The sequence below is a fragment of the Natator depressus genome, chromosome 9 (genome assembly GCF_965152275.1).
Source record: "Natator depressus isolate rNatDep1 chromosome 9, rNatDep2.hap1, whole genome shotgun sequence".
NCBI classification, from domain to species: domain Eukaryota; kingdom Metazoa; phylum Chordata; order Testudines; family Cheloniidae; genus Natator; species Natator depressus.
The window spans coordinates 75,611,545-75,733,440 of NC_134242.1; the positions used below are offsets into that span (position 1 = coordinate 75,611,545).

Genomic DNA, 121,896 nt, shown 5'->3' on the forward strand with positions numbered 1-121,896 from the left:
TCCCGATTTTATAGGGACAGTCCTGATTTTTGGGTCTTTTTCTTATATAGGCTTCTATTCCCCCCAACCCTCTGTCCCGATTTTTCATATTTGCTGTCTGGTCACCCTAATGGCAACAGAGGATATGACATGGTGGAATACATTCGTCACTTTTCATTGTCCAAGCTGAGTGAAAAGTAGAAAGAGAATGAACAGCCAAAATAATGACAAGTAAATCAGATGTTTAAAATCCCATCAGTGTTAATAATCTAAAATGTTCTTAGCAACACGGAAAAGAAGATTTGTGTTGGTGGTTTTCTTAATATGTCTCTTTAAAAATAGTATTGGATGTTGAAACTAGACATAGCGGATGGGCAGCTGCTGCCTGGAGTTCCAAAGGCATAAATCCATCTCTTGGCACACAGATCTGTAAGTTTTGGAACTGAACTATAGCTGTGTAAAACTATTGCTTTTAGCTTTGCAAGTGTCTGCATGTACAAATAATATTTTGAGTATTTTCAGATTTTATTGAGGGTAAAATTTCTCCATTTCTGTCGATAAACACACCTTCTTACACTGAAATGAGGCAGGCCTGTCTTCTAAGCAAAATGATTTTTATTTGTTTGTTTAATGAATTTGTCCCAAATGGAAATACACCATTTTTTGTAATGAATGCAATTTTTTGTTCTGAACAGAAATCCAGCTGCCAGGAACATTGCCTATATCTCTTCTAAAACTTCTTAGATAAACTATAGCTTGTGTTTTCATTGTACCCCACTGAACATTATTCACTGGTGGTGAAAATGGCTTTACACCAGGGTGGGCAAAATTTTTGGCTTGAGGGCCACATCTGGGTATGGAAATTGTATGGCAGGCCATGAATGCTCATGAAATTGGGGGTTGGAGTGTAGGAGGGGGTGAGGGCTCTGACTGGGGGCATGGGCTCTTGGGTGGGGCCAGAAATGAGGCATTCGGGATGCAGGAGGGGGCTCAGTATCAGGTTTACCGTGGTGCCAGGCCCAGAGTCAGAAGGGGTCCCAGCCAACCCGATTCCCCCAGCTGGCTGAGCCAGCCAGGAAAGCTGCCCCTGCTCTGCCCCCGCTCCTGCGTCCTGGGGCACTGCAACAGGGGTTGGCCGTGCCCTGCACTCACCAGGCAGCGGCGCGACCTAGCCCCAGCCCGCTCCGCACCACTGGTGAGTGCTGGGGGGCAGTTCTTCCCTGCCCCCCAGTTCCAAAGCTGGGAACCAGGGGAGCGGAGCGGACTGGGGCCGGGCGCTCCGCTTCCCGATGCCCCGTGAGTGCACGGTTGGGCCTGCCCTGCAATCACCAGGCGGCAGGAAGTGGAGCAACCCAGACCCAGCCCGCTGTGCTGGCTTGTGCTGGGGGGCGGTTTCCTCCCTGCCCCCCAAGCCTGGGGAGGAGATGAAGCGATGGGGAAGAGAAGGGGATGGGGGAAGCGGGGGCAGGGGGGAAGTGGGGGCCCAGCATGTGGATCCCCTTGGCAGCAGCTGGGGCTCCCCTGTTAAGCAGACCCATCAACCCTCACCCAGACAAGCCCCACCTCCCCTGCATCTGTACCACCCCAATGGGCCCCCCAGACACCCTCCCCACTGAGTCCCAACCACTGACACCTGGACCCCCACCCAAATGAACCCCCTCTCCCCTGCACCCTGACCCCCCCCTCCAACCGCTGAGCTCCAACCACTTTCACTTGGTCCCCCGTGCAGACTCCCATTGCCCCTGCACCTGGAACCTCCCTGTGCATCCAGATCCCCACTGAGCTGCCTGCGCCCAGACTTCCCCACACAGAACCCTCTTACCCCCATCTGGATCCCCCCACACTAAGTCCCTTTGCAGTTGGCTCCTACTGCCAGGCTGAGCCTCCCTGCCCACATCTGGTATGCCTGGCACAAAAGGTGTTCCTGTGGCAGGCATGGCCCTTGTGCTGGGTCAGGGTCAGCCTCACCGCCAAGTCCCTGTCCCAGAGGGGTGGGGGAGGCTGCAGGGTATTCTCCCACCTCCATGTAGCCAGTGGCCTGTGCTTCCCACTGCCATGGTGGAGCTTCCACATTTATTTATTGTAAAAAAAAAAATTGCAGAATTTTAAAATATTATGCACAGATTTTGATGCAGAATTCCCTCAGGAATATAGAGCACTGTACCGCTGTGGTGGTGGGACTGTGAAATGGGTGCTGGACAGTAAGGGATCCATGGATGGGGGAGCTGGGCAGAGGGTATGGTGTGCAAGGTGTTGTGCAGTTGTGGTGGAAGGTCAGCGGGAGGGGTCTCTGGGCAGGAGGTGCTGGGCATAGCGGGTCCGGGGGCATTGGGCATAGGGATCTGTGGGGGAGGTCTCTGGGCGAGGGAGTGCTGGGCATAAGGGCAGGGCACTGGGCAGTGTGGAAGGGGCATGCTGGCAGTGAAGGGCTGTGCGGGCCAGTGTGCATTTAGCAGTTGTGGGTTTGTAAACAGTGCCCTTGTGCTGGGCTGAGTGGGGCCACTCCCGCTGCGCTGCACCTTGTTGCCCCCAACCGGCCCCTCACTCTGCAGACCGCCTCCCATCACATGCCCCATTTCCCCAATGGGGGCCCACAAATATGTTTGGGGCCGGGCCCACAAAAAGTTAATCCAGCCCTGGCGGGGCTCTGGGCTGGGGTAGGGCGTTGGGGTGCAGGGGCATGAGGGCTCCAGCTGCGGGTGCGGGCTCTGGAGTGGGACTAAGGATGAGGGATTGGGGGTGCAGGAGGATGCTCTGGGCTGTGACCGAGGGGTTTGGAGGGTAGGAGGGGGCTCAGGGGTGGTACAGAAGGTTGGGGCACAGGAGGGGGCCAGGGGTGCAGGCTTGGGGGGGACGCTTATGTCAAACAGCTCCCAGAAGCAGCGGCATGTCCCCTTAGTGCCTTAGTGGAGGCACAACCAGGTGGCTCTGCACACTGCCCCGTCTGCAGGCGCCACCCCTGCAGCTTCCATTGGCCATGGTTCCTGGCCAATGGGAGCTGCGGGGGTTGCGCTTGAGGTGGGGGCAGCATGTGGAGCCCCCTGGCTGCCCCTATGCATAGGAGCAGGAGTGGGGGAACATGCTGCTGTTTCTGGGAGCTGCACGGAGCAGGGCAAGCCTCGACCTCACTCCCTGGCTGAAGCAGGGAGAGCCCCGGACCCCAGAGCAAGCCCCTGGTGGACATTCGAGGGCCAGATTAAAACGTCTGGAGGGCCAGATGCAGCCCCCCAAGCCATAGTTTGCCCACCGCTGCTTTACAGAGCTCTACTCAGCACAAGCCTTAATTTTGAAATTTCTGTTTGTCAGCATATGAAGATCTGTGTTAACAGCCTGATCCTGCCAGGAGCTTCACACAGACACAAGGAGGCTTCACACAGACAGTGAGGGCTGCCCACGCAGAGTTCATTGCAGGATCAGGACCTAGTTAAATAAGAAGCTGCCTTAACCCTTCAGTGACATCTCTCCAAGGAACTGGTTTTAATATATCCAAACAGGCTAATATGAACATACTGTATATTATTGACTTGGGGTCACATAATGCCCAGTTTCATCACAAAATTCAGCAGAATGTTTTGTGCAGCTCTATTGTCAAGGTGGAAAGTATAGACTACTGATTTGCCTTGGTTTAGTCTCAGCTGCCACCTTTGTCATTCTTGTCCGCACACTGACCTTTCATGACCACCTCAGGAAAGTAGCCTCTAAAGTGAAGACTCGCATCAGCATTATTCACATGTCATCTGGAACAAGCTGGAGATCAACTTCCCTAGTGCTACAAACATCAGTCTTGGCCCCGGTGTACTCAGTTGCAGAGTACTGTGCACCTGTATGAACAGGAAGCTGCCATACCCAACTTGTGGATAGGCGGCTAAATCAGCTATGCGAATTATCATGGGCACTTTTCCACTCAACGTGCAGCGGCAGTCAAAAAAGCGAACAGAATGTTGGGAATCATTAAGAAAGGAGTAGATAATAAGACAGAAAATGTCATATTGCCTCTCTATAAATCCATGGTATGCCCACATCTTGAACACTGCTTGCAGATGTGGTCGCCCCATCTCAAAAAGATATATTGGAATTGGAAAAGGTTCAGAAAAGGGCAATAAAAATGATTGGGGTATAGAATGGCTTCCGTATGAGGAGAGATTAATAAGAGTGGGACTTTTCAGCTTGGAAAAAGAGACGGACTAAGTGGGGATATGATAGAGGTCCATAGAATCATGACTGGTGTGGAGAAAGTAAATAAGGAAGTGTTATTTACTCCTCATAACACAAGAATTAGGGGTCACCCAATAAAATTAATATGCAGCAATTTTAAAACAAGCAAAAGGAAGTATTTCTTCACACCACGCACAGTCAACCTGTGGAGCTCCTTGCCAGAGGATGTTGTGAGGGCCAAGAATATAACAGAATTCAAAAAAGAACTAGATAAATTCATGGAGGGTAAGTCCATCAATGGCTATTAGCCAGGATGGTGCCTCTAGCAGCCTTTGTTTGCCAGAAGCTGGGAATGGGCAACAGGGGATGGATCACTTGATGGTTACCTGTTCTGTTCATTCCCCTGAGGCACCTAATATGGGCCACTGTCAGAAGACAGGATACTGGGCTAAATGGACCTTTTGTCTGACCCAATATGGCTGCTTTTATGTTCCTAACTTTAAAATCAACCGCTGGCTTTCTGTATTAGCAAACTTTGAACCTTCAGCTATCCATTGAGATATAGCCACAGCACAAGAATTTAAACGCACTGAAGACTACCCAGAACTTCCCATCTGGCAGGTTATGGATGATATACCCCAACAATGCCTGAAGTTGCAAAAACACACGTGGCCACCTCATGTCTCTAGATCTGGCCAGGGAATGGCAAAGTGTCTGGGCCTCATCTATAGTTTCAAACAAGCACATTATCACTGAGCTAGCAACCTCTAGGTTTCAACTTGCCAAGCAGACTTTTGACCACACTGAGCAGCATGCAAACAACCCATGGAAGATGCAGCTACTTGATGCACATCTGGAAAATCAAAGATTCCCATCATGCAACTGCAGTGAGAACATCCAAAACATCATAACACGGTGCCCCACATATGGATTCGAAGGTGAATTGGATGATATCCACTGTGTCACAGAGGAAGCTTTGAAATGGCTTATGGACCTACAGCTGCATCTATAGACTGTTTCTCTGCAGATGCTATATGTGCAAGAGAGGGAGATTGTATATTGTTTATCAAATGAGAAAATACTGTATTAAGCCTGTGCTGTTTGCACTATAAATTGCTAATACTAGGATTTATCTTTTAGGAACAGGTATTGCAAAACATGTTTGCATTGTCTGATTCTCCACTGCCTTGTATCTTTGCATAGGCCAGGTCTACACTACAGAGTTAGGTCCATGCAACGTAAGGCAGCCCAGGCTGTCAGCGCCCGGCAGCAGGGCTCACACCTAACACCCCAGGCTGTCAGCTTCTGGCAGTGGGACTCACAGTCCAGGATGCCAGTGCCTGGCAGCGGGACTCACAGCTGTGAGCTCCACGCAGGACTGAAAGCCCAGGCTGTCAGCTCCCCACACTGCCCCACTTAAGTTGATGTAAGGACTCCTAGTGAGAATGCGCACCACCGGCAGAAGGAGGGTAGTGTGGACATGAAAAAAACACAATAATTACTGCAGTGGCTGTAGGTCAACCTAACATAAGTCAACTTAATTGTGTAGTGTAGACAAGGCCGTAGTCGCTGACACTGAGCGAAGTAAGTGTGAAACTACCAGGTCAGAATGGTGGCATTTCATGCTTTCTCTGCACTAAGTGCTAGGCAGTGAAAATCAGGCCCTTACTCATGAGTAATCTTCAGTGCTGAATACACTGTGTCAGGTAATAATACACTGTCAAATAATAATAAAGGACAAGGTTTTGCTTCCAGTTACATGCTGAAAATCCATTGACATCAAAGAAATTGCTTGTAGTGTAAGTCAGGATAGAATTTGAAGCCTGATTCTCAGCTAATGGAAATTGTCAAAGCTCAGCTGACTTCAATAGGGTGGCACCAGTATATACCAGCTGAGGATCTGGCACTTAGCAACTTCCTGGAAAAATTTTTAAATCATACAGATACATGGGGATTTTTTTTATATAAATGCAAAATGTCTAACAAAATTCCAGCTCCTACAGTGATGTTTCAAATGCCATTATACATTGTCTATTGGAAGTCTGGCACGTCATCTAAAGTAGCACGGACTGGAACCACAGAAGGTTATCAAGATGCAAAAAGAGCAGGTAGCAAATCTTGGCTCTCTTCGTCTCTTTCCCCAGCTGAGGTGGCCATTGTGTCTCTCAACATACTGCCTTCCAAATGCAGCACTGTCTGAATCACTAAAAACAAACCAAAAAAAACCCATTTACTCAATTGCTCCTATGACTGCCTTTGATGGTCTATTGCATGCATTAACTATTTTCTTTCTAAAGAGATTCCACCTAAATTCCTTTCCTAGGTCCTGACCCTTGCTAACTTAATTCATACCTCCCAGGCTTTTGTATTTTGCACAAGCTCAAATAGGCCTGTGGAGTCTATTCTTTTCCAGAGATTTCTGACCTTGTTTCTTTCCTCTTTCTGAACAATTAAGGTCTGGTCTACTCATAAAACTTAGATTGGCGTAGCTACAATACTCAGGGGTGTGAATAATCCACATGCCTGAGTGCTATAACTATTCAGACCTAACCCCTGGTATAGATGCAGCTAGGCTGATGGACGAATGCGTCTGCAGACCTCGCTAATGGCGCTCACAGAGGTTGAGTTCCTATAGAGAGAGAAAAACCCATTCCGTTGCCATAGGCTGCATCTGCACTATGGGGTTACAGCAGTATTTATATGGCTCTGTCGTTATGTCTCTATATCGCCCAGAGTGTAGATGTGGCCTACGTTTCCTAAATGAGTGCAGGCCCAAATTCTCTAACCTTATTCCCATTTAGCAGTACTCATGCCAGGAGTCCCACTGGATGCCTGAATACATACTACTCAGCAAGAGCATAGGTTGGAAAATCCCACAGGACCCCTTGCAATCACTTTTCAAAAGAATACTGCACCTAAAATTCCTTCTGATTGGTCTTGAGCCTCCACCTAGTCTCAGCCAGAGCCTTCTTCCACATACATCTATGACCTTTATCTCCTCCAGCAGATGTACCAGGGGTACAGCGGGCTTTAAAGGTGGTCTGTTCTCCTCTGGAGATAGAACTACTCTTCATCGGGAAGTGTACGTGTGGTGTGGCGCTGATTCCACACAGCCCCTGTATAAATCTCATTCCCAGGCCACCAGACCAGCCTCACGTCCCTATCGCACTCACTTCAGTTGTTGTATTGGCTCCTAGCATCAATGTAGAATCACACTTGAGATTTTTATCTGTCTTGTTTTATAGTTGGAGCCACATGGGCAAGCACTGCACCCAGCACAACTCCCACCTCCAGCTCATTCCTTCCCACATAGTAAAGGAAAATGCAGTCAATACCTACAGCCTAAAAATTGATGCCTAGTAATATTAGTGACCTGCTAACCCCAGCTCAGAATACCAGGACAAATGTAGCATATAAAACTCTGGGCCTCATTCTCCTCCCATGTTTACATACTGGTGGAGTTAATAGAGTAAACATGGTGTACATGAGAGTAGAATCCAGTATTGTGTATCCAGCTTCTCTGACCTAATGCAGCCCCAAACTGAGGATTTCCTAGGTGCCCAGTAGTTCTGCTTCCCAAGAAACCAATAAGCCCACAATCAATGCACAAATATTAACAAAACATACCTGTTTTGCTCTGAGTTTCACCTGCACAATGTTGAGTTAGAAGGAACCTGAGACTTTAATGGAACTCATTCTTCTGCCTCAGGACATGAGTAACACCCATTGATTTCAAAGGAGGTTACTCATATCCTGCTGTGGGAGAACAAGGCTCGAGGGGGTGAATCTACACATAAACTGGAACCAATGAAAAATGGAGGCCAAAGCCAATATGAACTGAAACCATTTCTGTTTACACAGTTCTGCATTTCCTGGGGTTTAGGATACTTTTATCTTATGTCCTTCAGGGAGCCTGTTTTTCATTCTCAGTTTCTTTCCCCCATTTATACTATATTGTATTCTTTTTAATATTAATATCAAGCTCACAAAATTTCAAACACTGTGAATAATAATTTTGGCCAGTAGATTAAAAAAAACATTAGTTTTCTTTATTACCAACCATCATGGCAAGGAGGGGCAAACAGATTTTGTGCCTGGGACAGTACCTTTTTATCACAATTTGCTATAGCTTTAAATAATAAAAGAAAGAGCAGGTCACTGTTCTGGAGTCCACTGCAGTTAAAAAGGCCAAACAAAATGCTACAGTCTGCTTGTTTCCTTTCTGGTGCAGGGACAGGTCGATGTGGATATTCCTGATCCCAGAGTTCATCACTGGACTTTTTGGTCTGAATCTGCAGGCTCTGTACTGTCAGCTTTCCCACATTAAGCAGGGCTGGGCCAGGTCAGATAGGATGCACAATTAAGAAAATCTTTAGTGCTACAGGAAGTGGTGTTGATAATTCAGTCAGTGGCACATTTCCGTCTTGAATCTATCAAGAAGCAAACTCCAGCAAAGTGACAGGGAATGCTGTCCTTTTGGGTGAGATGTAGAACCATAGCCCTGACTCCTTGTGGTCATTCAAGATTATATCAAACTTCTGTAAAAACAGAGATGTTGACCCCGGTGTCATGGGCAAATTCTGATTAATAGGTCTGATCCTGCAGTTGTTGCACTGGGAGGTCTACACACGGAGTGGCTATAGAATCAGACCTATTCCACCTATCTGAATTCCTCTCCCGCACGACTGTTTCAACTGGATACTATATTCACCTTAAACTGTTGTGTAGAGTTGCTGTATCGTACACTATTAGGGAGATGTTAGTCGTATTCCACTCCAGAGGAAGCTGCATTTAGTTGGTGCGTAAAGCGATCCTTTTTCATGTTTTTCCTTCCTAAAACAATGGCTTAATCAGTTATATTTGTAAAGTGCTTTGAGATTCTGTGATGCAAGGTATAAAGAAGTGTAAGGTATTATTAGCAGTAAAAGCTGAACCCCCTTCTCTGTAATACTTTATATCAAGGAGACCAGAATGGAACAAATATTCCAGCTTTGTTTCATGAATTCCATATACAATGATATGTGTGACTTGTGTTCATGTGTCTCTTGATGTCTTAAAGCATTCCCTTACTAGTAAATATAGGGAAATTTAACTAATGTGAATGGAAAGGGGAGTATGAGAACCAATCAAGTGTCCAAGTCAGGAAAACCCTACAGTTAAAGTTTCAATTACAGAATTAGTGCAATTGTATAGAACATATGTAATATTTTCTATCTCTGGTTCAATTGTTACATTTAAACTTTTACACACTATTAGTTCCTTAATCTAGATCATAAAACATACCGGGGCTATGCAGAGTGGCTCTGTCAATATGAATCTTACTGTGACTAGGTGAACTCACGCCGCACTGGACAGGAATGGGTTAACTCCTCCTTGCAGGCTGAGGAAGCCCTGCCCCCACATCCCTACTGAGCATGCCCCAACTCCAGTACCAGTATAAGAGTGAGCAGCTTAAGTCAGTCTGGGTTGGCTACCAGAGAGGAAGGATGACTATTGCAGGCTCCATAGCCACAGCAACCCCTAACAGCAGAAGCCAGAGGAGCCGAGACCCCCAGCAGAGATCCAAATACATGCGGATGTGCCAGGGACTTCAGAGCTACTGGAAACAGCCCAGGCAGAGGAACCTGGGAACCCTAAAGCCACCGAGATCACAGATGCAGGAGTTGAAGTAGGCTGGGGAGGGACTAGCCATAGTTCCAAGTATGGTCAGTGTGTTGCAACTGGATCCCTGCTGACTCAGTGGTGACCTTGCTTGCTGCTGCCAAGACCCTGAGCTGTGATTCAGTGGGGTCCCCCTACCCAAGCTGCCACCCATCTCTCAGGTGGCAGCCCACTGCCCTGCAAATCAGGGTAACCCTATTGACTCTGTCCCCAAGACTTGCTGCCTGGTGAACCAGGGTAACCCTATCAACTTTAGTCCTTAAGTTTCACTGCCTCATGATACCTTTGAGGAACAGTGGGCTGCTGTCTGGGGTCCTCTGCTTGGTGTCACCATCCAGTATCCTTGTTTTGAACCTGTGACCATCACTCTGACCCTGTTTTCTCATTAGTTGCCCCAAGTATTCAGTTGGAACCTGGGTCCAGTGGTCCCTCCCACTAGGCTGGGGGGAGGGGGCCTTTAGAACACCTCCCAGGTTTTTCCCAATAAGGCCTTGCAGTAAAGGGCAGCTTGAGGGACAGGGTGAACACCCTGCACTGGATGTAGACCTCCCACCCCATCACACTTACATTCTGGAATTTCCTGGCTTTTGAGCCTTTCTCATTGGTTCTATGGTGGCTCTGCAAAGCAGGGCACTGCAACTCCCATCTGTCTCCTCTCCACTGCACTTCTCTTTTCCCTGGCCAGGGAAAGGTCCTGAACCAGGTAGTAGCTGGGAAGGCAAACAGGGAGCAGGAGAAAAGCCCTAGGAGCCATAACTGGAGCAGGCTGTGACTGTTGGACATCACAGCTGGGTGCCACGCTCTGTGTGGGATTTACTGGGAAGCAACAGTGGCTGGGCAGGAAGCAAGTGCGTAGGGCCACAGTGGGTCTGGCTTGGAAACTTGTAGGCTCCTCATTGCTTGAATAGAGACTGGACTGGAGAGGGAACCCCAGGCTCTAGGACTGCCTCTTGATTGGACTGCCTCAACATTTATCACTATTGCTCACTTTGAACTGTAACCGTTTAAGCTTCTGTGCCTACAGTGTCTACAACCTTTCCTTTTCCTGATAGACCTAGTAAAACACCCTTTCACTTACCCATGTGTCTGAAAGTATGTCTACACTTCTCATAAATATACAGCAACAGGTAGCATAAAATCCCTCCTTACATGTAAAGGGTTAAGAAGCTCAGATAACCTCGTTGGCACCTCCCCAGAAGGACCAATGGGGAAAGAAGATACTTTCAAATCTGCGGGGGATGGGGGAAAGGCTTTTGTTTGGCGCTCTGTGTGTGTGCTCCCCAGAGACAAAGGGAGAGGTCAAGCAAGTAATCCAGCTCCCACTGAAATGATACATCTAATATTACAGAAATAGTAAGTAATAGCAAGGAAATGCATTAGAGCAGTGCTTCTCAAAGCTGGTCCGCCGCTTGGCCAGGGAAAGCCCCTGGCGGGCCGGACAGGTTTGTTTACCTGCCGCGTCCGCAGGTTTGGCCGATTGTGGCTCCCACTGGCCGCGGTTCGCCAGCTCCCAGCGAACCGCGGCCAGTGGGAGCCACAATCGGCTAAACCTGCGGACGTGGCAGGTAAACAAACGAGTCCAGCCCGCCAGGGGCTTTCCCTGAACAAGTGGCAGACCAGCTTTGAGAAGCACTGCATTTTAACTTGTGAATTGTCCCTGTGCTAAGAGGAAGGTTTCTCTGTTTTTGTAACTTTAAAGTTTTGCCTGGAGGGGAAATCCTCTGTTTTGAGGTTCTTGTGTTTGTTACCCTGAAAAGTTGTCTTCCATCCTGATTTTACAGAGGTGATTCTTTTAAGAACCTGATTGATTTTTCATTATTCTTAAGATCCAAGGGTGGGTCTGTGTTCACCTGTACCAATTGGTGAGGATATTATTATCAAGCCTTCCCCAGGAAAAGGGGTGTCGGGCTTGGGGGAATATTTTGAGGGGAATAGGACTCCAAGTGGTCCTTTCCCTGATTCTTTGTCTAAATCGCTTGGTGGTGGCAGCATACTGTTCAAGGACAAGGTGGAATTTGTGCCTTGGGAAAGTCTTTAACCTAAGCTGGTAAAAATAAGCTTATGGGGTCTTGCATGCGGGTCCCCACATCTGTACCCCAGAGTTCAGAGTGGGGAAGGAACCCTGACAACGCTACAATAGAAAAATTGTGGCACTGAGTCTCAGAGCCTGGGTCAGTTGACTTAGGCTTGCGGGCTGAAAATAGCAGTGTAGATATTCAGGCTCGGACTCTGAGACCCACTTCCCTCGCAGGGTTTCAGAGCCCAAGCTCCAGCCCTAGCATAAATGTCTACACTGCAATTTTTAGCTCCCACAGCTCAAGCCCCTCTTGCCCAAATCCGTTGACCTGAGCCAACCGCGGGCATGCCACAAGTCTTTTATTGCAGTGTAGACGTACACTGAGTGGTTATTGGGATCCACCAAGGCTAGTGCTTACAAGGCGTAGTTGCAGAAGCACCTACAGTGTTTGCCTCCGAGTTGCAGTACACTTGGTATGCTACTGGCCTCTGGTTTTGCATGTTCCATCTGTAATTTTGTGGATTTTTTCCTTCATTTTTTCCTCTTTAAATAGTGTGGTGTAGTGTTAATGTAAACACACACTGTTTAGGGTCCTTCTGGGTGAAGCATTCTATAGTTAAATAATCATGGTGTGTTAGTTGTTTTGCTACAAAATTCTATATATAAATACAGAGCTATTTATCCAAGGACCATAGGGAGAAGGCAGCTACATTGTATCTGAACAATAGAAGCCAATGTTGGCAAGATATGTTTTATTTTTCATCCTCTCCAAATACACAAAAGGTCAGTGTTCATTTCATAACAGGTCCTCCTATTTAGGAATTATGGGCACTTTCTCTATCCGAACGAGGCTTTAAAAATAACTCCACTGTAATCTTATAATAAAGCCAGGTATTAACAGACCCTGTTGAATGACATTGTGAAAAAAGGCTAGACCTTCACATTTTTATCCCTGCCCACCTATCCTATTCTTTGCTAGATGTCATATCATCTTAGCCTTATGAGTGACACTGCTGTGAGATGTCACAAAGGCAAGTAAAATTCTGGTGGAGTAACCCAAGTAACAACAAATAGAATAGTTGAAGGGAATACTCTATTAGTTTCATTAAACAAAATTCTGTATATCTTTTGCAATACACATTTTGTGGGTTTGCTTGTTTAGTTTTGTGTTTTGTTTTGTTTTTTTTTTTTAAGCAGAATGCTTTTTAGCATTTTTGTCACTGGCTTCAGTTGAGTAGGATTAGGCCTTCACTGAGGAACCAGTCCTACAAACTTTGACACTTGACATGAGTAACTTTATGCTTGTGAATAATCCCATTGAACCCACTCGTGTGTAAATATTTGCAGGATTAGGCCCACCATTAAGAAATGTTGTTCAAATTTCACAGCTGCAAAGGACAGGAATCCTAATGGTCCCACAGAATATACCAGCCATCTTCTGTCTCTGAAACAGTTTAATTCAGTATTGCCAACCCCAAAAGTTCAAAACTCCTGAATCAGGCTCACCAAAAATCATGAGTGTGTAAAAATAATAAATTTGGTGTCTTTTTATTTGCCTTCTGCTTTTTGAGCCTTTAGGGAGCACTGGGCTCACAGTTTGGAGCTTTCTCCACAGCCACAAGGTCTGAAACTTACCTTTTCTCTAAGAATGAAGGCTGAAATCATTACATATCACTCAACTCCAGGAGCTGGAGCTTCAAGGAAAACAATTATAAGGAGACTCATGACACAATCATGAGAGTTGGCAACATTGTTTTGAAGCTTTCTCTTCTTTAGAAAACAGCAGCAGGGAAAGGTAGCTATCTCCCTTCTCTTTTCAAACATTGTTATGGCGCAAGTTGGGCCATGAAGTAGGGCTACTGAGGGTATGTCTACACTGCAAATAAAAACCTGTGGCTGGCCTGTGCCAGCTGACTCAAACTTGCGGGTCTCAGGCTGAGGGGCTAATTGCACTGTAGGTGTTTGGGCTTGGGCTGGAGCCTGGGCTCTAGTACCTTGCAAGGTGGGAGGGTCCCAGAACTCAGACTGCAGACAGAGTCTGAATAACATGGCAATTAAACAGCCCCTTAGCCTGAGCCCAAGCAGCTAGCATGGGCCAGCTGCAGGTTTTTAATTGCAGTGTAGACATACCCTGCCTATCCGATGAAGTGAGCTGTAGCTCACGAAAGCTTATACTCAAATAAATTGGTTAGTCTCTAAGGTGCCACAAGTACTCTTTTTCTTTTTGTGAATACAGACTAACATGGCTGCTACTCTGAAACCTATCTGCTTTGTTTCTCTTCCCCACTCTTTTCATGAAATGAATCCTTGATTTGTCCATCTGCATTTAAGCAATGTGTGGGAATGGATAGCTCAGGGGTTGGGAACAGGATATGCAGTCAAGCTATTAATCACTAGGTTGTCCATTTAAATTTGGCCCTTATTGGTCCTGACCAAAATTTGTCACCATCTGATAGCTATGCAGCAGTGTGCATTTGTTTAAAACATGCCCATCACTGTAGTTCTGGGGTCCCAATATCTGGGGTTACAATGAGAACTGGTTTGAAAGTGGTGTCCATGTCACAAACTACCTAGCTGGCTTATGTATTCCCCATTCCTGTAGTATCTGAGTGCCACACAACCTTCAACATACTTGTCCTCACAGCACTGTGTGAGGCATGAAAGAACTATTCGTCCATTTTACAGATGGGAAACTGAGGCACAGAGGCTAAAGTGCTCCACGTTGCAATGCCTAACTAATTTAGGAGACTAAATTGCAGTTTCAGAAGGAATTTAGGCACTAAGGAGTTGCAAAGCTGAGCTCAGCCATGCCTAACTACCTTTAAAAATCTGGGCCTAAGTGACTTATCCTAAGTCACACTGAAGTCTATGGTAGAGCAGGAAATTGACCCTGGGTCTCCCAAGTTCTAAGCTAGTCTCCAAAACTTCTGAAACATCCTTCCTATCAATCCCACTTTCCAAACTGGTACCATTTTGGCAGTCTTACCAAGATTGCATGACTATGGAAAATGAGTACCTCCTCAGCCCTTCAGAGGATCCCTCTGGTCAGGGTTGAGGCACAGTGGAAGGGTATTGTGGGGAAAGCTTTCACTTGTGCTTCTCATGCTTTGCTTTACTTTTACTATGCCAGAGCCTCAGCTGGTGCAAACTGGTGTGACTCCCTTGACTTAAATGGAATTACATCAGTTTACACCAGCTGAGGTTCTGGCCCTCAGTCTCCAGGACAGTCACTTCAGCCTCTTTCATGAGCACTAAATTCACGTGAAAGTAAGAAAAGTAAACAATTGTGTATTTTCTAGAGGAACTTTATACAGTGTGTATCAAAAACATCATTTCTAGCAGCAGCACTTACAATGTGCTCACAAGAGACACTCATAGGAAGGTAGCTCAAATGTTTTTATAGCAAACAAAGATAGGGAAGGCCAGATTTCTTCCCCCTCTCTTCACCCCCGCCTTTCTTTCCTATACACAAAAGGGTCCTTATTCATGTTAATAACAGGGTCTCTCACACAGCAATCAACTCTATCAGCCAGACAGTGGAGGGAGACTACAGATTCCTCATGCAGAATATCACTGTTTGGACCTTTTCAGCTGCGTTCGAGCATGGTAAACCAGATTCATGATTCTCATACTATTTCCTCATGCTAATTTTTCCCCTACTGTTACTCACACCTTCTTGTCAACCGTTTGAAATGGGCCATCCTGATTATCGCTACAAAAGTGTTTTTTTTTCTCCTGCTGATAAAAGCCCACCTTAATTGATTAGTCTCGTTAGAGTTGGTATGGCAACCCCCATTTTTTCGTGGTGTGTGTGTATATACACACAATCTTCCTACTGTATTTTCCACTGCATGAATCTGATGAAGTGGGTTTTAGCCCACAAAAGCTTATGCCCAAATAAATTTTAGTCTCTAAGGTGCCAGGAGTATTTCTCGTTCTTTTTGCTGGTACAGACTAACACGGCTGCTACTCTGAATCCTGGAGATGGTGAGGACTAAACAAATGAGTGGGCTGGTTATAATGGGTACACAGAATATAACTAGGCCAAACCACAGCAGCACTCTTGTACATTTTCCCCCATACCACTGCAGTGAAGGAGATCCCAGACATCCCTCCTCCGACTATGAGTTTCCTTCTTTGTATTATTCACTGATATACCTTTTAGCCTGAAGTGCTCCTAGATTCTTTATGCTGTGTTGTGCTTTTTAACTGCATCAGAGGGCTTGCGTTACCTTGGCCCTGCACTTTGTGTAGCGATTTACAGTAGTGCAAAGTGGATGTAAAATGCTACCCTGCTGACTTCTTTAACCCACTTTGCATTAATGCAAATAACTACACAAGGTGCAGGGCAATGGTCAAGAAAATCCAGACTCTTTTAGGACACTTCAGGCTGAAAGCAGAATCCAGTTTGAACCCAAACAGAGTACTGGCCTCCAGGATTAGATCAATGGAAAGCATGAAAAAGGGATGGAGGCAATGGTGCAGATTGAGGTTGTCATGGGAGAGACCACTGAGAAGGGGAAGTTGGTTGGGGGCAGCAAAGAAAATACCAAACATGAAAGGAATATTCCCCTGGAAAAGCATTAAAATAGAGAACCAGAGAGAGGCAAAGGAAGAGAAAGAGAGAGGAAATAGAGCACAACAGTGAAAAACTAATATTAAAAAATGTCAGATCTGACACAGTTTTTAGGCTAATGGTATTTCACTAACGTATCCCATCTTTCTAGGTTTCTGAGGTATGGGGTTGTTGATGGGGGTGTAAATCAAAAAATTTCCCTTCTCCTCTTGTTGGGTAGGCAATTAAGTTAATATGGCAGCTTGAGGGGTTTGAAATGACACCGGGGAAGCAGTTTTTCTCCCTAAATTTTAAACGCAGGATGATTCAGAACAGGAAGTGGCCAGAACAATAGGGGAAACCTGAGTCACCTGACAACATAGAAAAACTGCACAAATACACAAAACAGGAAATAAAAGAATCGGGAAAAAAAAAAGGGAAGAGCGTCACCTTTCTTTTAGCAATGTATCACTGATGCAATTTCACTGGCAGTTCACCTAGATTTGAGATTTAGAGCTGGTTTGAAAAAAAGGGACCCATTTTTCCACAAAAATTTTCATTACAAAAATTGACCTTTTTCTTGTCAAATTTCAAATGGTGGGGTTTTTTTTTCCAAGTAGCTCTATTGAGATTATAAATTTGAGTAAATTTCTCCTTTCTCCTTCCCCCATTTCAGAATCAGCTGCCGTACTTTACTCCAGCTCTCCACAAGGGTGCTGCAATTGAGCTTCACATAAAGTACTTGTAACAGCAAACCAGCTTCAACCCTTGCCTGCCACTGGGCTCCTTTTATTTTGATTAGAACCAATCTGCTCTTTCAAAATTCTCATTATCCAGATTGGAGATACAGAGGGTCTGATTTTTCACTACCTTTCAATTTGTGTAGTCATTTACAGCTGTACAAAGTGAATAAAAAGTGTAAAACACTACCAGTCCAGTTCAGTAGTATTTGATTCCCACTTTGTAAATTCATTTATTTCTATGCAAGGAGCAAAGCGGTGGTGAATCAGGCCTGTGGTCTTCCTTGTTCAAGTCTCTGCTTTGATTCCAGAGCAGGTCAAAGGTCCTGATTCTGCTTTAAATCCAGGGACAAAGATGCCAATTCTGAGTTACATTCCTCCTGCCCCATGCCACTCTGGTGGAATAAGCAGAAAGAAGGTGGCTTAATCAGCTTCCTGGAAATTCCTTGTATAAGGAGCTTCCCCAGATGGTATAAAACCAACATAGCCAGCCCTATAATACTTCCTCACAACTCCCAGTGCAAGGATGGGCCAGAGGGCAGTGACATGCAAACATGTATGCAAGCCTTGTAGACTATCACATCTTTGGGAAGAAATCTGTACCTGAAAGAGCTCACTGGAAATGGGCCATTTGTCAATAAAAGTCAGGCATCAGGAACAAGGAAATGGGGTGTTGGTGGAGATGGGTGAAATGAATACTTGGAAAATATTACTTCATGTCCCTGTGCATAGCAAAAACCAGCATCCAAAAGAGAAGTTTTGATGTTACTGTCAAAAAGCAGCCCTCTCCACTGTTGGCGATGGGCTTTATATTTTAAGATGGGAGGCTACATACAGAGGATCAAATTAGGGATGATATAAATGTTAGTTTCACATCAGTAAGTGGGTGCCAGGGAATCCATGTTCATGCAACTTCAGGCAGAAGAGGGTGTAAGTAAGAGTTGCAAGGTGCCTGCTTTAATTTTCACCTTCTTACCCTCCCTCTTACTTGCTTTTCCTCCTATATCACTAAGTTCCAGCTCCTCTGCATCTATATTACACCCACTTAGATTCCCTAAGACTCAGAACTACGGACCAATGTGTAATTTACACACCACTTGTGAATTTGGCCCACTGACCTAAATTCACTGCTGGAATAAACAAATGAGAATATATTGATTTCAGTATATTGCACCTATTTATGCCAGTGGTAACTCTGGCCCGAGCATTCTGGGCCTGATTCTGAGCTTATTTTCACCCATGTAAAATCAAAGTAATTCCATTGACTTTAATGGAGTTATTCTTGATTTACACCAGGAAAAAGAGTGTGATTCTGAAACTAGCATGCTACAGCTAGCTGGAAAAAGGTCTGTGAGGTATGGTTTTACTCTGTACAAAAAAGTACAGTGCAAAGTTAGCCATGCTTTCTACAGGATTTGCCATAGCCAGTCTGTTTGTTTTCATTTGTCTTGTTTTGTTTTTCTTTGTTGTAAAATTACCAATAAACACTGGCTGTGTTGGAACTAAGCTGTAACTGACTCTTATGTGGGGCAGTTGCTGGCTGACACCTTGGGAAGTGGTTTGCCTGTCCTGCCAAAAATGTCGAGATTTCAAAAACTCTTGCTGCCTGAATCGGGACAAAAATTGGAAATGTCGAATGTTTTCACAACCAATAGTCTGGAAAAAAATTCGGTTTGGGTCAATCAACATTTTTCATTTCATTAATTTGAAAATGGTTCATTTCAGTGCTGACCGTTTTTACTCCCGCGCCCCGCCCGCCCGCCTGCCTATAATTAGCTTACATTTCAAAACAAAAAGTACTAGAAACAGGATTATTTTCATTCTGAGAGCTTCAAAACTTGTTAAATGTTTAAGTTGATGAAGTGAGCTGTAGCTCGCGAAAGCTTATGCTCAAATAAATTTGTTAGTCTCTAAAGTGCCACAAGTCCTCCTGTTCTTTTTTGTTTAAGTTGAGAAATTCATCAAGACCACACCTTTCCTGCAAAAAGTTTTGGTTTCAACGAATAAGCATTTTCCAATGAAAAAAAACATTTAATTGAAAAATTCCCAACCAGCATTACTCTAGAGTGCGCCATTATATTTGGCCAAAAGGCTGATCAGTTTGTAGCATTTCTCTATTTAAGTATGTACACATTCAAGGATCTGCAAAGACAGAAGAACTGGTTATTACGAGTTTTCTCACCAACAGCACTGTCCTCTGGATTCTGGTAGGCCTTTCCAGATTAAAACAAAACAAAGGTAGTGTTTTAATTTATAAGGATTTATTTTGGTCAGAAGTCAGATTGGCTGCTAAGTATCTGCAGCTGGTCATTCAGATTAATAGCTCCTGCTTGCCAAACACTTGCAAATATTCAAAAACAAACAAACACACTCTACCTTGATCCCATAGGGATCCTTTCAGTTGTGTTGAAGGGCTTCAATCCACCTTTCTTCCTTCATTTTAAAAGCTGCTGTGGTTTAATTCGTTTTCTGTGACTGATTGGCAGATCTGTGTCTGAAACTTCAGAGGAGTCACTCTGCCTTAAGCATGCTCAGCAGAGTTGTCCATCATTATTAAAAGGGCATATACCATAGGTGAGGTAGAAGCTTTGACAGTTCCAACTTCTGTAGTTTCAAAGGTCTGTCATAAAGAGTGACAAGATTTAGCTTTTGCTTCTCATGCTTCTTTGGGGCAAGGATGGAGCTGCTGCAAAGAGCCAAGGCTTAATTCACCAAGTGGATTTCTTGGACAGAGCCTGACTGAAAAACTACAGCTTTTCAGTGGGACTCATTTAAGCTTGAAGTTCCAAAATAACATTGGGGGTGTATTTATATTTTAAAACTATTTGCAGCATATAGATTGAAAGTCTAGTCTATATAATAAAGTAGTTAAAGAACAATAAAGCAGATGCTGTATGCCATGTTCAAATGTTGAACTTTGTTCTTTTCCATTTAGAATAGTCATAAATATCTGAATGTGTCATTCCCATGGTGGCTAGCTTTAGTGCAGCTAGAGGTTTTAGAACAGATGAATAAACTGAACAGTACTAAGTCACCAGGACCAGATGGTATTCACCCAAGAGTTCTGAAGGAACTCAAATGTGAAATTGCAGCACTGCTAACTGTAGTATGTAACTTTTTGCTGAAACCAGCCTCTGTACCAGATGTTTGAAAGGTAGTTAATGTTACACTGCTTTATAAAAGGCACTCCAGAGGCAATCCTGGCAATTACAGGCCAGTGAGCCTAACTTCAATATCAGGCAAATTGGTAGAAACCATAGTAAAGAACAGAATTCCAAGTCCATGCCTCACAAGTCTATTAGAATTCTTTGAGAGAGTCAGCAAGCATGTGAATAAGGGTGATCTGGTGGATGCAGTGTGCTTGGATTTTCAGAAAGCTTTTGACAAGGTCCCTCACCAAAGACTCTTAAGGAAACTAAGTAGTCATGGGATAACAGGGAAAGACCTCTTATGGATCAGTAACTGGTTAAAAGATAGGAAACAAAGGGTAGGAATAAATGATCAGTTTTCACAATGGAGAGAGGTAAACTACAGGGTCCCCCAAGGATCTGTACTGGAACCTGTGCAGTTCAACATATTCATTAATGATCTGGAAAAAGAAAAGGAGTACTTGTGGCACCTTAGAGACTAACAAATTTATTTGAGCATAAACTTTCGTGAGCTACAGCTCATGGTCAGGGTCAGAACCCCATGCTTCAATTTAGAAAAGGGATGACTAAGGGGGATATGATAGCGATCTATAAAATCAGGAATGGTGTGGAAAAAGTGAATAGAGAAGTGTTGTATACCCTTCCACAAAAACCACGGGCACCCAATGAAATTAATAGGCAGTGGGTATAATACAAACAAAAGGAAGTACTTTTTCCACACAAGATACAACCTGTGGAACCCATTGCCATGGGATGTTGTGATGACAAAACTGATAACATGGTCAGGGTCAGAACCCCATGCTTAGGGTAGCCCTAAACCTCTGACTGACAGAAACTGGGAGTGAAAGATGGGGTGTATCACTCCAACTGCCCTGTACTATACACTTCCTCTGAAACTTTGGTTCTGGCTACTGTCAAAGACAGGATATGGGCTAAATTGGTGTAACCCAGCATGACAGTTCTTACATTCTTATAATTTTGCCTTGAAAGCTTTATTGAATAATGTACTGTTTACCTTCTATAAGTAGCTTTATACAAAAATGGAAGCTAAACTAAGAGAACGTCACATAAAGTCCTGTCTTAGGACTTCACATAGGACACTCGTGGGTAAAACCCTCCAAAGAGTGAGAGAGGGACCAGGAAACCATACAAGCTGAACCTTGTGGAGTTTCTGCAAATGTTTCATCAAAGAGAGGGCTTTGGGAGCTCTGGAACTGTGCCTGCAGCCCTCAAGGTCTCTGGGGATCTTCAGTGAAAGGAAGCTCTAACCCTTTGGAGGGGATGCACCTCTGTATTACTCTGTGTAGTTCACTCCACCTCCGACCATGGGTTCCTGAAGAAACATACTGCCACTGGCACTCCGCCCTGTGCTAGGGAACAGCAGGAAGTATGAGTTAGCATTGCTCCTAGACACATTCATTTCCAGGCAGATATCTACTCTGAATGGTTGGTTTACAGGGGAATGTGCTGCAGATGGGCTTCTGTGCACTACTAGAGAGGGGCAGTCAGGCAGCTTCGCCTCTGCTTCCTCACCCCACACTCACTGCCATGCTTCTGACCCCATTTGCACCCTTCTACCCATATTGATGACAACAGCCTACATTACTTCTCCTTAGGATTCTTCTTCTTTTCCCTTATCAGTAAAAGTAATTGCCAACTGTATCAGGATGTAACATCACTCCGATGTAACCAAGAGCATGGCTCATAGTGCCAGGAAGGGTAGCAAATGTTATACATCAGTTCCTGAACTCAGACAGATCACTGTACTTACGTATAACCATTTCATTAAAGATTATATTACTGGAGAGTGACACACTGGCCAAGTCCCTGCCCCCACATTGACAAGAATTGGAATGATTGCCAGGCCTCTGATGCAGTCACCTCTTTCTCCCTGGTTATTGTTAAATAATGTGGAGATGACTTACCTCTGGGGTCCATTAATATGTGAACAGAAAATTGTTTGTCTTTGGAATAGATCAGAGTGCACTCAAAATGGTAGGCATGTTTCAAAAATAATTTAGCTGTGAAGCAAACTCCTAAGCGTTCGCCCAGGTCTTTAGCCTCTCGTGCTCCTTTCAACTTACACACGATGAACAGTGTTTTTTGTATCACTAAGCTAGAGCCTCAGCTCGTGTAAACATGTTAACTCCATTGAGCTCAATGGAACAATGCTGATTGATACCTGCTGATGATCTGACCCAAGGTATACACTCAGTTTATTTTAAGAATCCAAGCATCCACAGTGTGGATTAATATAAGCGCATTTGCCAGGGCTGTTGCCTCCTGCCTTTCTTATGGATGGTTTATGAACGAGTATTTTTGTGTAGGTGTGCACTACACACAGCCCTGATACACAAGTTCTATCACAGACTCAAGAGAGGGGGAAATTTTGTTAGCGATCCTTGTTAAAATATTGGCATTACTGTGAAGCTATGCAAGTGTTGAAAAATGTTAGTGCCATGTGCCCAGTTCCTAAGGCTTGAAATTCAAAGAAGATACCAGCCAGCATGACAAGTGATTTTTTGGAAATGTGTACCTTCCAAACCCAGTTAGTTATGCCCAAGAATGAATGTAAATAGCGGTTTTTAATCAAGTCCCATCAGCACAATATCTAGCTAAGCCTTTCTGTTCCCCCTTCTCTTTCCCAGAAATATAGAGTTGTTCCCTGGCTTCCAAGAAAATGCTAAGAAATTCAGAAAGCAACATGATTAATGATTTACTCAAAGCAAATCTTATTCCACTTTCTTTTTTCCCATTTTCTTGTCCATTTCTTTATTTTATTTTCACTCCTTTTTTCCCCTGCTCTTCTTTCTGTTCTGATTGGGTTTTTTTAACACACCTTTAATCTTTCATTAAATATTAATACTACAGCTTGTAAGATATTTTCAAATTTCAAAATTTGCTGATGAAGAAAGGGGACACTTTTTTTTCTCCAAAACCTTTTTTCCATTTTTGACTATCTGTAAATAACATCCACACTTCCCACCCACCCCCATCCTCCTCCTTTTACAGGCCCAGCCCTCCTCTTGCTTTTTCTTCCTTTTCCTCCCAAGCTGTGTTTCCCCATTCCCACTGTTTATTGTTTTCTTCTTTTTCTCCTTTATCTTTTCTGAGTTATGTCTCTCCTCCCCCATCATTGTTCTGATCTTAATTCTGCTCCTTTCAACTTATCTTCCCATCCACAGATCCACTTCTGGATCCAATATACCCGTTTTAGTGCCCCCTGTGGTTCTGCCTTCATTCTGAAGTACCAGAAAATGCTCTGTGCATCTGAATACTCCCATGGTGCCTTGGAAGCTTTAGAAACATGCCATGGAAGAATTCCAATTACACTAGGCATCGGGGTACAGTATCAGCAAAACTATGAAGGACATAAGAGCCAAGTACTGGCACCAGGAAGGGTTGCGTGGCTTGTGGATGGAGAAGTGAGAGAACTATTGGTTTTTAAATTGGAGTGGTGGTGCTCAATCCAGATAAAAGAGATGGGTGTCACTCCTGTTCCTGTAATCTATGTCTTTGATGCTCAAGTACAGCAAGTCAGTAACCCTCAGATTCTTATGCATATCTTCATCTCCTCTCACCTTGACTAAAAAGCAGTGTCTTAGGCTAAAATTTCGTTAAATTCCAGCTCTTCAGATTCCAGCAGGCATAGACTGGTGTTTCCTGCCTTTTCATGTTCAAAGAAACCTGATCATCGGTCCTATACTCACACAATTCCACTGGCTCCCCATTAATTTCAAAATCCAGTTCTCCTTCCTTGTTTTCAAAACCTGCCATATACTTTTCCATCCTATCTTATGATTCTTGTCCAATCTACCTTATATCTAGCTCCGGCCTCCTCTCTGTCCCTCAATGCAGACATGCCACTATTGGTGCCAAACCTTGCTTCTGTGCAGCTCTTGCCATCTGGAACAGACTTCCTGTATGACTCAGCCTCACTGACTCTCGGTATCATTTCCAAACTCTGCTGAAAACTTGTCTTTTTCTCCCTTGCCATTACCCCATAAAAGTTTGCATATAAGATGCTAGGCAGCAAATATGCAATCATTTGATTTCTGCAGCTTAGGAATAGCTCTGTTAGCTCTCATACTTGAAGCAATTTGAATTCTAGAGGAAGTCTGGAGCTTGTGGAATGTTGGCAGGTTTTTTGGCCTTTATCATAAGGCTCACAAGCAAATGGCAGTGATTTTGTAAGCTTTTCTGTGAGTGATGTTGTTTGCTAGAGTATGAATTACCAGAGAACACCTTGCTATGCTATAACCCACATAAAATGCATTTAAGGAGGTAAATTAAGACAAAAAATAATTTAACCCAACAACAACAAAAAGGAAAAAGGAATTTACACCCCCCCTGCTAAAGGATAGGCTTATTATCTACAAGAGGATCCAATTCCTTTTCCTAATCATGGCAGAGCTCCGAGACCATGCAGCTTTCAGTGCAAAGAATGTCAAGTATTCACCTCTAGAGAACTTTTGTACTCTGCATATCATAACTTTTATGCTCATGATGAGGAATAAGACACAACACCACTAGCCATCCCTTTTCATGTCAAGCAGGTAATAACTAAAAAGTTGGATCTTGGGGAAATACTTACTGTGCATTCAAAATAAAGTACTGTAGGTTCGTGCTTGAAATTGCAAAATTTATTTTATACAATACATTTTTCTCATTAACAATCTCAAATTTTAAAATATCTTGATGTACCTTTTTCAGAGAGTCTCCTAAAAATTAAGGGGATATCTTTCACTTAAGAAAATAAAATCCTTAGGGTAGCAGATATGCTTCACTGTAGCTGAGTTAGAGCCTGTGAAGGAATAAGATTCCTGAGACTGAGTGCTGAAGATTCCAGGAATTCTCTCAAAGGTGATATGATTAACCAGTCTTTTGTTCCTAGTCAACAAACACATCATGAAAGCAAGGCTGTTTTCACTGGATGCTGTGCTGGACTCTCTCACTATCTTTCTGAAGTATATGAAGGGCTTAAATTTGGTATAGATTTATGGCTTCTCTTCTGGATATTAGAATTGCCAGTGAAATAAATAAGTTCTACATAAGATATGATTCAACATTCAATAGTAGTTACTTTCCCTCCAAATCCTTTTAATTGATATTTTAATCTATTTTAATATAGATATAAATGTAAGTACCTTTTAAATGGTATGATAGTGAGAGGTGCTGAACACAGCTACTCCAGCTGACAAAAACAGGAACAGCCAGTACTCAGCACCTCTCAGGATCAGGCCATTAATTTAGAGAGAGAGAGAGAGAGAGAGAGAGAGTCAAACCCATGGACAAGGTGTAAGTGGGAGAAGAGCGCTGTATGGGATTTCTCCAGCATCGCTCTATCAAAAGTCAAAATTTTCCCCATTTCGTCCCCATGTAGAATGTGCTATGGGTCCAGGTACCAAATCCCATGGGTTTCTTGGCGTCCATCAGAGGCCAGGACATCCACTAGACTGAGGACAAGGCCATCCAGCTCTACCCCACAGGGAGATAAGTAGTTCTGTAGGTAACCAAGTTCTAAGGAACCAGCACCTTAAATTACAACTCAAAATTAATAGGAAGGCCGACAAAGATCGCCACAAGTACTCCTTTTCTTTTTGCGGATACAGACTAACACGGCTGCTACTCTGAAAAAAGATCACAAAGTGTTCCTTGAGTAATGTGTTCCTTGCAAGAATCACCCTTTAAACATGCAGGCAGCTTCATTCTGCAGCAGCTGCAGTTTCTCAATTGTGTTTAGGAATAAAAAATAGCATAAATAAATTAAAGGGAAGTCACAAATTCACCCCAAACTTCTACTGAAGTCTTTCAGTACCTACTTATGTACATGCAAACACATACAGAGAAAAGGGTAACACTTTAACAACTTTCCAAATGTGCCCCATCACTCATAAATTTACAGGAGATTATATCCATTCTTTCATCGCTTTCTGTCACAACATTAACCGTTTTTAATGCAATTTTTAGTGGAAAGTTATTAATTATTATTCAAAGGACCAATATGACTAGAATTACTTATAATGCTGTTTTTTCTGGTGGACTCCGCATGTTGAAATAATTAATTAGTTACTTACTGATTCAGCAATCAATAAGACCAACCCTGATCTTCCTTCACCCTGACTGGCTGTTTGAAAGGCATCTAGCTAGGGTAGCTTATTTTAGTGTTGATAGCTTAGTATATCAAGCTAATCATTTCAGACAGTAGTGAGAGTCCCTCTGTACAGGGGTTCCTAACGCACAAGAACAATTTTCCTCATTCATTAAAACAGCAATCGTTGATCTAAGCTTAATATAGTGGAAAACACATTAATTCACTTGTCAAGTGCTGCTTATACATAATAGACTTCACAACTATCTATGGATACTCAAGTTACAGGGGAAAAAATCCGGATATGTGTGCAGATTTGCATAGAACCTTGTCTCATGTACAATGGAATAGCAGCTAGAACTTCACCTACATATTTTTATTTTTTATATAAGCCTCTAATCACTGCTGCACAGAATGTACCTTGAATGTGTCTATGATTTGGAAGTGTGAGTTGTCAAGTGGAAGTAAGTAGGAGAGAGCAAAAATCATTGCTGCAATGTTTGTGAAGTAAATGAGATGCTGAATAATTTCCTTCCAACAATGACTCTTTCAGAAGAGAACTTGCTGTTTAGCTTTTCCTGACATGACAAGACTGGGGACAAATCGCTGGTGGTCTTCATCAGAGCTCCAACTGAATGAGGATGGGTGTGAGTATGATTAGAACATGGGTCTCGAAGTCAGAATACCTGGGTTCTATGAATAACTTCCTCACTATCTTACTGTGTGACTTGGACAAGTCATAGCACTTCCCTTTGCCTCAGTTTACCCAATTGTAAAATGAATGTAATACTAATGAGCCCTTTTAGGTAATAATATTACGACTACTTATTCCTGTTAGAGAGCTTTACAATGTTAAACTCTTTTGACTTTTTTATGTGCTAATGTAACCCACATATCCACGTAAGTGGTGGAGAAGATAAAATATACTGAATCCCATCCCTGTTCATCATCTTGATCAGCTGTGACAGGCAGAAAAGAACTGATATGTTCTCTGTCGGTCAGTGGTTAGAGTCTATAATAAGTGCCAGATTATGTATATATTTTACATCCATCTGAATTTAGGGAGTGCTATCTGGCAGAACATCAGGCGAGTTGGGAATTTGACTATCTAACCACCTCTACCTTCTGGAATTATGTCTCTCAGGGCTTGTACACACTAGCACTTATGTTGGTATAAAGTATCAGAGGTGTGAAAAAGCCACCCCCATCCCCACCCGCCCAGAGCATCATAAGTTACATCAACCTAAGTGCCAATGTGGACAGAACTATGTCAGAAGGAGAATGTCTCCTGCTGACATAGCTACTGCCCCCCACAGAAGTGGATTTATTATGCCGACGGGAGAGCTCTCTCCGGTCGGCATAGAGTGTCTGCAGTAGGGCAGCTGCAGCAGTGCAGCTGCGCCACTGTAGCAATTCTAGTGTAGACTAGCCCTCAGTGAAAGTACCTCCCAGCAAAGTATGAAATGCAATATCGTAGAGTCCTAGCTCTTTTTTTCTTACAGTGTTAACTAGTCCTAATAAAAGGCCACACATCTCACAAGAGTAGTAAAGAATGAAGAGAACTGTAAATTGGCCTGCCAGGTAAGTGACAAAAAGAAAGTGTTTTCTTTCCTCAGGTGAACAAGTTGTCAAAGATAGGTGGTTAAATTACATGTTGTCGAGGCCAGCTCCAATTTTCATACTCTTCACTTTCTCCCCATTGTATTAAACAGATACTGTACTTGAGCTCCCCTGCCTTCTTAGGAACTGCAGTCTTATTCATCTGCTGCTGCTACACTACACCTACCTAAGCACATGTATAGTAGAGTTCAACAGGACTACTCATGGATTCATAGTGTTTAAGGCCAGACTCCCACCTGAGTATTTGCAGAATTGGGCTTTAGACCACTATGTCCTAACAACTCCATATGGAAAGACTCGCATGGGGGGGCCAATTTTACTCACATATTGGGCTCCACATGGGCATAGCGGCCCACACTTGCAGAGCAGTTTGCAGAATAGTCTCTGGTGCTTCCTTTGTAAATTCTTCGGGGCTGGCACCCTGCCTTCATTTGTCTATAAAGTGCCTACTCAGGGTGACTAGGTGTCTGGTTTTCAAGCAGGCATGAATCCTGGCAGCTCTGCTCAGCGCTGCTGACCGGGCCATTGACTATCCGATAGGTGCCGCTGCACAGTAGGGCTGGCAGGCTCCCTGCTAGCCTCCGCGCGGTGCAGCTCCCAGGAAGCAGACGGCATGTCTCACCTCCGGCTCCTATGCATAGGAGCAGCCAGGGGGCTCCTCACGCTGCCCGTGCCCCAAGCGCTGCCACCACAGCTCCCATTGGTTGGGAACCATGGCCAATGGGAGCTGCAGGGGCAGCGCCTGCAGATGGGGCAGCGTGCAGAGCCACTTGACAGTGCCTCCACGTAGGAGCCAGAGGGGGGACATGCTGCTGCTTCCGAGAGCTGCTTGAGGTAAGCGCCACACAGAGCCTGTACCTCTGACCCTTTCCTGGGCCCCAACCCCTACAGAGCTGCTTGAGTCCCTCCCACACCCTGAACCCCTCATTTCTGGCCCCACCCTGGACCCTGCACCCCCAGCCCAGAGCCCATACCTCCTCCTACACCCCAACCCCCTGCTGCTTCCAAGAGCTGCTTGAGGTAAGCGCCACTCAGAGTCTGTACCCCTGACCCCTTCCTGGGCTCCAACCCCCTGCCCCAGCCTGGAGCCCCCTCCCGCACTCTGAACCCCTCTTTTCTGGCCCCCACCCCAGACCCTGCACCCCCAGCCCAGAGCCCCCTCCTATATTCCGAACCCCTCAGTTCCACCCCCCAGCCTGGAGTCCCCTCCTGCACCCAAAACCACTCATCCCTGGCCCCACCCAGAGCCCTCACCCACTCCTACACCCCCACTCCTTGAGCCATCCAGGGGAAAATGAATGAGTGAGCAATAGTGGGGAGAGTGAGAGACAGAGGGAGGGGGCATATAGTGAGTAGGGGCAGGGCCTCAGAGGAGGGGTGGGACAAGGGACGGGGCAAGGGTGTTCGGCTTTGTGTGAGTAGAAAGTTGGCAGCCCTATGCCTACTGCACTGTGGTAGCTATACAAATAATGAACAACAATATGTCAACTTTCAGAGTAACAGCCGTGTTAGTCTGTATTCGTAAAAAGAAAAAAGAAAAGGAGTACTTGTGGCACCTTAGAGACTAACCAGTTTATTTGAGCATGAGCTTTCGTGAGCTACAGCTCACTTCATCGGATGCATAGCATATCGTGCTCAAATAAACTGGTTAGTCTCTAAGGTGCCACAAATATGTCAACTGGGTCTTATTATAGACCTACATCTTCGTCTATCCTTCAGTAATCTTTTTTTAGTGTTGCTTTTAGTTTTGTAATAATATGCCTCTGATTTTATAATTATGTATAATCACAGTCTCTGATTATACTTTCATCTAGCTTCCCATTATAATCTCAGGGTTATTTTAATTATAATCTTATTTGAACTAAGGGGTCCCAGAAAGGGTACCAGAAGTTGTTCTCATTTGGAATGTCCTCCTCCCGAGTCCGTTTTGTCGGATTGAGCGGCTAAAACCGGAATGCTGGTGTCATTATATTGGTTGTCGCGCCCGGCCGCCGTCCTTCTTGTTATCACGCCTGGAGCCGCCTGTACCCGCTGCGCATGCGCAGTGCCCGCATTCCATCATGGCGGAGCCGTCTGGCAGCGTCTGGGGCGCTTGGCAGCGCTGAGGTTGGGCAGCGGTTACGCTCGCGTCGCGCCCCGCTCGGTGAGTGGCGTTATCCCCAGTCCGCCCGCCGGAGGGACTCCCTGCCGGGCAGTGCGGAACCCGAGCGGCTGGGGCAGAGCGGGCGCTCCCCGGCCGGGGCGGTGCGGTGCGTGCGGTGCCAGGAGCCCGGGGGGAGGGCGCCATGGGGCCTGCTGGCGAGGGGGTGTGCGAGGGGGGTGGGGTGCTTACTGGGAAGCTCGTGGGGTGCAGGGGGCGCAACGCGGGAGGTGGGGGCAGGGGGCGCTCCGTGGGGGAATGGGGGCAGAAGGGTGCGGGGAGGGCAGAAGAGGGATGGGGGGCGGGGAGGGCACCGTGGGGGACAGAAGGGAGCAGAGGGCACCGGGAGAGGGGGGTAGGGTGTGGACCGTGGGAGGTGGGGGGCAGGCTGATAGGGAGCGCACACGGGGGAGCGGTTACTGACATTTCTCTCCTGTTGCGGATATCTGTCTCCTCCCCCTTTTCCGTGGGGCAGGCAGATGGGGTGCTGGACTGAGGCTATAGTGCGGTCCCCCCTTTTGAGAAGGGGGTTTACTCCCACGAGCCCGCCCCCATCTCCTCCCCAATGTGTCCCATACGGAGCCAGCTGGAACATAGCCAGCCTTCCTGTTGCCTCCCCTTTGAGCTATCTCCAGCGAGTCCCCCATATTTCTCCCCTGCTACTTTCCGTTTATTTATGTGCGGGGAGGGGGTCAGGGTCTGGAGTCCCTCTCTTTCCTCATCTCTTCCCCATCCCCCCCTCCCCGGCAGCCGGCGTTGCTGCCTGCAAATGCCACGTCGCCTTCTACTTGTTCCCTTTGACTGGAGTGATCAGCAAATAGAGCCTGAACACCTCCCTCAACCTCTCTCCTCTGGGTGGGAGGTGGGCAGGTCGGTCCTGCCATCTGATCTATGGCTAGTAGCGACCGTGTTTTACCCCTGCCCTGTACCCCTCCAGCTAGGGGCAGCCGTGAAGGTGGGTATCCTACTGTGGCTACTTTCCAATGTGATCCTATTATTGGCGTTTAACAAAAGGCCATTGCTGTTACTTTAGTGTGTAGTGCTGGTACTTGGGATTGGGGGCCTCCAGGGACCCCTGTCCCACAGTATGCAAACTTTCCTTCCTAACCTTTTGCAGCAGGCACTTTATGAAGTGAGTATAGCTATAATCTTTTCAACTAATCCTGGGTGATACATAGCTGGCAGGTGTATTTAGCTCAAACTCAGAATTTATTTCCTGTTTATAACTATTCTTTCTCTGGTAGCTGACTTCTTATTCCTGGATGATTTTAAAACTAAAGATAGGTTCATCTTTTGTTTTTAAGCTTGCAGTTGAGACTCCTATCTCTGAATGATGGAAACATTATGTGAAGTCAGTGTATGTTGTATTTTTTAAAAGAACTAGAATTTTTCAATTTCCAGCCAGTTTCTTTGTGTTTTAAAATCCTTTTCTTTCTATGGCATTTAGATTTTGCTTATATCAGAAATCATTGCAAGCTTTGCCCAAAGCCTAAGTATTAACATTGACACAGAAAATAATGAAATTTGCAGTAGAACTACAAGGTCGTGTATATCTTAGGTATTTATATAAGTCTGCAATATCAGAGTGCCTCACAGTCTTTTAATGTATTTGTCCATGCAACACTCTGTGAGGTAGGGAAGTGCCTTTATCCCTATTTTACAGATATGGGGGGCATGAGGCACACAGATATTGGCCCAAGATCATGCATTATGTCTGTGGTGGAGCATGGAATTGAATCTAGGTTTCCTGAGTTCCAGAGTAGTGCCCTAATCATTGGACCATCCTTTCTGTATTTTAAACCAATAAAATATCTTTGGATTTATGTACTAAAATTGACAAAATAGTAGTAGTTTATATGCTGTCCAGTGTCTTTATCAGAAAAAAAAAATTCCCTATCCCTGCCTTCCAAACGCCTCAAGTAAAAGGCAGAAAGGGCATGTTGGAAAAGGGATAAATATGAATAACAGGAAAAATGGTTGTATTTCTTGAGACCTAAAATTATAATGTATGAATTTTTGTGCCTGTTGGAAAAATAGCTAGCTGGTATGCTCTCTTCCCTTCCAAGACTTTGCCTCACTGTATCCCAAGTCTTGCAGTCTGTGGGATCATTGCATTGTGATCTCTTCTCATTAAATTGGGTTAAATTAGTCTATTTCATAATGCAGAGTTGAAAGGTCTCCCACCAGTTTCGTCCTTCCAATAGGGTAGGGGAAAGTGTAGTGAACATTTTCCCTTGTATTTTAACCTGTAACTTTTAATTACAAGATTCTGTGAAAAGATCCCTTGTATAGACCATCTTAAAGTTTCTTGGAACAAGCTATTACAAGTAGATCACTCGTAGGTTCAGGATTGTTGCAACAAGATTTTCTTTTCCAAAATCTTGGCCTGGGCTGCAGTTAGGCTGCACCTTGGCAATGAATCTGAATAATTATAACTTTTAGTATATCTGTAGATATTACGCGTATTTCAAAGTAGTTTTCATCTTTAAAGTAATATTAAAATAGCTTATTTCTTGTCATGCTCAGCAATTAATTGTGCTAAAGCATTATACCTAACAATATTTTCAAAGAAATTTTCAATACTTTCAAAGAATTGACTGTCTACACAAATGTGTTTCCTGCCACAGTCCTTGATCACGCACTATGTCCTTCTTGAGGTTAAGTTGAAACCAACTTTGCAACAAAGTCAAGCAGAATATTTTGGTAGGACATTTTAAAGTGGTTTGGGTTTTTTGTTGTCTTTTTGGAGGGGGTAACATTTTGTATTCTGTTGACTGTGTGTGGGTCTGTCAATATTAATACCACTCTTTTTTATTTATTTTTTGGAAAAGTTTTGATGAGACCTTTAAAACCCAAATCCTGTCTGCACTGTGCAGACAGTAAAAATTCCAGTGCACTTTTCATAAGATAGTTTGTCCTGTTGGCCTTGGCAATGCTCTCTCCCCCCCGCCCCCCCAACTGGCAAACTCCCACCAATTTTGTACAGTCACTGCATTTCAGTTGTACTGTGTGTTCCTATAGTATATGGTTGTCTGTATACACATTGCTTGAAAAATATTTTGGAATTCTTCTGGATAAAGTATTGTATCTAAACAAAAATATGCATTTGTTTTAAGTTCAGAAAACTGGAACTCTAACTCTAACACAACCATTATTTAGTGACCCTGTGATTCAGGAACTTTGAAAACTTAGTCAGCTACAAAAAATACATTTGGAATGAAAAGTTCTGGGGATACTTTTCTGTGCCATAAATACTTAATTCCACATAATTAAGGGAGACTTAAAAATATGCCTCTGAAAGGAGGTGTGTGTCCTCATATTAATAAGGTTGTGATGTAGTCTTAGACTTCAGAAGGGAATCTTTATTTTAATTACAAGTCAACTTATCGTGAAATTTCAAATGATTATGAATACGAATACCAGGTCTCTGAATCAAATTATTGCTACTAGAAAATGTAATTGATGCAAAATTCCAAGTCCTGTTAATACCAGCAAAATAACTTCAGATTTTTCCTTTCATCTGCTTTCTAGTGTGCAATATAAGGCAAATTCTGATTGTTTCCCCAGGTCAAGATGGTTAGTTTTCAGCTGTTATCTTTACTGCAAGCCAGATCTTAACTGAAAAGTTTTGGATTCCTGAGTGAGGAGCACACACTGAACTCTTTATTACATTCTTGAAGAGCTTATTGTAAAAGCAGCGATAATTTATTCTTTCAGTGGTGCTAACACAATCCTTTCTGTGTATCGACCAGCATAGACAGACCACTGGCTCAGAGCCCTTAGTCTATTTCCAGTCTTAATGTAAATCTACTATTGTTCTGTCTCTCTCTTGATTGATATGGAAACTGCCTCAGTTTTCTGAGAATTCATTTTTTTCAATATTTAGATCTGGATCTTAATCAGTATATCTGACTAAAATTGACTTTCTTTAGAAGATCATATTAGTAATCCAGCATTTGCAAAGACCTTGAAGTGCTTCGGCCCTCATCATATACATAAAGGCAAGGAAGTTTTCATCTTTTAACATACACACTCTTTGGAGGTTGGAACTTGGTGCCAGATCCATCACTTTATTTTATTCCAAGTAAGAAGCAGTTTCTTGTTTTGTAGACTAACCTGAGTTAGATAGTTTTAAATTTAAAATGACTTGGTTAGACTTTATTAGATACTTCTGAAAGGGCACTGTCAACTTTGGTATAGTACTTAATTTTTGTTCTGTTTCTCTTAACAACTGTATCCATTGACATTTGTTAAATACTCTTCCCCTATCTTGAATGTAACATGTCTGCTTTTAAAAGCTTCAATGAATGTAGTACCTTCTACTGGAAAGCTTTTAGTAGAGCAATTTTTGTAGTTATATTTTAGTTTGTAGCTATTGAGCTAGCACAAAGAATACATTTTTGAGGCCACACGAGTAGAGAAATGGTTGATTTTTCTTTACATTCCCTATCAGGTAAAATATTTTCAAGGTAATTCAAATTTGAAGAAATTTGCTTAACTTTATCAATTGATTTTTAATCTTTTCCAGTTTTTAATAATCGGACAGCATCTTTAATGACTGGAGCCTTAATTTCCAAAGAATACATTATGCACTAGAACATCTTAATTACTTGGAAGTTATTTTTTAATACTTACATAATACTGAAACTCTATTAGCTTCATAATTGAGCTCTTAACATGGACACTATGCTATTACATATATGGGGTGTGTGTGTGTGTGTGTGTGTGTGTATATATATGTGTGTGTGTGTGTGTATATATATATATATATATATAATACACAAGGTTGTAGTGTGTCATTCTGTAACACCAAATATGACTTATACTCCCGAGGGAAGTCTGTGCCAAAAAATTAAAAATTCTGTACACAGTATTTTAAAATTCTGCATATTTTATGTCAAAATAACACGATATAATCATGCCATTTTCAGTTATTTTGATAATTTATTTCAAAATACCTGTCAGCAAGTGTACATGTAACAAATACAGATAACAAAAAAGAGTCATGAAATGTGGTTTGACAAATAGATTCCTTACTAGGCATATTAGTACATCTGTATGGCTCCACAGAGCACATGGCAATATTCATATTTCCATTATATCAAGCACAAAAAACTTTAAGGGTGTGTCTACACAGGAAATAAAATAATGTGTCTGGCCTGTGCTAGCTGACTCGGGGCTCAAGATGCGGGGTTGTTTCATTGCTGTGCAGACATCTGGACTCGGACTAGAGACGGAGCTTTGGGACCTTCCCACTCTGCAGGGCCCTAGAGCCTGAGCTCCAGCCCATCACAGTACAGTCTGGGTGCAGCTGGTTGGGGCTTGGTGAGGTGGGGGGTTTGACTGCAAGGGTAAAGGTTCAGATGTAGGGGAGTGGGAGTTGATGGGGAGGGGAAGGTCTGGATGTATGGAGATTGGGCAGATGCAGGAACAGCTCCCCACACAGTGATTCCCTCCTCCTGTGGCTGGGTAGTGAGCGTGGCAGAGTGGGATGTGTGTGTATTTGGTGCTTTCTGCCGCCAAGGGAGGTTCCAGGGGGTGGGTTTGATCCACCCCGGGGAAGAGGAAGCCCCCCCCCCCCTCCAGCCAGCCAGGACTAGCAGCTGGAGCCTGGTGCAGGGTAGGAACCACCAGGTGGGACATGCCCTGCCATTCCACAGCTCCAAGTGCAACTCAATAGCGAGCAAGAGGGACAATGTTTCGCACACATGTCCAGCCCCGCCCCCCGAGGAGGTGATTTATGTCTCCCTCGGCTGCTCTTGACGTGCCTGCTCAGGACTGCTGCCCAGAATGGGTGTTTAAATCAATTATTCTGCAGGGAAAGAGTAAAATCTGAGGGGGACATTCATTCTGCGCTTGTGCAGTCGTGCAAAATTCCCCTAAGAGTAAACTTAAGAGTGCCTGGGTAATGAGCATCATACACAATTTGGCTGGCCTTGGAATTTATTTGCTGGTCTTAATGGAGTTGATCACTGGGTGCTCTGTGATGCCTTTCACCTGTTCTACTAAATGTGTGCAACGTTTCATGTCCTTTTTTGATGTCGGGAAGTCTTCAGAGAAAAGAGGGCTACTTTCATCTTAATTTTACGTAAGGAAAACCTGAAGTACGTTATAGTTGTGAGTTGCCCAGTTGAGCTTGCACTGTTAAAATCAATAGGCACAAGACCAAGTCAACGGTGAATTAATGGTAATCAGAAATAGAACCCTCCTGGTCTTATGCCCTGTTCTGTTCTGTGAATCTTAGTCTTCCTGATCATATGGAGCTGACAGTTTTCTTTTTCAAGTTGTTTAGTAGCACTTTAAAGTGAAAGAATGTAAATGAGTGTCAAAATTTTTAAATTTGGGACTTGAATATTTCTTATTTGGAAGAAACTTGAATGAGTTATGATCCAGTGAGTATACAGAAAAAAACTAAACGCTGATAAATGGAGAAGATGAAAGAAAAGGGCATTAAATGTTTCTATGTAAACATTGATTCAATAGTTAATAAGTTTAGAAACTGTTTTAATAGACTTTTTTCAATCAGCATTGTGACTGACAGAATAGATATCAACGGTTTAATTAGGAGTAGTGTGGACGTACCTTGTTTACGTTGGCAATAGGTTCACACACTTTCTTTGCTACCTGGTGTTATCTTACTGGAGACTTGCGTAGGTGGCATTTGGATACAAAAAACAAGTTAATATACAGCAAAATCTATTTACCTGCCTAAAGCAGAATATGTGCTGACACACAACAAGGAAATATTTAGTCCTAATCAGTAATAATATATTGATCAAATAACTAACTAGATGACATTTCAGATTAAAAAAAACCCTAGTATGTTTCTAAATAGCTTTGAGATTGAAGGTTCCGATCAGGTTTAAATATAAAGATGAATCTGCGTAAACTGAATTCTGTTTTATGTCCAGTTTTTCTACCTACAGCAGGGTTTCTTTATTAAAACAGTCCAAACAATGAAAAGCTAAAGATTCTCATGGATTGCTTTCTCTCTTATTTATAACTCCATAAGATCCCTGAAGAAATTACAATAATTGTTTCATGAAAAATCTATAGTATTGGAAAAGTATTTAGAGATTTTTCTCTCTTTTAATTTTAGTTTGAGATGAGGATAAGCTGCATGGGCCACAGTTTGGGAACCAGTGAGCTAGAGTAATTTTTTTTTTTAATGGGTGGAAAATAAGTGACTGCAGCATAAAACGTTTTTGTGAAATGCAAAAGAGCTTTCTGATGTATAGATATACATGTGTAATTTCTTAACTCTTCCTGGAAAGTTGAAAGGAGTATGTCTTGAATCTGTCATCTAATGTTTGCTGTGGGGTCTGAATCTAATTAACTGTTCTAATAATTATAAGCACAGAAATGGATAATGATGGGAGAAAAAGACACTTGTAAAATGCTATACAAATTAACATCCACCAAAAAGCCATAGACCTATATGCCCTTATGTATCACCACTTGTAAACACTGTACCCTTTGATATGTTTTCAAGCACTTCTATTTGATATATAGTGTTGGCTGCAAACAGCATTCAGTGATGCATTTTATTCTCTTGGCTAGTACAATTGTACGATTTCCCTCCTCTCCCCAGCTCCAGACACACACTTTTTTTCTTGCATGCAATGAACTTGCATCTTTCCGTAACGTATCACCGCTACTACATGCTGTTTGTTAAAGTGAAATGCCAGCAAACAAAGTTGCTATTGTGATAGTCAAATTATGGTAGTCTTTTTGTTTCATTTTAAGTTCTTGATACATGTTTGTGTTTTTGCTGAGTGAGTAGTATTTCTTGATACTTGTAGGTTTCAGAGTAACAGTTGTGTTAGTCTGTATTCGCAAACAGAAAAGGAGTACTTGTGGCACCTTAGAGACTAACCAATTTATTTGAGCATAAGCTTTCGTGAGCTACAACATCCGATGAAGTGAGCTGTAGCTCACAAAAGCTCATGCTCAAATAAATTGGTTAGTCTCTAAGGTGTCACAAGTACTCCTTTTCTTTTTGATACTTGTAGAATGGCTACACATCAAAGCCACATGTCATACTTTGTGACATGCCATTTTGATCTTTGTAAAGGGCTGCTACTCTGGGAAGATTCAAATGAGCAATCAGTATAATTTGTTTCATTACCTTCCAAAGCAGTAGATGGAACTGGAGAGAGAACACAAGTTGGCTCATGGAGGAAGAGAGTGGTAGGTTGCAGGAAAACTGGAAGATAAATAAAAAGCAAACATCTGGGAAGGGATACTTCTGTTATGGAGAATAGTTAACTTCTCCCATAAAATGAATAGGTGGTTGTATAGGGAGAGGGCCATCTTGAAACACCCACAAAAGAGATTTTTGTATGCTAAGAACTCTTTGGTAGCTATGCCTTGGTATACTGTCCTTGGACTAGGTAGTTATTACTTTGTCAGGTGAAAGACATTTGTTAAACCAGATGTTAAGCTGACTGTTATAAATAAAGTAACACAATGATTATACATATCTACTGCTATTTAATGCCCTACAGCAAATATCTTCAACACTGATAGCTCTATAAAAGGGGTTGGTTTATTTGGCTCTGCCTTGTGGAGGTTTAAGCGAAGTCAGCTACTTGCTTAATCTGTACTGTAAATGTGTTGCTCTAATTAGGATTACTGAAGGACTGAACAGGAATCAGGTAGCATTTAATATTTACAAAGACTTAAGCTATAAAGGTTGTGGTTTTTTGTTTGTTTTACCACCCAGAGATTCTAAATATTAAGTAGAGTGGATTAAAAAAAAGAACAAAAGTGTGTGTTCAAATCTATTTATGTTACTAATTCTTTCCTTTCTTCCCATTGATAGTCTTAAATAGTTGTACACTGATATTGTTATCTAAAAGATTTCTCCAGCCATGGAAATTGTTAAAACATGGAACATCTATGAAAATGAACTTTCTGGTGTGGGTACAACAACAAATAGTAATACTTTTGCTATCTGAGGCATAGGTATCTTAAAATACAAGATTTAAGATTTTATATAACTAACCTATTAAACATTAGGTTTGAACTGCAGCAACCCCAATTTTTCTGCGCAACACTCTCAATTCCTAGCACTCAATCTTTACCAAAGTGGAAAGAAAAACAAACAAAAATCAGTCATTGTTAAGGATAAGATTTTGTCATGAAGGTCACAGAAGTCATGGATTCCGTGACTTTGAGACCTCCATGACATGTTCAGCTGGGACTGGAGCTGTCAGCCAGCGGGAGCCCAAGAGCTCCGAGCTACTGGCCCCGGGGCTCTCAGCCAATGTGGACGGCAGGGGCCCTGGAGCTGTCATCCATTGTGTCAGCCTCCCCTACCCCACCCTCAGCAGGACTCTGGCTCTCAGTCCCCCCACCACACCACCCCCACGGGGCTCAGGCTTCTCCTCCCTCCTCTTTCCCCTCCCCCCCCCCCCCCTTCCCCGTTATCTTTTAGTAAGAGTCCACAAGCAGGTTGCAGGCTTCTGTGAATTTTTGTTTATTGCCCGTGACCTGTCTGTGACTTTTACTAAAAATAACTGACAAAATCTTAATCATTGTCAAGAACATTTTCCCTTTCTGGTGATTTTAGGAGAAGCGGATAAAGAATAGAGGTTTCAAGTAGGACATATTCAATCAAAATTGGGAAAGCTTTCACTTCATAAATCTGTCCTATGTACTGTTAGATTTAGGGTTTCCCTTCACACAAAGTTGCACTGATTTAATTAAAGTTATGACATGATGTGAGAGCATCCACAAACAAAGCTGAACCAGTTTAAGTCATTTTAACATCATACCTTTTAGTTATTGTGTGTGTAGACAAGTGGTTCCCAAACTTGTTCCACCGCTTGTGCAGGGAAAGCCCCTGGCGGGCCAGGCCAGTTTATTTACCTGCCGTGTCCGCGGGTTCGGCCGATCGTGGCTCCCAGTGGCTGCGGTTCGCTGCTCCAGAACAACGGGAGCTGCTGGAAGTGGTGCGGGCCAAGGGATGTACTGGCCGCCGCTTCCGGCAGCTCCCATTGGCCTGGAGCAGTGAACCGCGGCCACTGGAAGCCATGATTGGCCAAACCTGTGGACGTGGCAGGTAAACAAACAGGCCCGGCTCGCCAGGGGCTTTCTCCGCACAAGCAGCGGAACAAATTTGGGAACCACTGGTGTAAAGAGCAAGCCTTAGACTGGGCAATCAAACTGGGACATGATAGTTTAAATATCCTTTGGAGGTTTAGTAAAAAGGTGTGTTTTTGTTTTTTCCTTGTTTTGGTGTAGCGGGGCAGTAAACACTAAGATTTCTCTTAATTTGTACCAAGGCCTGTAATTTTTTTTATTTTGAAGCATGAAACTAAAGCAAATCATGCTTTGTAAATGAGTTCTTACATTGGAAAAGTTTGTATCTGAATCATAAATTGACATTGTAGACCAAGCACATTTCTGATTCCCATAAGCAGACTGACTCAGAGCTAGCGGAAAACAACTTTTGCTTTTTTAGTGCAGATGGAGGCCTGAAAACAAACTCCTGATTGTATTAAAGCTGTGAAGCCCTGTATTTACTGCTGTTTTGTTGGGTTGGAAAAGAAGTGACTGGTCTCACCAGTTTCTTAATAGAGAACCTTTCCTGGGATATGATATTTTTGAATGATCTGTATGTTTCATTGTTCCCTATTAGACTGCTGCTTCTCTTTGTTCACTTTTTATTGAGTTTACATATTTGACAGTTTCATCTGAAAGCATTTTCAAAAGTTTCTTGTCCTATAACTTTTTAATCCTCAAATACTCAACCCAAATTAATATCCTCCATAAGGTAAAGTAGACTTAAATCAGCCACTTCGTGGACTTGAATTTGGTACCTTGCCACTTGGATCTTCAAGTTAACCACTCATTAGTGCAGGAGAAACCCTCAGAAGCACTTCCATGTCTTTTCTGTACAATGGGTTAGTCTGAATAGACGTACTCATTACCTTGAGACTGTTTCCAGGCTTAATAAGCAATATATTAGGTTGTTTAGTTTCAGACAAAAGGCTACCTCTTCCCCAGGTACTAAAGAAAGAGCTGGTAGCTTGCTGAGTGAGCAGCACTTGGTTCTTCTGAATGCAAATTACCTTAGAAAGGATTCAGTTTTACCTGTGTTTCTAATGAAACAAATTACTAATTCACTGTTTTTCCCATTAAGGTCAAATTTTTCAAACATGGGTGCTTAAAGTTAGTTACCTATGTAAGTAACCTGGACTTCAGAAATTCTGAGCACATGCAGCTCCTATTGAGATCTCATAAGGGATCAGCATTCATCCAAACATTTTGCTTTTGCTGCAGAAACCTGTAGCCTCTGGAAGAGGTTAAAAACCTGCTGCTTTTTTGGTGACTGAATAGGGTCTGACATGTTACTGCTGCTGTTTGTTTTGGGGTAGGAGTCATGGACTGGGATCCTCTTGTGCTAGGCACTGTAGAAACACATGACAAAAAGACTGTCCTTGCCCCAAAGAGCTTACAGTCTTGTCTGTCTAGAGTTGCTTTAATTTTAGGTGCAAAGCATTCAGCCTAACAGTTTTCTAAGTGTTATCAGCCAATGCTGTGTTTATGGTTTCAGCTGTTGTGGAAGTCTTTTACAGACATTTTCAGTCTTGTTCCCTATTTTCTGGGTTCTTCATTCTCACTTTCTGTCTCGAGCAATGGCTCTGCCTTTGCGACGTAAATCTGTAGTTTTCTAGCCCAAGTCATTTATTTGCTTATCTTTGGACGGTTTTGTCTGTTTTTCCTGCAATTCTTAAGGCCATTTTTTCAGATTTAGATATGAGATATATATATGTAGGATTTCGAAGTATAGTGTTAACATACAAATAAAATGGATTCCTTCAGGCCCTAAACATCCAGAGCAATGCTTTGAGATGTAATTAGCCTATTTTCACATAAGAAATTACCTTTAATTGTGTTAAATAAGTTTAATGTACTAAGTGTTAAAGAATTCATGCTTTATACCTTCAGGACAGCATTAACTGAACAAGTTAGCTGATGCCAAACACTGTGTATTCCCAGCAAGTGGAAAGAAACAGACTGTTGTGCACTCATCTGTTTAAACACGCACACAAACCAACAAAAAACACCTGTAGATGGAAAACATCTTAATCCCATTGCTCCTTGTAGTTGGAGAATTAAACACTCTAAGAGCCCAATTCTGCAAGGAGTAGAGTATCCTTAATTCGTGTTGACCTAAGTGGGAATAGCGCATTTCAGAAGCCACTTGGCTCCTTCATAGTATTGTGCTCTAAGGATGGGCTCCACAAAGGTACTTAAGCACTTAAATCCCATTTTCAGATACCACTACGATCCACAAAACTCCCTCTAAAGTCTCTTGGTGCCTAATTTTTTTCCTCTGGGCATCCATGCTGCAGTCAGGGGTGAAAGTAAGTCTAGGGACTTACCGGTACAGGGCTGGGCTGGGGCTAGCTTTGGGCCCCGGAAGGGGCGGGACCTCGAGCAGAAGGGGCGGGGCTGTGGGAGGTCAGAGCCAGCCCCGCCCCACCCTGTACCGGCAAGTGCCTCCTTCCCCCTCCCTGGGGTAACAGCGGCAGGCGGGGGCTGTGGCAGCGGTTTAAAGGGCCCTGGGAGGTAGCGGCGGCCGAGCCCTGGGCCCTTTAAATCATCCCCGGAGCCCCGCCGCCATTTCCCCAAGGCTCCAGCCACCACTACCACCCCGGGCCCTTTAAATCGTCCCCGGAGCCTGCCGGAGCTCTGGGGAAGCAGCGGCGGGGCTCCGGGGACGATTTAAAAGGCCCAGGGAGCCGCTGCTGGGAGCCGCGGACCCTTTAAATTGCGCCTGGGGAAGCCGATCCTGCCTAAACCCCAGAACGATTCATAAACTGGGAAAGACAGGCATTTGGCTGCCCAAGTCTTGTGCAGGGGCCTGATCTGGTAGGCAGCCTCTGAGCATGCCTAGCAGATGGGACCCCTCAGACAAAGTCATACAAAACAGGTGGAGGCGGGGGACAGAGGAGGAGCTCCCATATAATGTTTAGCCTAGTGGATAAGGTTCCCACCTAGGATGTGGGAGACTCCTAGTTTAAGTTTCTTCTCCTCCTGAGAGGGAGAAGGGATTTGAACAGGGATCTGCCATCTCTCAGATAAGTGCTCTAACCACTAAACTATAGTCATTCTAACTCTTTCTCTGGCCCAAATAATACTTAAGTATTCCATTGTTTAATAAAGTGGAACAACTTCAATAGAAGAGAGTGACCTCAGAGAAGGCACATCAGAATGCTCCATAGCCTAATGCAGTGGTTCCCAAACTTGTTCCATCGCTTGTGTGGGGAAAGCCCCTGGTGGGCTGGGCCGGTTTGTTTACCTGCTGCTTCCGCAGGTTTGGCCGATCGTGGCTCCCAGTGGCCGCGGTTCGCTGCTCCAGGCCAATGGGAGTTGCCGGAAGCAGCACAGGCCGAGGGATGTACTGGCCGCCGCTTCCAGGTAGGAAGTTAGGTGCATGCCCAAATGGCAATATAATAGATGTTTGTATTGTATAAGTTGTATATATGAGCCTGATACTAAGTAAATAACCATTTAGTTAAAATATACAGGGGTGATCCTTGATGTGGCAAAGGTATGGTCAGTCAACTGACCACCTAAATCTAACTTAAAAAAAAAAATCTAAGCTTTCAGCATCATCTTGCATCCGTGCCTCAGTTTCCCCATCTGATGGTGGTACTTCCATTGTAAATCACTTTGAGATCTACTGGTCAAAAGCAATATTATCTAGCTCTTATTTACTTAATCCCTGCAGAGGTTTATAAATTGCTTCAGTAAAAGGATTACCCTTTGAATCCATATGATTGCAAATGAATTTCCTTGGATTGGAGCTCTCAAAAAATGTCCAGGACATATTATAAATGCAAGGGAGTCTTCCTAGTACCAAAGCCATTGCTGATATTGTTTCTCTGGTCCTGTCTACACTATAGGGAAATCAAGTTAACGAAAACAGCTTTTAAACATAGTTCTTTCCAGAAAGGTGCCAACACAACTTTTATGCTGGTACAAAGTCTGGAACGTGGCCCGTGAAAGATTTTGTTACAAAATCCTTCTTTCTGTATATTACCTGGGGAAACTGTTTTTGGAAGAACCGTTAAAAAGCAACAACAAAAGTTTCTCTGTGCTGTTGTGGTTTTCTGCATCTCCAGGTACTCTGCCATTTGTTTAAAAGCCTCCAACAAAAGAATGTTCATAATTGCTATCTTGGATATGCTTCTGAGCAGTAGCGCTTCCTATATGACTGCAGCAGCAGTAAAACTCTCAAACTATGGCCAGCATGTATTTCATATGGTTTCTGGTACTGTCATATGGAAAGTAATTCTGCACAGGAGCATCTTGCAGGTAGCACTAACATAAATCACTGTGGCATTCTGCTGCTTATTTGGGTATTAAAGGAGGATGAGAACAAGTTAAACAGCAGGGTTCTTGCGAGAATGTACTTAATATAATAAAGCTGTGTAGTCTCTTTTGTAAAGAATCTTCTGTTCTGTCTCTGGAGTTAACTTTATCCTTTTTTCCTAACACTGAGGTCTCCCAGCCTGAGAACACAGGCCTAAATTATACAGTATTTTTCCCAGTTGTAAGTATAGAAAATGTTTGACTGAACCTACTTGTTGGGTAAGCCCTAAAGAATATTTTCTGTGTCTGTCAATTCAACTTGTGGTGGCTTTTTGGCTAGAAGCCAAACCTTATACAAGACAGGGTGTAGAAAAATTCACTTGAGTATCATTCTGGATTATTTCCAAAGATGTAGTAAAAACATAAGAGCATTGAACAAATTAGTATTATGGAGAGGTGGTGGTCTCTTCAGAACTAAAATTGTAACTAAGGTTCTGTTAAAAGCTTGATTTTTAACACCCTCTCTAATTTTACCATAAATAAACCAGTCTGCCTAAAACTTCTCATGTGTGGTCCTGTGGCACAGGAGAAATATTTTAAGATTGGAGTGATACAACAGGGTGTCTGAGATCTGACTGATGATTGAAAAACTGGGAATGTATTGCAGTTTGTGAAATGTTTCCTATCTCAAAATAGTCAGCTCTGTAGTAACTCCGAATTTCTTCTTTTGTTCTCACTGAAGACTGATTTTTGCCTTTTTTTTTCTCTTTAAGTTTGGAGTTGTGCCATGATTTGGGCAGGTGTGGGGTGTTTGAACCTGTAAACTCCAGAGGTCATAAACTCTACTGGCAGGTATTACTAGATTTAAGGTGTTCAGAAGTCAGGACGCCTCAGTAGGAATTGGCAGGGTGTCCTGTAGAGTCCCAAAGCAAGTCAGGAAACCCCAGCTCTTTGTCTGCCTCAAATGTAGCAATTTCATCTACATAAAATTTTCACACATCAAAGTTTATAAGAAGCTTTTTTCCAAAAAAGAAAAAGCTCTAACAATCTTTAAATTCGTTCTAATATACATGATAATTATTGGGAACAGAGGAAACACGTTGGAAAATCAGAAATATAAAATATTGTACACCAAAAAATCAGAAATATCTAGAAAATCTGGAAGTATTTGAGGTACCAATACCAGGTATCTCTGACCCCTTAGCAAATTTGGCCTTTTGATTTTTTTCAGCCAGATTCCAGCTACCGAAGATAAACTCTATGTATCTACATGAAAATTTTGGTTTCCCTGCTTTTAATTAAGGACTGCAGACGTTATTTTCCTCACCCCTGTTGCAGCCCACAGACCTGCTTATTCCCATCCACACATGATCCATGCAAGACCCAGTCCGTGTCCCCCACTACTCAAGGAGCTAGATACTTCATTTAGCCTCCCAATAGGTTAGAGTCGCCACATTACAAATACAGACTGGAGTTTAAACTTTCTCACAGCTATCTGGATGTAAAAGTGACAGATTTTCTTTCTTTCCTTCTCACCATAACTTTACTCAAGACAAAGCAGAGATAAATACCATATTATCATTATTTAAATCAAGATCTGATGTCTGTGTAAAAGCTAGGTTCTTGTTCCACCTGAAGTTAAGGGCTTGGTGAAAGAATTGCTGGATGAAATTCTAAGGCCTTTGTTACTCGAGATCAAACTAGATGATCATAATGGCCTCATTTAGCTTTAATCTATGAATTCATATGCTCAACATGAAAGAATTAACATCGCACTTAGTGGGGTTGTTCTGCAGGGAAGTGGAAGACAAGTGGCAATGAAAGGACAGTTATTGTTGGTGGGTGAACTCAAATGAGTATTTCTTGGTTGGCACATTTGAAGTACATTTAAATTGCTCTTTTTTTTTCTTTTTTTCAAAGACAGGAAATTCAAAATTAGGGATAAAAACAAAACGTATTAACTATAATAAATCTAAGATGTATACAGATCACTCTAGCAATCTATGTGGTACTGTAATTAATTTTTCACTGTTTATGCATTCTGTTTAGCTTCAGCTCATTGCTTTATTTGGACAGTTAAATCTGATTTGGTTAATCATGCTCATGTCCTGAGACTTATGCTTTAACAGGAAGTCTTTTTACTTTTTCAGAAATTTGTTTTTAGTGTTTGTGAAAAATCTTTTGCAGATCCTAAATGTTGGGTCTGAATTATCTGGCAGCTCACTTTAAATATCATTTGAAGTGCTTGAAAAGTTTGACACCTACTAGACAGAGCCAACATGAAAGATTTGAGGGTGGCCTTTTATTAGTGAGGTCCTGGGCCAGCATTGTTGTTTCTTTACAAAATAAAAATCACAATAGATCACATGAGACTATGTATATGTGTGTGGAATTGTATTACTTATTGCCAGTAACGTTAAGTCTGCTGAGGCCCACTGGAACACAGTTCCATGGTTTTCTCAAGGACATGTGGTGCCCTTCTGGGGAGTCTTTTGGGTACTGGGAAAATATTTTGATGTGAGTCCTAGTCACTGGGTCTAAAATGTATTAAATCCAGAAATAAATACTGATATAGCATCTGAGTCCAACAAAAGGCAATTATATTTTGATTTATACAAGACTGTAGGAAAAAAATCCATACAGACATTGAGTATAAACAACCTTTTTTCCTTGGAACATGCTAATTTGCTTTCTCTTCCTTCCCCCTCCAATTACATTAAAGTAGATACTGCTACTAATTAAGAGCCTTGTACATGCTGAATTCTTACTTCAGGTATTAAGATAAAAGTAGATTACTCAAAAGTAGCATGAATGTTCATAAAAATTAGTAAAATTGTTTCTATCAGGAAAAATCTGACTCAAAATACAGTACCAGCCCTGATAAAACAGCTGTCAAAAAAAGCACTGCTGCTTTTCTGTGGAGTGTGTTTCCCAATTTGTTTTATTAGTTGTCACTTCTTTTCATGCAAAACTCGCTGTGCTTACTTTCTTTAGACCATTAAGCTGTGAATATAAATGACTGGATTTTCTCTGCTTTTACAAGTCTGCCTATGACTTTATAATATCCACATTGCTTTTCTTAGGAGATTTATTTCACTGTAAACTTGTTAATTGTTGTAAATTGTTGCCATGCTGTTAGTGTTTTATACCAGTTGTGAACTTTTTTATATGTTGAAAACAAATGCGAGTTTTTGCATAAAATAAGGTGTAATGTCTTGTCAAGGAAAACTAATAATGACTTCATATCTTAGCTTCTTGTTTTGATGGCATTTCCATTATACAATCCCAATGGATATAGTTTTAACAACTTACTTGGCAAAAGACTGTTTGATTTTTTTCCCCCTTAATCTTAAACACTGCCTATTAAGCTTAGATGCTATCTGTTAAGTAAAAGTCTGATATTTACCATTTCCTGTATATTAATATTGCATATACATTTTACTTTTTGATTGAAGTAAAATATATTTTAAACCTTTTTTAAAAATTTTTTTTAACAAAATGTTCTTAAGTAAAGAATTTCATAGTTCAGGAAATAATATCTAGTGCAGGGGTTCCCAAACTTCATTGCACTGCAGCACCCTTCTGGCAATGAAAATTACTACATGACCCCAGGACGGGGGACCAAAGTCTGAGCCCTGCTGCCAGGCCGGGGCGACGGGACGGGACACAAAGCTGAAGCCCTAGAGCTTTAGCCCTGGTGGGAGGCCTGTAACCTGAGCCTCACCACCCAGGGCTGAAGCCCTTGGGCTTTGACCCCAAGGCCCAACTAGTCTAAATGCTAGTCCTGGCAACACCATTAAAAGGGGGTCCTGACCCAGTTTGAGAACCGCTGATCTAGTGTCACTTCACTGCTACCCATTTCTTGTTATCTGTTTGGTTGCAACATTTTCCTGTTTATATAGCCCCCCCTCCACCCCTCACCCCCCCCACACACACTTTCGGACTCCTTGTGTTCATTGAAGCACTTGGTAATACTGAGCCAAAGTCAATGGGAATCCATAATAATTGTAGCAGCGTGTTACAGGGAGCAAGAGAGAAGGGAAGGCTGGTGTTTCAGCTGTCACGTCTCTGCGTTTCTCCTATATCTGGAAGTGAGGTCAGTCACAATGCTACATGCATCCAGTGAAGTGGGTTTTAACCCACGAAAGCTTATGCCCAAATAAATTTGTTAGTCTCTAAGGTGCCACAAGTACTCCTCGTTCTTAATGTTATATACAGTATTTGTTTTGTGGGAAGCTAGTAATATAGACTTCTCTCTGTTTTTCTTAGGCAGTCTCTATTACAAAGTCTTCTATGGAAAATGTTGCTTTCTTTTGTAACTTTTCTTTTTAAATATGATTACCTGAGTTATACCATCAGAATATTGAATTGCTCAAGTGTACTTCTGAGGGAAAGTTTAAATATGAAACATTTTTTACCTACTTTCTTTTTACCTGATCTTCTAGTAGTGTGAGATGAGTTTATGAATCTTTATATATTATGCATACAACACATAGGGTATCTAAGCATAGCTGCTTCAATTCTGTGTAAACGGTAATCCAGTATTCTAGAATTCAGCTCTTGGGAGGCTGTAGGAGAATCTTCCTAAGTGTTAATTTGGCTGGCAGTCTCAAATGCCAGTGTTCAAAGGGACTAAAAACTATATTAGAACAAAGCAGCATAATACAGAAGTAAACCTGTGACCATAACACGTACGTATTATAGTGCACTTAATCCGTGGAGTTAAATGAACTACTACACAAAGTTGAAACAAAAATGTGAGGCTTGCTGATGCTTGTTAAAGTATTGTTGAATGCAAACATAACCAAGTTTCTTCAGTTGTTGTATCTTCCATAATAAAGTCTACTAGAACCAAAGATACTTAGATACAAAATTTAGAATATTTAATTTAATTGCATTTTACTATTTTTCACTTTTCAAGCACAGTTGCCAAATTTTATATGCAGTTAACTTCAGCTACTAAAGTTTAAAAAGAATATGTACTGAAAATAACTTGAGTAAATACTTTTAGGGATGAATGATGCATTTTGATGTTCTACTGATTTTAAGATTCTGTTACCAAAACAGTACTGTTGATGGCTTGTTTGTGGGAAGCACTGCAGATTGGCAGATTAAATCAAAATTGTGTATTTCTTATGAGTATCAAAAGAATATAGAAGCTTTGTTTCTTATTTTAAAAAATAGTAGAGTGCATCTTATACCAGACTTTTAAATCATACTCCAACTAAACAGAGGTTTGGAAACAGATCCTCCAATTAGTACATCATTTGGAAACCTCTGTGGAGAAATGAATCTGGCAAGAATTGCATTTGTAAAATCTAATTTTACTAAAATTAACAGGTTAAATTGCATGCTGACTTGAAAACCTACACTGTACGGTGACAAAGTCCCCGAAAATGTAGCTACTGCCCATGGATTAATTCTCAGAATATGCTTGTGACATTCCCTAGGGTACAATCTGGACTGTTGAACAACTGTCTCCTCAATTTTCCAAAATGAGGTGCCTTTTACACTGCTTTGCTATGAGAGCAACCACTCCTGGTCTGCTCTCACACAGCCTCTAGCATGTGAATTACTCCCAGCGGTGGTATTTGAGCGCTCTAGCCAGCCACTCCAGAATTATATTACAGAGCTACACTAGCAAATTCCCAGTCCCAGACTTCTCCCCAGAAATGTGCTTTTTGTGCTGCCCATTACCCTCCTGGACAATACAAGCTCCTAAAAAATCCATTAAGAGAAAATGATCTGCACAACCCTTGTTATCTCAAATGGAGTTTCCCAACCAACTTCAATCCAAACACACACTGGTTAAGATCAAACAAGTTTATTAACTACAGGAAGATAAAGTGATTACAAGTAATGCGGCATTAAAGTCAGAATTGGTTACAAAGAAAAAGGTAAAACGCAAACTAATGCCTGACTTAACAAAGTGACTTACCTTACCACACATTCTAGCTGTTTTACTGGCTGAATCTTCCAGCCAGGATCTCTCCCCAACCTGTTTCCTATGTACCTCAAGTGTTGTGGTTGCTGTGAGTAGACATAAAGGGAGATGATTTGTGTCCTCTGTTCTCACCTTTTATAATTATTTTCCTCTTTGTGTCCTGAACCTCAGCTGGAGATGATTTTCAGTCTGTTTGCATGGGAACCTCCAGCTGTTCCATTGCCAAAATGTAAATTTCTCACTTACACCCTTCTTCTGTCAAAGAATGGCTGCTTAACCAGGTGATAGTCCATTTGACCTGGCTGTGGTGTCAGTTTGCCTTTTGTCTTTGAGGACTGGTTTGTGCCTGCTTTTCTAAACTTGGAATATGTCTCAATAATATCTTAACTTTTATGTGCAGTGTTGCCACACCTATTTTATCAGAACAATAATGATCAGCACATCGAGTTTTTCAAATGATCCCTCCTCACAAGGCATACTTTGTACAAAATCATTTATTTTTTTGTAAAAAGGGTGAATTTAGGGATACAGACTGTCACAATGCTCTTGCAACTCAGAAAACTACAAAATAGCGCAATCCATGATGCTTTCAGATGGAGTTAGTTTCCTGCTTCAGGTTGACCTAAATCATAATTTTGGAATTTGTGTATTAGTTCATCTTTTACTAATAGTAAAAGGGTGGCATGTGGATTTATTCAGTGCAAATAGCTATCCCAAGCTTTACAAAAACTAATTTTTACTGAACCAAAACTTGGATATTAAGCTAATAATTTATCAAGTTAAATTATTGCACTATTTCATTGCAGTATTGGCCAACAGACTAAGCTAGACTTATTTAATAAATTTTGTTAAAATAGCATATCCCACCAATGACAAATGGGGTTGAAGTTTTGGAAAGTAAAGTTTCTTCTTTGAGTGAGGGTCCCTGTTGGTGCACATCATGCGCCTAGAACCACTGAACTTGAAAGCATTGTCCATTGGTCTGTGCATGCACCCTGGCTCACATCATGCCTCTGACCAAGGGGATAAGAGCAGGACTGACAGACTGTCTCTCCAGTTCCTTCTCACCACTACATGGTCTGGGTCGGAATCTTTAGTGTCCGCAGCTTTGGCTTCATTTTACTAAATAAGAATCATCTAGTTTGTAAATAATTTTAACAGTTTTCCTGTTTAGCATCAGATTAGTCATGCACAAGGAGTCATGGCTCTATGCATCAGGGTTCCCTAGGGAGGTCCAGAATAACATCGAGGACCTCCTCTTCAATTAATCGCACCTTTTCAATAAAAGACAGATGAGTCCCTCCATACCTTGAAGAATTCCAGGGCTACCCTCTGCTCGCCGCACGCCTGCCCTTAAGAGGAAGTTTCACCACCAATCTGTCAAATCTAGACACATGGATCAGCACTACTATTGCTGCCCTTCTCCAGTCCTCTGGGACCTTAACTATCCCCATAAGTTCTTGAAGATAATTGCTAACAGTTCCAAGATTGCTTTCACTGGTTCCTTAATTACCCTGTGAGGAATTTCATCAGGCCCTGCCCACTGGCATACATCGAACTTATCTAAATATATTTCTTTTCCTATTCTGATGTGTTCCTTCCCTAGCGTAAGCTTTGTTCCAAACTGTTAATGTAAGAAATATAAAGTTGCAGCACTTAGTACATAGGGTCTTGATTATAACTGGTGCCTCTAGACACCACTGTAATAGAAGTAATAGGGCTGTGAATTCTTACTATATACAGTATATAATCAGAAAAATTGATTTGGGACACCACAGGACATGAGGGAGTAAAGGCTGAAAACTTGTATTTTACTATGCTGATTACTTTCATGCTGCAATAATGTAGCATTTAAAAATTGTCAATAGAAGTACACTTCAAACATAAGAGCATTCTGAATTAAGGCTGCCTCAACATAGTAATATTTATATCTGAAATTTCCTTGAGGTTGCAGTATTCCCCTAGATACATTATTTTATGTTTAGAAGTTTGAGACTGGGATAGAAACTTTAAATATTTATTTGAAGTTGCAGGTGTTAGGATAATTTGTATACATATTTTTGCAATTTGATATTTTTATTAATTATTTGAATGCTGTTTTCTTAAGGGTTTTTTCTTAGCTGTTAATTATTTATTTCCATCTTCTGAGATGACTTATTCTTAGATCAAAGACAGTCTTGCACAATTTTGGATGACTCATGTATGCTAAATTCATGCTATGGATAATTTTAATGACGTAGCTTTAAACCACTAAAAACAGGATTGGTACAGTGTAAGCCATGTGACTTTCTTACTTTAAGGATTGCTAATGGCAACATTAAAATACAGTTATTTTAAGTGGAATAATTATATGCAATCAGATATCAATACATTTTTGTTTGCAGCAGATCAAAAATATCACTGAGTGAATGATTATTTTGTTCAGGAAGCAAGTAACTTACTAATGTAGGCATGCTTAAAATAAACTTTGTGGGACAATTTCTGCCCTCACACCTGTGCAGTCCCATTTGTTCTCTTAAAATGCCCTTGCTAAAAGCACGGCTAAAAGGTGTTTGGTGTCCAGTGACATTATTTATTTGTATTTGGTAGTGTTTGATATTTCATAATATGCTGAGAAGTTACAGTAGCTTTGAACTAAAACTACTACTATGTCAATTATCGTGGGAACTTCCTCTGAGTGAGGGAAGTTTTCAGTTAGATGTTGTAGGTCTCTTTGACCTTGTCTACACCAAGGATTTCAGGGATTTCTCACACCTTCACTGTAGAGCAGCTCTGAACAGGGTTAGATGGCACGGTGACAAAAACTACATCAGTCACTCTACTTTAGTGCTCCCACCATTGCTGCCGTGGTGTAAATGCATTAAGTTCTGAAATAATCACAGGAATCATTTTTCCCCAATATGGAGCATGATGCAGCAGACTAAAAGAGAATTTACTATTATACATTGATTTAATAATTTAATAAACTGAAATACTCAAGGCCGCATTGTAGTAATCTGTCTAAATTGTAGAAGATGGAGAGGGAGAAAGAAATATCAGCTAAATGTAATACAGCATTTCCTGTATCCTGTTATCCTATGCAGCACGTTAGACTTCATAAATATACAGTAGACCCCTCAGAACTGTACAGCACTCCTCGTCCCTTCTCCAATGTGGCAACCCCAGTCCAGTCAGTAGTCTTTCTTGCTGTTAATTTTGATACTAACTTTTTGATGTAAGTGAGGGGGTTAGGTTCCAGGGGAATTTTTTTCACCAAACAAAAGACTCATACATACATACACACACTCACACACTAAGTTTTAAACAAACAATTTAATACTGGTACACAATGACGATGATTGTGAAGTTTGGTTGAGGTGGAGGAGTCAGAGGGTGGGATATTTCCCAGGGAATGCCTTACTGCTAAATGATGAACTAGCAATTGGCTGAGCCATCAAGGATTAACTCTCACACTCTACAAGGCAGCAGGAAAGGAGGGAGGGCAGACAGACACACCGTGTGTGTGTGTGAGTGAGAGAGAGATGCACATTTCCCCTTTAAGTACGCTGCCTTGTTAATTAGATTAGCAAGCTGAACTGTAGCTGCTGCCAGCGCAAGCTCCCTCCCTCCTTTCGTGTGTCCCTGCTCTATGGAAGATGAGGTAAGCGGGGTGCAGGGGGGAGGGGGACACCCTGACATTAGCCCCCCCTCCTTCTCCTTCCCCCTCCCAACACACACAGCAAGCAGGAGTCTAGGGGAGCAGCACATGGCAGTGGGACAGCTGAACTGCTGGCAATTGATAACCTGCAGGGCAGCTGTTGCACAGGGAACTTGGGGGAGCAGGGAGCTGATGGGGGGAGCTGCTAGGGGGCTGGCGGTCCACCCTGGTTCCAACCACCCACCAGCTAGCTGCAATGGGCTGCTCTTCCTACAAGTTGTGGACAAAGCAGGCGGCTGCCAAACGACATTAGAAGGGAGCATCGCACAACTTTAAACGACCATGTTCCCTAATTGATCAGCAATGAAACAACGTTAACTGGGACGACTTTAAGTGAGGAGTTCCTGTATTTACTTCTGATTTCTACGTGATAGTGCTCTTTCAGTTTAAAGATGCATACAGTGAATTTCAGGAACTTACTTGCAGAAATAAGGTTCTGTATGGCACAAGTCTGTTCCTTAGCATCACACGCAAGAAAATGTTTTGGGCTTTTAGTGTGTCTAATGTAGTGGGCCTATAGATACACCCAATAAATATTGCTTCAGATTAAAAACTACTAAATATCCTTGGAATTAACAATAATTTGTGCTTTCTTTTTTTTTTTAAGTTGCAGTGATTTTGAAAGTGGCTCTTGTAATAACTTTTTGTGTCTCAAATCGAAATGACTTTAACATCTTTGGGATAATTGCTTTTTTGTGGAGTAAGGAAGTCTGATATTTTGTTCTTGGGACTTTAAAATGTCAGTGAGTTGATGAGTGGTGTCAGTAAAGGAACCAATTCATATAAAATCTTTCTTCTGAAGAAGAGAATCTACGCTGCTAAAAGCTGCTATATTTTTCTTTTCAAAGTTTTGATAGACACCTCATGTGAAGGGCAAACTTCTATAAAAGTGAGGCTAGTAAGAAAGTTATTAAAATAAAAATAGCACCCTAATCTTGATTCCGTGTTTTCATTTCAGCAGGTGGTTGATGTGCAACACTGTCAACGAATGGTCATTTTAGCCATGATGGCCGACCAGCCACCACCATTAGAAGCCACACCTATAATGAATGAAGTGCCACTTCTACCTCATATGGTTAATGGGGACAGCATACAACAGGCAAGTACACCTGTAAAACTAGAATGCATAACAGTCAGTTCAGACTTTGCCTACTATGACATTAATCGCCTAACAAGCTAATTGGAGTGATGCATATTTCAACACTGTCCATAATTGGGCTGTGTGTTTTATAGAGCAAGTAGAGAAGTTGTGCTTGTACTACTGACAATTCTTGTTTGAAAACTCCTTGAAAATTGGGACACTAACAGGAAATGGAAGGGAAGTCAGAGTAGTACTGATACTCAAAATCAGAGTTTTTCTGTTGCTGTCTTCAGTCTAACTTCAGACGCAAATACAGAGAAAGGAAAAAAATGACTAAGCATATAGAAGGTTATGGAATCATGAAAATAAGAATTGTTAGCATTTAATTTCAGAAAGGGAAGCTACACAAAAATGAGGTTAGTGAAACAGAAATTAAAAGGTACAGTGCCAAAAGTAAAATCCCTGCAAGCTGCATGAAACTTTTTAAAGACACCATAACAGAGGCTCAACTTAAATGTATACCCCAATTTAAAAAACATAGTAAGAGAACCAAAAAAAGAGCCACCGTGGTTAAACAACAAAGTAAAAGAAGCAGTGAGAGGCAAAAAGGCATCCTTTAAAAAGTGGAAGATAAATCCTAATGAGGAAAATAGAAAAGAGCATAAACTCTGGCAAATGAAGTGTAAAAATATAATTAGAAAGACCAAAAAAGAATTTGAAGAACAGCTAGCAAAAGACTCCAAAAGTAATAGCAAATTTTTTTTTAAAATACATCAGAAGCAGGAAGCCTGCTAAACAACCAGTGGGGCCACTGGACAATCGAGATGCTAAAGGAGCAGTCAAAGATAAGGCCATTGCGGAGAAACTAAATGAATTCTTTGCATCGGTCTTCACTGTTGAGGATGTGAGGGAGATACCTGAGCCATTCTTTTTGAGCAACAGATCTGAGGAACTGTCCCCAAATTGAGGTGTCATCTGAGGAGGTTTTGGAACAAATTGATAAACTAAACAATAATTTTCCAGGACCTGATGGTATTCACCCAAGAGTTGTGAAGGAACTCAAATGTGAAATTGCAGGACTTCTGTCATCTGTAAACTATCATTTAAATCGGCTTCTGTACCAAATGTCTGGAGGATAGCTCATGTGACGCCAATTTTTAAAAAGGGCTCCAGAGGTGACCCTGGCAACTACAGGCCAGTACGTCTCACTTCAGTACCGGGCAAATTGGTTGAAATTATCGAAAAGAACAAAATTGTCAGACCCATAGATGAACATAATTTGTTGGGAAATCGTCAACATGGTTTTTGTAAAGGGAAATCATGCCTCACCAAACTACTAGAATACTTTGAGGGTGGTCAACAGGCATGCAGACAAAGGAGATCCAGTGGATATAGTGTGTTTAGATTTTCAAAAAGCCTTTGATAAGGTCCCTCACCAAAGGCTCTTAAGCAAAATAAGCAGTCATGGGATAAGAGGGAAGGTTCTCTCATGGATTGGTAACTGGTTAAAAGATAGGAAACAAAGGGTAGGAATAAATGGTCAGTTTTCACAATGGGGAGAGGTAAATAGTGGTGCCCCCCAGGGATCTGTACTGGGCCCAGTCCTATTTAACATATTCATAAACAATCTGGAAAAAGGGGTAAACAGTGCGGTGGCAAAATTTGGAGATGATACAAAACTACTCAAGATAGTTAAGTCCCAGGCAGACTGCGAAGAGCTACAAAAGGATCTCACAGAACTGGGTGACTGGGCAACAAAATGGCAGATAAAATTTAATGTTGATAAATGCAAAATAATGCACATTGGAAAACATAATCCTAACTATACATATACAATGATGGGGTCTAAATTAGCTGTTACCACTCAGGAAAGAGATCTTGGAGTCATTGTGGATAGTTCTCTGAAATCATCCACTCAATGTGCAGCAGCAGTCAAAAAAGTGAACAGAATGTTGGGAGTCATCAAGAAAGGGATAGATAATAAGACAGAAAATATCATATTGCCCCTCTCTAAATCCATGGTACGCTCACACCATGAATACTGTGTGCAGATGTGGTTGCCACATCTCAAAAAAGATTGGAATTGGAAAAGGTTCATAAAAGGACAACAAAAATGATTGGGGTATAGAATGGCTTCCGTATGAGGAGAGATTAATAAGACTGGGACTTTTCAGCTTGGAAAAGAGGTGATTAAGGGGGAATATGATAGAGATCTATAAAATCATGAGTGGTATAGAGAAAGTAAATATGAGAATGAGTAAATAACACTTCCTTAATACAAGAACAAGGAGCCACCAAATGACATTAATAGGTAGCAGGTTTAAAACAAACACAAGGAAGTATTTTTTCACACAACTTACTGTCAGCCTCTGGAATTCCTTGCCAGAGGGTGTTGTGCAGGCCAATACTATAACGGAGTTCAGAAGGGAGCTAGATAGATTCATGGAGGATAGGTCCATCAATGACTATTAGTCAGGTTGGGCAGGAATGGTGTCCCTAGCCTCTGTTTGCCAGAAGCTGGGAATGGGTGACAGGGCATGGATCGCTTGATGGTAACCTGTCTGTTCATTCCCCTTGGGACACCTGCCATTGGCCACTGTCAGAGAGCAGGATACTGGGCTTGATGAACCTTTGGTCTCACCCAGTATGGCCATTCTTATATTCTTAATAAGCAGTAAAGCTTAGAGAGAATATTTCTCACTAGACAAACTTGATTGCTTTGTTATAGAATTACAAAATCAATGGAAGAAAAGTGTGTATTTGGATTTAATAAAGTATTTGATAATTCACAAAATCTTTGATTATAACAAACTGTCTTAAATATAAATACCAGTCTGGATTAGAAATTGGTTGCAGTACCATAAAGAAATAATAATGTTGGAAGGAGGTGTAGTAGGATATAGCAAGGACCGGTTAGGTTGGTGATATTTAATATCTTCGTTAATAATCTACAAAAAGGAGTTCATAGCACACTAATGAAAATTGTTCATGCTAATTTGGAAGGAGATCAGAATATCAGTGAGGACATAAGAATAACACGAGTGCTTACTGAGATTAGAACTGTAGGCAAAAAAAGATGATATTCAGCTTGGTAAAGTGTAAGCTAGTACATCTAGGGAACACTAAACTAGAAGTGAGTTTGCAATTGGATATGGCATTCTAAAGGTTACTGCATTGTACTAAATATAAAGAGGAAGTGTTATGTGACCTAGAGATTATAGTGTCTGTACACTTTTAGTGTGACCACACTGGAAAATGCTATATTAGGTTCCGGGCATCTCATTATTTTAAAGATATTGATAAACTAGAAAGTGTTCAGAGAAGGAACAAGCAAAGGAATATGTTATACTTTTACCAGCAGAATTTAAATAGCGGGTGTGGATTTGGGGAAATTTTAAGAGTTTATATCACACAATAAACAAAAGCTAAAAAGCATATGAACTAGCCTAACCTAGCATTTTAGCAAGGTGAAATCCCTCTTTTTAGACACTCATCAGCTGAGAGAATATTCAAATAGCTGATGCATCATGTTACACCAGGAAAATAGTAAATTGAAAGTTAGTGACCAGTTGGGTCTCAGGAAGACCATCAAGAAAGGGAGGTTCCAGTAATTAAAGTGACAGATGCTGAGGACTGAGATGAGATGGTTTTGTGTGTGAGCAGGGAAGAGTGGGATCTTGGAGGTGCTGAAAGGAAGAAATGAATGACACGATTTGAACACAGCCTGACTGTGAAGAATAGAGGAGTGAAAGATAATTACCAAGCTCTGGCCTTACGTGACTTGTAGGATGGTGGTTCTTTCAGCAGTAGCGAATAAGAGAGAGTGGGAAATGTTTTGGAGGAAGAATAACTTGTTCCGTTTGCGCCATGTCAGGTTCAAGTTGACAGCAAGCTTTTCAGAAGGAAGCAGAGAGATAGGATTGGATAGAGGGAAGAGAGATATGTGAGTTGTCAACACAAAGTTGGTAGTTGAAGCTCTCCGTGGATGAGATCACCCAAAAAGGGTGTAAATGGAGAAGAGAAGCCAAAGGCACACCTTGCAGAGCGATTTCCTACAGGAATCCTAAAACAGAGATGCCATCGTTATTGGATTTAAAGCAGCCCAGCATCATGTCTTAAATTATGTAGCGATCCCTGAGGTGAAAAAAAAAAAGGTAGGGCCGGGTGCTACAGAGAAACCCTACTGCTATAAAAGCTGTAGTAGCTGTCATTCTTCCCTAACTTGTGGCGACCATTTTCCTCAGCCAAGTCTTCATGCAGTAGCGAGCCATCAGGAAAATGAAGAACTCTGGTAGGTTCAAGAGCTTCATCCAGCTGGAATTTTAACTTGATCTACAGAGTTATAAAAAAGATAATCAGATCATTGGGGAACTTCATCTCTGCTTCTCATTGGTTGAGGAACCCATGGTACCTGAAACTAAAGGAAGTTTCATTCCATCTGTCCATTTTGGAGGACTTCCTGACTGTGTGATTTACTAAGATCTGGCATGTTTTACATCATAGCCATTATGTGGGCAAACGTCAGGAATGGATTCTCAGAGTTGCTTTAGCAATGACTTATTTAGCATCTGCACTGTATTTAGGAGGAAAATATTTTTGGGATAATGTCGCAAGACTAATGTTTAACTATTCCAGCAGCAACTGACATCTGGTGTGTCTTAAACTGGGCTAGGCAAGAGGCAGAATGCTAGTTATTAAAAGTCTGGTCTGTAGTGATTGGACCCTACAGAGAAGTGTGTCCTTGTGGGAGCTGCTGCATGGATTCTCCCAGATACCAGAAACCACTTGGTATATAGAAACCAGTTTAGTTTAATCCTGAATACTGTCATAATCCTCTCTCTGTGTAGGATATCAAAAACTTATTCTGAAGGTGTTCCTGGCAGCCACTTGCTTAGAAGAGTGAATGGGAAAACTGAGTGCTGATTCCTGCAAAGAACCTTACGCTTATATTTTAACATGTTGTTCTCTGGACATTATCGTCTTCCTTTTCCCATAATAATTGATGCAAATGAGAGCAGATTAAACTACTTAGTGCGTCACAGATTTGTGTTATAAGGACTTGGGGTTTTAGAATCCTGGTATTCATTCCCTCTGCATCGAAGGCTTAAGAGGGCAGACATCATCCATCTAGAGAGTGTAGAGTTGGAGAAAGTCACTCATTGGGGAGAATTCTTTTTAACAGTGGTAAATTTCTAAATTCACTTTAACAACTAATTTTGCAATGTACTTTCACTTTGAGCAGCAGGGGTGATTTCACTTCTGAAAATTTTGAAGACAATATGCCATTTTACTTACATACATTTAAAATAACGTGGCAAAGTGTTGGGCTGTTGCAGCATTTGGCAGAATGATCGTTAATAGAAGGCAGTTAGGTATTTCCAAAGTCCTATGTGTCTGGACTTCTTTTGAGAATGAAGAATTTTCTGAAGCTAATTCTATAAGTGCAGTGATACCTTTCTGTATACTTCCTCGAATTTTAGCATACAGTGTTGTGGAGAGGTTGTTATAAAGTTACTGTTTAATGAGTTATTGATTTCAGTTTCAACTGTTCACTTAATTTATAGGACAATCTCTTCAAAAGAACACCACCACCTCTTTAGATTTAGAGACAAACTTTACAGCCCAGGCCCATATCTAACTCAGTTGTCGTCATCTGCCAGAAGGTTTGAACTACACTTCAGCAGCCAAACTGTTGTGCATATGAGACTAGCCATAGTGTAGGAATGATTCTCCACCCCCGCCCCTTTACATCTGAACAGGCCATAGCTGAAATTGTTTAAAACATTAATATTCAGCTAATCAAAACAATACTTGTTATAATTAAAAATTAAATCTCCAAATTACTTTCTGTAATGGATCATAAAATCAGTGCTGTAGCTGGGACATGTTGATGATGTTTTCATCCTCTGGACAGAGGACTTCAACTCCCTCATAGATTTCCACCACAGCTTCAGCAATCACTATCCATCCATTAGACTCTCTCTGGAACACTCCCACACTAGCAACATCTTCCTGGACACCACGATCAGCTTCAACAATGGAACCCTACAGACAACTCTATATGAGAAACCCACCGATCACCATACCTACCTTCATAGATCCACTCACCACACCAAGAAATCTGATCTCTACAGCCACATAGTGTGCTCCAAGAAGAGAGTCTGTGATATACACCATAATACACTCAAATCCACCATCACCAAATAAAAACACTCAACCAGAGAAGTAGATCACATCACTGGATGGGCCAGTCAAAAACCTCGAGACAACCTACACCAGCATCTGCTTACCTTATGTTTAGGCTTGGAAGGATTAGGTTTTAATTGGTAAATGTTGATGATTTTCATACACTCTCAAACCAATGAAAAATACTTGCATAGATTATCTAAATTTACAATTAGACAAAGTAAGAAATCCGCTTGAACTTATGAGAGTTTGATTTAAGCATATTGACTTGTGATGTAGACTGTTTTTTTTTTAATGGCTACAAATGGTTATAAAGCTTTAACTTTTTGAATTTTAAATTATTTTCAGTCTCCCCTATTGCTTGCTCCCTCACAGTTTCCCATAACTGTGGAAATGTGCATCAATAAAATAGAAAAAAAATGCTTAAAACCCATAATTTTGTGTAAACTGGAAATTTAAACGGATAAAAATAAGTTTAAAAATAAACATTGATATTATCCAAAAGCCTTTAAAAAAATCAAATGCTAATAAGCTTACTGATGTTGCACAGCAAGAGTCTGTAAATCCATGTGTGCCTTTGAAGTAATAAGAGGTTCAAGGTGGGTTACTGCAGTGTGAGAGGTGTACAGCTGGGAGAGCGCTCTAATGCATTCTGCTGTGGCTTTTCTGCCTTCCTAATATGCCTCATGGCAGACATTGAGGATTTAACTATTTGAACCATTTAATATAGACAGTGTTTAGGATCCCTGTGATTTTAGCCATTGTAAAACTAGCATTCTCTTGTGGTTATACTATGTATACTCTGCTCCTATAACCAACTGAAAATGTAGTTTGAGATGTAGGTTGAACCACAGGCAAAACTTCACTATAATACATGGTTTAAATTGTCCCCCAGCCATCCTGGTTCCTGGATGAATTGGCAGGGTATCAAGAATGTAAGATTAGTTGGATGTGATGCCATTTATTTTAAGGCAAATTATAGCTCATTGTTCAAAGTAAAAAATAGTAACAAATCTGTGTGTTGTTGTTTTTTCAATTCTTGACTAACATCAGCAGTAAATAATCCCTGAAGCCTTTTTACTTTCCTTCATTCTTTAAAGGAGGCAAAGATTAAATGTCCATAGAAAAACCACCAATATACAAAGTAAATACTTAGTTTTTTAGTGTAGTGAGGTTTTTCTGTATTACATAATATAACTACAATATTGGGTCAGACCAACTGTCCATCAATCCCCTTATGCTGTCTGACAGTGGATAGTACCAGAGCTTCAGGAGGAGTGTACAGAACAGGGCAGTTGGATTGATCTGCTTCTGGCAGTCGGAGATATAGGGTTGCATCTATGATCATTTGGCTAATATTCATGGACTTAAGATGGACCAATCCTCCATGAACTTAGCTAGTTCTTTTTTTAATCCAGTTATACTTTTGGCCATCATAACATCCCACAGCAGAGCATTCCACAGGTTAATTGTGCATTGTATGAAAAGGTGCTTCCCCTTGTTTGTATTAAACCTTCTGCGTATTAACTTCATCAGGTGACCTCTGATTTTTGTGCTGTGGGAAAGGATAAATAATTTTCTAGTCACTTTATCCACATCATTCATGATTTTATAGACATCGATCAGTTTCCCCCCCCCTTTAGTTACCTCTTTTCTAAACTGAACAGCCCTAACTCTCCTCATATGGAAGCCTTTCCATAACCTTGGTCATCTTTACTGCTCTCCTCTGAACCTTTTCCAGGTCTGCTATATCCTTCTTGAGATGAGGCAACCAGAACCGGACACAGTATTCAAACTGTGGGCGTACCGAGGATTTATATGGTGGCATTATATTTTCTGTCTCATTTTCTATCCCTTTCCTAATAGTTCTAACATTGTTAACCTTTACAATAGGGTGTAAAAGGTAAACACAAAGTAGAAAATAGGACAAGTAATCCTCAGTGAGCTCCCTCAGGTTTTAAATTGAGTAGCCTCTGCATGCAAACAAGCCAGGCACTTAACATTTTATGTGTATTCCATTGGGCTGTTAATTGGAACAACTATGATCTTGACACTTCGCAGCACATGTAGGCAAAAATCTGGCGCATATTCATTTTGAACTGACTAAAATCTTGTTTGTTAATCCCTGGTTAAATGTGTTTCTTTTCCTTTAAGACTTTACTTAATGTTGATTAAATAAGCTTGTGTCAAAAGCAAGGAAATTAGTATATACGGCTTCCAGAGTTTTGTTTTGGGAGTAACATAGAAGCCCTTTTTTGTGAATTGGAGGGCCTGTATTTATCTGTATTTACTTTACAGCTGTGGTAGTGTTAACTTGCCAACAGTTCCTGTCCCTGCACAGCTGATCAAAAGGTTGTAATAAACAATTGTAATGTTGCCACTGTTTGAGTGTGTAACTTGCTGTCCTCATCCCTTCTGCTGCAGCTCCTCCGAAGAGAAGCTATTACAAGCCATAGAGCAAAACACACACTTGTAAAAACAAACTGAGAATTAACTTAAAGCTTAAGGCAATTTTTAATGCTTAATTGTATTGCTGTACAGTGGTACAAATAATGGATTATAAACATATTTTCAATATAAAATATAATGCACAAGGGTTTTGTCTTCAGAAATAAGACTGACACAGACTATAACCAGAGGCTTTATCTATTTCAAACAGTCAGATACAACAGTCAATACATTATATCTATTTGATTATAAAGGAAAATTTTAAGTAGGTTGAATGTGTCTAGGAAAATTATAGGCTGCTTGTCCTCAAAAAGAGAAGGCATGGAAAATATTAATGACCAAGTTCAGAAATAATTTTATGAAGAAAAATTAATTGGTCTTTGGAGAACTCATTGTCAAACTATATTTTAACCTATTTTCAGTGTGGAAACTCTTGAGTAAAATATCCTCTTGGGTAGAACATCTTTTATAAATACTCTCTTTAGATGCCCGATCTTGTCAATCTAATTCTGAGATTGTTGAGGCGGTGTCATAGAGAAGACTGTAAAGCAAAATGTATTGACTTTGCATAAAGTATTTATTTCTTAGATCATGTGGTAGTGGTATTTAAGTAAAAAAGGGAAATGGCATGGAAAACAAAGTTGACAAAAAAAAGTAAAGTATATCTTACATTTCATCTGTAACTAGGGAGGAAATGACTGGTAAGTATTATCGGAACAATTTTGAATGTTTCAGAATAAAGGATAACTATATAATTTATTGAGACTGATGGGAATTCAATCCACATTATTAGTATTTCTAAACTTGCCCTATTTGCATCTATAAGAAATTTTGTAAGACGAGACTGGAAAGGAATTTTTTTTTAAATCTCTAAACTATTTTAAATGACGTTTATTGAAATTACTGTGTTTTTGTTTTCAGGTTATACTTGTGCAGGTAAACCCAGGAGAAACTTTCACAATTAGAACTGAAGATGGACATATCCAGTGTATCCAAGGTAAAAGAAAATTCCACTGAGTTCAATCAAATGTGTTAAACAGAAAAAAAAAATTTAAAAGATTCTTCATAAAACTACTGCCATAAGACTTCCACTACATAGTCATAGGTATGTTTACATGTTTTCAGTCATACAGTGAATGAGTCTGTTCAGTCTGTACTGTAAGCATGAATAGGAATCCACTGGAAGATAAATGTTAATCTTGAAGAGAGTTAAATATCTTGGATGTATTACATCTTAACAAACTTCACTGGTTATTTATAAAATATAGTGCAGGCCAATTTGAATCTTGTCTTAATTAGATAACACTATTGACTTGTAATGATTGTGTCAGGATTTTAACACTTCAGTTTATTGAGGGTTTTAGCTACCTAACTCCAAATTACTTTAATATGTATTGTATGGCAAAATCTCTGTGCAATCTCTGGGTAAGGAATTACGTCCATAGCCTCTGTTTGTCAGAGGGTGGAGATGGATGGCAGGAGAGAGATCACTAGATCATTACCTGTTAAGTTCACTCCCTCTGGGGCACCTGGCATTGGCCACTGTCGGTAGACAGGATACTGGGCTGGATGGACCTTTGGTCTGACCCAGTATGGCCATTTTTATGTTCTAACACTGTGGTATTTGTAGTCTGTTGCTATTCAGGAGTAAATACTAATATCCATGTAGTTACAGAGAGCTTGTTCCATAGTAGCAAATGGCAAGTCTGCAGATTTAAACATTGGTTTAAAAATGTGCTTCATATGATTATTATATAGCACAATACTTCCAAGATCAGCTTTCTGAAAATAATTGTTGTATTCTCTTAACAAAAGTGGTTGCTGTTTTTTACAAGTGCAGATAGCCAGAGTAATAAGTAATGTTACTTTATATTTTAATTCTACTCATCAGAAAGATGATAAAACCAGCATTATCCTATACAGATATTTAAGTAATATCTAGTATGTGAGAGCATAAAGCGGTTATGATTATTTCCTATCCACAGGTGTGTTTTTAGTAAACCCAAGTAGTATACATACAAGTGGAGCATTTATATGGGGCAGTATGACAGAAAAGTTTCCAAACGCTTTAGTGAGACATTAAAATTGTATTCCATGCACTGTTTTGAGTGAACGCGAATCACTCCTGTGAACAGCAGTGACTTTATATCTGCTGATGAACACTATTAAAATATTTTTGGGGTTTTTTAAATGGAAAAAGTACACACAAAGATTTGCTTACCATTTTCCTAGCTTTTAAGTCCCGTTTTTAAATTCAGTTGTCTAAAGATGGTTGGATAAATATGGATGGGCAGCCTATGTAACTTAGCCACGTTTTTTTAAATGAATGAGTGCTTACCTTTAGGCCATCAAATAAAAGTGGGGAGGGGTGGGGAGATTTGACTGACTGTAAAATTTGGAATACCCACTGTGGTAAAAAGTGCTAACACTTTTAAATCTTACACTTTTTTTCCTTTTCAGGTCCGGCACATGTTCCTATGGTGTCACCAAATGGTTCTGTGCCTCCAATATTTGTGCCTCCTGGTTATGTATCTCAGGTAAGAATTAATTTACGGTTTTTTGTGCTTTTGCATCAGAAGTTACTGCTCATCACATCCCTAATAAAAATGAAAGACAATTTCTAAAGCTGTTTAATAGCTGTAGAAATCATGGTTTCCTTCACAAGACAGATCTAGTATATCAGGTGTCTGATTTGTGCACAAAGGCTGAGATTTTCAAAAATGCCTTTTGACTTGGGTATCCAATTCCAGTACAAATGGGAATTGCCTGACCAGTTCCCTTTGATGGCTTTGAAAACCTTAGCAATATTTGTCTTTTATTGGCAGTAGGAAAACCTAATGTAAGTTGGAGAGAATTCTTTCAATACCTGTCTGATTGATGAGTTTGATAGTCATATTCCACAAGTGCTACCACTATTCAGTAAGAGCAATAGTTGCTTCCAGACATTCCAGTTGTATGATCATGGATATATGTAGTGGAATACAGAGCCTTTCACCCTTTAGCTCACAGATTTGATTTATGCCCAGGTCAGGTCATTACCAAAATAATTATAATCTGACTGTTTGGGATCTGTGCTGATGTGAAAAATCTTAGTTTCCTATGGCACCTCTCACTGTAGTATCTAATCCCAGCACAGGTAATTCAGGTCCATAATCTAAATCGGGGTGGGCGAACTTTTTGGCCCAAGGGCCACATCTGGGTATGGAAATTGGTTGGCCATGAATGCTTGCAAAATTGGGGGTTGCGGTGTGGGAGGGGGTGAGGGAATCCAGCTGGGGGTGAAAGCTCTGAGATGGGGCAGGGGATGAAGGGTTGGGGGTGCAGGAGGGTCCTCTGTGCTGAGACCGAGGGGTTTGAGGGCAGGAGGGGGATCAGGGCTGGGGTTGGGGCATGGGAGGAGGTCAGGGATGCATGCTCCAGGCAGCGCTTACCTCAAGCAGCTTCCAGAAGCAGCAGTATGTCCCCCATCCAGCTTCTACATGGAGGTGCGGCCAGGCAGCTCTGTGCGCTGTCCCCTCCACAGGCACCACCCCTGCAGCTCCCATTGGCTGCAGTTCCCAGCCAATGGGAGCTGCAGGGGCAGCATGCAGAGCCCCCTGGCTGCCCCTAAGCGTAGGAGCCAGAGAGGGGACATGCCTCTGGTTCCAGGAGCTGCATGGAGCAGGGCAAGCCCCCAACCCCACTCCCTGGCGGAAGCTCGAGGGTTGGATTAAAATGTCTAGAGGGACAGATGCAGCCCCCGGGCCATAGTTTGCCCACCCCTGATCTAAATCATAGAGAAATCTGTTCTTGCCCTTCCCAGATTCTAGCAAGTTCTATTTGGAGTATATGGATTTTTGTTTGTATGTTTAAGTATTAAAGTTCTCCAGATATGTGAAAAAGTTTTATTAAAAAGAGGAATTTTGCAGCATGTTCAAAAATTGGTAGTCTGGTTTTAAATTAATTGAATCTCCTTTTGGAGCTCATTCCATTGCCAGACTCCCTCAAGCAAAACACTAACGCTGAGACCTAATTTATGCATCACCTCCAGACTAGATAACAAAACTCAGGACATTACCTGTTAAATGCATTATCCCAGAGCTGCCTTGGGTCATGGGTTGACCTACGTGGATGGCTTTGAAAAATCGGAAACAAAATCTTACACTGTTGATGCAAGGGACTTGGGAGCTAGCAATAGTTATAGGTAGAAGAGTCATATGCTTTCGATTGTATGTCTGCATTGATTAAACCTTTAGACCAAGATATAGTAGATTAATTTTCTGTTTCTAGGAAATTGTGAATGAGTGGTTCACTGAGCAGATTCTTGTAGGAGACTTCATCTATTCCTCTCATAAGTTAAAGGTGGAGAAGGCGGCATTTCTTTATACTATTGCTACATTGTCATCCAGAATTAATAATTAGCCTGATAGGACCCCAAGGCGTTACATAACTGATTTCATTGGGGGCTGGGGTGGGAGAAACTAGATGGGAAGGGAGGTCAGTGTTCCAGCTTGGTTTTCACAACTTTTGCCTCTCCCAGCCAACATGATTTTGGTCTTGCCCAGGTTTCATTTGAGCCATCCAAATTCTTATCTCTTATAAGCATTGGGGTGTCCAATATTGGCACCTGTAGGGAACTATATACAGCTGGATGTCATCAATGTATTGTTGCCAATGAAATCCATGTTGCTTACCACCTCTCCAAGAGCTCTCATGTAGGACAAGATAGATCCCGCTGGGATTACACTAGTGCGGGCTTTGGGGAGCAAGTAGTTTCCCATCAGTTCTTTGGGTCTGGAAAGGAATTATCAAAGCAATTGTACTGCAATTGTCTAGTTCAGCTATGTGATGTAAGCAGGTCAGTAGTACCTTGTGACTGACTGTGACAAAAGCTGCAACCGTGTAGAATGATGGCAATATGGGATCTGAGCATTGTTATGAGGAGGTTATCTTTTAGTTGGCCTATTTGTCCCCATGCCATGAGTCTGCTTTAGTCCTAGTTCTCGGTGGTAATAGATGTCCAGGTGATGTAAACAATCACAATAGGCACTAGATGACAGAGTCAAAAGACTTAATAAGCATGGTCTGCTTTTCCTTGAGGGGATCCCTCTGGAATATAGCTGAAGCACGTTGTTTGCAGCACTGTATTTAAACTTGAGCTAACCATAGTGCAGATAAATGAGACTTCTGTCTCCCATACTTTCTTCTTTTATATCAGTCTGTGATGTCATCCTCTCATCCTTGTGTGTTTGTTTTTCGTCTTTTCCTGGCCAATGTAAATACTCCGTAGATCTTTCCTCAGGTTATGTCTTCTGCACTTTTATAGTACCTCTCAAAGGATTTCAAAGTCTTTCTCTTTATCAACATTTATCCTCTTAACACTTCAGTGTAATAGTTAAATATTTTATTCTTTTTGCTGAAGTGTAAGCTGAGAGAAAATGCTAGTGATTTGTGCAAGAGTACTTAGTAAGAAAGTAGCAGGAGTCTTTACTCCTCCTTTTGCTTTATCTTTTTTTCCTCTTTTAGGCCTTCTATCTTACACTTTTTCTGTGTTCTTCCTAAACTGTGGAGATCAGAACTGCCTGCAATATTTGAAGTAACACCAAAGCTATTCAAATGGACATGATTTTTTTATTTTTATTTTTATTTTCAGACTGACTAATTTCAAAAATCAAATTTTTCTTTGAATAGCATGTCTGGAAATATTTTTCAAAGGCATTTTTAAAAGGAGGAGGTTTGGTTCTTCGAGTGCTTGCTCATATCGATTCCAATTAGGTGTGTGCGCGCTGTGTGCTCGGCCATCGGAGAATTTTTACCCTAGCAACACCCAGTGGGTCGGCTGTGGAGTACCTTGGAGTGGCAACTTCATGGCACTGGATACATACCCCAGCCAACCCAGTGCCCCCTCAGTTCCTTCTTACCACCAATGACAGTCGTTGGAACTGTGGAGCTTGGCTTTGCTACTCTCCACTCTCCCTAGTGTTCACCCTACAGTTTGTTCATAGTTTGTTGTTATGTTGTTGCTATAGATTAATAGTTGTAGTTCTAGTTCTAGTATAGTAGTTTGTATTAGTGGGGAGAAAAAGGGGGTTTCCCCTCCTCACCGTACTTGATTGGGCTCATGCCCAAAGCTCCGGGCTTTAAGCGCTGCAGATCCTGCTCCAGGCCCATGCCAACGGGTGACCCCCACAACTCTTTCCCCCAGACACTTCAGGCATCTCACCAGGCGGAGAAGTGCAGGATTTGCAACAGCTTTCGTCCCCGGACTAAGGAGGAGTGGGACTTTCATTTGAGACAGCTCCTTATGGAGGCGACTCTTAAGTCCTCAGCCTCCAGCAGCGCAGCAAGACCCAGAGCCAACCGCTTCAGTACGCAGCGCCCCAGCTTCAGCTACAGGAATGGTACCGCTGCGGCACCACACCAACAGCTTCAGTCCGGCACTGCTCTCACTCACCTGGTCAGAAGCGGCACTGGAAGCCAGAAAAGGCTGGCCCACCTCAGCAGTCACCACCCTTTCCGGATCCAGAACTTTGTCCCGCAGCAGAGTGCCTGGGGACACGGGACGGCCTCGGCACTGTTGACTCCGGCACCGAGGATGGAGCTGTTGAGTCCGGTGTGTCTGGACTCCCCAACTCGCAGCGTGGTTGAGGTCCAGTTGCCATCTACACCAGATACCTTTGCGGCAGCAAAGGATCTGATTGCCTTGACTGTATCGTCATCCCCTCAACAGACCGAGGCACTGCCACCTGTCCGCGTGGCACCATGTAGGGGCAAGCTGACTCTTATTCACCCGCTGGCACTGTCGGTTGAGCCTTAGCACCATTCCCAGTCCCGGCACCGCTCTCCATCGTGGCGGCAGTTGTACTCGCGGCACCACTCTGGCACTGGTCTTGACACTGCTCCGGTCGCCATCCAGGAGTAGACGCCGGTCATCATCGTTGAGACCCAGGTCCAGATCCAGGCGCCGGTCCAGGTCCCGGCACTGATCTAGGTCCAGACACCGCTCCCCAGCATCACGGCACTGTTCTTCTCCATCTTGGCACCAATCTCTAGCTTTGCAGTACCGATCAACTTTGTCTCGTCGATGTGATTCAGCGCAGACCCACTCAGCACCACCATGGCCATCGCTTTCCGCCTCTCACTCATCAAGGTCTGAGGCAGGGTCACGCTTCTCAGACCCCCACCATTCGGATCACGGCCGCCTGGGCTCGGAGCGGATCAGTGGCAAGCACAAGAACAGGGGCCTGCTCAAGGGTCCACCCAGTGGCCCTTTTGGACACCCTGGGTGTACCACCAGGCCCAGGGTGCTCCCTCTGGCGCTTCTCGCTCGGCCCTGTCTGAGTCGCAAGTGCCTGAGGCTTCTTCCAGCCATCCTGCTCCCGGAGGCATGGAGATGGTGGCGTCGTCCTTACAGGCGCCAGCTCCTCTTCCTTCAACTCCAGCTCCTGGCCCGAACACGGAGGTCGCGGGACCGGAGCAGCGGGACACAGCTCAGCAAGAGGCCCTGGATGATCCTCTCCCTCCTGTGGCGGCATCCTCATCTTCGCCCGATGAGACTGTGGTGGGGACTGCTGTATCGGGTCCCACCCCTGATAGACCTCTGTGCCCACCAGGAACTCTTGCGCAGGGTGGCGCAGAACATGAACCTGCAAGCAGAGGAGGTGCTAAGGGGGAGGAGCGGAAGTGTTTCATTCCCTCCAAGGGGTATGATTATCTCTACGCTCACCCACAGCCCTGTTCACTGGTGGTGGCCTCAGTGAATGAGAAGGAGCATCATGGTCAGCAAGCCCTGACACCTAAATTGAAAGAGGCCAAGCGCCTCGATTTATTTGGGCGCAAAGTCTACTCCTTAGGGGGGCTCCAGCTCTGGATTGCAAACCAGCAGGCTCTCCTGAGCCGATACAATTTTAACTCTTGGAACTCCATGATGAAGTTCAAGGGACTGGTTCCTCCAGAGTCCAGAGAAGAGTTTGGGGCTCTGGTAGAGGAGGGCAAAATGGTTGCGCGAACCACTTTGCAGGCCGCATTGGACACTGTGGACTCTGCTGCTCAGACCTTCTCTTCAGGGATAGCAATGAGGCGCATTTCTTGGCTGCAAGCTTCTGTCTTTCCACCAGAGCTTCAGCAAACTTTGCAGGATTTTCCCTTTGATGGAGGGGGCCTGTTCTCAGACAAGACAGACTCGGGGCTTCAAAGACTTTAGGGCCATTATGCGTTCGCTGGGGATGCACGCACCATCTACCCTGCGGAAACCATTTAAACCGCAGCCTCAACGCTCCTACCCTCCTCCTCGGCCAAGGCAGGACTTCTATAGGAGATGGGCGCGGTGGCAGGAGAAATCCCTCCAACCACCAATCCAGCCAGGCCCAAGGTCCTTCCAAGCCCTCGGCGGGTCCCAAACAAAACTTCTTCTGAAGGGACGCCCGAGGATGGTGTACTGGACCTCACTCAGAATCCTACCCCATTCTTGAATCGTTTATCCCATTTCCACCGTGCCTGGTCCCTCATAACCATGGACCGTTGGGTTCTTTGCACAATGGAAAGGGGATACTCTCTCCAATTTTCGTTCTCTCCACCCTCCCTCCCCGTCCCTCTTCAGGGACCCCTCTCATGAGCAACTCCTTATCCAGGAGGTGCAGTTGCTCCCTGCCATGGGGGCGATGGAGGAGTTTCCAAGGGAGCTAAGGGGTGGGGGTTCTACTCCTGTTACTTCCTAATCCCCAAGGCAAAGGGCGGGCTTCGGCCTATCCTGGACTTGTACGGACTCCAACAAATTCATGGTAAAGTTGAAGTTCTGCATGGTCTGCTTGGGCATCATTATACCTGCCCTGGAGACTGGTATGCCGCCCCAACATGAAGGACACATATTTCCACATCACAATTCATCCAGCTCACAGACGCTTCTTCCATTTTGTTGTCAACCGCGAACATTATCAGTTCACTATCCTTCCCTTCGGCCTCTCTAAGGCCCCCCGGGTGTTCACTAAATGTATGGCGGTAGTGGCAGCCTTCCTTCATCGATGACGGATACAGGTATACCTGTATCTCAACGACTGGCTCATCTGAGGGCGCACCAAAGAGCAGGTGAAGGCTCACCTTCAATTCGTCGCAGACACATTTCAACGGTTAGGCCTCCTTTTCGATGTGGTGAAGTCAATGCTAGAGCCGACCCAGGTGATAGAATTTATCGGGGCGGTCCTAGATTCCATGCCGGCTCGATCCCTCCTTCCGGATGCTCGCTTCCAAGCCTTGTCAGGCCTTATCAGGAGCCTTCAAAGCTTCCCAACCTCGACGGCAAGAATGTGCTTGAGTCTTCTAGGACTCATGGCTTCCTGCACATACATGACCAGACATGCCAGACTACGGCTCCGCTCTCTTCAAGCCTGGATGGCATCAGTCTACCTACCGCCCAGGTCGAGTCCGCCTGAATATGGTGGTCACTGTTCCGGAGGGGGTCCTGGCCTCCCTCCAGTGGTGGCTAGACCCAAGGGCAGTATGTGGAGGAGTCCCCTTCCAAACCCCTCAGCCTTCCTTGTCCCTTGTCACGGATGCGTCAGCCCCTGGATGGGGCACCCACCTTGGGGACATCCAGATGCAAGGTCTATGGGCCCCATCCGATCTCTCTCTCCATATCAACGTTCGGGAGCTGATGGTGGTGCATCTTGCGTGCCAAGCCCTCCAGGAGCGGTTGCATGGTCGTTGTGTGGCAGTCCTCACAGACAACACCACGGCCATGTTCTATATCAACAAGCAAGGGGGGGCTTGTTCCTCCCCCCGTCTGTGAAGAGGCCATTTGACTGTGGGAATTCTGCATAGCCCATTCTATTCAGCTGGTGGCATCGTTTCTCCCAGGGGTCCAGAATACGTTGGCGGACCACCTCAGCAGGTCCTTCCAATCCCACGAGTGGTCGCTCCGTCCCGATGTCATCCAGTCAGTCTTCCTAAAGTGGGGGTTTCCCCAGGTCGACCTGTTTGCATCGCTCCCTCCAGGGCCACTCCCCAGACTCTTTCTCAGACACCTTCCTACTCTCGTGGATGAGCAGGTTGTTTTACGCCTTCCCGCCATTTCCCCTTGTACACAGGGTCCTGCTGAAGGTGCGCAGGGACAGATCAAGACTGATTCTGGTTGCCCCGGCGTGGCCCAGACAGCATTGGTACACCACGCTTTTGGAGATCTTGGTGGACGCCCCAGTTCCGCTGCCTCTTTTTCCTGATCTAATCACTCAGGATCATGGCAGCCTCTGTCACCCCGACCTACGATCCCTCAACCTCTGTTCTCATTTGGTACAGCAGGTTTTGTTGGGTAGCAGGAAACCTTCTACTCAGGCCACATGTACGGCTAAATGGAAGCAATTCTCATGCTGGTGCACTCACCGCAGCACGCCCTCCCCACCCAGGCGTCCGTGCCTCTCATTTTGGACAATCTCCTGAGCCTGAAACTGCAGGGCCTGGTGATATCATCCATCAGGGTTCACCTGGCGGCCATTTCGGCTTTCCACCCAGGAGCGAATGGCTGATCTGTCTGTGCCAACCCCCTGGTCAGCAGGTTCCTTAAGGGCCTGGACTGTCTGTACCCACAGGTACGACAGCCAGTCCCCATGTGGGACTTGAACCTGGTCCTTTCCAGGCTTATCGGGGCCCCGTTTGAGCCGTTGGCCACCTGTTCCCTCCTATGCCTCTCTTGGAAAATGGCTTTCCTCGTCACTATCGCGTCAGCAAGGCATGTATCCAAGCTCAAAGCTCTTACCTCGGAACCACCATACACGATCTTCCATGAGGACAAGGTGCAGCTACAGCCTCACCCGGCCTTTCTTCCCAAGGTGGTATCGACGTTTCATATCAACCAGGACATTTTCCTCCTGGCTTTTACCCAAAACTGCACGCTACTCGTCAGGAACAACGGCTACCTTCCCTAAATTTTCGTAGGGCCCTGGCCTTCTACATTGAGCATACAAAGCTGTTCAGGAAAATGACCCAGTTCTTCGTCGCGGTGGTGGAATAGATAAAGGGCCTCCTGGTCTCATTCCAGCAGATCTCCTCTTTGGATCATTTCCTGTATCCGTGCTTGCTATGATCTGGCCGGTGTTCCAACCCCACCGCTCACTCTACAAGGGCCCAATCCCCATCGGTGGCTTTCCTGGCCCAGGTCCCAATCCAGGAGATCTGCAGAGCCGCTACTTGGTCTTCAGTACATACTTTTACCTCTCACTATGCCATTGTCCGACAAGCCAGAGACGATGAGGCATTTGGTAGAGTGGTCCTACAATCCACAGTACTTCACTCCGACCCCACCGCCTAGGTAAGGCTTGAGAGTCACCTAATTGGAATCGATATGAGCAAGCACTCAAAGAAGAAAAGACGGTTACTCACCTTTGTAACTGTTGTTCTTTGAGATGTGTTGCTCATATCCATTCCAAACCTGCCCTCTTTCCCCTCTGTCGGAGTAGCCGGCAAAAAGGAACTAAGGGGGCACTCGGTCGGCTGGGGTATATATCTAGTGCCATGAAGGCGCCACTCCAGGGGGCTCCATAGCTGACCCAAGGGGTGTTGCTAGGGTAAAAATCCTCAGACGGCCGTGCACATGGCGCGCGCGCACACCTAATTGGAATGGATATGAGCAACACATCTTGAAGAACAACAGTTACAAAGGTGAGTAAACCGTCTTTTTTTCAGCTACCCAGGGATGCATGAGAGTTTTTCTGAGCAAGCCTTGAGAACCCATCAACCTGCATGCTCAGGTCCCCCTTCCCATTGTGTCTGTGCACACACCTGCCTAATGCCTCTTTAGTTTCAGTTTGCTTATGCTTTTACAGCAGAAGACCCTCTTGCAAGACTTGGAGGGGAAATGTATTTTTAGCTCCCCCAGATCACTTCATAAGTGATGTTGGTGCATGGGACTAACTGTGCATATTACTACATAAAGCACTGGCAAATACACAGCGTGAATAAACTGGAAAAAAAGATTACTTGTTTTCAATTATAGTTATCTTGGAACAATAGTAAAGAAAAAATTATCAGATGTAAAGGGGATTCTGTTTGCTGCGACCCAAAACTTTACTGATGGTGATTTAAAAAAAAAAAAAAAAATCTGGTGAATGTTGATTATTCTAAATCTTTCAGAACTAAAACTCCTTGTTTAGTCTCATGAAATTAGTATATTTGGACCAAAAAGTAATATCTGAGATAAACAGCTCCTAGGCTATAGAGAACTTATGCCTTGACCCTAGTGGAGTGGGAATATTGTGGAAATGGTATTTAAATACTGTCCAGCTCAACTGATTTGGGTGACCACCGTGGAAGGCCTAAATAATGGTAGAAACCAAGTTTTTGAAACAAAATTTGGGGTTTCTAATCTTTTTCTCAGCCCAGTAAAGATGAGGACTCACCTTGCAGTTCTGAAAGATGTACAGAAGTAAACAAATGGTGGTAATGTTGGTCTCTACATTAGTAGAATGGAATAATGGGCCTTGACTTGTACCAATACCAAACTATAAAATTGTAGCTGAAACCCTTATTGTATTCATTAATCTCCTTTGTCAAACTGTGAGTGTTTTCCTAATTAAGTTCAATAGATCCATGAAACTTTGCCATTACTTTTAGATTTATCTACCTTTAGTGAATATACTTTGTTCATTTGATGTAGAAAACTTATTTTTAGAGAGAAATTCACTCATATTTTAAAACAAACATTCAATACACAAATGACAAGTTTTTTCATTATGTTCTTTTAAATTGAAGAAGGTAATCTATATTTTTTTCCAAAAAATCCTAATAGTCAAATGGCAGTATAATTACAACTGATTTAGAGGTCACATCACAGCAGATTTTTGTCGTAATAATCCATGAGTTGACACATTCTCGTTCTCTTGAAAAAATACTTTTCTTTTACTTGGTCAGTTTGCTTTATCTTTTATTGAGGAGCCTTTCAAAATATTTTTGGTATAAGTAACAAATCTACAGCCACAATTTCTGCTTTGCAAACTATGAAATGCTGTGATGACTTCTAATAGCCAGCTCTTCTAGTAGAGGATCTTGATAGAACTAGCAGGATAAAACGTACTGTCCTCTTCTGTGAAACTGCTTTAACTGTGAACTGTAAAACTTTTTATACAATAATATTGCTGATGTGTTTAATTCCTTCTCATGCATTAGGTGTTAACAGGAGCAACTTAATTTAATTTTGTACAGGGCTTAGAATTTGAGAGAGGTTTACAGACTAGTACGTTGATTTCTGTAGGTTAATATGTAATGTGCAAATGTCTACAAGTACATGAGTGTTATATATTTTTAGTAACATGGTTTAGTTAGAAATTATTGGTGGTTTAAAAGCAGTGTTAATTTTGTATGATTTACTTTGAGGACTGTATATAAGAAGCAAATCAGTTAATGTCTCAATTTTGTCTTTGCCAGTGTAAGTCTAGTGTGGGCTTTTCTCCTTGAGTCCATTGATAATTAATATATTATCATTATTTTATAGCACCAGTGTTTTGTAACCTACATTTTTGATGTAACACTATGATTGGAGGTGGCAGTCAGAGGGGATCCGGTTACAGACAAATCTAATTTTAAACCAGTTTAAGTCCTCTGCTTATTCTACTGAATTCTGGTTACTTCTCAAGTACCTGTTTTGCCTCTTTCATCAGAACATATATTCTGTCATCTAGTGTCTCTTCTGTTATGTCACTCAGCAGCTAGTGAAGCTCTTCGTGAGGGGGTGGGGAAGAGGGAAAAGGAAGGTAGTTGATTGTTCTTTGACTTGAATGGGGTTTCAGGAGATCCACCTCATTATCTCTTTAACTTCTGACTAGATGCAGTCTTAATCTAGAATCAGTGATATCTTGTTTTTTGATGGTGGGAAAACAACTTTACTACCAACACAATTCATGTGACAGTAATAATTTCAGAGGCCTTTGGACCAACCAGAAGAGTGGATACTGAAAAGTTTAGTCCCTTGGATAACATTTCCCTGGAGCCTAAGAGATATTGGATTCATTTACTTCCAGATACCACAAGAAGGCTATAGGTGTTCTGCATCCGTTATCAGCTAGGATCTTTCCCTGTGGATAAATCCCAAATTTTAGCCTATGCTTGCCTCTGGCAGATGGCCTGAAGATCCAGCAGGATAGGGCATTGCTTATTGTTTCACAGTTGGTCCTAATTGTCTGATGTAGTTCTTTGAGTCCTTCTTTATGTTCCTGCTTATATATGTGCTTGCCTAAAACCTTTGTTTCATCCTAAATTCTTGCCTGAATTAGCATTTAAAGGTGTGTTAACTAACACGTGCACATTTTAAGTCTGGCATAGGCAAGGCAGTATATATATTTCAGCATGTGCTAAGACAATCAAATTAGAGCCTAAAGGGAGCCAAGATTTCAATTCAATCAGATTAGGACATGTTAAAGTATATGATGCATTGTCTACTCCGTTAGTTTATATTAGCTAAAGTGCTGTCACATCTCTTTATCCCTAGTCTAGACAAGACCTAAGGCCGGTCATATGTCACTTTTGACATCTATTTCCCCATGTTAAGTATCCTCACACCTTCTTGTCAACTATCTAAATGGGCCATCTTGATTATCACTACAAAAGTTTGGTTTTTTTCTCCTACTGATAATAGTTCATCTTAATTAGCCACTTACAGTTTGTATGGCAACTTCCACCTTCTGTGTGTGTGTGTGTATCTTACTATATGTTCCATTCTAAGCATCTGATGAAGTGGGCTGTAGCCCACGAAAGCTTATACTCTGATAAATTTGTTAGTCTCTCTAAGGTGCCACAAGTACTCCTGTTCTTTTTGTTGAAAGAGGTAGGGGTGGCATTTATGGTCAGTTCAAGTTTACTTGTAACCAGGAATATGTTATGGATATTTTCTGGGTTACTTACATTTCTGCCAGTTTTTTTTTTTTAAATGGGCATGCTCAGAAATTTGGGATTTCTTGCAGAAGAGTTTGAATTTATTGAGGTCCATCACAGTGGGGATTTTTCTCCCAAAGCAATACAGGTCAGTATCTGGTTATGAATATCAATTATTTTAAGATGGAATCTAATCTTAAACATTAAGGAATGTAGATTATACAAAATTATTTTTACTGACTTTTTCTGTATTTTTCATTGCATCACAGATGGTAGAAGAAAATGGAGTTCGTAAGGTGGTGGTATTACCACATTCGTCTGAATTCCATCCTTCCATGCATCCCCCTCCACCACATGTGCCACATTACATGCATCCTCACCCTGCTTTGCTTCCCCACCCACCTCATCCAGTGTACTCTCCAGTTCCAGGGACAGGAGAAATACCACCGCAGTTCATTCACCAGCCTCCTCCACCAGCACATGTTTATCAAGAACAAGGTAAGACTTGCTAATATTGTGCTTTAACTGACAAAGGGTCATAGTCTCCTGGTTAAGGCACCAGGTCTAGAAGTGAAGAAACCTGCATTCTGTTTGCCACTCTGTCAGACTTACTGTGTGACCTTGGATAAGTCACTTAGAGCTAGAACCACAAAGGGATTTAGGCACCAATGCAATGTACAAAACCCTCACTCAGTTGTCACCTAGCCCTGTAGGTGCCCAAACTCAGAACCTACATTTTCACTGTAGAAGTTCCCTGGTTACCTAACTTTTTGCCTCTGGGCAAGCACACTGCTGCCTCAGGCAGGCATCCAGATGCCTGCCTCATACCGAAGTCCTAGAGCAATCCTTAAACCAGGGAGAGAGAAGTAAGGCCTGGAGGACTGATCCAGTAGGGGTGCTCTGACCTAACTCCACACACAATGGCTGGCGATATTTTGAGAGATTATGGGATATTCTAATGTTAAAGCCGTTCCAATTTAATTAAAATCAAATTGGGCCAGATACAGCAAGAGAATCACTCTATAGTCCAGTGGTTAGGGCACTGACTTGACAGGTGGGAGATCCCTTCTCATCAGGCAGAAGGGATAATTGAACTGGGGTCTCCCACATCCCAGGTGAGTAACCTAACCCTTGGGTTATAAGCGGGGGGGCCCTCCCCACCTTGCCATTTTGTGTGAGGCAGGAGCCTAAGCGGTCTGGCTCCAGGACAAGGGTTCCCGGCTGTGGTTTGTAAGGAGAGGTAGGCGTCTCCCTGCAGCCTAGGCTAAAGGTACTGAACTCCATGGGAGGGCAGTACTTAAGAAACATCCCTCTTGGTAAGAATTTCTGAATGACTAGCTTAGGTTACTCTCTGTCTAGCGTGCTGGCTTTTGTGGATCCCATTCTTAGGTGCCTGTCTCTTCCCCCTTCATAGTATAGGGAACCTAGGTGCCTAACTCAAGCTTTGTGGGTGCGGGCCGTAGCCTCTTCAAATCTTAGTTTCTCTATTTGTAAGTGGGGGAAATATTTGCCTTAGAGGGATGTTGTATGCCTAAATTCATTAAAGTGTTTGGAAATCCTCAAATGAAAGGTGATCGATGTGCAGGCTCATAGAGTAAACTAAATTTATTTTAATTCGGTCTTTCGGGTGGATATAGTAGAAATGTAGAAATTTTACTTACCTTAGAATTTTTCTAATACCTTATATTTTAGATTTAATATCTTTAAATCTTAGTCTTTGCAGTGCAGATTGAATAATGATCCCATTTTAGAAATTGCTTTTAACTTTCTGAAAAAGTTTCTGCTGATGTTGATACTCTTCATACTTGGTCTCAACCCAAAGGTGAATTTTTTGGGAAGTTTTAGGAAATTTTCAACTGCTTTTATCTTATGGGGAGATTTTATTCAGGGTTTGTTTTTTCTAACAAAGTCAGGTGTGGCTTAAATTTAAAAAAACACAAACCTTGGCGCACACAACTGGTCCTCCAGGTTGAGGGTGGCAGGAGTAGCTATACATATGTGAACACTCTCAGTTAAAGAGCCTACTGACATAACCTTTTGTAACATAGCAGGCCTACATAGTTCTCCTTTTTATGAGCAATAATAGAAAAGAGGATATTTAACAAGATGGGGCTATGCAAGAGTACCCACTGTCATACTGTGTGGGGAGCTTGATCAATGATAGTAATGGTGGCAACTTCTTGGGGAGAAAAGCTTAGGGAAAATTTTAAAAAGCACTTAAATCTGATTTTCCAAAATGATTAAGGGTCCCTTAGGATTCTTAAACAATCTTGAAAATGTTACTTCTGCTGTTTGCACTGCTATGTCATAGAAAGGAGGACAGCTCTAATCAAGAGGCATAGTTTTGGAGGTGGGGGATATTAGGTAAAGACTAGCAAAAAGGAAAGATTTAACTATTGAGAATATGAAGGACTAAAAACAGAAAATAGGAAAAGTTTTAAAAAGAGCTAATGAGAGGATTTAAAAATAGTAAAAGTTACAGTTCAGAACTAACTCACTGGGTATGGATTAAATACAACAAAAAAAAAGGAAATGGGCATAAATTAAAGGCAAGGGCTACATTTAAAACAAATAAGAGCAAAATTAGCAATACAGTAGAACCTCAATTATGAACACCAAAGTTACGAACTTGCCAGTCAACCACACGCTTCATTTGGAACCAGAAATACAGAATTAGGCAGCAGCAGAGACCCCCAAAATGCAAATACAGTACAGTATTGTGTTAAATGTAAACTACCAAAAAAATAAAGGGAAAGCAGCATTTTTCTTCAGCCTAGTAAAGTTTCAAAGCTGTATTAAGTCAGTGTTCAGATATGAACTTTTGACAGAACAACCATAACATTTTGTTCAGAGTTGCGAACATTTCAGAGTTACAAACTACCTCCATTCCTGAGGTGTTCATAACTCTGAGGTTCTACTGTAGTATAAAACAAAAATAAACTTGGAGCTGTCTACTTTTACCGCTACCTCTCTCTCTTATTTAGACACCATTGATGCTAAAATTCTGAGTGTATTGCCTGGAACTACAGGAAGCCCCTGCCAATCAGCAGCATGAAATTCTTACCTGTTCCACTGGTGCCCACACCCATCTGAGTAACGGTGTGAAAATTGTCAAGACTTTGGTCTTCACTTGAGTGCGGTTTGTCACAGCTATGAGCAGCACCAGATCTGTCCTACAGACTCAGATAGCATTGCACTTTACACTTACTTTGAATTGGCAAGGTTTTTCAACTCCTGGCTATGTTGCAGTTACTTTTCTAACTTCTGGAGTGTTTCTCAATTGCCAGCTAAGCAAATTCTACTGAATAATAAAACATACAAATGTTGTTTTTTAGAATCTCGTTCCCATGGAAGGACAAATTTTATTCAGCGAGATGAAAGGACTGTCAAAATGCAAGAACATCTGAAGAAAAGACTTAAGGAGAGACAAGCTAGTGGTCATACTAATAATAAACTTAACAGCCCTCCTTCTTCACCGCATAAAGTTCACAATTCTTCCAGTACAAATGTTCAGAATGGATATGGAAATGGAAAGGGACAGCAAGCAGCATGCGGGGTAATAAAGCAAAAACAAATAGGAAAAACAAGAGCAAGCCCACCAGCAGATTCAGAGATGGGAGGTAAGTAATAGCTTGTCACTTTTGTCATGTAGGTTTTTTGATAGAAATACCTAAAGTATCTTACAGGTCTTACTCCTGGGGGCTGGGGGGGAATTTTGTGCCACTGCACATGCACAGAATTCATGTCCCCCGCAGAATTTTTTTTCCCCCCAAAGAGAATACATTGTCAGGAAGGCACTGCAATTACACCTTTCACCCACCAGGGGTTGCTGTGGTGCCAAACAGAGGGCAGGGGAGAGGCTGTCTTCCTCACAGTTCCCTGCTCGCAGGGCCAGGTGAGGAGGCATGGGATATGAGAGGACAGAGTAGGGCACACAGGGCTGCTGGGAAGTCAAGGAGTCTGGGGTTCAGAGAGGTTAGTAAGAGGGACATAATGGGGCAGGGGCACAGAGCTAGTGGGGTGAGCCAGTGGCTGAATGGGAATGGGGGTGCAGGGACACATGGGAACGGGGAAGGAGGGTGGCTGAATGGTAGTGCAGAGTCTGGGAAAAAGTGAGGTGCAGGGACACATGGGAACGGGGGAGGAGAGGTGGCTGAGCAGGGATGGAGGGGAGGAGTGCAGGGACACACAGGTATGGGGCAGATGTGCCTGACTGAATGGGAGAGACTAGAGGTCAGCCAAGGTCTGCATGGGGGTGGCTCCCTAACAATCCCTCCCTCCCTTCCCCTTCTCCTCCTCCTCCTCCCCCCCTCCAAAAAACCCTGTTCCATACTTTTCCCACCCCCACCCAACAGAACTCCTAGTTCATACACAGGCTCCTGCCCAACAATTATTCCCTCTCCCTCAGTTTCTCCATTACCCCTGACTCCCCCTCCACTTCTGAGGGGTGCAAGAAATACATTTCTGTATTGTAGTTTTAATGAATTATTACTCAGAGTTCTGTATCAAAATGTCTAGTAAGAAATCTGTTTGTCAAAAAAAATTAATAATTCCTGAATCTTTTTGTTGGCGTCTGTATCATTACAGACGTACTTGCTGATGGTATTTTGAAATAAATTTATCAAAATAATTGAAACTGGCGTGATTATATTGTTGTTTTGACAAATAAAATATGCAGAATCTTTAATTTTTTGGTGCAGAATTCCCCCAGGAGTAAGGTCTCTTGCAGTTACTTAAAAAATAAAATAAAAATTTAAATTTCTTTGCCTTTTTAGGATTTATAGAGAAGGCCTGAAATGTTTTCAATTGTTTTAGCTGGTTTTTTTTTTTTTAGCTTAGAGATATTGGGAATGTCAAGTCTGGTGTTCCCTGGTTTTTTCGCTGGAGTACCTCTTGGGAGAATCTGGAAGCATGTTTATTATAACCTCAAATTACTTAATTGAAGTGGAAGGTGTTGAATCTTGCACAAAGATCCTTTCTCCAAAATTTCAGTTAGTCATTGAAATTCAAGTGGTATTAAACAGTTTATGCACCTCTGAGTAAAAATCTGTTTTGTCAGTTGCTCAACTTTGAGAGAGACTGATATGATGAGATTACTGGTTCTGTGGATGAAGGGAAAGCAGTGGATGTATTGTTTCTTGACTTTAGCAAAGCTTTTGACACTATCTCCCACAGTATTCTTGTCAGCAAGTTAAAGTAGTATGGGCTGGATGAATGCACTATAAGGTGGGTAGAAAGTTGGCTAGATTGTCGGGCTCAACGGGTAGTGATCAATGGCTCCATGTCTAGTTGGCAGGCGGTGTCAAGTGGAGTGCCCCAGGGGTCGGTCCTGGGGCCGGTTTTGTTCAATATCTTCATAAATGATCTGGAGGATGGTGTGGATTGCACCCTCAGCAAATTTGCGGATGATACTAAACTGGGAGGAGTGGTAGATACGCTGGAGGGCAGGGATAGGATACAGAGGGACCTAGACAAATTGGAGGATTGGGCCAAAAGAAATCTGATGAGGTTCAATAAGTGCAGGGTCCTGCACTTAGGACGGAAGAACCCAATGCACCGCTACAGACTAGGGACCGAATGGCTAGGCAGCAGTTCTGCTGAAAAGGACCTAGGGGTGACAGTGGACGAGAAGCTGGATATGAGTCAGCAGTGTGCCCTTGTTGCCAAGAAGGCCAATGGCATTTTGGGATGTATAAGTAGGGGCATAGCGAGCAGATCGAGACACGTGATCGTTCCCCTCTATTCGACATTGATGAGGCCTCATCTGGAGTACTGTGTCCAGTTTTGGGCCCCACACTACAAGAAGGATGTGGATAAATTGGAGAGAGTCCAGCGAAGGGCAACAAAAATGATTAGGGGTCTGGAACACATGACTTATGAGGAGAGGCTGAGGGAACTGGGATTGTTTAGTCTGCAGAAGAGAAGAATGAGGGGGGATTTGATAGCTACTTTCAACTACCTGAGAGGTGGTTCCAGAGAGGATGGTTCTAGACTATTCTCAGTGGTAGAAGAGGACAGGACAAGGAGCAATGGTCTCAAGTTGCAGTGGGGGAGGTTTAGGTTGGATATTAGGAAAAACTTTTTCACCAAGAGGGTGGTGAAACACTGGAATGGGTTACCTAGGGAGGTGGTAGAATCTCCTTCCTTAGACGTTTTTAAGGTCAGGCTTGACAAAGCCCTGGCTGGGATGATTTAATGGGGGATTGGCCCTGCTTTGAGCAGGGGGTTGGACTAGATGACCTCCTGAGGTCCCTTCCAACCCTGATATTCTATGATTCTATGATTTTTTGCTAGTTTTCCATATATCATAATTGTCTTCCAGAGCAGACAAGATCTCAATTTCTAATATAAACCAAGCAAATAATTTTTTGCTTGAAAACAAAAATCCTTTCAGGCTTTATACATCAAAGAAACAAACTCGTCAAGTTCAAACTTTTTTCCTAATGTTTTTTCTCATCACTTTCGCTATAGCTATCCCTTCAGAGTTTATACCTGGGTTTGAAAAAAATTAACCATTTGATTTACATAATTTTTGAAGTGTGTTGTGAGAAATTCACTCTTTATTGCTTGCCATGATTGCTGATTTAGAATGTGCATCTCTTACCCATGTATTTGGAAAATTCCTGTTACTACTATTTAGGGGTGCTTGCTTCTGCAGGGTATTTGACTGTTTTCAAGCTTCTAATTTGTGGGCTAGTTTAATGATAGGCTGTATTGTTTCTCAGTTATTAATCTTGCTCCTTTGAAAGCAACATAGGAACTGCCATACTAGATCAGACCAGTGGCTCATCTAGTCTGGTATACTACCAATACTAGACACTTCAGAGAAAGGTACTCAAAACTGCATAGTTCATTTACGGAATGACTTACCCATAGAAAAAGTTTATTCAAACCCTCCAGCTACTGGTTTGTTAGTGCCTTGAAACATGGGGATTTCTTTTTCCCTAACTTTTAAAAGTGTTTTCTGTAAAAGTGGATATATTCCCAGTAGGCAGATAAATTCTAATTCTCGTTTGGAATCTGCTAAACTCTTGTCCTTCATCTTGTGACAGTTTCACAGCTTGTTTATTGTGTAAAGTGTTGTTTCTTCTCATTTGTTGCCTTTCAATTTCACTGAATGTCCCCTTGCTCTTGTATTATGAGAGAAGATAAACGTGAGTGTTTTACTTATCTTTTGCATACCGGTCAATAGATTTATTCCTCTACCATATTGTCTCATCTCATCTAAACTAAACAGTTTCACTCTTTTCATTTTTTTATATGGAAGTGCCTCTATTTTATCTTCCTTCACTGAACTTTCTTCTATTACTGCCATATCTTTCCTGAGATAGTTTTACCAGATCTCAAAACAGTGTTCCGTGTTGGGGTGTACCATAAATGTGTATAACAGCATCAGGAATCTCTCTCATTCTAATGTTTCATGTGAGTCTCGGTTATTATAAATCTTCATGAAATTTCAATTGAAAAGTTTTAGTCTGAGCAGTAAAGAGCATTTTAAAATGAAATTACTCAGTCTCTTTAAATGCTTTCAAATACTCCTTTGAGCACAGTGATGGACTAAGTGCCAATAATTTTTCAAAAATTAATTATGCAACTGAAAAAACAGCTTTCTGCCTGAGCACTTGAGATACTACTGTATCTCGGTGTATCACACTGGTTTGAAGGAAGGAATGAAATGTAAATTATTTGATCCCAGTTCATTAAAGGATGTGGATGTATGTGCATGTGTAGGCTTGTCGTAAAAATACCCAGGTTTTTTAAAGGTGAAGTGAAAGACTTTACCTATTAGGATTCAAATTGCAATACTCAGAGGTCTGTTTTTCTGCTGTAGTTGACAAACTTAGCACTTTCAATAGTGGAGTAAAACAGATCTCAGAATTTGGGTCTTAGCAGATAAGTAAAGGAGCAACTAACTTTTACTGGTATGTCTAAACATATGTTTTGTTAAAGATTTGGCCTTGCAAAAAGTTGTTAGTTTTTTATCTTTTGAAAACATTTCAGTTTTCCTTTAAGGGTGCAATTTCAGCCTGAACTCTTGAATGTACAGGCTTCGATTAAATACAATGTTTTAAATGAAATATTTTTCACAAGCATATGACTGACTAGAACAACTCTGGGTGGAAATGTGTTCTGCTGTATGTATTTTTACTATGTAATTTAAAAATCTCAAACGCATCTTCCAAATTTATATCCATGGAGAAATTTTGGTTTACAAAGGAAATGCAGCATTAACTATATCACCAGCACATACTGCAGCCAAGACAAAATCATATTGTCAATTTTTAACATTTTATTTTTTATATGAAGATTTTTGTTCAAAGTAAACCAAGGTATGCTCAGATTAGGGAAATGTATCCTTTGTTCACACTGTGCAGGATGTACTAAACGGGGTTTGTGTAACGCTGTTAGTTTTGGACAGTTCTGCAAGTCACACAGCCAAAACAAATATGGGAAATGAACTTTACATAATATATACTTTTTGTTAATCTCTTAGTGAAGCTAACTCCATCTTGTGGTTGCATTTAGATAATCATTTCTTATCTGCTGGTTTGGGGTTGTTTTTTATTTTTATTTTTTTTAACAGTAATGAACTTTTACGTTTGGCTTTTCAGAGTCTGACACAGAATCCAAAGAGTTGTACAATCTCCACTTAAGCATTGGTAAACCTGTAGTAAGTATGGTCTTTGAAATGTTATGTATAATCCTCTGATTGTATACTTTCTCTTGATAAATAACAGATATTAAAAACAGTGTTAAAGCATTTTCTTCAATGATCTTTTATTTGAAATGCTTTCATTGTTTTAAATTGAGAGTACATGCTTTAGTGGTTGGAGCTTGAGGCCAAGCATCAGGAGCTCTGTTTTCCATGCCCAGCTCTGCCATTCACTTGCTGAGACATCTGGAGCAATTTACTTAATCTCTGGATGCCTCAATTTCCCAGTCTGTAAAATGGGGATAATACCTGCCTCTGAGATTATTTAATGTTTGTAAATGCTTTGAGATCCTGTGATGAAAGGCACTCTGGGTCTGATGCAGACTGTCCATTGACTTCACTGGGTTTTGGACTGAGCTCAGTTGAGTGCAAAGTATTTAAGAATATAGAGGTACTTACAAAAAGTAGTGCATCATTTTCTGTTTTATTTAAAATCAAATTGGAGCATAGATTTGAGTATTTTCAGACTGTTTGGGACCTTGGAATCTTATGGCAATATTTTAAATAGATTAAAATTACAGTCTAGTACATGTAACTCCTTCTGTGCATTAATTATACAGAATGAAATCTGCATTCTTTTGCTCCAGCTTTCCCACCGTTCATTATGTTATGGTAACGTTGCTACTGATTCCCTGTGGGTTTAGTGCCAGAAAAAACTGTGCAGACATTATTTTGGAGGAAATTCAGAGTGCTGTGAAGAACTAAAACCAAATGGCAAAAAAGGCTTGGACCAAATCTTTTAGATTTGAGCACCTTAAAAAAATCTGTACTGAGAAATTTAAACAAGTGGCCAAATTTTCAGAGGTGCTGTAGTCAGTGGGAACTGTGGGTACTCAGCTAGAAAATTGAGCCATTTGTCTGTGCGTAAACACACATCTGGCTGCCTGGGTGTGGTTTTTTTGTTTGTTTTGGTTTTTTTTAGGGTTCCAAGTCTGAAAACTTTGGCTTAAGTACTTAATGCAAACACTGCAAATGAAATAGAAACTTCACTTCACACCTCAAGACCATTTAAATATGCCCATGGTCTATTTATATAGTGCCCTTGATATGAGCACCCTAGAATGATTAATAGTTAAAATTGAAATTAAAGCTCAGTAAAGTCCTAACTTAAAAAAGACTCAGCACTTCTACTAACTAAAAGTAAAGAATTCCTCCAGTGAGAAATGAGCAAGTACCATGTTAATGACTAATATACCTTTATTATAGCAAGCAAACCTATTTGCGTTATTTGTGGTTTTAAAAGGTTTCTGATATACAAGCAAGATCAGCAGTTCTGTCCTGGAATCTCCCAGTTAGTTCACAGAATGGAGAAAGTCATAGTCTCACTCCAGCAACATTTATATTTGAAGTAGCAGTATCCAACAGCGGTAAAAATGGAAAATTTAAATCTGTCTATATGTAAGTCTGGTTTCTTAATTTAAGCACAATACATATGTTCAAATACACTGACACATATCAGCAATGTTTTTATCAGGTGTATGTTGTCTTGAAGACCTTTTTTCACTTGCAGATCATTTTAAGTAATATCAATAGGCCTTATGTATAAAGGGGATAATGGGCACTTTGACATTAAATGTACATTATATAGTTTTATTTTGCAATAAGTTTGTGTTTTGAAGTACATGGGAGAGCTATCACTTTTTTTGTTCCTACAGAGGAGAAGAAACAACAATTACTCTTCCTGAACTCAGACCAGCAACAGATTACCATATCAGGTATGTACTGGAAACTTCCCTAACAGTGTAGGAATACCCATTACCATTATAAATTAGAATTAATATTTGATTTCTTCCTTCTTGAGATGGATGGGATTATGAACTATTTACCAGGGTTCTATGTAAAATGTGATTGTGTCCATGCACTAAGAAAAGGAGTATTTGTGGCACCTTAGAGACTAACCAATTTATTTGAGCGTAAGCTTTCGTGAGCTACAGCTCACTTCAAATAAATTGGTTAGTCTCTAAGGTGCCACAAGTACTCCTTTTCTTTTTGCGAATACAGACTAACACGGCTGTTACTCTGAAACCTGTCCATGCACTGTTGTTGTTGCCGCTTGTGTACTAATATTGTCCTATTTGTAATGCCTAAATTGATAAATATCCTGCCTTTGCTGGTTAGCATTTTTGCCTACCGTTGTCCCTCTGCCTGTCTCCTCTCAGCAAAAAAGGAGGAGTTAAATGGATTTCCTGAAGTTCCATGCTACTGCTCTAAAGGGTAGAGCAGGAATCAGCAAGAGGGAGATTCTTCTAGACTAAGGACAGCAACAAAGAAAAGAATAATCATCAGCCCTCCTGGATCTTTTCACATGTCTAGGGGGAGCAGAAGGAGTCTCTGAGCTAATCTGTGTTAAGGTGAGAGGAGGCTTCCAAACTGCTCTCCTATGAACCTTAATAGTACTAGAGGAGGGGAAACTGAGGCTGGTTGGAGTAGTGGGAGAGCAGACCCCTCCGTGGCAGAATGGAGTATTTGTGGAGAGAAGAAGAGGCTTGCAAGAATCAGCAGCTGCCATCCAGAGCTCTTAAGGCCCATCAGAGCAAACAAATCCTTGCCCCTGCAGCGCCTAATTCTGCAGGAAAGGAGACTGGCCGGAGTAGTGAGTTTGGGGGCATCCAACAGCAGAAGGGAGGCCCATAATAGCAGGAGCAGGACAGGAGAGGGATTAAAAATAGTCCCATGCAGGGCTCTACTCCAATATTTGTTGGATACAGGAGAAGACAACTCTTAAATCCTACTGCAAGAGAAACGCCACTCCTATAATTTGCAGAATGTTTTTCAGTGTGCTGCATAATTCAGTGCAGTCTTGCTGCATAGTTTAGGTCTAATGTGCTGCATAGATCACCAGGGCCACCTCCAATCTAAGCAATATGAAACATGCATACATGGTGGAAGACAAGTAGGTCTGGGGCCTTCGTTCTGCCTTTACTTAATTTCTAGTCTTGTTCAAGAGTAGCGTTATCTTGGAATTCTTTGTCTTTCTGATTTTCAGATGAGCTACAGTGTTCTTGAATTATTTCACTTGCAGTTCTAAATATATTGGTTAGTTAACCTCCCTCCCCCCCCCACCATGTTTTGGATGGTTGACAGCAGCGATTTTAATATAGCCATGATTTTAAGTCTGGCAGCTTTATCTTCTTTCATGTGTGACATTGTGGCCCTCCAAGAAACCACTGTGATTGTCTTTGAGGGTTCTTGAGAGGTAATCCAGCTTTTCTCTGGACATCCCTTCTACATTAAGTTGGTATACTCAGAGGACTGGCCCAACTGTTCTTTTTTGGTCCTGGAAAGGGCGGTTTGAGGAAGTATAATCGTTGTTACGTTCACTGGGAGGTCGGCAGTCACACACAACTCCTTGACACTCAATTCAGTAATGCTATGCGCATAGTGTTGGGACACTCAGATCTACTCCAGTTGACTGGCTCCCAGTCCTATCACACATCCAGCCTCCACAGATTAGACTATCTGCTCAGACATCTCGCTTTCTTAATCGTGTCAATGCAAATACGGGGATCCCACTGCACCATGACCTGCAGAACCTGCCAAAGACAAGATTAAAATCCCACAACCCTCTATGGAACTGTATCAAGACCCTTACACCCAACTTTGATCCTGAGGCTCAATGGAGAATCACATGGAGCATTTTAACCACTCAAAACAGACAGCTCATCGTTGATCCTGTTGAGGAACCCACTGGGTTTTGATTTGTCGGAAAGACTGGTGCAGATTGAATCGCATCAGGACATCTCATGGGAGATGTGGACAAACCCTAAATGGAAAATGAGGCAAACACCTGTATGCAACACTGGTCACCAGGCACAAACGATAGAGCACATATATGAATGTTCCCTTTGTTCTTTTGCTGGGAGCTAGAAGGACATTCACCAGCTCACTGCTGTGGCAATGTGCTGGCTATCAAACTTAGATATAAATTTGTAGTTGTTGCTACCTACCCAAGCCATACAAAAGAAGTAGTGGCAGTTAACCTCCATTTAAGTTAGTAGTTTGTGCGATATATATATATATATATATATAATACAAATTTACCTGGAAGACTTGTACCTGAATAATTTGAAAGTTTCATTTAATTTATTCATTTTCTATACCCTTGAGTCTCAAGGCCTTCTAGCATATTTGAATATAAAGTAATCCTCTTCTGCGGTCTCATCCATCTGGTAACATTCTTTAATATAGTTTTGATCATGAATCCGATATGCATTTCATCGTTTACTTTGTCATAGTGGTGACATCTTGACAGTCTGCCAACTGGGCTCGTGTTAAATGTGCTCCTTGAAAAAAGGAATTCATTTGAAAATGGTTTAACATGAACTTGTTTACTTTTCTCAAAGGTCTATAGCAGGTTTAAAATTGACTTTTGCTTCTAGCTTTAAAGATGAAGCTTGTTAACTGTAAGCCCCAGAGATGCTGAATTGTTTCATTCAGAGGAACATCAACAGTTAGAATTGATTCTTCAATGCTTTTCGTATTTAAAAACTTAAATGTAGAGCTCATGAACAGTGCCAGATTGACAGCCCTCAAGACTGAGCTCCTCTGTCCACAAAATGGTTAAATCCAAAGAAACTGCATTGTGAGCATTTCCATGTTGCTCTTCCAACGTGCCTTTATCTCCCTTACACTGCCAACGACAGTGGCATTTGTGGTGGTGATTTTTGAGACATGAAAATGAAAATGATTTTTGAGTCCACTAGGAACTGGAATGAGATCATAAACTCACTTCATTAGCCCTCTCTTGGACAATTACAATGCTAACAGTGTGAGCTATACTTGAACCAGTGGTTTAGGGAAGAAAGGCTCTGTATTACACTTCTAATACAACAAGCCATCTACTCTCTTTTCTCTACCTTCTGCCTCTGATTAAGTGCATTTCTTAAAGTGATTCTCCATGTTCTAAATTTTAGGATATTCGTGTGATGATGATCTTGGGACACTTCATTAATTGCCTTTTGTCATTCAGAGTTTCAGCAACAAGCAGTTCCATAAAAGAATCTGTTTCCGAATTGGTGAGTTTTACTACAGAAAGCTGTGAACCAGACCCTCCAGCTGCACCTAAACTAATCAACAGAACGAAAAACAGCTTGAGTTTACATTGGAAGGTAAATAACTTGGCAGGGATATTTAAAATCTTGAAAAAGCAAAACATACTATTTCTCTTTTTTTAAAGTTGGATTTTAAGTTCCTCAGTGAAGATTGTTTCTGTACAATATAGCTGAAATCATATCACTTCTCCATCTCCAGGTCATCCTCTTTTCTTCTGTTACTAATTCAATATCCTTTGTATCCCATTAATATGTGAGTTGGTAGAATGCTTTTTTTCTGCATAAAATACATGTATTTTTGCACTGACAAAAGACGTGTATGACCTAGAATATTTGGAAAAATTCTCTACTGAAATAATTGCATGTGAGAGAGGGGAGCATCAACACTTCTAATGCTTAGGTCCCAGTGTGGTAGATTAAATAGCACAGAATGTCGAAGATAACTCTGAAGCCGAATTCTATTATTTTAGCTTGGTTTATGCATCATGCTCTCCCCCCCTCCGCCCCCAAGGCTAACTCTTGAATAGACCATGCAATGTATTCTATATAGAAATGTTATAATAAATTGTGTGTTTGTTAGGCTGTTGAGTTTTGTAAGGCTATCCCTGTTCATGTACTTGACTGAAGAATGTCTTTGCAATTACATATGGCTCTCTGGTTAATGTAGATTCATGCTCAATAAACATACATTGTCAACCTGATTTTCAAAAATACATACAAGTAAGTACATAACTCTATTGCAGTTACACATGCTGTCATCACATGAGCAAATGCCCAGTTTGTGAGCACAATTGTGGTAATGTGTGTAAAGTAGGCAAGTAAAAATCAGAAAATCAGTGTCACAACTCTAGATGAGTTCCCTCTCCTAGATGCTCCAAGCCATTACACAAGACCAAACAGAACCTTTGGTCCCTCATGCTCTTGGCTTCCTGGGGCTGGGCAGAAGTGATGCAGTGTCTCTCTGGCTCTGGGCATGTAGGCCCACTCTCCAAGTGTAGACCCAAAGTCAGATATCCTTCTTGGCAGTGGGGACCCTACAGACCAATTGCATTAGGGCCTATGCTCTCCAGAGCTTCCCCAGTAGCTGTTGGATGGTCCAGAGTTCCACCAAAGCTGTGGACTTTCTGGTTTACCATTACTCTCTTTGGAAAGTACATGATGTAACACAATAACGTAGACTCTGCAAAAGAATTTCTAAACCGACACACACGAGATCTATAGAAAAGTAACATATACCCTTGCATGCAACACCCTGCCTCAGTTTACTCACCCTTCTGAAAGTCCTTTGGGTCTTAGTGTTTTCCAGGGAGGTCAGGATTCTTTTGCACCATTCCTCCTTCTGCCCAGTCTTGTCTTCTGGTTTTGGTCTCTCCATGCATGCACAAAAGTCCTCCAGCGTATAAGCACAGTTTTGGTCATGAGTTCCAGCATGAGACCTCGTGCCCCAGTGTTGCTACATTCATGTCTCAGAGGAGGTAGTGGTGTGATAGGAGTCATTAGCAGAGCAGTAGTCCTTCCAGGGAGGCTCCATTGTCCTGCTAGTGCAAATTTCATCAATTCATGTGGGCATTAATATTTGTCACATTGAATGGCAGAAACCAAATGCCAGTACCCCTCTCCATAACACAAAAGGTATGATGCAAGTAGATAGTGAAAGACATCCAAAAGTATATAAACAGAGTTCATAAATCAAACTGGAATTCATAAATTCACATACATTCCCAAACTGTCACAATAAGGTCTGAAATGATCACTGAAAGGGTCCTTAAATATAAATGTATTGCGAGAAAAAGATGAGATATAGTGTGGACTGTACAGTTAAAATTAGTTTGCATCGTCTTCACTTAGTTATGTCTAAGTAACACAGTTGGAAACCCTATCCTTGGTATTAAAACCTTTCCTTTCAACATCCAAGTGTCTGTGTAAAATGAAACTCTACTTTTAAACCTTTGATCTTCTCTTTTGTTTGTTTCTTTATTTCAGTCTTCAAATGATAATGGTTCCAAAATAACTAATTTTCTCTTAGAATGGGATGAGGTAAGCCCTTTATTTTTATGATGGAAAAGTTTGCTTGCAAACATGAATGCTTTGCAGATATGAGTGAATATGTATATTGCTTAAGTAGATACACGCTTTTTTATTGTGCCAATCAATATATTTTTTTGTGGCTAGCCAACTTTAAAATAACAAACAAAACTTGGGCCAGATCTATAGTACTACAGCTATTTCAAACAGAGATTCCATTAAATTACTCTGAGAATACAGTGTTAAATTGTAAACTGTTTGATTTATTTGATTTTTTTGCCATCCTAAGTAATGTTCATAATATATCCATTATTAGCGAACAGAGCATTATGGGTCCATTTCATGAAGGCAATCATAAACGTCACTTAAAATTTTGAGAAGTTCTTACTAAAAAGGTGTTCTGTAATGACTGGACAAAACATCAAAGGATTAACATCTTAGTTTGTGTAGGTATCCAAGGAAGTTTGGATGGTTATTGCTACCTTAACTAAGGTTATGTCTAGGCTAGAAACAGCTCCTGCTGTGTAATTGACAAGACAGTGAACAGCCAGTGTAAGTAACGCAGGCACACTGCATCACCCTAACTACACTGACATAAGCCTTCAGCCTCTGGTGGAGGTGGAGCTATTATGTCAGTGTAGTAGGGCACTTACATCAACAGGAGGAAGGCTGCAGTGTAGACACTGACATAATTAGGTCAGTGTAAGGCAACTTAGGTCGACCTAACTGTGTAGCATAGACCAGTTCTAAGTCTCAAATTTTTGAGTAGCCCTTCCTGTAATCCTTTAGGTTATTTTCCTCTGCATTCCAAACCCTCTTACCAGTAGGCCTTGGTCTTTCTAGCTCTAATGACCATCTTTCCACTCCAGGAATTCTGCTATATTGTAGTCTGTCTCCCCTCCTTTCCCCATTAGTGACGTATCCTCAGTTGTAAGTCATTTGTTTCTATGTTTGGCTGGTATCCATCGTTGAAAATGTCAGGCCACTGGCCTTCTGATTTGAAAAGTGGTCTAATGTAAAAAATAAACAGATCACAACCTGCCCACATGTAATATTTAGGTTTAATGCTTTTATTAAAATTTTGAATTAGTGGAGTAACAGGAAGGTGGAGAGTGGAGGAGATTAAATTTAACCTTAAAAATAGTCCCTATGTAAAAGTTACTTAAGACTGTCTTTATTTTATTTGTTTAAAGGGAAAAAGTGGAGCCTTCAAAGAATGCTACTATGGGAATCTAAAGCAATACAAACTAACCAAACTTTCTCCTTCTACAAAATACTTGCTCAGATTAGCAGCTAAAAATGACATCGGAATGAGGTAAAATGTGGTGGTGGTTTCTCATTTTAATTTCTCAACAGCCCAAGCTAATGTTACTAACCTTTAAATTTAACTTTTCAGTGGGTTTAGTGAGACAGTGATATATTATACAGCAGGAATCGTCCCTTCACCACCACTGCCCCCTGAGTTAACTGAAGCAGGAGTAACATGGTTATCATTAAAATGGAGCCCACCTAATGGCATGTCTTCAGATGACTCTCTGACTTACACTTTAGATATGGAAGAAGATGATTCTGTAAGTTGGGTTTTCTTAATGTTTTGATGAGTAGTCTGTAATTTTAAGTGTAAATGTAACTCATTAAGATTATCCCAAGTGTAATAATACGAAACATTGCACTACAATTAACAGTTCATAAACACGGTATAATTAATAAAACAGCCTTTCATAAAGTGGAAATGCTGAACTATGTAAAGGCCTACACTATCTAATGATAAAAAAAAAATTAAGCATAATTGCTGAAGTTGCCATCCTCTTCTGTTTATGAAGTAATTCACCTTATTAGAGACACTTTATATAGTATAGAACCATATAGACTTGGTTAGAAGTGTCCCAGGGAAATTCAAATGGTTTAATGCTTGAGAAATTGTGGGGACCAATTGCTGCTCTTGTTGTTTTACCAGGAGAGTTGTTAGTGACTGTATGCCTGTTCTTAATTTCTGTGCTTTACAGGGTTATGGTTTTCAGCCAAAATATAATGGAGAAGAACTCTCATGCACTTTACAAAATCTAAGGAGGAGTACTCCTCATAAGTTTAGGGTATGTGCTAAATTACGTATTTGATTTCCTTTTATTTTTATTGACCAGTATTGTATTTCTGAAGCTATTTGCTCGTAGCACTTGTTTGGTGTTTCCTAACCATATACAATAGCAGGCTAACCTAGCAGTAGTAATTTTTCAGTGGGATTACATTTTTATTTTATTATGGCGTCAGAGATGTTTTAAAAATAATTGCCTTTCTCTTTGATCTTTGTTTGCAAATTAGTCTGATATTGTCCATAGCAATCAATATATTATATTCATTCTTAACAGCTCTGTGCCTGTAACAATGAAGGGAAAAGTATCCCAAGTGAGGTAGTAGAATACAGCACAATTCCTGATAAACCTGGACCACCAAGTAAACCAAGTGTAAAGGGAAAGATCCATTCACACAATGTGAAAGTTACATGGGGTAAGTCAGCTTGTGTTAATTTTGTCTTCCCTTGCTCCTCGGAAGAGAAATGAGCCTATAAGGCAGGGGTGGACAAACTACGGCCCGGGGGCCGCATCTGGCCCTCCAGACGTTTTAATCCGGCTCTCGAGCTCCTGCTGGGGAGTGGGGTCTGGGGCTTGTCCTGCTCCAGTGCTCCATCCGGGGAGTGGGATCGGGGATTTGTCCTGCTCCACACGGCTCCCAGAAGCAACGGCATGTCCCCCCCCTCTGGCTCCTACATGTAGGGTCAGCCGGGGGATTCTGCACGCTGCCCCCACCAAGTGCTGACCCTGCAGCTCCCATTGGCCGGGAACCGTGACCAATGGGAGCTGCAGGGGTGGCGCCTGTGGACTGGCAGCCTGCAGAGCCACCTGGCTGTGCCTCCACGTAGGAGCCGGGGGTGGGGGGGAGAGGATGCCATTGCTTCTGGGAGCTGCTTGAGGTAAGCACTGCCCGGAACCTGCACCCCTGACCTCCTACCGTACCCCAACTCCCTGTCCCAGCCTGGAGCAACCTCCTGCACCCCCAACACCTTATCCCCAGCTCCACTCCACAGCCCACACCCCCAGCTGGAGCCCTCCTCATCTCTGGCCCCACCCTAGAGCCTGCACCCCCAGCAGAGACCTCCCCCTCCCACCCCAAACCCCAATTTCATTAGCATTCATGGCCTGCCATACAATTTTCATACACAGATGTGGCCCTTGGGCCAAAAAGTTTGCCCACCCCTGCTATAAGGTATCAGTAAAACAAATTTAAAATAGCATAGAGAACTGGTCTAAAAATAGACTATAGTCTGTCTCCATGCAGTTCTTTTCTTCAGAGAAACTTTTAGCCTAAATGTAATCTCCTTAAAAATACAAATCTTTCTCCCAATCCTATCTCTTTTCAAGATGCACTAATGACCAGCTATTCCTTCTGAATATATTTACCAACCGAGAGATTATTTGATTTATCCTACTTTTAACTTTGAGTGTGGCTTCCAAGAAAAGTTGCAATTTACACATTAAAACTTAGTCTTCGTGTAATATATAAGTAGCAAAAATATTTATTTCATTCAAAAAAGAGTAGCAGAACTTTAGCAGCTGGCCTCTATCTCCTCATACTCTTACTGTGGAGCCCAACCCACTCTACTGCTGTCTTAAAATGTGTATAATATTTCATAAAAACAGATTCTGATAGAACCCTTATTTTATGCTCTGTCTGAACATGAAGCTTTCATATTTCATCTTTTATTGCAGTATTATTGCAATTCCAGTTTAACTTCCCATATGAGTATATTCCACAATGAAAAATACTGTTCTGAATAGTTGTTTACAAGATGGTACATGAACCTCATGGTTTTTTCTAAACTTTTGAAATTCATTGTAACTAAAATGTAACTTTCTTTCAGATCCACCAAAGGATAATGGAGGATCAGACATTTCTAAGTACTTCCTAGAAATTTCAGAAACTTTAATTGGTAAGCAATCATTGAAAAGGCCTAATTCAATTTATTGTTCACTTCTGTTCACATGTAAGTATGTATTGTGATTACTGTAGCAATTAGAATGTTCATTTTGTTATAGATAGGAGTAGTAGTTAATTACGGTAAATGCTGTTTGTATGCATAATTGAACCAATCCAGGATTCAGTTTTTGTTCTGTGATGTGTGTGCCTTAAATTAATGTATATGGGGAAAAGTTTAATGTTTTAATGTAACAAAACCTTCCCCATGGATTGTAAATTGATATTTTCCTTTTCCCGCAGGAACTAAATGGGAAGTAGTGTATAGTGGTTCCATGAGAGAACATGTGTGTGATCATCTCAAGCCTGGTACTTCATACAAACTGAGAGTTTACTGTGTCAGTAAGGGAGGTGAAAGCCCGGTGAGCCAAGAAGTCACTTGAAAAGAATAAACACATTAGGCCTTGAAAGTAGTTTTATTTCTCCTTTAGTAAAATGTTGTGCAGTGTTTCACAACTGTAACTTTAAAATAATATATATGTACACTTTTTTGCTAGGCTTCTGATGTTCTGACTGTACAAATATCAGCTGTTCCTCCTGGACCTTGCCATGCTCCATGCCTGGTTAGCAAAGCTAAGCCCAGAGAAATAACTCTACAATGGGGTAAGGACCAGTGTTTGTGTAGATAAACATTTTCCAGGTTTTGAACATTATAAAAATAGAAGGCTAAAAACAAAAATGATCCCACAAAACTAAAATTGAAATATCAGGAGACTCATTCAAAAACTTGAAAGCTTATGTAATTAAACTCAGTCAAAAGGAAAAATTGTAATGCACAGCTCTTCAGTTATACTTCGTATAGCTTGTGGGGCAGTTGGTATATTACTAACAGAACTTTAAGGAGCAGCGAGCACAGAAGTTAGGGAACAGTATGCTATGGTTAGTCTTTACCCTTTACCCGTTTGTAACTGGCAATTGAAAGCAAAAATAAGTTGTTGCTTTTTTATTTTTAGCCCTGTAAAGGGGAGAAGTAAGAAATAATATGTATAAATGCCCGATCAAAAAGATTATGAATCTTTTACTAACTGACAGCTGTGTTTTTTAAAAGGATTAGAGGCTTGTGAATTGTTGCAGCTCAGATAGATGCTGAAACCAAACATCTGCAAATGTATTTTTAGAATTAATCTAACTTATGGTTTCATACAGACCACCTTGAAACTGTTATTAAAATAAGAGCTGTTTTCTGAAAATAATTACTTGGGTTTTGTATTAATGCAACTTTGTATTTCATAGATCCCCCTTCCACAGATGGGGGCTCAGAAGTAATAGAATATGTTGTAGAAATGGCAAACTCTGAACAAGATGAACACAGACAAGTGTATCAGGGTCAGACGACAGAATGCACAGTGAACAGTCTACTTCCTGGGAGAATGTACGGCTTCTGGATAAGAGCAGGAAATAAAGCTGGGGTAATCAATCTCTTTATATAATCAGTTTTTGTTTTGCAAGTAACTATACAGGTACTACCACTAATAAGATAGCTATATATTAGGATCCTGGTGGTGGTGTTTGCAGCATCTCTGTGGCTTTCCATATTAGTCCCATTGAAGGACCAGTTTGCAAAAGCCCTTCTGGCAAAGAGAAGACAGTGAAATTTATGTGCAAGATCATCAGTGGCTCAAAGAATAGTTAGGAGCCCAACTATCCTTTATGCCTTCCAAAAGTTTCCCCTAATTTTGCAGTTGGAGTTTCGTCCCCGTGACCCCATTTCTGTTATGTCCCATCTAGATTTTGCAGATCACTTTAAATTTACAGTATGTGATAGGTAGGGTCAGGGTAGGGTAGTGGTAGTGTTGGGCAGAGAGGATACCTCCAAGCTATACTGGCTTGGAACAAGGGATGGGAGCAATGTTAGTCACAGAAGAGTCCCTCTAGAGCAATGCCACTTGCTTTTGGAAGCAAGATGTGACTGCAAGGAAAGGAAGATTGGGGGAGCCATGCATACACACAAAGTTGAGAGGCTTACCACTGTGCAGAACCCTATGAGTGGGAGCTTTTTGGAGGTTGTGTGCGCACAAAACCAGTTATGTGTAGCAGGTGCCCAAAAAGCTTCAGTAGGAGTTATGAAGTTAGGTATTGTGATGCAAAATCTTAGTACTATCAAAATAAAATGGCATCTTTTATTTTCTCCAACCTATCACTGTGCAAATGTGCATTTGTCGTATTGCTACACTCTTGCAATTGTATTTCCTTCTAGTTTGGCCCTCTCTCTGAAAAAGCAGAGATTTCTACAGCTGCAGGACCTCCTGATCAGTGTAGTACACCTTTGTTAACCTGTAAGGCTGCCACCTGTATAGTGGTCACTTGGGAGGTAGGTTTTTAAAATTTTTATTATTAAAGCTTTAGAATTTCATGCATCATATGTAGCACATAAGTAAATTCACAAAGAGAAGAATTGAGTATATTGATGGAATATTTCAAATGCTTCCCCAGTTTTACCAGTACTCAGGCAGAAGTCAGCTTTGAATAATTTTGTTTTGTAAATGTTCTCAGCTACAGATTTTGTTCTTGTATTGAGAAAATGGAGTGATATTTAAGCCCTTCTCATGGTGTGGGTGACTATTTGCTGTTAGCACATTTTCCTTAAGTAGTGTGCACACCACTGTTACAACTAGTTACTGGAAAATTATGGGACCAGATGGGAATTGCAATCTTTGTGAAGAATGTTCCTGTTTCAGTCAAATGGTGTACTTATAGCCATGCAGTGGACTACCTGGAAGGTCTGAGTGTTACTTATGGAACGGTTTTCAAACTGAAAAACCTCCATTTTGCATGCTAGGACTGTACTATTAATAAAAGTGTTCTGACACCATTGTTTACTAGCATAGTTTCAACAGTAGTGCCTTGTGTGAAAAAGCACTACTGACCAAAATCAGGTGTGCTATAGGGTAGATATGTGCAAACTTTTCAATGCAGTTTTTTGTCAAATTACTCCTGTTTAATACTTGTATTCCCTGTAGCCAGGAGTGTCATTTGTGTAGTGGTTTGAGGAGGACATATACCCTTTTAGGAGTAGGTAGAAACCAGCCAACTCATTTCACTGATAAGTTTAGTGAAGCCACATTCTTCGCTAACCATTCCCCATTGATATAATCTTAAATATATATTTATAATTACAAATCATGAGCTATCTGAAAGCTAATCTTTCACTGACTTGAATTTCCCAGAGTCCTGCATGCAATGGTGCTGAAATTTGTGAATATAGGCTGGACTGGGGACAAATGGAAGGATCAATGCGTATCATATACACTGGCCCTTGTCTGAGCTATGAAGTGAAAGGTCTTACACCTGCAACCACATATTATTGCAGAGTACAGGTATGAGAGGCTTCCTTTTGTATGTCACTTTAAAAATCAAAACCTAAAGATAATTAGCATCTGAATAAATACTTCATCTAGAAACTAAGGACAAAGTTCTGGTCCAACTTGTACAGATGCACTGGACGAGGAAAAGGATTTGGAGAGCATCTTCTGTCACTCCAACCAAAGTGTGTACACCTAGGAATAGGATAGTGTTCGATTAAACACTAGACTAATGTCTTCTGCATCTCTTCAAAGTCCCAGATGGTTGTGGCCAGCCATCTTGGGAACATGTCCAGGCCTGTTACACCCTTATGCCAGATGTCCTTATTGGAAGGTGCTCAAGATCTGCAAGCTATTGCTTACTATATTTTTAAGGAACACAACAAAAAGTGTTTCAGAACAGATTAATCTGAGTTATCATGAAAGACAGAATGGTTAAGGACATTCTGCTGCTGTTCTCATTTCTCTCAACCTCCATGTGAGCTGCACGTACTAAAGTGGAATTTTGCCTTTAGTTCTGGACTGATAAGTTTTTCATTATGTTTAGGAAAATGCCATCCTCTTGCAAATTTCTTTAATGAAGCACAAAATCAAAGCAGTTTCTCAAAGACAAGATAGAAAAATGTGGGACTCCTTGAACACAACAGAATCTCTCTTTCAGGCTGTGAATATAGCTGGAGTTGGATTGTTTGGAGATATCGGTGTGGTAACAACACCAGCATCGGTGCCTGCAGCAGTGTCTGTACTACATCTGCTTGAAGAAGATCAGATGGAAATTCCTTGTCCCTTGTCAACGTGCCTTGCCATTCAGTGGGAGGAACCATGTTGCCATGGGTCAGATGTCATTGGATATAATATAGAATATGGGGAAAAGCAACTTGTAACTGTTGGTAGAGTTACAAGCCATATTCTGGAGAATCTGCACCCTGACACTTTGTACAGGTGATTTATTCCTTATTTTATTCTGAAACCAGTCTTGTAGCTATTTTAACATACAATGTTCAGGACTGTTTTTTCCCTCCAGGTTTTTTGGTCTCCTAGTCCACTTCATTAAGGTGAACATGCTGTAAGCCAGAGTGTGCATTTATGTAATGGGTTGTCTTTAGAGTGGTTGACTTCTTTAGGAAAAAAAACCAAACAAACCAGAAAGTGAAGACACTGAGTCCGGGAGCCCTAAAATACAGCATACATTGTATCGGTATGTTGCTGAGATCACAGCAGAATGAAAAGAGACAGGCAAATATCTAGATTTTTCTCTATTTGTCTACAACTTTATTAGTAAATACAAAATGCAGAAGCCTGATAAAGTTAGTCTTTTTAACCTATTCCCTCCTGTGATGGAATCCATCCTAGCTACTTTCCCTAACGTTATGGGGGATCCTGGGATTCTACCCCAACAAACTAAATCAGGACAATTGAAGAGGTCTCCAGGTCCACTGGTTTTAAGGAAACCAGTGTGTAAGTGATTTCCTCTTTTGCTCCAACAGGAGCGTCCTCCTGTGTCTAGCAGAGCCTTGTGGTTAATTATTTGGAAATCGGTTGGAGTAACTCCAAACACCAGATTTGAATAACTGTCTAATTTTCATATATTTGTCCCCTTAACTACCGTCTTGTCACACTAACGCCACCCTCTCCACCAGCTCACACCCCACTGCCCTCAGAAGTTGACAGTACAATTGCAGAAAGAAAAAACTTCACAGAAAATCAGGGAAGGAACAAATGGAACATGATTGCTGGTTGAACCCAACATGCAAATATAGCAGTGAAGCTTAAATTCATAACTTTGATAGACACTAATAATCATGGACTGAATAGAGAACCTGGATTTATGTCTTATAACAATCCATAACCCATTAATAACCCCTCCTAGCTGCCTTCTCTCCTGCCCTTCCTCCCGCTCCCCAGTGACTGGAGGGGTATTAATGGGCCACTTAACACATATTGCAGGGGATCATTCAAAGTTAACTACTTATGCTAAACAAGCTTTTTGCACCTTCTGTTTAGCTGTGACACTCCTAGGGCATGGCTACACTTGCAGATGTAGAGCGCTGAGAGTTAAACCAGCCCTCAGAGACCGCAGCAGGGAAAGCGCTGCCTGTCAGCTGCAAGCGCGCTGGCGTGGCCACATTTGCGGCAGCATTGGGAGCAGTGCATTATGGGCAGCTATCTCACAGAGCACCTCTTCCCATTCTGGCGCTGTGGTTTGTGGGAAGGGGGTGTGGAGTGCAGTGCATTCTGAGTCCTGCAGATGCATCGCTTTGCATCCCAGCAATCCCTGTGCTTCCATCCACATTTGGTGCCATCTTTCAACATTTTTTTGTACTGCGTGCTGTCTTCCCTTTCGGTCTGCAGGGATGGATCCTGAACTTGTGAGGAATATGCCGATGGGTCTCACCAGCACGTCATGAATTGCAGACGAACTACTCGTTAAGCTAGTACATTTCACAGACCTGAAGAGCTCTCTGTAGCTTGAAAGCTTGTCTGTCTCGCCAACAGAAGTTGGTCCAATAAAAGATATGACCTCCCTTGTGTCTCTCATATCCTGGGACTGACATGGCTACAGCAACACTGCATCCAGTTGTTCTGTCATTCATCTCTATTACCCACATACCAGCTGCAGCTACAGTCAAATGGATCCTGAGAACTCTTTAAGCTCCTGGGAGGGCAAAAAGCCATCTTTGGTCTGATTGCCACTGTGATGATCAGCTAGTCAGTGAAGATGGCCTGTGTGCCCAGTTGCCATGGCATCCTCAAGCAGGCAGTGGCAGCCCATTGCCATTGTAGTCCCCCTCCTCATAAGATCCACCACCTGCACCTGGAGAACTGGAAGCTAGTGAGATTGGCCTACATTCTTATTTACTGCTACAACCCAGCCATTTTGTCTTATTCAGTTGCAAGACTGAGCTGAATTCTCACACTGAGTGTGGTCCGTTTTTCAGTTTACTGATTTCCTCCCCCCCCACCCCCTCCCAATCCTTACAGTGCTGAATAACTTTTTAAAAATATCAGAGCTGTGATAGTGGGCAGCATGGTAACATTGCTTTAATTGAACTTTAATTTAATTTGGCCATTAACATTTCCTGGTATCTGGAATGCTACCAAGTGCAAACTGTACTCTGGGTATTAAAGAAACAGTATGGATCCTTGATCAAACTAGTAGTCCCCATCTAACCCTGTTTGGCTCCTGACAGCAGCCAGTAGCAAATGTTTCAGAGGAAGGTGGACAATTATGGAATTACCTGCCGATGGTGGAGTTTCTTCCTAACTCCATGAGTTTAGTGTTTTGATTTGTGCCCTAAAACATCTTTAAAAACAAAAAACCTTCTTTTGAATCTGACTAAGCACTTTAGCGTTCATGATATTTGGTAACAGTGAATTTTAAAAGCTAATTTGGATTTCCTTCAAATCCGCTTTAAATCTGTTGCCTCTTCTGTTATGAAATAGTGAACAGGAGCAACTGAGTGACCTTCTCTGTACTATTATTTGTGTGTTCATCTGTCATGTCCCGTCTGTCATTTCTAAACAGTACCAGTCTGTTCAAGTTCTCTTAATATGAAAGTCTTTCCATGCCCCTAATCTTTTCGTCACCCTTCCCTGAGCTTTATTTCTACTGTCTTTTTGAGGTAGGTGTGTAGAAGTGGGGATCCTAAGTGCTACAATACAAATAATAGAGCTGAACAGGGCATTCTAGGTGAAGGCATACCACTGACTTCACAAAGGTATCGTAATATTGTCGTCTTTTTTGTCCCATTCCTTGTGTATCCTTCGTTTACTTTTTTGGTTGCCAGGAGACAAGCTGCAGAGGCTTCATTGAGCTGTCCATAGGACATCAGTTAGCTTTCGTGAGAGATTGCAGTTAAGTCCAGCAAAGTCTACCACTAGTTCAAATTCTTCCTTTCAGGCTTGAAGTGCTTTAAATAACCCTTTGTGGTTTCAGTTAGCTGGTTTTATTTTTTTTATAAATTAGTTTTTCCCTCTTGGTGTAGAATGCATTGAAAATCTATATTAAAATATTTAAGTCCAACTTCAATTATAGTGCAAAATATCATTGATTGGCTATATAGTTTTTCTATTCTTGGTAGTGTTTCCAGAATGCCAGAAGTATGGCAAAAAGAAAAGGAGTACCTGTGGCACCTTAGAGACTAACCAATTTATTTGAGCATAAGCTTTGGTGAGCTACAGCTCACTTCATCGGATGCATCCGATAAAGTGAGCTGTAGCTCACCAAAGCTTACGCTCAGATAAATTGGTTAGTCTCTAAGGTACCACAGGTACTCCTGTATTTGCAAAAAGAAAAGACTAACACGGCTGCTACTCTGAAAGAAGTATGGTAGGTGCTTCTACAACACTGGTCATGGACCTTGGCCTGAAAAGCTTGGACACCTTAAAAACCAAGGTGTTTCCTTTTTTGTTTTGCCTGTATAATTATGGACTTCTGTCCTAACAATAAAACAAATAACACTTTGAATTCTGGAACTGATCTTTCATAACTGGCTTTATTAGTCACAAAATATCTGTTTTTACTAGAAGCTTCCACAGAATGTTAAGAAATGTCCACATATAAGTAGTAAATCTCTGCCACAAAGAGCTCACAATCAAAGAAGACAAGCAACATCTCAAGAATAAATCATGCCAAACCAAACTAATTTCCTTCTTTGACAGGATTACTAACCTAGTAGATGGGCCGGGGGGAGATGACAGCAGATGTGATATATCTTGATTTTTAGTAGGCTTTTGAGACACTTCCATGTGACATTCTCATAAGCAAATTAGGGAAATGTGGCCTAGATGAAATTACAATAAAGTGGGTGCACAACTAATTGAAAGACTGTACTCAGAGTACTTATCAATGGTTTGCTGTCAAAGTGGGAGTGTGTATCTAGTAGGGTCCCAACGGGTTGCTCCTATGTCCGATACCTTTCAATATTTTCATTAATGACTTGAATAATGGAGTGGAGAGTATGCTTTTTAAATTTGCTGGTGACACCAAGCAGGAGGGGTTTAAGGACAGATTAGAATTCAAAATGTCCTTGACAAATTGAAGAGCTGATCTGAAATCAGCAAGATGATATTCAGTAAACACAGGTGCAGAGTGCTTCACTTAAGAAGGAAAAATCAAATGCACACCTACAAAACAGGGAATAAGTGGCTATGGTAGTAGCACTGCTGAGAAGAATCGGGATTATAACAGATCACAAACTGAGTATGAGCCAACAATGTGATGCAATTGCAAAAAAGCTAATATTCTGGAATGCATTAACAGGAGTGTCATCTGTAAGACACAGGAGGTAATTGTTCTGTTCTACTTAGCACTGGGGGGGGGGGTCCCCCCCGATGACAGTCCTCAAATGTTAAGGGCTATTATAAATAGGACAGTGATCAATTGTTCTCCATGTCCTACTGAAGGTAGCACAAGAAGTAATGGTCTTAATCTGCAGCAAGGGAGATCTAGGTTTAATATTTGGGAAATACTTTCTAACTATAAGGATAGTTAAGTACTGAAATAGGCTTCCAAAGGAGGTTGTGGAATTCTTGTCATTTGAGTGTTTTAAGAACAGAAAGAAAAGGAGTACTTGTGGCACCTTAGAGACTAACCATCCGATGAAGTGAGCTGTAGCTCACGAAAGCTTATGCTCAAATAAATTGGTTAGTCTCTAAGGTGCCACAAGTACTCCTTTTCTTTTTGTGAATACAGACTAACACGGCTGTTACTCTGAAACCTTTTAAGAAGAGGTTAGATAAACACCTGTCAGGGATGGTCTCGGGGGCTGGACTTAAAGAATCTCTCAGGCTCTCTTCCAGCCCTACACTTCTATGATTCTATATGAAGGGATAAAATTAAATTCTGTATACTTTGTACATTGTAAATGTAAATTCTGGGTTTTTTTAGTTTTGTTAAATACACATCTATATGTAACTGCCCTTCAATCTATTTTAATAGGCTAATAAAGGTTAAAATATCACATCTGTAGGTTAACCTGTAAAACTCAAATGGGGGAGGGGAGGGACTATCATAGTCACGGCTATCATTCTGTCCTTAGTCATCACATTGTGCCTGTGTTTTACAGTTTTAGATGCTTTACTAGAGAGGGAAGGAGAATTACCAGCTGAACTGAAATAGGGTGAATTAAGGCGAATTTTCTTGCTTTTTGTTTTAAGATTACATCATAACCTGCTTTAACTCTGAACTCTTAAAAATATTGTAACTTGCATGCTTTACCTTCATGAACAGCAGCAACTGTGCTTCCATTCTGCACTACTTCTCAATATTATTTATGCATTATTCAGCATTATTCTATGCAAAATCCCACTGAAAACCTTGTGGTATTTGTCTCACTTGTATTCCAAATATTACCTCAACTTGAAAGAGATCTTAACTCTTAAACTTTTTTTTTTCCCAAAAATCAACTCTGAAATCTCTAACTGTAGCTTTATAACTTTTGTGGTATTTGGTTCTTTGCAGATGACAATTGACAGTTTGCTTCATTGCAAAATATTATCAGGGGCTTGTATAGGATTATTTTAGTACATCAGTAATTGAAATTTACAATCAGTAAAATAGTGTATTTTAGTATATTATTTAACCTAGTGGTTGTAAATTAACAACAAACCTTTTTTCCCCCTCTCTCACTTGAAGAATTAGAATACAGGCCATAAACAACTTTGGAGTTGGTCCTTTCAATCATTCCATTAAAGCCAAAACAAAACCACTACCTCCTGACCCGCCTCATCTTGAATGTGTGGTCTTCAGCTACCAGAGTCTTAAACTGAAATGGGGTGAAGGTCCTGGTAGAGCTTTAATTACCAATCCTACACAGTTCAACTTGCAGATGGAGGATAGGTTTGGCAGGTGAGATCATTACTCTACAATTTGGAACATTCAGAAGCCTGCTAATGTTTTACAGCTTCATGTCCTGTTTTGTAGTCCACTGTGATCTTATCAAGTTAATGGGTATGAAATCAGGTAATCTTATTAGGATGTATATCGTAAAACTATTCATTTCCTCAGTTCTGTTAGTCGATATAGTTTACTGGATGACAAAAAATGGAAAGATAATCAAGACTGTCAGTGTTAAGCCCACGTGCTGTATAAATTGCATTTGTATGTTTCCTTAGAACTCTTTTATGGTGGAATCGGATATTCAGTTTCATTTTCCAGTGGAAAAGCTAATTTGGGTGTATCTGATTCATTGTATGGCATGAGAAATTAATACTTAGCACTTGCATCACATCTTTATTCAAGAACAGTGGTTCTCAAACTTTAGTACTGGTAACCCCTTTCATATAGCAAGCCTCTGAGTGTGGACCCCCCCCCCCCTATAAATTAAAAACACTTAAATATATTTAACACCATTATAAAGCCTGGAGGCAAAGCAAAGTTTGGGTGGAGGCCAACAGTTCACGACCCCCTCCCCCCCCCATGTAATAACCTTGTGACCCCTTGAGGGGTGCCGACTACCAGTTTGAGAACCCCATTTAAGAAAGTTATGAATTGTTACATTGTAATAACATAATGCATTAACCTATAAGTGTACTGTCAGTTTTCTGTATTTAAAAAATATCTGCTCTAATATTAAAGGTTTAGTGTGCGTAATTGACAAATAGGGTGAACAATTCTTTTTTTTCCTAAGATTATAAAAGCGTATGAACCTTCCCCCCCCGCCCCCCAGAAGTTCTCAGTTCCTTTAACTTAAAAATTTGAGAGGTTGGGAAACAAAGTGCATGACTAACCATGTGTAACAAACTTCCTGTGTAACGTTCCAGCCTAGTGCAAATCTAGATTTAATGACAGATCCCATAAAATGAGTGGGGGGAAAATTGGCACTCCCTGGTGCTGACAACTCAGTGTTATTGTTGTGAATGACACTAATACACATAGCTGTTTATTGCAATAAAAGAAGTCTGTTTGGTCTAACACTTGTGTAACAAACTTAAGGTAAAAGTCACCGTTTTTGTAATAAAATTTTACAAACGTCTTTCACCCATCACACTCTTTTCAGTGTTAAACATTAACATAAATTTGTGTAATTCTAACATGTACTTATTTGTAAAAAAATATTTTTTTTTAGATTTGTTACTGTTTATAGTGGACCTTGTCATACGTACAAGGTGCAGCGACTCAGTGAATCCACTACATACTATTTTAAAATCCAGGCATACAATGATGCTGGAGAAGGGGAGTTTTCTGAAGTTTATGCTTTCACTACAACCAAATCTCCACCAGCATCTCTTAAAGGTGAGCATACAGCATTCTAAGAGTTGTTGTTGTTCTGGTGTGTAAAAATCAACAGTAGCATACCTGTTCTGTTTGTTCCCTCCGAAGCACTTGATGTTGGCCTCTGTCAGAAGACAGGATACTGGGCTATATGGACCTTTTGTCTCACCCAATATGGTCCTTCTTATATTTGATAGTAAAAACAGATTTTCCTCTATCTAGCCTCTTTGTCAAACACAGGCAGTACAGATGGGCTGGATACTGTGGCTGTATCTGGCCAGCTAAGAATTCCCCTACTGGGACGAAGCATTCTGCAGGTATAAAACCAGTGTGGCCAGCTCCTGCACCACTATCCTCCCAGCCCTGGCATTGAGGGCATGCTCCTCCAATTCTCTCCTGATATATAGTCTCCTGGGGACCATTGCCAGCTGATATAGGTTAGAGTGGCCTGTTGGCAAGTGAGAAGAGAAAATAAACACATCAAATATTCTTCACTCTAACTGAGAACTTTAAAGGGCCACATAAAAGCAGCTCAGTCTGACAGTCAGAATATTACCTATCTTATAGGAAAGAATACAATTATGAAGACTTGTATGACATATATAGCTCCCAACTGGGAGATACAAGGACCTACACACTGTTCCTCCCTAGTTACTTGAAGGTAATTACTGAATAATTCTCTGACTAGACAGGCATTAGTTTGAGAATCCACCATCTCAGCATAACAAGCAATTTTGAAGTCCTTCTCAGATCTGGTTACAGAAATATAACCTAAATGAGAAGAGAATATTTGACATAAACAAAACTCTAGAAAAGTAGAATCTTATAACTACTTTGCACATAAAAGTAAGTGTCATCTGATTTAGCGTTGGTCTACACTGAAAACTTACATTGGCATAGCTGTTTGTCTCAGGGGTGTGAAAAGTATCTATGCCAACCTAAACCCTGGTGTAGACAGTACTAGTGCTTCTGTCAACCTAGCTACCATCTCTTGGGAAGGTGGATTAATTCCAGCAATGAGAACCCCTCCTGTTGCTGTAGTGAGTGTCTACACTGAAGCGCTACAGCTGTACCACTGTCGCATTTTATGTGTAGACATACTCTTAGTGAAAAAAATATGAACAAATCATAAGATATGAGGACCTATATCCTCTAGATTGCTTTGACTAACTCTTGTGACTTTTAAGAGGTTTCAAGAGTACATTTGAAAAGGAGAATGCATTTTTAGTTTGAAAGTAAAGCAGTTGCTTGAGTTCTGCCTGAAAGAACTAGGTGCCCACTTGTTTAAATGGTTCAGAGGCTGCTTACTTAGAAATTCCTAAGTATGTAAATTACAATGACTCAGGTTTACAAGGCACTCGCACTTTTGTCCATCCTAACTGGATATCACTCAAAAACAAGAACGTTATTGAATAGTTCTCTATTCCCAAAGGTACTAATACAATCAGTTTGCAAGTAAAAAGTTTTTTAAAGTGCTAGTTCTACAAACTCACCCTCTTCCCAAAGCTTTGTCCATATTAATGTGATAGTTGCAATGTGACTAAAGGTGTGATTTTTTTTTTTAACTGACACAAACTTGTGTAGACACTTATTTCATTTTACATTAGGCTTATTTTGATTTAGGTTAAACATTATATAAAATCAGTTGAAAGTAAACCAAAGTAAGCCATTTTAAAATAAAGTAAGTGTGTCTGCACAGGTGTTTGCAGCAGTTTAAAACAGTTTTACAAAAGATCTAAGTAAGACAGGTGCAACTTTCCCATGTAGATGATGCCTAGGATAACTTCACACCTATTAACGCATTAGTGAATACATGTTAACACCACTGAAAAGTACACTGTCTGATCTACACTAGACTTTTGAAATGTGTATGTTGGAGTATTTTTGCTAACACAAGGTAACGTCACACTTTTAAATGCTGGTCTAGAGACAGTTTGTTTCATCTGGCACATCACCAATGATTAAAGATTGTTCAGGCCAAATTATGTTTTCAGAAGTACCTTTGCATCCCCCTTAAGTTCTGCAAGAGAGTTGCAGAGTGTCTGAGAGCATAATTTGGCCTGCAAAACCTTTCATTGTTGAGATATGCAAAATGGAAAGAATCCTGACCTCAGCCTCAGTTTTGGGGCTAACAGTTTAAAAAAAAAAAAAAAAACTTTCACTACCAAATTGTAAGCAAGTTGTATGTGGAAAAATTGACACAAAGCATAATGTGCTTCCATATTAAATCTTTACTAAGATACTTTAAGATAGTACCACAAAACTGAATATCTGTCCTGAGCCTGTTTAACAGCCCCATTGAGAATCACTTCTTCATTAGTGGTGTGGCTGGGTTACTAAAGCCATGTCCTTAGTCATGTAAAAAAGGGATTACAGTGGTTTCAGGTTAACCATGAAAAAAGTTTTTCTAACAAAAAAAATTTTGAAAGCGCGTGTGTGGATTCTTTTTTTTTTTCTTCCCCAGCACCCAAAGTAAATCAGGTGAGAGAAAACATCTGTGAAATCACATGGGAGCCTCTACAGTCAATGAAAGGAGATTGCATTGTTTACATTCTTCAACTTGCCAGTGGGAGAGAGGTTGATCAGGTAATTTTAAAATTTCATTTGCTATTTTAAAAAATTATTGTAAGGAATTTTTTTTTTACATCAAGTCTCTGAATGTTACTAAAGCCATGTCTACGCTAGCGAGCTTGCAGGGGCATCAATGCAGCTGTGCTGCTGTAAGATCGCTCATGTAGCTGCTCTATGCTGACCTCATAAAACCATCTCAATGAGTGGCGGTAGCAGCTCTCCCACTCACATAGCGCTGTGCACACTACCACTTACGCCAGCGAAATGTATGTCACTCGGGTGTGGATTTTTTCGCACCCCGAGCGTCCTAAGTTTTGCCGACATAAGAAGTAGTGTAGACATGGCCTTAGGCTGATTAGATTTTAAATTGTTCTAATACATAGTGCCTTTGCCCAGCTTTCTTCAGATTGAATGCACTCAAAGTAATAAATTTGAATCCCTTACTCTAATTTGTAAATTTTTAATGAGACCATAAGAGGCACAGAATTAAAGCAGTGTATTAACCTAGGAGGTTAGACAGAAATGATACGGGTTTTTTTTCCCAGAGGGAGGGGGTGGAACTTGGCGAGCTCTGTTTACACAGTTGTGAACATAGTGGTTTGTAAGTACCAATTCTGAAATGACAAACGTAAGACTCTCTTGGTTTTTAGACTTGCCCAACCCTCTTGTGCACACTTTCTTGACCACTACTAAAACCAGTCTCTATAAACCATCCTCCCTCCCTCAGTATGGATTTTTAACCTGGAAAAGTCTGCGTTGCCATTTTATTTTTAAACAAACTTCCTCAAACTATTAAACGGTTGTGAACAGTTTTAACGATTACAACTGGGGCAGCTCGGCCTCAAAAGGATCTTTCCAATTTTTATGCATATCTTCATGTATCACTGTCATGCACAGAGCTTTATGATAGTAGTAGTGACACTGTGGTAAATGTTGAATGCCTTATGTCACTGAAAACCTCAAATAGGTTTTGAACAGGGTAATTTTCAAAAAGCTAGAATTGTTTCTGCTCCATCTCACATATAAAGAACCTCCTATCAACCTGAGTGTACCACCATGCACAGGAGCAGCCTCATTATTTGGGGTAAGGTTAATGAGATTCTTTAGCATACGTGCCAATCTTAACAGGCCCTTCACAAATCTGGCCTCCCTCCTTATCCCAGTATAAACCGGCTGGCTCTCACTCCTTACCCGTCTGTCCACTTTTTCTGCAAACAACTTTGTGCTTTCTTGTACTCTATCCCTTAGGTAGGAGCACTCTGTCAGCACTGATTTATAAAGCCACTGCCATAATCTCCTCCCAAACCCCACTTGTACTATGAAATGAGTCAAATAGTAGAGGCAAGATTGAAGAACAGTTGGGGATTTGATGTTTATGTGGGAGAGGGATAACTGTGTTTTATCCCCCTACCTATCCCCAGCACTTCATTGTAAATTGTAAACTCTGGGACAGGTGCTGTCTTCGTTTAGGATGGTCCTAGTGCACTGTCGGCACTACCTGTGGTGGTGGTTTTTTCAGAGGCCAGGCTTGCAGGGTCAGCAAATAATTTGTCATCTTTAGGGGAACATCGGTGGCAAGTTTTCACTCCTAGTTCTTTCTCACATTTTAAAGACTGTTTGCTAGGAAACACTTTAGAAATAAAAGCAGAGATTCTTTTATTTCTGAAGCCCTCAAATTGGATGCGTGGGGAGGGCTTCCCAGACCCTTGCAGGCCTGCTCTGGTTGCACTGAATATTGTGTCTATTGCTAGGTACTGGGAAAGTGAAATAGATGAGCAATTTGTTTGCTCTCTTTATTATTTAGGTATACAAGGGATCAGAGACTTCATTCCGTTTCACAAACTTTCAGACAAACTGTGAATATCGGTTCAGAGTCTGTGCTGGACGCCAGTTTCAAGATTCTACTGGATTACAAGAACTGTATGGACCTTATAGTCCCAGTACAGTATTCTCATCTCAAAAACAAGAGTTGGTTCCCCAGTGTACTGATTCTACAGCTAAATTTGCAAAGATTAAGAAGACATTAAGTGATGAGCAGTTTGCTTTTCTTCTTCTTGTGGGATTTGCAATGGTTGCTATTTTGTTTGCTTTTGTTATTCAGTACTTTGTAATCAAGTAGATTGTTTAAAGCCTAGTCATTGTTCAGCTTTTTATGACAGTTATTCTGGGTATTTATGTTGGTTAATTCTAAATAACATCCTAGCTGGAAATGATTGTATAAGACATACACACGTTTCCATCTTTGCTGCTGACTGACGTTGAGGCTGGGTTGGCAGAACCTTTCCAAATAAAGAACACACAACTGCCATAGAAGGGGTAATCCTGGGTCCTCTGTAATCAGGGTTAGCTGTTAATAAAACAGCAAAAAACTGCCTTACCACACTGTCTCTCACTATCAAAGCATAGGCCCTTTGGCCAGTTAGAGAAAAGGCGTTATATAAAGTCTTTTTGAAGTGCAACTAAGCAAGTGGTAGTGGATCAGCAACTTTTAATCAAGTATTGTTATAGTTTGGTATACATGAAATACAGCAGCAAAAATGCTTGAGCTTAGAACAGTACTGTACTGCAGAACATTGCTAGAGCAAACCACATTTAATATACTGTAGAAGGAAAACAAAATATGATATTGCTACTTTACAGTTATTTTAATGTTTGGGGTTCAAGAATTAATATTTCAAGCGTTAAAGTAGAGGTGCCAGCATTTTGAGAATTGTAATTAAAAATGCTAGAGGGATGTAATGTACATACAGAGTGACTGAATGTATTTGTATGTAATATTGCAAATTGGTCCTCTTTTGTACTTTATGTTTCTGAATGAAATGCTTTCAGCAGTTGGTAAACAACTGTTGGCCCAATCCACATTTTCATTCTCAGTGCCTGAGAGAACAGTAATTTCCTGTGCGTCTGATTAAATCTTTTCAGCATTTTCAGAGAAGGCACAGATTTTGTCTTTAAGGAGAAAGAGTGCATTTATGATAAATGTTTCACTATTGGCTCAAACTGAGCAAATGTTTTTGTACTATTCTTAACCTAAAAATAAAAAGGTTCAGACTGCTTTTGGATGCTCTTCTATCCTTATCTGAATTATCAAACTATACATGAAATATTTTTAGGCAACATTTATACAATGTTTTCAATTAATTGCTATCACAGTGGTGGCAGTTCACATTCCATTGTGGCGGTGGTGAGAATTTTCAGTTTGCTATGAAACTTTTCCAAAACTTGTCATGCGTGTCTTGACACTGTTTTGAGGAATATTTTTGGTGGTTACTATGCACTACATATGACTGTTCCTTGTCAAACATATTCTTTAGGTATCTGAAGAGAAGTCTGACAGCTATTTTCTTTACGTCAACTGTTTTGCAAGCTGGAAACCACAAATTTAGACATTTGTTTCAGAATGGGTCGTCTTAATAATTTTGGCATTAAAAGAACATGTCATAGAATGTTACAGATTTAACGTACTTTGCAAATGCTACAGCTACCTTTCATGTACATCGGGGCAGTGCACTTGCATGTGGGATAGTACTGTTGGGTACAAGCTAATTCTTTCAAAGAATAAAACATCTTAAGGATGTTTCTCCTATGGCTGTTAATAAGTTAGTTTGAGGCATTGTGTTGCATTTCAAATGTGGAAATCCTAAATTATGACATAGTATCAGTTAATATTCTTAAAAGTAGGTCTGTGGTGCAATCTGAAATTAACCTTTTCAAAAATGTACTCTTCATTTTGTACTCTATTTATTTTGATTAAAAAATCCTGGAAAACGTATGTCTGAATGTATTGTTCTACTTGTAGCAGAACTTTAACTTAATCATTTATATCATGGGAGTCTCTCTTCAGTGTTGGAAAGAGTTTTATACAGATATTAGTGTCTTTAGTTTGCCGAAGTTTACAAATATGCCTTCATTTCCTTTCATATTTTACTTTTAGAAAACAATAGACTGCCTTCAGCACATTTCTTTTGCCAAGGGATTTTTTCTTTAACTCTTAGACAAACAGAGCAAATCATTTAGTGACTTATTTGGCAATAGCATTTCTGATATATTTTTAAAATAATAAAGTAGGCTTTCAGAATAAATATTAACCGAAATCATGATTTCCTAGAAAATTAAAATAAAATGCTTCTGAATTGCCACAAAATGTTCATATTTCCAGGAAATATACTGGAAAGTATAGTGTAATGTAGATTTTATATTGACGGTTATACATTCCAGATTGATGTACCCTAGTGGCATTAACAGATTAGGTATCTTCATTTTTCTTGCATTGTAATTTTGAGATATTTCAAACTTATGTTAAAGCTGCATTGTATTACTAAATTGTAACTATGAAATAGATAATATATTTAATACAGCCAATAAAAATACAAATTTTCAAATTTGATATATGTATTTGTGTGTTTGTGAAGAAGAAAATAACTTCCTTTTGGGACAGTCCTGTCATCCGTGTAGTATGTAGTTTAGGATGAAGGAAACAGCAACACGGAATTAGGTTGCTTTATAGCATTAGTGAGGCTATATCATCTTAAACCTACAGATGAGAAAGGTGCTCAGGAAGTTCCAAGATGAAACGTGTGTGCTTCCAAAGGTGCTATCTCCATGTGGGAGGAGGTTTGTGGAGGGGATGTAGTTCTCCCACAGCACAGATTTCCCAAGTTCCCTAGGCAACAACCAGACCTTCTGTGCTGCTCACCATGCCCTCCTCTATTGCTCTAGTAGGGATTGTGCTGCCATTTGTTCCCCTCCCTTCTTCCAGTGCAGTGGAAAGAGCGGGACTCCAGTAGTTAATTCCAATCGGTTCGTTTACTCCAGGGAATCCATCTAAAGGAAACTCACTGAAATCGTGTAGATCAGCTGTTCCCTGGCTTGGCCCAGCCACGATATGTCCAGGAAGGGAGACTGGATTATACCAGATTGCCTCACTTCCTTTCCCTCAAACTATTTTTGGCCCAATTGCAATGGAATTTCCACTGCTTTGATTTCAGTGTTCCATCCAGTGGAGAATACAGCCTTAAAGAATTAGCCCTCCACCCGTTTTCCTATGCAAGGTTACAGGACATGCATGAAGGACAAAAAATAAACCTTACAATCTACTAATGAAATGAGTGAACTTGGGGATGCTGTTCTGTTTGCTATAAGCCAATGGAGACCATCCTTTGGAACCACTGTGTACTAGTCTTCATAACGCCATTTCTAGTTATTCAGATGAGAAGAAGCATGTATGACTGACGGTGGTGATTGAAAATGGTCTCATTGAAATCAACATTTTGAAAAGGAAAGCGGCATTGAGCGATGTGATCTAGCACAACTCCGGTGGTGTGTGAAGTGACACGGCCTGTTTTTCCCTGGTAGGTTGTTGTGCTCTGTGTCACAACAACACAAACAACTTCTCGTGAAATGGTGACAGAGCAACAAAGGCAGGATTGCTTGATTGCTTTGACATAACCCTGATTTCCACCAGGGAAAATGATGCTTGAAATAGACTCCATCCTCTCTGTACCCATCAAAGTCCTTTGCCTTTAATGCAAGTGCAGTAATTTGGCTGTCCAAACAGTATAATTTCATTAGCCCCCACTTGAGGATGGCCTTGAGGTTAAGGAACTGGTGCGAGACTTGGGTTCCATCCCTATCTGTCACAAACTTCTTGTGGAAGTTGAGCAAGCAACTTTCTCTCTCTCCCCCCTTCCCCAATCTGCAGCTTACTTTCTTGCTTCCCTTTGTCAGCCTTTGTAATGGACATGCACCTTTCACAATCACAACAGCTTCATATTTTTCTTTCCCTTTAAGTTTTTCCCAGTTATTAAATATATTAAAATGAAGAGAACAAAGGTAGTTTCATTCAATCCAGCTGGTCTGTTTTGATTAGTTTTCATACATCAAACAAATACTAAGAACTTGAATGAGGGTGTTGAATAGATTCTGTATCAGCCATAAGCAAAAGCTGTGATCTTGTAGGGCTTGGGACAAATCCACTGGCGGATGACCGCTTTGTGGCTTGTTGGAAGTGCACAGAGATACATTGCAAGGCAATTGACTGAAGCCATTGGCACTCAGAGTGTTGAGTCACTACTGGCTTCTGCATATGGTTTTGACTTGATCCTGACACTGCTAAAACTTCATAAACATTGCAGGAAATACTAGTGACGTCACCCTGAAGCAGAAGGAGTGACAATGGTTAAGGGAGAATTTTGTGCACACAGATGGAAGCAGCAAACTTTTTCCATCCCGAGAGATTAAAATCCCCCCTTCACCCACAACATGCCCATGTGCCATGGCTTGATATTAACACACAGTTCACAAGCACAGTGGACGGCTGTAATCTAGCTGTACAGGACACTGTATTTAAGTCAGAGCTGAACTGTTTACATGACAGAACTGACTTCTGTACCTTCAAGAGAAGTCCTTTCGCTCCTTGTCAAGTTTCTGGATTGCCAGACTTGACTGTAGTTCAGGATTCTGCTCATTGCTTTTCTGTGTTTTTGTGACATGACATTGTAAAGTATTGGGTTTATAGATGCTCCAAGGTAAAAGAGAAGCATGGCGATGAGATTGAAGTACTGAGTGATGTCATACAGGATGGTTTTGGTCTGGGAAAAGAGGATTCGGCCGATGTGGAATGGTAGCCAGCACAGCACGAAGGCCAGGACCACTACTGCTGAAAAGGAAGGGAATATATTTTAGTACAGTAATTTTGAAGCACTGTTTGTTCTGTCTCTTTAAACTACATTGTGGCTGAGACCTCAGACTACTACGCTGAATATGGCATGTACTGTAACATGCTACCACCTGACTTGTGCAGCCATTTTTGCTTCATGTTGGCAGGTAGATATAAGCATTGGGGATTTGTTTGCCTGCTGCAGTGTTCAGGTAAAAGACCCTTTAAATGTATGTAGTACAGTGACAAGAAAGGAACAAAACCAGGCTAGGTTACAGCAGCATCGGTACTTCAGCATTATTTCTTGCTGTTACATTGTTATCCTGAAATCTGCCTCACTTGTCAGTGAAATATTTACCAGGGAAGTGGGGCAGGGTCGGCAGTTGGGAAGTGAGTGGGATCAGAAGAGGAACAAAGTGGTTGGGCCCAAACAGAAGGGGATGGTGAGGAGATGGAAAAGAGGAGTGAAAGAAATCTGGGAGATGAATGGAACAATAAAAAAGATGCAGAGGAAGAAGTGGGGAGAGGGAAAGACGGGGAAGGAAAACACTGAAAAAGAGGACAGAAATTATTAGAAGCCATAATAGACAGGGAAACAAAAGTTGGGGACAATAACAGTTGATGGAAGGGGAAAATGCACAGCTCTGAAGTTAGTACATTTTACTGCATGGATCCATGGTCCTGCATTTCCCTGTGTGTTTCCTGCAGAAAGTGGGGGAGCTGAAAAGAGGCAAGATTCCACTTTGAGCTCTGGAAAAGGACGCAATTTTGGGGCCATTCACAGCTACTGGGGGATGATAGAGGATCTGTGAACAGACTGAGGCCAGGGCCATCAATGCTTTTGCCTCCACTGTGAGCACAGAGAGTTGGTATCTGCACCCACTGAATTTTGCTGACAGCAACAAGCAGTGGCTATTTTGCTCACCTGAGCTGAATGAACTGGCTCAGTGAAGCATTAAATGTTGTTAACCCAAATAAATCCTTTGTTTTATCAAATCGTGATAACTGCTTGTTGTGTCTGGGGATTGAACCAAAGACCTTCAGAGCTTCAAGAATGAGTCACTACAGCTGGAACTAAAGTAGTAAATGCTGCTGTGGGTTCAGACACTTAGCCCCTGTCCCTGAGCCACAGAGGGTAACACACCACATGCTGACCAGTGGGTTCTGTAATGAGTCTACTAAAATGTTAAACATGATTTAAGTGGAAATAAAGCCAATGTTTAACTAGGCCTGGACACATGATTTTGCTTAGATTGTGGCCCAAAGTTTAATTGCTAAAACACATGAAACTTTCCATGGGAGACGTGAGAGTGGCTGGCTTGAAAAAGTACCAGTCAGACCATGACTGCTGAGCACAGGCCCCTCTTGACACACACAAATCAAGGTTGATCAGATTTGCCTTTTAAAAAAAAGGAAAAAAAAAAAAAGTCTCAGCCACATCCTACGTTTCTTTTTGCTGCTATTCTGACTTTGCATCAGTCCAGAGCAAACGATGAGCTCAACTGTTCCTACGACCAACCTGCACACACTTCAAATTGGGGCCCCGTATCTCAGTAAAACCCAGGAACGTGACTAAATGAAGTACAATGTACTAACCTTACATCTGTAAGGGCCTTTCCTTTCCTTTTGTCTCACCTCCCCCTTTCTACCTTTAATTTGTGTCTGGCCTAGTGCTATATAAATGCAGATGTTTAGTCTGGTCTCAAGCCAGATCCTTACCTAGCATTTTGACAGTTTGTTTGTGGTACTTTTCTCTGCTTGCGGCCTGAGGTCCTCTCAGCTTGTGTCTGGTTCGCCAAAGCTTTCCACAGATGAGTCCATACAGTAGAGTCAGGCAAAGCACCGGTAGGAAGAAATACATGGTTGAGACCCAAGTCATTGTTTCTAAGAGCCCTGTGCGGGCTGAGTGTTCTATGTAATTGCACTCCTTGGCTTCATCAGGCAGGCTTCCATTGCGGTGTTCCACGCCAAACAGGAACAGAATTGGGCTGGCTGTCAGGAGAGCCCATGCCCATAAAGAAAGGATGACCCTTTTCACCCTGCATTTAGTGATGGTGGTTTTGGCTTTCAAGGGAAAGCATATTGCAAAATACCGCTCAACACTCACAGTGGTGATGTGCAAGATGGTGCAGTATGTGCAGGTTTCACTGAGGTAAAATAAAAATTTGCAGAGAAAGTCCCCAAATATGTATGGTTTGTATTTCCAAATCCTGTACAAATCAGAAGGCAGACCAAGGAAAATCAGAATGTCCGACAACGCCATGCTGGATAAATACATGTTAACTGTAGTCCTCATTTCCTTGTATCTTTTGAAAATTAATAGTGTTAGCAAATTCCCAGCGATACCCAAGAAAAACAAGATGCTGGAAATTATAGTCACAGGCACCAGGATATGAATGTCAAATAAAGAAAAAGACTGCTCTTCATAGTAGTCTGTGTCATTTTGGAAATAGCTGTAATTTGAGAAGGAATCCATGTCGGGTCTCAAAAGAAATGGTAGGGTTGGCTGCAGATCATTTGCTATCATGAGAGTGATATCAGGCGTGTCATCTCCTTTAAAGATCAATTTTGAAACAAAAACTCAAAATAATCTTCAAAATATTGGTTGGATATAACTAAATATGGAAATAGCCACTGGTCTGTTGCAAGAGAGAGGCTATTGCTTACTATACCAAACATTTGGGAATTTAAACAAAAAATTGAAAA

At 41.4% G+C, this 121,896-nt stretch overlaps 2 protein-coding genes across 4 annotated transcripts; one reads left to right on the top strand and one right to left on the bottom strand.

Annotated features, from left to right (window-relative positions):
* The first annotated feature begins 30,006 nt into the window (after positions 1 to 30,006).
* Positions 30,007 to 116,898, top strand: LOC141994255 (fibronectin type-III domain-containing protein 3A-like). Of its 3 annotated transcripts, none has more exons than XM_074964481.1 (26): positions 30,007 to 30,110; positions 55,038 to 55,178; positions 64,716 to 64,791; positions 66,255 to 66,331; positions 78,896 to 79,124; positions 81,962 to 82,246; positions 87,239 to 87,297; positions 88,583 to 88,737; positions 88,995 to 89,054; positions 92,309 to 92,447; positions 94,374 to 94,427; positions 95,609 to 95,730; positions 95,812 to 95,986; positions 96,422 to 96,508; positions 96,782 to 96,920; positions 98,332 to 98,400; positions 98,688 to 98,806; positions 98,942 to 99,047; positions 99,678 to 99,853; positions 100,642 to 100,755; positions 101,612 to 101,761; positions 102,408 to 102,688; positions 108,384 to 108,596; positions 109,816 to 109,982; positions 112,426 to 112,547; positions 114,337 to 116,898. In XM_074964481.1, exons 2-26 carry the CDS (start codon positions 55,068 to 55,070, stop codon positions 114,649 to 114,651), a joined length of 3,600 nt encoding a protein of 1,199 aa, XP_074820582.1. In that variant the 5' UTR covers positions 30,007 to 30,110; positions 55,038 to 55,067; the 3' UTR covers positions 114,652 to 116,898. The 3 variants fall into 3 exon arrangements, with proteins under 3 accessions (XP_074820582.1, XP_074820583.1, XP_074820584.1); XM_074964482.1 differs by having other exon boundaries at positions 55,041 to 55,178; XM_074964483.1 differs by lacking the exon at positions 30,007 to 30,110 and adding an exon at positions 30,199 to 30,216 and having other exon boundaries at positions 55,041 to 55,178.
* Positions 116,899 to 118,897: 1,999 nt separating this feature from the next.
* Positions 118,898 to 121,666, bottom strand: LOC141993231 (growth hormone secretagogue receptor type 1-like). The gene is made up of 2 exons (XM_074962658.1): positions 120,910 to 121,666; positions 118,898 to 119,190 (listed from the first exon to the last, which is right to left on the bottom strand). Exons 1-2 carry the CDS (start codon positions 121,664 to 121,666, stop codon positions 118,898 to 118,900), a joined length of 1,050 nt encoding a protein of 349 aa, XP_074818759.1.
* Positions 121,667 to 121,896: the final 230 nt, after the last annotated feature.

What these genes read in the sequence shown, in the direction of transcription:
- LOC141994255 (XM_074964481.1), top strand. Translation starts at nt 55,068, where the DNA reads ATGGTCATTTTAGCCATGATGGCCGACCAGCCACCACCATTAGAAGCC. An exon ending in TAAGCATTGGTAAACCTGTA is followed by an intron (nt 87,298 to 88,582) that starts GTAAGTATGGTC and finishes TGGTTTTAAAAG; the next exon opens with GTTTCTGATATACAAGCAAG. An exon ending in GAGCAGGAAATAAAGCTGGG is followed by an intron (nt 99,854 to 100,641) that starts GTAATCAATCTC and finishes ATTTCCTTCTAG; the next exon opens with TTTGGCCCTCTCTCTGAAAA.
- LOC141993231 (XM_074962658.1), bottom strand. Translation starts at nt 121,666, where the DNA reads ATGGATTCCTTCTCAAATTACAGCTATTTCCAAAATGACACAGACTAC. An exon ending in ACAAACTGTCAAAATGCTAG is followed by an intron (nt 119,191 to 120,909) that starts GTAAGGATCTGG and finishes CTTCCTTTTCAG; the next exon opens with CAGTAGTGGTCCTGGCCTTC.